The sequence below is a fragment of the Gorilla gorilla genome, chromosome 2 (genome assembly GCF_029281585.2).
Source record: "Gorilla gorilla gorilla isolate KB3781 chromosome 2, NHGRI_mGorGor1-v2.1_pri, whole genome shotgun sequence".
Lineage (NCBI taxonomy): Eukaryota > Metazoa > Chordata > Mammalia > Primates > Hominidae > Gorilla > Gorilla gorilla.
Genome location: NC_086017.1, coordinates 173,829,996 through 173,974,174, shown reverse-complemented (window position 1 = coordinate 173,974,174; position 144,179 = coordinate 173,829,996).

Here is a 144,179-nt window from a genome sequence, read left to right as displayed (position 1 = left end):
TGGGCATTTAGTGCTATAAATTTCCCTCTACACAATGCTTTAAATGTGTCCCAGAGATTCTGGTATGTTGTGTCTTTGTTCTCATTGGTTTCAAAGAACATCTTTATTTCTGCCTTCATTTTGTTATTTATCCAGTAGTCATTCAGGAGCAAGTTGGTCAGTTTCCATGTGGTTGTGTGGTTTTGAATGAGTTTCTTAATCCTGAGTTCTAATTTGATTGCACTGTCGTCTGAGAGATAGTTCATTGTGATATCTGTTCTTTTATATTTGCTGAGGAGTGCTTTACTTCCACTTATGTGGTCAATTTTAGAACAAGTGTGATGTGGTGCTGAGAAGAATGTATATTCTGATGATTTGGGGTGAAGAGTTCTGTAGATGTCTATTAGGTCCATTTGGTGCAGAGCTGATTTCAAGTCCTGGATATCCTTGTTAACCTTCTGTCTTGCTGATCTATCTAATATTGACAGTGGGGTTTTAAGGTCTCCCATTATTATTTGTGGGAGTCTAAGTCTCTTTGTAGGTCTCTAAGGACTTGCTTTATAAATCTGGGTGCTCCTATATTGGGTGCATATATATTTAGGATAGTTAGCTCTTCTTGTTGAATTGATCCCTTTACCATTATGTAATGGCCTTCTTTGTCTCTTTTGATCTTCGTTGGCTTAAAGTCTGTTTTATCAGAGACTAGGATTGCAACCCCTGCTTTTTTTGGCTTCCCATTTGCTTGGTAGATCTTCCTCCATCCCTTTATTTTGAGCCTATGTGTGTCTCTGCATGTGAGACGGGTCTCCTGAATACAGCACACAAATGGGTCTTGAATCTTTATCCAATTTGCCAGTCTATGTCTTTTAATTGAGGAATTTAGCCCATTTACATTTAAGGTTAATATTGTTTTGTGTGAATTTGATCCTGTCATTATGATGTTAGCTGCTTATTTTGCCCAATAATTGATGCAATTTCTTCCTAGCCTCGATGGTCTTTAAAAACAATTTGGCATGTTTTTGCAGTGGCTGGTACCAGTTGTTCCTTTCCACGTTTAGTGCTTCCTTCAGGAGCTCTTGTAAGGCAGGCCTGGTCCTGGTGCTGACAAAATCTCTCAGCATTTGCTTGTCTGTAAAGGATTTTATTTCTCCTTCACTTATGAAGCTTAGTTTGACCGGATATGAAATTCTGAGTTGGAATTCTTTTCTTTAAGAATGTTGAATATAGGCCCCCACTCTCTTCTGGCTTGTAGAGTTTCTGCTGAGACATCTGCTGTTAGTCTGATGGGCTTCCCTTTGTGGGTAACCCGACCTTTTTTGCCTGCCCTTAACAGTTTTTCCTTCATTTCAACCTTGGTGAATCTAACAATTGTGTCTTGAGGTTGCTCTTCTCGAGGAGTATCTTTGTGGTGTTCTCTGTATTTGCTGAATTTGAATATTGGCCTGCCTTGGTAAGTTGGGGAAGTTCTCCTGGATAAAATCCTGAAGAGTGTTTTCCAACTTGGTTCCATTCTCCCCTTGGTTCCATTCTCCCCGTCACTTTCAGGTACACCAATCAAACATAGATTTGGTCTTTTCAAAGAGTCCCATATTTCTTGGAGGCTTTGTTTGTTTCTTTTTACTCTTTTTTCCCTAAACTTGTCTTCTTACTTTATTTCACTAATTTGATCTTGAATCATTGATACCCTTTCTTCCACTTAATCGGCTACTGAAGCTTGTGCATGCGCCATGTAGTTCTCCTGCCATGGTTTTCAGCTCCATGAGGTCATTTAAGGTCTTCTCTACACTGTTTATTCTAGTTAGCCATTTGTCTAACCTTTTTTTCAAGGTTTTTGGCTTCCTTGCAATGGATTAGAACATGCTCCTTTAGCTTGGAGAAGTTTGTTATTACCAGCCTTCTGAAGCCTACTTCTGTCAACTCATCAAAGTCTTTCTCCGTCCAGCTTTCTTCCATTGCTGGTGAGGAGCTGCAATCCTTTGAAGGAGAAGAGTCATTCTGGTTTTTAGAATTTTCAGCTTTTGCGCTCTGGTTTCTCCCCATGTTTGCAGTTTTATCTACCTTTGGTCTTTGATGTTGGTGATCTAGAGATGGGGTTTTGGTGTGGATGTCCATTTTGTTGATGTTGATGCTATTTATCACTGTTTGTTAGTTTTCCTTCTCACAGTCAGGTCCCTCAGCTGCAGGTCTGTTGGAGTTTGCTGGAGATCCACTCCAGACCCTGTTTGCCTGGGTATCACCAGGAGAGGCTGCAGAACAGCAAATATTGCAGAACAGCAAATATTGCTGCCTGATCCTTCCTCTTGAAGCATCATCCCAGAGGGACACCTGCCTGTATGAGGTGTCTGTCTATCCCTACTGGGAGATGTCTCCCAGTTAGGCTACAAGTGGGTCATGACCCACTTGAGGAGGCAGTCTGTCCATTCTCAGAGCTCAATCACCATGTTGGGAGAGCCACTGCTCTCTTCAGAGCTGTCAGACAGGGACGTTTAAGTCTGCAGAAGATTCTGCTGCCTTTTGTTCAGTTATGTCCTGCCCACAGAGGTGGAGTCTATAGAGGCAGTAGGCCTTGCTGAACTGTGGTGGGTTCTGCCCAGTTTGAGCTTCCCAGCTGCTTTGTTTACCTACTCAAGTCTCATGAATTGTGGACACCCCTCCTCCTGCCAGGCTTCAGCCTTGCAGGTCGATCTCAGACTGATGTGCTAGCAGTGAGCAAGGCTCTGTGGTCATGAGACCCACAGAGCCAGGAACTGGAGAGAATCTCTTGGTCTGCCAGTTAATAAGACCATGGGAAAAGTGCAGTATTTGGGTGGCAGTGTCCTGTTTTTGCAGGCACAGTCACTCACAGCTTCCCTTGGCTAGGAAAGGGAAATCCCCCAACCCCTTGTGCTTTCCTGGTGAGGCGACGCCCCACCATGCTTTGGCTCACCCTCTGTGAGCTGTACCCACTGTCCAACCAGTCCCAATGAGATGAACCAGGTATCTCAGCTGGAAATGCCAAAATCACCCGCCTTCTGCATTGATCACGCTGGGAGCTGCAGACCAGAGCTGTTCCTATTTGGCCATCTTGGAACAGACCTCAGTGTTCTCTCTTATTAAAGGAAGTTTAATAAACTTGGTTTTGCTTGAGTAATGGTTGTTTGTGTGGCTTTCTGGGAGTCCAGGTGAGGACCATCTTAGAAGCCACACAGAGATCTGGTCAACACACTTTCCCTGCTACAGCCTAAAATTCCCAGCTTGGTACTGTGCACTCCATTGAAGGCCTTTTTTAATCTTTCACCCAGAGGTCCCCCTGATAGTGACAATAACATAGTATTGTATTGTGTCTGAACTCTAAATACTTTTTGTCAAGCTCCCAAATATCTTCCTAGGAATAAGCAACACTTTTGGGAATCCTTTGATTATCTAATCATATATAAAAACTCTTATCTTAGGAAAAATCAGCCTTATTAGTAACAACACTCCTATCTGTCCTTGCCACATTTTGCTAAGTCACTAAGAGGAAAGCCATAAGGAAGGTGAGTATGAACATAAAACCTTCAAGGCCACATCTCAAGCTGGATGTGAAGACTGATTAATTTTGTTTCAACAAAACATTGCTTTTTACACACAAATGTTCTTTGATTTAACTCTCAAAATCTTATGAGGAATTTCCTTTTTGTTTGTTTGTCCCTGACTGTCTGTTCTGGAAGTAGTCTTTTTTTTTTTTTAATTTAATTTTATTTTATTTTTATTGATCATTCTTGGGTGTTTCTCACAGAGGGGGATTTGGCAGGGTCATAGGACAGTAGTGGAGGGAAGGTCAGCAGACAAACAAGTGAACAAAGGTCTCTGGTTTTCCTAGGCAGAGTGTTTGTGTCCCTGGGTACTTGAGATTAGGGAGTGGTGATCACTCTTAAGGAGCATGCTGCCTTCAAACATCTGTTTAACAAAGCACATCTTGCACCGCCCTTAATCCATTTAACCCTGAGTGGACACAGCACATGTTTCAGAGAGCACAGGGTTGGGGGTAAGGTCATAGATCAACAGGATCCCAAGGCAGAAGAATTTTTCTTAGTACAGAACAAAATGAAAAGTCTCCCATGTCTACTTCTTTCTACACAGACACAGCAACCTTCCGATTTCTCAATCTTTCCCCCACCTTGCCCCCTTTTCTGTTCCACAAAACCGCCATTGTCATCATGGCCCGTTCTCAATGAGCTGTTGGGTACACCTCCCAGACGGGGCAGTGGCCTGGCAGAGGGGCTCCTCACTTCCCAGTGGGGGCAGCCGGGCAGAGGCGCCCCTCACCTCCCGGACGGGGCGGCTGGCCGGGTTGGGGGCTGAGCCCCCCACCTCCCTCCCAGACGGGGCGGCTGGCCGGGCGGGGGGCTGACCCCCCCATCTCCCTCCCGGACGGGGCGGCTGGCTGGACAGAGGGGCTCCTCACTTCCCAGTAGGGGCGGCCGGGCAGAGGCGCCCCTCACCTCCCGGACAGGGCGGCTGGCCGGGCAGGGGGCTGACCCCCCCACCTCCCTCCCAGACGGGGAGGCTGGCTGGGCAGAGCGGCTCCTCACTTCCCAGTAGGGGCGGCCGGGCAGAGGCGCCCCTCACCTCCCGGACAGGGCGGCTGGCCGGGCGGGGGGCTGACCCCCCCACCTCCCTCCCGGATGGGGCGGCTGGCCGGGCAGAGGGGCTCCTCACTTCCCAGTAGGGGTGGCCGGGCAGAGGCGCCCCTCACCTCCCAAAGTAGTCTTTAATATAAAATTTCATCTGTTTGAAATTGAAGGTTTATTAGATCTGCAATGGAAGTGGCCATACATTAGTTTAGGGACCTGAGTCATAAAGTGCACAAGCAACACATCCAAAGGACAATTTGCAGACACGTCTCACAAATCTGCATCATTCTAAATTTAAGTACCGCCTGGTTCAGATTACTGCTTCCTGTGTACAAACTATGACCCTAATTCTTGTGTTCATCTTTCAATATGGCACAATTTCATGGAGGAAAACTGAGAATCGGCATATTTGAGAAACCTTTTGTACGAGCAAATTGCAGTCTGGGTTACAGAGAGAAACCCTGTCTCAAAAAAAAAGGGGAAGATAAAGACAGAATGGGAATGTTCTGACGATGATTTATAAGACTCCGAGTTACATGGAACACTAGAAAGGTTTAGAACAATGTAATACTAAACATCTTTTGAAGGCTTTAGCTAAACTTTTTTTTTGTAAAAACAAATTGTATTCTAATTCAGTTCTGCAATTAAAGAAAGGATGAATCCATTGAAAATGTGAGAACTGATGTTCTTGCCACCACCAAACAACATTCAAGAGTGTACTCTGAAGAAGATGTGATAACAGCTTTCCCTTTGCTTTTTATGACCACCCTTAGAAAGGAATATGTAGATTTAATATGCAAGCCAAAACTGGATTGGTAAATGGACCCATTGCCAAGTCTGCATCTCCTCATTGAACATTTTGAAAGAATGTTCAAAGAAAAACCATCATTAAGCGTCTGAGGTGGGCACGTTTTGATAAACACACCTAGGAGTACCATAAGGAATAAGGTCACTAAAAATTAATTGCACTGTTTGTGTTGGATAAGAAACATGAAGAAAAGTAGACTAAGTTGGTGATTAATACAGCTGCTACAAAATGATATTGATAATCTTATTTCTCATTTGTTTGGGCTGCCACCCAACCCAACACCTAGTATGAGTTCTTCCTATAAATTAGCTCATAAGGAGTCAACTAGGAATGACTTTTTAGATGACAACACCACAACAGACCAGACAAGTATCTAATATATCTTCCAGTTTTGGACAAGATGGAGTAGAAGTATTTCTTCCCGTACCTCCCACTAAGTACAGCAAAACACCCTAAGCATTATATATAAAATAAACAAAAGGAGAGGGTTAAAAGCAGAGAAAAGAAGATTGACTAGGAACCCTGGGACTTATGATATCTAAAGTGGTGAGATGAGTTTTCTGGGTTTTATTTTTGTATACTGTATATCTAAAGCTGATTGCTAAAGGAGCCCCAAAACAAAAGTGTAAAATGATAGTCAACAAAAAGTCACAAGAAAGCCTGTTCCCTCTTGCCAAAGAACCATAAAATTAGCAGCCGAGCCAGACAGAAGACTTCTTTTTTTAAACAATAAATGTCCTACTCCAGCAAAATATGGTTGGAGGAGGGGGAAAACAACATTGTGTATACCATCAGCAAAGACTGAGTGGAGATTTTAGACTTTCACTTTCACCAACAATAATGAGACACCTCCCTTTTCCCCACTAGGGTGATGTCTCTAGAACTTGAAAGCCTAGACATTCACACTACGTAGTACTGATTTATATTTTTCTAGAAAATTGCTCAGTTTATTTGTATTTTGCAGTTTGTTGAATATTTTCCAATATTTTCAATTTGATTTTTAGTATTATTTACTTGTATCTTTTCTGTTTTTCCTCAAGGCATTTGCCAGAAACATTTCTATTAGTAGTCACTTTCTAGAACCAACTGTGATTATTTTGATCTCTATATAAGTTATCAAATTTATTCATATCTTCCATTGTACATACTTTCATAATTTTTAGATTCACATAATTTTACATTTATTGATTTATTGGGTTGAATTAAGTATTAGGAATATATTTAGTGATAACATTAAAAGTCATTATAATACTCATGCATTAAGCTAAATAAGATTTTTTTTCTCGTTCTCAAAGTAACAGGAGGAGGTCAGTCCGGGGCAAGTATGAATCCAGGTACTTTTGTTATATCTTCAATATGCACAAATTCTATTCTCAAAATCACTCCAGGATTCAATATAGCTGCTAACATTTTAGCTATTACATTACAACTGCAGGCAGAAGAAAGAAAGGAAAGAGACAGGAAAAAAAATTGAGAACATTACAGAGGATTTGTACAAAAATGTAAATCTCAGTGGTGATCACTTAGTCATATGTATATGTCTAGCTATGGCCATCAAATAAATATTTTAGAATAGAAAAGATACTATTTATTCTGAAGGCCATATTCCAGATATAAATCAGAAGTAAAATTGCCATGGAAGAAGGGAAGAAAGAGTATTGCATGCCTTTACATCTTACTGCATATCATTTACGTCTTGTTTAAGAAAACCTTGTAAATTGATGTCAGCTATTTTCACTGTTGTCTGTATTTAAAGTATAGTTCTAAATATTTAAACATTTTAAAATATATATTTGATTAATACATTTTGTTTTTCCATTAATCATTAATTTTATAGCATTCACCTCTCAGAAAACATTATTTGTTTAATAATGAATATCTTTCATAAAAATTTATATATTTAAATAAAACAACTGTTATATTTTAGAATTGTTTTGTAATTTATAATTTAAATGTTAAAAATTTAATATTATATTGAATATTAACTAATATTAATAAGATTAAATATTTTTTCAATAATATATTTAGTTTATCAGAAGCCTCTCTCATTTTAGTTTATTAATAAATATAAAATACAAAAACCTAAAGATCACCCTTGAATTTAATAAACAAGAATTTTTGTTTTATTTTCTAATATCATTTGCAATTAATTTTAAAGTAACACTGACTTGTTCATACAACAGCATCATATAGAGAAGAAAATATAAGTCATAAGTTTTTTTGTTTTAGTCAAAATGTGGAAATTAACTTATATCTATTTTGTACTATTTCTGATTATTCTGAAATAATGGTGTGCACCACCATGCCCAGCTAATGTTTGTATTTTTGGTAGAGACAGGGTCACTATGTGGCTCGTCTCTAAATCTTGGGCTCAAGCAAACCACCTGGTTCAGCTTTCCAAAGTGCTGGGATTACAGGTGAGAGCCACCACACTTGGTTGAAAAAAATTTTTTTGAGCCATTAGGAGAATACTATTTTACATAAGTTGAATAGTGAATAGTAACTACTTTTTAAAATTTAAAATATATGCAACAAATATTTACATTTATCTATATTGCCCTTGTTAACAAAAAATTAATTCAATAAAAATTCAATTAATTAAAATCAACTGTTTCTCACTGAATTAAATATAAATTCTATACATCCCATGCATTTCTTAACAATGAGAATACATACTGAGAAATGTCTCAAACAATTTCATCATTGTGCAAACATTGTAGAATGTGTTTACATAAAACTATATTGTGTACTCTACTACATAGCCAGGCTATGATGTTATAGTTTATATCTTCTAGGCTACAAACATGTATAGCATGTTACTGTACTTAATATTGTGGGCAAAACTGTAACACAAATATAGGTATTTGTGTATCTACAGATATCTAAACACAGAAAAGGTAGATTTTAGAAAGTATAATATCGTGAGACCACTGTCATCTGTGCAGATTGACCCAAATGTGTTTATGTGGTGTATGACTGTAATTTATTTTATTTTATTTTTTTGAGACGGAGTTCACTCTTATTGCCCAGGCTGGAGTGCAATGGCACGATCTCGGCTCACTGCAACCTCCGCCTCCCGGGTTCAAGCGCTTCTCCTTCCTCAGCCTCCTGAGTAGCTGGGATTACAGGCATGCGCCACCATGCCCTGCTAATTTTGTATTTTTAGTAGAGACAGGGTTTCTCCATATTGGTCAGGCTAGTCTCAAACTCCCGACCTCAGGTGATCTGCCGCCTCAGCCTCCCAAAGTGCTGGGATTACAGGCGTGAGCCACTGCGCCCGGCCGACTGTAATTTAATTAATTAATGGTTTAATACACTTTTGTTGGGAGACATTTAATACAATTCTCAATTCATATGTGTGAATACATGTGGATTAAGTGTATATTTGTATTATATAAAATTTTGTGTTTATATGAACAAGAAAAAACAAAATCACAATGTCTATTTGGAGGTAGATTTAAACAATAGGTTATTAGAACTAATTTAAATAAAATACTTAAGATTATAGTACTGATCAATTTTTAAATAAATGTAATTATGAAGATACACATAAGTTAGCATGAACCAATGTTCCTGATTTTTGTATGAATGAATGAGATGATTATGTTTACTAAAGATTTTTAATCACAGTGATCAAAGTGTTTGTTTACATATTACTCTATCACTTTTTATATAATTTCTACCATTCTGTAGAAAATTTTGTTGCTCACATGCTGTCTTGCTCTCTTCCTCTCCCTATATATAAAAAAAATACACGTGTGTATGTATATGTAATATATACACACGTTTACATATACGTGTGTATATATTATATATACACGTTTACGTATACGTGTGTATATATTATATATACACGTTTACGTATATGTGTGTATATATTATATACACATGTATATGTATGTGTGTATATATTATATATACACATTTATGTATATGTGTATATATACATGTATCTATCATATATCTATCATATTATAAATATCTATCATAGATCTACAATATTATTACATGTATTAATTATATTTATATGTGTATACACATATGTTTTTATATGTGCATATATGTATAATGTAAATATTATATTATACATGTATATATTATATATTATATGTACATATATTATATTTATGTATATTATGTATGTATTTTATATTATCTATGTATATCTATATATATTATTTATGTACATAGATAATATATATCTATAATTATATATTATATATAATTATATATAATATATATTATATTATACAAGTATATATGCACATATATAAATACATGCATATATATGTATTATGTATTTAAATATATATAAATGAGAGAGGCTTCTGAGAAACCTGAGGAATATATATATGCATATATATAATAGAATATATACATACATATACATATATACACATATATACACATGTATATATATGTACATATAAAACATAATATTCCTATATGTATATATACATAAATGCATTATATATACATATATAAATATCCACATATATAAATTATATATACATCTTTAGTTTCCCAGGAGTCTCACTTATATATATGTAATAAAGATATAAATATATTTTAATATATAATAAACCTATATGGTATATACATATTTATATATGTATTTAAATTTCATATATAAATAATCTTGTGGGAAATGCCTAAGTTCAAGTGTAGTTTAACACTAAAATATGTTTAAAATTACACACATCTTTTAAAATCAAACTGTAACTTGGCATTTTAAATTAATTTTGTAATAATTTTAACTTCAAACATGTAAGACGGACAATTGATTATTCAACTTCAGTAAATAAATTTGTGGTTTGTAGTTGAGTTAAACCCTATGAGTTATACTATATCTGATATAGGTACCTCAATATTAAAATGATTCAGATATTTATTCATGTACATTTAAATATATGTCATGTTTGCACTCAAATCCAGTATTTGTACATAAAATAATTAGTTTTATGATCAAGTATTATTTTTTAAATTAAAATATAAGAATATGTGATTATTTTTAATTTAACACTGTATAAGCTAAGTGCTAATGAAGTTTATCTATTTTCTTTAACTTCAACTTTCATGGGGTTAAACTCTTTAAATAAAATCATAATACCTGTTAATGAAGCAAAGCTAAATGTATTAGAACTAATGTTGTAGGAGAAGAAAATTTTGAGAGTTGTAGCAGTGTCTAAAAAAGGGAAGGTCAGAAACATGATATTTACAGATATTTAAATCGGTAAATTGGATATTTGCATCTTGGTTCAGGTGACTTAAGGTAGATCTTTCCAGATGCAAAACTCATACAGATTGGGACCAACAAAAGTTTATGATATACTAGTTTAGCATTGGTTATGTATAACAAAATATGGGTATTGAAATAAGTCTTGACAAACTATTTTCTCATAAGTGAGCTATTTCATCAGGTGATCAGACTTTGATAAATTTATCTTGTAGGATTTTCCTAAAGCAAATAATGAAGATATTTATTCATACATAATCTTGTCTTTCATGTGTGAAGATTTTCTAGAACAAAAGAAAGCTAGGTTATATTAACCTATGCAGTATGCAGTCTTATTTAAATTATTTTGACTTATCGTAGTTTGTCTCAGTTCTTAAAATATTTAAGAAGTAGTATATTTTGGATAATGCCTCTCAAAGACATACAGCATGTAAAATAATTTAATTATTTGTTCTTTAAAATAACTTTCTATTTTCCCTATTCTTGCAATATAATATTTTCAACATGTAGTTATATTTAACTATAGTCATCCTACTGGGCTATTAAACACTGCAGTTTTATCTTCTATCTAACTCTATTTTTATGCTCATTCACCAGCCTTTTTTCACGCACCCCTCTCCATCATCCTTCCCAGCTTCTGGCAACCATAATTCTGATCTCTGTTTCCATGAAATTCACTTTTTTCGCTCTCACATATGAGTGAGAACTTACAATATTTGTCTTTCTGTATTGTCAGAAAGACTTAAGTAATCTGACTTAAATAAATGACTGAAAATGATGAGATTTTTGTTCTTTTATAGCATAATATCCCATTGTATGTGTGTATATATGATATATACATTGTTATAATGTCATATTATATATTATATGTACATACATACAAATACCATATTTTCTTTATCCATTCATCTGTTGATGAACAGTTAAGTTAAATCTTGGCTATTGTGAATAGTGTTGCAATAAACATGGGAGAGCAGATATGTCTGATATCCTTTCTTTTAAATATACACCCAACAGTGGAATTCCTGGATCATATAGTAGATTTATTTTTGTTTTTTCAAGGAACTTCCATATTGTTCTCTATAATGGCTGCACTAATTTACATGCTGTAGATTACACTAGCATTTTCCTTTCTCCATATCCTCACCAGCATCTGTATTTTTGTCTCTTTGGTAATAGCCATTTTCACTGAGGTGAGGTATCTCATTGTGGTTTTGATTTGCATTTGTCTTATAATTTGTAATATTGAAAATTTTTCATATATCTGTTGGCTATTTGCATGTCTTTGTTTGATAAATGTCTATTTAGATCATTTGACCATTTTTAAATTGGATTATTTATTTGCTATAAAGTTAAGTTTCTTATATATTCTGATTATTAATTCCTTCTCAGAAGGCTAGTTTACAAATATTTTTCTCCCATTTCCTCAGTTTTGTTTTCATACTGTTGTTTATTTCCTTTGTGTTGTAGAAGTTCTTTAGCTTGATGTAATTCTGTTTGTCTATTTCTGCATTTATTGCCTAAGCTTTTCAGGTTACCAAAAAAACGTTTTAATAGTTTGTCTTACACTTAAGTCTTTAAGTACATTTCAATTTAAATTTTGTATATGATGAGAAATAAGGGCCTAGTATTATTCTGCACACAGATATTTAGTTTTCTCAGGGCCATTTATTGAAGAGGCTCTCATTTTCTCAATGAATATTCTTGGCATCTTTGTCAATTGACTGTAAATGTGTGGACTTATGGATTCTGCATTATGTTTCATTAGCATATGTATTTGTTTTTATGCCAGTGTCATTCTGGTTTAGTTACTACAGATTTGTAGTATATTTTGAAGTCAGTTAGTGTAATGCTTAGAGCTTTGGTCTTTTTGCTCAGGATTGCTTTGGATATTTAAGGTGGTTTTTTTTTTTCCATAGAAATTTAAACGTTTTTTCTTTTTATATGAAGAATATAGTTCGTGTTTTGATAGAGATTGCATTGAATCTGTAGGTCACTATGGGTAGTATAGAAAGTTTAATAATATTAATTCTTCCAAACTATGAGTGTAAAACAGTTTTCAAATTTTGCCTTCTTTGCAATTTATTTAATCCGTGTTTTATAGTTGTTATTGCATAAATCTTTCACTTTTTAAATACACATATTCCTAGGTATTTGGTATTTTTTGTAGCTATTGTAGTACAATTGCTTTTTTGATTTCATTTTTAGGTTGTTCACTGTTGGAATAGAAATGGTACTAATTTTTGTATGTTGATTTTGTATCCTCCAACCTTACTGAATTTGTTTATCAGTTCTAATAGGTTTTGGTGACTTTTCATGTTTATCTATAAGATCATGTCATCTGAGAACAAGGATCATTTGACTTCTTCCTTTCCATTTGAATGCAATTTACTTATTTTTCTTGCCTAATTGCCATGGCCACAACTTCTAGTACTACACTCAATAAAAGTGGAAAAAGTGGAAATACTTGTCTTAGTCCAAAGCTTTAGGGAATAGGCTTTCAATTTTTCCTTGTTCAGTATAATATTCACATAGGTTTTTTGTATATGGAGTTTATTGTTCTTAGGTATGGTACTTCTATATCCAGTTTTTTTGAGAGTTTTTTTTTTTACCATGACTGACATTTTATTATGTGAAATGCTTTTTCAGATCTATTGGAATGATCATATGGTTCTGTACTTGATTCTGTTAGTGTGATCTATCATGTTTATTAATTTGTGTATATTAAATCATTCTTACATTCCTGAAATTAATCCCACTTCATCATGTTGAATGATTTCCTTTAATGTTACTTAATTCAGCTTGCTGATGTTTTGTTGAGGATTATTGTGTCTATTTTTAGTCAGGGATATGGCCTGCAATTTTCTTTTTAGTTGTGGCCTCATCTAGATTTGTTACCAGAGTAATGCTGGCTTCAATAAATGACTTTGAAGTAGTTCCTCTTCTTCAATCTTTTGGAATAGATTCAGGAAGATTGGCATTAGTTCTTTAAATGTTTGGTAGAAGTCACTTGTGAAACCATCAGGTTCCAGGCTTTTCTTTGATGAGAAAATTGTTATTACTGCTTCCTGCTAGTTACAGATTATTGGCCTATTCAGGTTTACTATTTCTTCCTGATTCAATCTTGATTCAGATTGTAGGTGTCCAGGAATTTATCCATTCTTCTACATTCTTCAATTTGTTAGTATATAGTTATTTAAAACAGTCTCCGGTGATTTTTTTGTATTTATGTGTTATCTGTGGTAAAATGTCTACTATTTTGTCTCTGATTTTATTTATTTGTGTCTTCTCATTTTCTTATTTAACTTGGTAAAGATTTGTTGGTTATCTTTTCAAAAAACCTACTTTTTGTGTTGTTGATCTTGTGTATGATTTTTTGTCTCAATTTTATTTATTTCTGTCATGATCTTTATTATTTATTTTCCTTGTAGTTTTTTTCTCAACTTTTCTGTTTAGTTCCTTGAAGTATATCATTAAATTGCTTATTTGCAGTCTTTCTTCTTTTTAGATGTAGGAATTTATTGCCACAAACTCTCCTCTTACAACTGATTTTGCTATAATCCTCTAATTTTTTAAATTGTGTTTCCATTTTTGTTGGTCTCAAAAAAATGTTTTTGTTCCCTTTTTAATTACTTCATTGACCCACTCATTATTCAGTGGCACCTTGTTTAATTTCTATGTGTCTTTATAGTTTCCAAAGTTATGTTATTATTAATTTGTTGTTTGATTCTATTGTGGTCAGAAAGGATACTTGGTATAATTTTGGTATTTTCAAATTTGTTAAGTGTAACATAATCTATTTTGGAGAATGTGCTGTTGGGATAAAAAATGTTCATTCTGCAGCTGTAGAATGAAATTAAATGTTCTATAAATATCTATCAGATCCATTTGTTCTAGGATGCTGTTTATCATCTATATTTCTTTGTGTATATATTTTTTTCCAGATGATATGTACACTGATGAATGTGGGGTGTTTAAAGTCCTCTACTATTATTGCATGCAGCCACTCTTTTCAGAACTATTAATACATGCTTTATATATGTGGGTGCACTTCTATCTGGTGCATATATATTTACAATTGTTGTATCCTCTTGTTTAGTTGACCACTTTATATAATTACCTTGTCTTTTTTTTTTTTTTTTTTTTTTTTACTATTCTTGGCTTAAATTCCTTTATTATCTGATATGTAGACAGCTACTCCTGCACATTTTTGGCTTCTGTTAACATGGAATATCTTTTTCCACCTCTTTATTTTCAGTTTGTGCATGTCTTTATAGGTTATGTAAGTTTATTTGTAGATAGCATAGATTTGGGTCTTACCTGTTTATTCACTCAGCCACTCCATATCTTTTAATCATAGAATTTAACCAGTTTGCATTCAAGGTTATGATTGACTAGTATGTGCTTATTACTGCCCATTTGTTACTTTTTTTGTTTGCTTTATAGATCCTTTATTTTTTCTCTCTTATTGTCATCTATTGTGATTAATTTTTACCTAGCATTGTTTTCATTATGTCTTGTGTATTTTCAGTATATGTAATACAGGTTTTTACTTTATGGTTACCATTAGGATTAAAAAATCCTTTAGTTATAGTAAGTTATGTTAAACTCATAACAACTTGATATTTCAAAGAAAAGTATCAAAAAAAAACTCTACACTTTAATACTATTGCACCTCACCATATTGTGATCTTTTGAAATTTCAATTTACATGTTTTTTTTGTTGTTATCAATCTCTTAACCAATTTCTGTAGGGCTTTTTTTTTTTTTTTTTTTTTTTGTTTATTTGTTTTGTTTTGTTTGAGATGGAGTCTTGCTCTGTCGCTCAGGCTGAAGTGCAGGGGCACAATCTCGGCTCAATGAAAGCTCCGCCTCCCAGGTTCACGCCATTCTCCTGCCTCAGTCCCAAGTAGCTGGGACTACAGGTGCCCACCACCACGCCCAGCTAATTTTTTGTATTTTTAGCAGAGACAGAGTTTCACCATGTTAGCCAGGATGGTCTCGATCTCGACCTCAGGATCTGCCCGCCTAGGCCTCCCAAGGTGCTGGGATTACAGGCATGAGCCATCGCGCCCAGCCTTTTTTTTGTTTTTAATAGCTTCTCCTTTAGTCATCATACTTAAGATATAAGTTGTTTATTTTCCAAAATTACACTGTTAGTATATTTTGAATTTGTCTGCTCTCTAGCTTCTATCAGTGAGTTTATTTTTCCATTTTAAACCCTATTTATTCAAATTCACTAGCCGACCATAAATAAAGATTTTTCTGTGAACAAAAATGAAAACAAAACAGCACCCCATTTCGTGAAGCTATCCAATGACAACTTGGATTTGAAACTTAGAGAAAAGAAAACAGGAATAGAAATGCGCTTCATTTTAATGTTTACCTTTGACATGGATGAGGAAACTGGGCAGCAAATCTAGATGAATCTGTGGCTTCCACAAAAGTCTCTCTTTCAACCTCCTCTCCTTTCAGGAGCTGCTATCCTCCCCTCTCAAATGTTACCTTTAAAGAGGAATTGATTAAGTATTGCTTATTTGTTCTGTAATAGGAAGTTCATTTTTTTGAATGAAACCCCTTCCAAGGATTTACATGTTAAGACTTATCTTTACTATTCTCTTATATATATATAGGTATATGTGTGTGTGTGTGTGTGTGTGTGTGCGTGTGTGTGTGTGTGCATGTATATATATATATATATATATATATATATATATATATATATATATATATATAGTGTAAGTTCTGGGTTAAATGTGCAGAACGTGCAATTTTGTTACATAGGTATACACATGCCATGGTGGTTTGCTGCACTCCTCAACCTGTCACCTACATTAGGTATTTTTCCTAATGTTATCCCTTCCCTAGCCGCCAACCCCCAGAGATGCCCTGGTGTGTGATGTTCCCCTCCCAGTGTCCATGTGTTCTCATTGTTCAGCTCCCAATTATGAGTGAGAACATGCAGTATTTGGTTTTCTGATCTTGTGAAAATTTGCTGAGAATGATGGTTTCCAGCTTCATCCATGTCCCTGCAAAGGACATGAACTCATCCTTTTTTATGGCTGCATAGTATTCCATGGTGTATATGTGCCACATTTTCCTAATCCATCAGTGAGTTTTATACCTTCAGATATTTTCTTGCTGCATGTAAGCATTCCTTTATTTTAGATTGAATAACTCCTTTTGGAATGTCTTATAAGACAGATTTGTAAAATATAATTTCTTTCAGCTTTTGTTTGTATGTGAAAGTCTTTTTCTCTGCTTCTTCTTTGAAAGATAGCTTTGCTGGGGATAGTTTTCTTGATTGTTAGTTTTTTCCTTCAGCATTTTGAATATAGCATTCCACTCACTCTTAAACTGCAAGATTTCTGCTGAGAAATCTACTAAAAGCCATTTTCGGGTGCCATTGAATGTGATACTTCCCTTTCTCTTGCTTTTTTGAGTATTCTCTCTTTTACTTTGGTTTTTGCTAGTTTTATTATTATGTGCTTGGGCATATCTTCTTTGGGTTGAATTTCAGTGCTGACCTGTGTGCTTTCTGTACCTATATGCCATTGTGTCCAGATTTTGAATGTTTTTAGTATTGTCCTCTTAAATATGCCATTTATGCCATTTTCTTTTATCTCCTTTGGAAATTCCAATTATATGGAGGTCAGTAGATTTGATGGTGTTCCTTACTTCTGGTAAGTCTTCTTCCCTCTTTTGAATTATTTTTTTCTTTTTGCCACCCTGATTGGCTAATTTCACATGTTCTCTCTTTGAGCTCACCAATTCTTTCCTCTATATGACCAAGTCTATTATTGAAGCTTTCTACTAAGTTTTGCAGTTACTATATACTTGGTTTCTAAGATCTCTACTTGTGTTTAAACAATTCTTAATTTTTTTTGGTGAGATTTCTCATATCGTTTCTGAATTGTTTTCTACATTTCATTTAGTTTTCTATCCACATGTTTTGTGTGATTTTCTCTGATTTTCTTAAACTTCTTTAAGAAGATTATTCTGAATTCTCTATTAGACACTTCATAGATCTTCAGTTCTTCTGGGTCCATTGCTTGAACTTTGTTGGATTCTTTAGTGGACTGAGTTTTCACAATTCTTGCATCTTCATGTTGATGCCTGTACATTTCAAGAGATAACAACTTCTTTCAGGTTTGCAAGTGCGCTTCTGTCATGTTAGACCTTTACTTCTTAATATTGGAACTTAAAAGTTAGGTTTTGTTGCTTCCCATTCTGAGCAGGTTTTATAGCGAGCATTAGAACTGAAGTATGGCATTGGAACTAACTCACTGCCGTATCAATGTTTCCCAGTCTGAGGAAGACTTAAAGTGAACACTAAAGCTTAAATGCTTCCCTGGAACTATATTTCTGCCCTGCCATTATTTCCTAGTCTTAGTAAGACTTAGCAGGCACTGGGTCTTAGTCTTGACCTTTTACTTATTTCCAGGCCAGGCAAAGGCGTCACAGGAGCACCTAGGCTTTATAGGAAATCAGGCTAGAAATTTGAGTCTTCCTTTGGTCGTGCCCTGTGCAGTGCTGTGACACCAACAAGTCTCTTCAACACGGCATTCCCCACTGATCAAAGTGCTGAACAGTTGCCAAGAGCTCTGCACCCCAGTGGTTGTCCCTAATTTATCTCAGATGGTTCCGCCCTCTTGGGGCTCTGACAGTTTTTGTGTGGCTGGGAAAAAGTGTGCTTCCTGTCAAGATTTCCACACTGGTGAGGAGACTGAACATCCACCTCCAATTTTCTTCTCTCACCTTCTGTGAGTGGCATTATGCCAACATAGACGAGGGAGTGGTACAGTCTAAAATCATTATTTATCTTACCGGTTGTAGCTTCTTTTGATTCTGTGGGCCCAGAAAGTTTCTCTGCTTCTTCCTGGAGTTCTGATGTATTCAGGATGGTTTTCCTGCCTTTGAATAGTTTTGACTTGCATTTTTGTCAGGGCAGTATTGCCAGGGGCTTTTCTATTACATCATCTTGCTGATGTCATTTTCACCTTCAAATAAATTTATTTCTCAGCACATGATTTATTACTAAATCTTTAATCGATGTATTAGCCTCACACCATGTTACAGTATTTTGTTTATATTTGACAAGTTCAAATTAGAAAGGCATATTGCAGGTTACACACGCTACAGAATTGATCTTTCTGCTATACATTTTAGGTTTTTCTATAGTATTTCGTTGTTTGTGGTGAATGAACCACCTCACTCATCTTAACTAAAGTATGTTGACAAGATAGCCGCTTCTCAATTCCTTTGCAATTGGTTATTTTAGCGTTTCAACTATAGTACATATCTATGTTTTCACACATTGCTGCCCTAAAATATTTCGGGAATAAAAGTTTTCAGCAACAATATTTTTGAGAAATTATCCTCTAAGATGTTGAAAATCAGCATTTATTGAATAATAATAAGAATATAGCTTTAAAATGCAATAACATTTGCACACAATATAATTATAAGATATATATAACTATATATAATATATATAACATATATAACTATATATATAACAGATATATACATATATATATATATATATATATAACAAAAACAATGCCAGTACTTTCTCCATAATCCAAGTCCAAGTCTTTGGGAAAAATGACCAGCGCCTTTGAAAACCTTTCAGTGGCTATTCATGGTGAATTGATGTGCACTATGGCATTAAATAGACAACTTCTACCAGTAATAACCCAGTTACCACATATTAGAATTACATATTTCCCATAGTACACTTTGCATGATACACTAAATGTTTCACAAACCCTCCTCAAGGGCATTTATATAGGTAGGCCTAATATTTCTATATTTTTCTGATGACAATATTTAGCCTTAGAAAGGTAAGGTTTTTCAAGGCCTTAGTTGCAACTTGTACTTGAAACCATAGTCTTACTATAGGGCCTGTGATTTAAACTACTTTGATCATTGTCTTGCACAACTGTTCCTTGATATATGTGTTACATTTACCTTATATTTATGATTTTTTCTCTATTTTTATATAGGCTGACTATAGATGGAAGTGAAAACAACAGTCATTATTTTAGACATGAAGAACCTGAACAACACAAGTCATTTCATTCTCAACAAGTATCTTTGCAAGCCATAAAATGGATGGCAGTTTTATTAGTTTGAATATAGGTTAGTCTGAATATAGTGGTTTTCAAAGCCACTTTGTAACAAAGTGGCTTAAGAACATAGTGGCTTTGAAAGATGGGAATTATTCCTCTAACATACAATTCCAGGTAGAATTTCATGCAGGGCTGAAATGCTGTATAAAATTAAGAACCTAGATTCTAGGTGAGTTACACCTGGTGGTCTGAAGTGGCCGGTGATCCTGTAATCATATGTGCATTTAGAAAGGGAAAACGAAAAAGTAGAAAGGAATGATTTTTTTTATCATTATCGAATAATGATCACGATCATGAGGGCATGCTCCAGAAATCCTATGCATTTTCTAAACATTACTCTTTTTGCGAGAATATAATCCCCTGGTCACGTACAAGCAAAAGAGGTAATAAATAACCTTTTGTTGAGAAGCCTAGTGCACAGCTAAAAATTCTGTTTTAAAGTAAGAAAATAGTAATTTATAATATCTGACTTGAACATATCTTTTAATGACGGAAAATATGTCTCTTTCAAATCAATATCAAAATGTTGAGAGATGAAATTATTTTTCAAATTCCAACAAACAGGTCACTAGCAAGTAATTACTACAATGTTGTTTTTTTTTTTATGTATTATCAGACTCTACTTTCTTCTATTTTAGAACCCACAATGGGAACAATAGGAGGCATCTGCTAAGTATTATTTCTCTTTCTTCAGTTTGTCTTCTTTTTAAACTTATTTTATAAGGCTCTCACTGAAAATTAAGCAAGTTAAATAATGAGGAAGAGAGAGAAGAATTAATTCATTTGTTTATTCAATAATATTGAGGCTTATTAAATGGCAGACATTTTTCTGGATAGTGGTGAGGCACTAGTTAAGAAACACAAATTTCCTACTCTGACAGAATTTACATTTCATAAATAACCAGAGAGAAAAACAAAAAAAACAAAAAAAAAAAAACAGTAAACCAAGAGAGCTATATATCATGATAGAAAATGAAGCAAGTGCCAAGGGAAAGGTGCTATTTGATAGGGGTTCATTAGGGAAGTCCTACTAATATTGTGATATGTGAGCAGAGACCTAAAGGGAGAATGAAAGTAAGTCAAACAAACATCTGAGGGAACACAATTTCAAGCAGAGGGAATAGAAGGGGTAAAAGACCTGAGGAATAAGTGTATTTGTAATATTTGAGGGTAAGAAAGGAGACAAGATGTGTCACTTATAAACAATTTGAGGGGAAAGGAGGGAGTAGATGAGTTCATAGAAAGAAGAGGGAGGCCGGTCATGGTGGCTCATGCCTGTAATCCCAACTATTTGGGAGGCGGAGGAGGGTGGATCACAAGGTCAGGAGATCAAGACCATCTTGGTCAACATGGTGAAACCCCATCTCTACTAAAATTCAAAAAACTAGCCTGGCTTGGTGGCACTTGCCTGTAGTCCCAGCTACTTGGGAGGCTGAGGCAGGGGAATCTCTTGAACTCGGGAGGCAGAGGTTGCAGTGAGCCATTGTGCCACTGCACTCCAGCCTGGCAACAGAGTGAGACTCCGTCTCAAAAAAAGAAAAAGAAAGAAAACAAAGTAGAAAGAAAAGGGGAAACAGACTATTCAGGGACTCTAGATAATGTGAAGTGTATTAGATTTTATCACGCACGAGAGGGAAAAACACTGAATGGTTTTAACTATGCTCCAGGAGTTTCCTTGTCTTCTCTGAATCCATAGGAAAATGACAGTGTCAGGTGGAAATGCTGACAACCCTGTTGTACAGGGCAACAAGTTATAGATGATGTCACCTATATCAGTGAGGTGTAGGGTCATGTCCTGCTGGTTCATTTTATTTTACAAAGCATTTTTGTGTACTAATACAGGCAGAGGTATTTTAAGAGGCAGAAGAACAAATTAAGCTCCTAATGTATTCAAGAAAGTTTTTTGTTGTTGTTGTTGTACAAAGTAAATGTCCCATTATCAAATATAAGCCTTTCCTTTCTTCCCCAAATTAACCACTATATTGATTTCTATACTACTGATTAGTTTTGCCCCTTTAAAAACCTATATAAGTTAAATCACATATCTACTATTTTATATCTGTTTTTTAACATTATATTTGATATTAATCCAGTGTAAGCATGCATTGCCATTATTTATTTCTCATGATTGCATAGTATTTCATTGTGGAATATATTAAGTATTATTTATTCATTCTACTGTTTTTGTAAGATATTGACTCATGTATATTGATGCTTAAACTTTTTTTTTTTTTTTTTCTTTTTCAGACAGAGTCTTGCTCTGTAGCCCAGCCTGGACAACAGAGTACAGTGGTGTGATCTCAGCTCACTGCAACCTCCACTTCTGGGTTCAAGCAATTCTCATGCCTAAGCCTTCTGAGTAGCCAGGGTTACAGGAATTCACCAACTTGCCCAGTTAATTTTTGTATTTTTAGTGGAGACAGAGTTTCGCCATGTTTTCCAGACAGGCTGGTCTTGAACTCCTGGCCCCAAGTGATCTGCCCGCCTTGGTCTCCCAAAGTGCTGGTATTACAGGCTTGAGCCACCTGATGCTTAAACATTCCTGTACATAGATTTTTACTATTATAAAAGCCAGGCTGATGCTTAAACCTTCTTGTACATAGATTTTTACTATTATAAAAGCCAGGCTGATGCTTAAACCTTCTTGTACATAGATTTCACTATGGTTTCTTATTTGATTTGGCAGCTAAATAGAATAATTCTGGCTTGTATAATCCATATATAAAAGCCTTCAGATTTATTATTGACTTGTACCTTGATTCAGAACTTTGTGACTTTAAAATAAACTGTATGGGCTGGGCGCAGTGGCTCATGCCTGTAATCCCAGCACTTTGGGAGCCTGAGGCAGGTGGATCACAAAGTCAGGAGATCGAGACCATCCTGGCTAACATGGTGAAACCCCGTCTCTACTAAAAATAAAAAAAAATTAGTCGGGCATGGTGGCGGGTAACTGTAGTCTCAGCTACTCAGGAGGCTGAGGCAGGAGAATGGCGTGAACCCGGAAGACGGAACTTGAAGTGAGCCAAGATCACGCCACTGCCCTCCAGCCTGGGTGACAGAGCAAGATTCCTTCTCTAAATAAATAAATAAATAAATAAATAAATAAATAAATAAATAAATAAAATAAACAAACAAACGGTGTGATCTTAATTCTTTGACATTTGTTATTTAATTTTAAACACAATGCATGATCAGTCATAGGAAATGTTATATGTATACTTAAAGAGATTATGTAATTTATAATTTGTCTGTACATGGTCCTATATATGCTATTTAAGTCAATTTATTAATTTTATTCTTCAAATCTCCAACCTTTCTAACTTTTTGTTTGCTTTTTTGGTTTGACACTGTGAAGAAATCTTGATACTGTGTAAAATCTCAAATTAGGAAAATTAATTTGTTTACTTATATATTTATATATTAACCCAATTTTAGATTTTGAAAACTTTACTGCTATGCTATCAAAAGCATACAAATTTAGATTTTTTCTTATTTTATTTCCAGATAATCTTTTTTTAAGTATGAAATGCCTCATTCGACTCCAGTAGTGTTTCTTACTTTAAATTCTAATAGATTTAACATTAATATAGCTACACCAGCTATCACTTTGTTTGAGACTATGCGATACATTCTTCTCATCATTTCACTTTTATTTTGTTGGCTGCTATTAATTTTTTGTGTTGTTTTAGCAAATTTACTATTGTGTGTTTAGGTTTGCTGTTATTTTTTATTTATCCTATAGAGAGTTTCTTCCTAAAAATGTGATTTCATAACCTTTTGATGGTTTTGGAAATTCACAGCCATTTTCTTTCAAAAATTGTTTATCTTAATTTTCTTCTCACTGTGAAAAATCAAAGGGTACAATAACTAAGTGATGTTAACAGATTTGGTTCATAAACCTTCACTGGCTGGATTGGACAGGTAACTAGTTCAAGTGGTTATATCAAGTAAAAATGTGAAAGTTGCAAGCATCATTTAAAATTCTGAGTTGAAACTTCACTTGGATGAAATAAGTTGTGCATCATCTTAATTCTTGTATCAAGCCAGGAGATATAAATGATTGTCTCATATCACTAAGAATTGATCATCTTTTTTAACAATAGAATATTTCCCTAAGTATGAAGCAACTCACAGGGGGAAAAAAAACCTAGAAAAGTCATCTTATACAGAAAATGATATAATTAAGCTCATAGAAAGAGAAATAAAATATAGTTCAACATATTAAGGATCTTATGCAAGAATCTCCAAAGAATTGTGAGGGAAAACCAATTTTTGCTTTCTGAATAAGCAATGTTTCATGGCTCTTGCTATCTGTGTTGTTTCCAATACTGCAATTATACATATGCTCAGCCTGTTTTTATAGGAAGAACAGATAATTGATCTAATGTTATTTATATGACCAGCTAATGTTGGTCTAAAATCTTGACAATTTAAGATTTTTGATCACTCAATAGAAGCTTGTAAATAAACTTTTAAAAAATGAGTGTAATACTTTAAGAATGAATATATATAGATAACTATTTCCATGTAAATAAAGATATATTACTTACAAATAATTATAACTCCTCAATTAATCTTAAATTCTATTGCACTCCCTACCACAAGGGGAATAAAATATAAAATTATCAAGAAACATTTTTTGGTAAAATATTTTTACCAAATAAAATACTACTTTGTGTGATTAGTTGGTTTGGTAAATTTCATATTAACCATTCAGGGTTTAATAATGTTTAGTTTGTGTTTTAACTGGAAACATGAATTATTGAAAACAAGAAGTTTAAAATACCACAGATTAATATCAATGAATTATTTTAATGATTCATGTTAAACTTGAAATCTTCAAATTATGTCAAACAATAGTGTTCCAGAAGATCACAACAATAATTTTTTTATTAAAAAGGCTATTATCATCACAATTACAATAAATAAATCAATTATAAGTACTATTTGTGATGAAAAGCATGAGATGTACTTAGACGTTTATTTTGAAATGAGTTTTATCACTGTAGATTACATTGACTCTAAGTCTTGCTGCTTTCATATGGAAAAGATCAAAATATAAACCTATGGACTGCTGTTTTACAGCAACATTTACATTGCTCAGTTTGTACACTCATATTTAGTAAAAGTATAGTGTAATATTTTGGCAATTAGGCAGATGAGATAAAATGCCTGGAAGAAATATGACTCAGTGAAACCACATCACCTATTGATTAAGAACATAAATAGGAAATTTAAGAATATTTTGGTTGCTTGCTTTTGCTAATAGTAACAGTAAGCTTTATATTTTTATATCTTTATTTTATAAGAACAATACTACTTTAACTTAAAATAGAAAGCAGATGAGCATATAATTTTAAATAGGTCATGAGATTTCAGAGAAATTTCTTTCCAGAGATATCATTGGTTATAGTCTGCCAAACTGTAAAGAAACATACATTTATTCTCAAGTTGTTGTTAGTTTTGAGAGAGAAAGTGTGGTGGGGAGGAGAGAGAGAGAGAGGAGAGAGAGAGACAGACAGAGAGAGCGATATCAAGTGAAAATGAAAGTTATTTTAAAATATAGTATGATTGATATGAAAGTGTACATATTGGCAGTAAGTAGTAAACATACCTATTTCATAGATTTAAAGAAATGGGGAAGAGGTTATGACTGGTGGAGACTTAAATAACTTTATAAAGAAAACAGATTCATAGTTGTTCAAAAGGTCTGTTTCAATGTCATACAAACCATAGCTTGTAGACAAACACACACTCACCAAACTTGTCATGTGCTATTCTGAATGCAGACGTGTCTGCATCCAATTAAAGGACAAGAATTGAGATAGTTATTTTTGTTTACTTTTCAGAAACCCTTAAAGGGAAAATAATAAAATCTACATAATCTGAGTGTATAGAGCTGTGGAAATAACAGAGGGATGGATTAGTCTTTGAGTATATGAATCTATAAATAAAAGTAGAGATACAATATATAACAAATTCCAGGCAAAGTTAAAGCCATAGAGAAGTTAAAGAGAGAGGAATTGTACATGCCATAATTTGGAGGCCACTGAGTAGATCAATAGAATTAAAAGGTCACTTATAATGCTGCAGGAAAATGAAAGAATTCATAAATCACTCTTGTAGCAAGCTGTAAGATTTGAAAGCCAGGAGTACAAACTTTAGCGTAGGCAATCACAATATAACTTGATAATGTAAGGTTTTATGAAGATTTTTCTGGCAAGTGTCCAATACCTCATGGAAACGGAAGGCAATTTCAATATTCTGAAAGAAAGGTAATACGTAAAGAGATAAAGAAACTTACTGGTCATGCAGTAATATTGGATTTTATCCAGAAAGCAATGAAATGTTTAATTGCATTTTAGAACTTGCATTTTGCAGTGTGAATATATTGAGGAAAGACAAGGTTGGAGGCATAGGTATTAACTGGGAAACTGCTGCCTGATTCAGAGGAGAAATAATCATGTTGGAAAGAAGATTATAGACTCAATAAGTATGTCAAAGTTTGACTTCTCAGTATTCAATGAATAATTGAAAATGAGGCTGTCAAATGAGAAGATGGATTAAGAGAATTATAGTTTCTGGCTTGAGAAACTGGAAACAGTGTTGTTCTGAGACATGGCATGAAATTGCCAAGAGATACTTTATCAGAGTGGGGATGATATTGAATAAGTGATGAGTAATAGAGTGATGAATTCAGTTTAGAACAAATTGGTTCTGAGGTATCTGTGACTATCTAGATGGAGGTTAGATTATTATCTAGGATGTGGGCGTTCAGGTCTAAAGTTAAGGAACTATTTAGCGTTTTCAGGTTTAGGGGAGAATTTGAAGACAGGAAGAAGGGAGTAAAATCAGGAAAATACAGTTCCCAAGAAGATAAAGGAAAGAAACCATAAGTTTTAGATCTAGCAATGAAATTTCATATGGACTAGAACAGCCATCATTAATATAAGTATTTTATTATAACGTATTTAAAATGAGTTGATTTTGCTAAATTTTTATTTATTTGATTCTCCATCTATGCTAGAAGTACAAGGAATAAATGTTTTCTTTTATACTAAATCAAATTATTTTATTCAACAAATTAAAAATACTATGCAAAAATTGAAGGATCGATATAAGGAAAGTCTATCTAAAAAGTCACAGCTATCATACTGAGAGGTGACAGCGTGCTGGCAGCCCTCACTCACTCTCTGCGCCTCCTCGGCCTCCACGCCCACTCTGGCCATGCTTGAGGAGCCCTTCAGCCCACCTCTGCAATGTGGGAGCCCCTCTCTGTGCTGGCCAAGGCCAGAGCCAGCTCCCTCTGCTTGCAGGGAGGTGTGGAGGGAGAGGCGCAGGTGGGAATCAGGGCTGCGCACCCAGTGCAAGTTCCGGGTGGGCATGGGCTCGGCGGGCCCCACACTCAGAGCGGCCAGCCAGCGCCACCAGCCCCGGGCAATTAGGGGTTTAGCACCCGGACCAGCAGCTGTGGAGGGTGCACTGGGTCCCCCAGCAGTGCCAGCCTGCCAGTGCTACACTCGAATTGTCACCAGGCCTCAGCTGTCTCCCTGGGGGGCAGGGCTCGGCACCTACAGCCCACCATTCCTGAGCCTCTCCCCTGCCATGAGCTCCTGTGTGGCCCAAGCCTCCCCAAAAAGCACCGCCCCCTGCCCCACGGCACCGGGTTCCATTGACTGCCCAAGGACTTAGGAGTGTGGGCGCATGGCACGGGACTGGCAGGCAGCTCCACCTGCGGCCCCAGTGCAGGATCCACTAGGTGAAGCCAGCTGGGCTCCTGAGTCTAGTGGGGTCTTACAGAACTTTCATGTCTAGCTGGAGGATTGTATATACACCAATCAGCACTCTGTGTCTAGCTCAAGGTTTATAAATGCACCAATCAGCACTCTGTATCTATCTAATCTAGTGGGGACTTGGAGAACCTTTATGTCTAGATAAGGGATTGTAAATACACCAATCAGCACTCTGTGTCTAGCTCAAGGTTTGTAAACACACCAATCAGCACCCTGTGTCTAGCTCAAGGTTTGTAAATGCACCAGTCAGTGCTCGGTGTCTAGCTAATCTAGTGGGGACTTGGAGAACTTTTGTGTCTAGCTCATGGATTGTAATGCACCAATCAGCACCATGTCAAAACGGACCAATCAGCTCTCTGTAAAACAGACCAATCAGCTCTCTGTAAATGGACCAATCAGCAGGATGTGGGTGGGGCCAGATAAGGGAAGAAAAGCAGGCTGCCCAGACAGCAGTGGTAACCCCCTCGGGTCCCCTTCCACACTGTGGAAGGTTTGTTCTTTCGCTGTGCAATAAATCTTGCTGCTGGTCACTCTTTTGGTCTGCACTGCTTTTATAAGCTGTAACACTCACCGTGAAGGTCTACAGCTTCACTCCTGAGGCCAGAGAGACCACGAACCCAGTGGGAGGAATGAACAACTCTGGACAGGAGGAACGAGCAACTCCAGATGCGCCACCTTAAGAGCTGTAACACTCACTGTGAAGATCTGCGGCTTCACTCCTGAAGCCAGCGAGACCACGAACCCACTGGAAGGAAGAAACTCTGAACACATCCGAACATCAGAAGGAACAAACTCCAGACACACCACCTTTAAGAACTGTAACACTCACCGCGAGGGTCTGCGGCTTCATTCTTGGAGTCAGTGAGACCAAGAACCCACCAATTCCAGACACAATATGACTTATTTTGATATATGGATTGTGAAGTTATTTTAAATTGCACATGAGACACACTGGCATTTTCCTTTTAACATTACTGTTAAACACACAATCTCATGTGATCTTAATAAGATTTACATTACGTATGCATTTGTTTGCTGTGTAAACACATTATACCAGAAATCATGTTAAAGAATATATAAAGTTTTTATTACAGATGTATTTGGCTTATTAGAATATATGTCTATATATGTATATCTATATATTTATATGTCTAAAATAAAAGGAAAAGCTAGGGTAAGGACAGAAATTAGTAATAAAATTGAATATATTCATAACAATTATCTTCTTTCTTCCATGGACCACAAATTTGGCTCAAAGTTTGTTAAAAACTTTTGTAAGAAGAAGTTAGTCTACTCATTTACACATTTCACAGTGATCATAAAATTAAATATGTTCTTGGAGGAATAAGAGTGAATCTACTCAGACAATGTTTGCTATAATAAAGTTCTTGATGACATTGTCTTAGAACAGCTGTGATAAGGTTTTGCTTCCTGTACATTTGTCATAGCATTTTCTCCAATATTGACTGATAAGAAATTCACAGAAGCAATTCTGTAGGAGTGGCGGGGTGGTGCAGTAAAACGTAATCCAGGTACTAACTCTCTGTTTCATAGAATCCAGTAGCTGAAGACAGCATACTATGTTCCACATGAAGGACTCCATGTACCGATCTGACAATGAAACAAATGTGTACTCAACCAATCTTTCTGGTGTAATCCTCTGTTGAACACAAAATGTCTGTGCTTATAATCATCCAGGCATTCGGAGAAGATGAATGGCTTTAGCATGTCTTAAACTTCTACACACTGAGATGAATATGCATGCTGTCCATCAGGGAGGAATTCATGCAGTGAGACTTGGAAAGAGAAAGTTAAAGACTGAGGCAAAGGATATTAGCCTGCTTCAAGTTGAAATATTCTTACAAGTCCCTGAATTTCTTCTTATCTGAATCACTTCATACACCTCTTAGAAAAGCACTATCTTCTCTTCTATCAAAGAAAATCACATTGGAGATTACTCCAACAATTTACATATAAGGGCATGGAAAATTATGTCACATATAAACTTAAATTAATATTACTAATTCATCTACTTACAATATGAATATAATAATCTGTGGCTGGCAAATGTAATGCAAACTATGTTATGACACACATTCAAGTATTCTGTGAAGAAACATTTCAAAGGTTAATTGTAACCTCTAATTTTTTTTTTCCTTTTTTAGACTGAGTGTCACTCTGTCACCCAGGCTGGAATGCAGTGGCGCAATGTTGGCTCACTGCAAGCTCTGCCTCCCCAGTTCACGCCATTCTACTGCCTCAGCCTCCCTAATAGGTGGGATTACAGGCGCCCACCACCACGCCCAGCTAATTTTTTGTATTTTTAGTAGAGACGGGGTTTCACTCTGTTAGCCAGGATGGTCTCGATCTCCTGACCTCATGATCTGCCCGCCTCAGCCTCCGAAAGGGCTGGGATTTCAGGCATGAGCCACCACGCCCGGCCTCTAATTTTATCAATACCAAAGAACATCTAGATTGTCTCCTTACATACCTTTTATTTTTAAATTAAAATAAACTTTCACTTCATTGTCCTTTGATTTGCTATCTTGCTAGATACCTTAAACACAAATAAGTCACCTCCGCTTCAAGGAATACATACATACAAATATAATGTTTTAAAAATTGGAAGCCTTATAACTTCTTAATTTCATAAACTTGATTATGTAAAAATCTCAGTTTTTTAATGGCATACTACTACTGCATGATATTTTGGTCAACATAGTTTTGAAGTATAAATGCCAACAAGGTTTAGGCAGATAACCTAAGTTCAGAGAGTTGGGTTCTATGATCAAAAATAAAATAGATACCATCAGCCATCAGTGTCCTACAAAAATCAGAAAGCTAAATTTTGTCATATCTTCAGATTCTCTAAAAGATTATCAGAAAATCAAGATTTTGTATTTGTAAAAGCTTATAATACACTCAACTAATTCTAAACAATGTGTGTGTGTTTAGGCTTACATCTGTAGGCTTGCTATAAATATAGTTTTAGAGAAGAAAGCTAAAATTCTATACAAGTTTTCTTTCAATGTCTAGGGAAATGCAGATTTATTCCATTCATATTCTGAGATCTAAGTATATACAGAATGTTTTATATGTTTTCAAATGTAAATTATTATTGATATAGACTTATGCTTTGAAACAAGCCAGGTTTTAATTTTTACTCATACAATGATATATTGAATAATTGCTATTAAAATTGTAGAAAAATATCAATAATACAATGATGTACCAAAATGATTTAAAAGTTCTATCTCTTCCAATAATATTACATATATTAATTTTTAATAATATTTCATTTTGCAAAATATTGATGTATAAATACATAAATTAAAAAACTGCACATCCTCCAAAGAGCTATCCAAGGCTAATATTTTGGTGAATTCCTTTCTTGTAATTTTATCTGAATACATTTAACCAACTGAAAAATTAGGGTAAAATTGAATTCAGGGTTCTATTACCTGCCTTGCTACTGTTTTAAAACAACCAATTTTCATGCCATTAGTCTTTGAGTATTAATTTTAATGACAATATAATATCACATCATATAATCACACCATAATTTAACAGAACTAATATTGAATATGTGTGATATATTCCATTTTTTACTGTTATGAAAAATACTACAGAAGGCATTCACTGATATTTCTTAGCATCTTTAGAATAATTAGATAGAGAAATCCAAAAAAAATACATGCTACTGTCAGAATGCTTTCCACCATTTCATGAACATTTTCATTTCTGCATAGATCTGACTATCATAATTAATACATAATATTTTGTTGTTACAAAAGGTATTATTTCATTCTTTTTTATGGCTGAGTAGTATTCCATGGCGCGTGTGTATATATGTATATATATCTCACATGCTCTTTATCCACTCCTTAGGTACCCACAGACATACTGAATGGTATAATGAACATTGGGGCTCAGAGGGTGGAGGGTAGGAAAGGGGTGAGGGATGAATATCTACCTGTTGAGCCACAAGGTACACTACTCAGGAGATGGGTATACTAAAATCTCAGATTTCACCACTATACAGTTCATCCATGTAACCAAAGACCACTTGTACTTTTTAAGTATTGAAATAAAAGAATGTTAAAAATAAAAATAAAAAAGTAAAATGAAATTTTGTAAATTTTATGAGTTCTAGTCATAGGAAATCTCTATTCTTGATTGTTTCCTAGTGCATTTTCCTAGAGCATATTTTGCTGTGTGCTGTCTATCTGTATTTTTCCCTAACAATTATCTTTTCATACACTTATTTAGTATTTTAATGAAAAACAGTGATTAGTTACATATTTTCAACAACTCATGTATTAAGGATAATAACCCTTTTTCTACCATGCTTGCAATTCTTTTTCTGTTTCTATTTTTTAATATTGCTTTTTAATTAAAAGTACAGGAGGCTATAAATGTCTAATATTTACATATCTATGTCATTTACCAAATAGGGTGATATTAACAACAAGAAAAAGCTAACAAAAGTGGATTTGTATATGCTTTGGATGCATAATCATCTTTCTGTGGATTTACTCTCACTTTACAAAATGTTCCATTTTCTGTTTTAATCTGAAAACAAATAGCCTTTAAATTCTTCTCTCTAGAGAAAGTAGATGAAATCCTTGGCTTAATAAAAATGCAGCAAACTAAGACAAATTTAAGCAGAATAACAAGAATTAGAGTTTGACTTTGGAAATGGGGAGAAATTGCCAAACAGAGATATAATATAAAGATAACTTTAAAGTAATATCTGCCTCAATTGCTCTAAATATGATTGAATGTATGCTGTTATATTCTGAAAAACTTTGTATCAGAAATATATCTTGATTCTAGTTCTAATTGATTCAAAATTATATTAGATCATAATAAAAATAGCTTCATACCTTCATCCGTGCTTTAGAAAGAAGAATTTAAAATAATCTTTACTTTGAAGTAGAAGAGGAGGGAAAGATTTTAACACTGGAAACCACTTTTAACTGGTCCCAGACACATGAGCATACAAATGTGTTTATGAAAGCATGCAATTATGTGGCAGGTCTGTCCTGCCACATAGAAATGCAGTTGGATGCTTTGGAAGTTAGGAGAAAAAAAAAAAACTATTTGATGCAGTGTAATGTTAAGTACGGCCATAGCATAAACCAGAGCTTTTTAATAGATGCTTCCTGCATATTTTATTCAAATGTGTTTCACAACATTTTAAATAAAAGAATGTATCATTGAAATAAATTTTATTGAATAATCCCTGTTATATCCTCATTATATATTATGAAATACAACTTAAATTTAAATCACTTTATGCAGCTTAACCCTTGTCTCTTATGGATTACATTATTGATAATAAATAAGAGAGTTAGCTAAGTAAATAATTAAGATGGTGTATCCCATTGGGCTGTGGGACTCTTTGGAAGGAAAGGATTAGGTGATGAGTAATTACCATTCTATTTCCATTTGTATAACAAAATCAAATTATTGTCTAAATAAGTAATCCACAGTGCTTTTGTATCAATCTGGCAATGATGTTTCCTTCTATTATTCCGACAGCCAAAAACACTTGATAAATATTAGCACTTTGTAAATTATATTAGTTTTAATTAACTCAGTAGATCTCATTTAAAACATCAGATGTATTAACAAACAATAATAAATACTGAGCCAAGTTAAGAACTTTCTATGTCTTATATATCTAGCCGTAGAATGTTAGTGAAGAAATTATCAAGAATGAATCACTGACAAAGAGAATAAAGAGATAAATTATTAACAAATGATTGCCAGGAAAAGATGCTATGAAAGATTGTCAATGATTAATACCAATATAATTATAACTAACTTTTCAATGGGGTAATTTAATTTAACATTGAGTTATAGAGAGATGATAGAGTAAAGTTTGGATAAATTGAAATCAATTATCTAAGAAAATTAAAAATAAAAAGTTAGAAAAGTTTTCCATTCTGGAAATATTCCTAGAACCATAACATTCAAGTTTGCTTGGAAAGAAATAAACATTTAGCAGTGGAATTGGTCATAATTGGTTAGAGTTAAAATTAGAGAAACGTGTTTTAGGGCAGAAAGAGAACATCACATGGCACCTGACACATATTTGGAGTTTAACAAATGATAAATAAAATGTAAGACTGAATATAGATGGGGAAATGCCCGTCAAAACTCCATCTGCTTTTGAAAGGTGTTTATTGAATGTCAGATTTAAAATAGCTACTCAAATATAAGATATTTTAATCAATTAATTGACATCTAATTTGGTGTTTGTATCTTGCTAAGTACAAATTAACCACCTGTATATACTCCTGAAGGTTAATACATTCATATAAACGCAGTCATAATTTTAGTATTTATGAAGTTCCAAGTTAATTAAATGGCATAAAGACTGATTCATTGCATACATGTAAATGGGGCTTTCAGTGTATTTTTTTTACTCTTTTTACTTCCTCATTATGAAAAAAATGTCAATTTCTTCCAGGGATTTCTGCATGGTAAATATCTAATACAATCACATTTAATGCTAAAATAATAAAATTGAAATTAGAAGTTGACTTATATCAGGTGGAAGAATCAAAAATTGGAACGGAAAAATTCTCACTTAAATAATGAGAAATTAAAATAAAATTTGAAGTCTGGCACAATGGCTCACATCTGTAATCCCAGCACTGGGGCCAGGGTGGGCACATCACTTAAGGTCAGTAGTTGAGACCAGCCTGGCCTAACATGGTGAAACCTCGTCTCTACTAAAAACACCAAAAAAAAAAAAAAAAAAAAAATCAGCTGGCCTCGGTGGCGCGCACTTATAACCCCAGCTACTTGAGAGGCTGAGGTGTGAGAATTGCTTGAATCTGGGAGACGGAGGTTGCAGTGGGCTGAGATTGTGCCACTGCACTCCAGCCTCTAAGTCAGCAAAACTCTGTCTCAAAAAATAAAGAAAGAAAATAAAATAAAGTAAATAAAAATTTAAATTTTTAAATTATTATTGACAGAAACTTATGCTTTGTAACAAGACAGGTTTTAATGTTTACTCATACAATGATATATTGAATAATTGCTATTAAAATTGTAGAAAAATATCAATAGTACAATGATGTACCAAAATGATTTAAAAGTTCTATCTCTTCCAATATTACATATATTAATTTTAAATAATATTATTTCATTTTGCAAAATACTGACATATAAATACATAAATTGAAAAATTGTACATCCTCCAAAGAGCTATCCAGGGTTAATATTTTGTGCTGCGCTTCCCTTAAAACTCACATTGAAGGACAAAGAGTATAAATTTGCATAAATATATAGTTTAGGTATTTATTTGTGACTTTCAAGTATCTTATTATAAGTAGTTTAGAATTACCATAAGTCATATAATATTGGCATAAGTCATCGTTTTATATAAAAATATTATTAAATCTATGAAGTGACACAGGAGCAAATATAAATGACCTGAATACTAGTAAAAATGAGATATGGAATAAACAAAAGGTCAGAGGAAGATGAACATTTATTGAATGTTTATTGTTAATATATTAAAGAAAGTGTGTTTTTTTCACATTGCTTAATACAACAAACTCCGTGGCATGAGTTCACCTATATAACAAACCTGCACATGTACCCAGAACCTAAAATAAAAGTTAAGATAAATAAATAAATATATATATTAAGTTCTTTGAAATATTCTAACAGATATTTTTATCATCACTTTTTTCATAAATAAACAGGTGTTTGTTTAATTAAAGGAATGAATTCATGATTCTCTCTTTTACAGATGAGGAAACTGAAAATCAGAATTATTTATTTACACATTTTCCAAGATTATTCAGCCAGAGGATGACAAGAAAGTGTTCAATCATAATTCTAAAACATACTTTTGCTATCATATAGTACCAAATTTTAGTACAGTAGAAGTAAATTATCTCTTTACCATTATTCATCTTAGTTTGGAAAGAGATCTCAACTTCAACACTGACAATGACAAAGACAAAACCCATAAGAAAGTCAGAGAGGACCTAGCTTGCCTGATAACTAAGTAACCAAAGTTAACACTGAATGTAGGTTCTCCAAATGGAGTAAGCAGCTCTGTACTCTTGTTCAAGTAAACATGAATAAACTGAGTTACCTGAACACCACTAGCCCATGATCTATTTTTTGTCCCTGTGCTTTACTTGTACAAGACTTTTTGAACTTAAATAGAGGATCAAACTAACTTTTTCTGACTTGAAACATTATGTTTAACCTATCTTTAAGGCTGAAATATGAATATTGATTTTCCAATACTTTTCCTGACTTTCAGAGACTATACGTGACTTATCATATTCACCAACAAAATTAAAACCGACCAGTCAGCTTACTTACCACTGGGAGTTCTGAGATGTCAGTCTTTCATAAAAATTTCCACAGGAGAGAGAAGGTGGAACAAGATGGCAGAATAGAAGGCTCCACTGATTGTCCCTCATGTCCTGCAAAAACACCAATTTGACATCTATCTTCACAGAAGAAACACCTTCATAAGAACCAATAAATAAGTTGAGTACTCATAGTAGCTGGACTTAACTTCATATCGCTGAAAGAGGCACTTAAGAAATAGAAAAAAAAATCTTGAATCACTGAGGTTACCCTCCCCATTGCCCCTGAAGGTGTGGTGCTGAGATCATCTCTGGGCACTGGGGGAGAGAGAGGACAGACATTTTGAGGGCTTGAATTCAATGTTGTCCTGTTAGAGCAGAGAGAAAAAACAGACCAAACTTACCAGCCTTAGCCAGAGAGGAATTGAACAGCATTTCTGGATCTACCCTGGGCCATTAGAGTGCTTATTATCCTGAAGGATGAGTCCTGGGAATAACAGCACTCACCACAAGCTGACCAAAGAGCGCTTGGGCCTTATGTGAACATCAGTAGTACTTTTACAGTACTCCCCATGGGTCCATGACAGTGGTAGACATAGGAAGAGACTCTCCTGCCTGAGGAAAGGGAAGGGAAGAGTGTGAAAGACTTTGTCTTGTGGTTTTGGTGCCAGCTTAGCCATAGTAGAATAGAGCACCAGATAGGTTTCTAATATTTCTAACTCTATGCCGTGGTTCCAGACAGCATCTCTGGACCTGTCTGGGGCCCAGGGGAACTCATCATCCTAGAGGTAAATAAAGAAAACTGTGTGGCATCACCAGCTGCTGACTGAAGAGCCACAGGGTCTTAAGCAAGTGTAGGCAGTAGCCAGGTAGCGGTTACAATGGGCCTTGGGCAAAACCCAGTGCAATGCTGGCTTCAGGTTTGACCCAGCACAGTCCCAGTGGTATTGGCCACAGGGATGCTTGTATCACATATCTCCCAACTCCAGGCAGCCCAGCACAGAGGGATAGACTCCATTTTTTTTTTTTGAGAGAAAATAACTAAGGGAAGAGAACACATAACTCTTTCTGGTAATACCAAGAATTCTTCTGGATCTCATCCATGAACAACAAGGTACTACCTCTATGAGTCTTGCAACTACAGCATTTCTGGTTTGGGGGTAACCACTAATGCAAATATGACTACAGTGACCAAAAATTTAGATCACAACACCCAAGTCCTTTCAAATATCTGGAAAGCATTCCCAAGAAGAGCAGGAACAAACAAGCCCATTCTACAAAGACTACAATAACTAATTCTTCAATGCCCATACACAGATGAACATCCACAAACATCAAAACGATTCAGAAAACATTACCTCACCAAATAAACTGAATAATCCACGAAGGGCCAATCTCAGAGAAAAAGATATGTGACTTTTCAACACAGAACCCAAAATAGCTGTTTTGAGGAACCTCAACAAAACTCAAGATCACACAAAGAAAGGACTCAGAATTCTATCCGATTAATTAAACAAAGAAATTGAAATAATTCAAATGAGTCAGGCAGAAATTCTGGAGTTCCAAATGGAACCGACATACTGAAGAATGCATCAGAATTTCTTAATAGCAGAATTAATTCAGAACAAAGAACCAGTGAGCTTGAAGACAGGCTATTTGGAAATACACAATCAGAGGAGTCTAAAGAAACCAGAATAAAACAAAAATAAAGCATCTATACATGATCTAGAAAATACTGTCCAAAAGACAAACCTAAGAGTGATTAGATACAAAGGTGAGGTAGAGGGAGAGATAAGGGTACAATGTTTATTCAAAGGAATAATAATAGATCTTTCCAAACCTAAATAAACATTTCAATATTCAAGTAAAAGAAGGTTATGGAACACCAGGCAGATCTAACAGAAATACTACTTTACGGTATTTAATAATCAAACTCTCAAAAGACGAAGATGAAATAAAGATTCTAAAAGCAGCAAAATAAAAAATATACATGCATTAAACTCCAGTATACCGGGCGGCCAACTTTTCAGTGGAATCCTTACAGGCCTGGCAAGGTTGAAATGACATATTTAAAGTGCTGAAGGAAAAACCTTTTACACCAGAATAGTATAGTCAGTGAAAACATCCTTCAAACATGAAGAAAAAATAAACACTTTTCCAGATAAAAGTTGAGGGATTTCATTAATACCAGAACTGTCCTACAAAGAATGTTAAAGACAATTCTTCAATCTGAGAAAACAGGATATTAATGAGCAATAAGAAATCATCCGAAGGTACAAAACTCACTGGTAATATCAGCTACACAGAAAAACAGAGAATATAATAACACTTTAATTGTGGTGTGTAAACTACTCATCTGATATGTTGCATTGATTGATTTGCATAGGTTGAAACATCCTTGCCACCCCCAAATAAATCCCACTTGGTCATGATAATAACATTTTTTTAACTTTCTTTTCTTTTTATTTAAAACAAAACAAACAAAAACAAATGGGATATATGTGAAGAATGTGCTAGTTTGTTACATAGGTATACTTGTGCCACTTGTGCCATGGTGGTTTCCTGTACCTATTGACCCATCCTCTAAATTCCCTCCCCTCATCCCCCAACAGGCCTTGGTGTGTGTTGTTCTCCCCACTGCGTCCATGTGTTCTCAATGTTTAACTCCCACTTATGAGTGACAACATGCAATGTATGGTTTTCTGTTCCTGTGTTAGTTTTCTGAGGATGATGGCTTCCAGCTTCATCCATGTCCCTGCAAAGGACATGATCTCATTCCTTTTTATGCCTGCATAGTATTCCATGGTATATATGTACCACATTTTCTTTACCCAGTCTATCACTGATGGGCATTTGGGTTGGTTCCATGTCTTTGCTATTGTGAATAGTGCTGCAATACACATATGTGTGTGTGTGTCTTTATAACAGAATGATTTATATTCCTTTGGGTATATACCCAGTAATGAGATTGCTTGGTCAAATGGTATTTCTGGTTCTAGATCCTTGAGGAATCACCAAAATGTTTTCCACAATGGTTGAACTAATTTACATTTCCACCAACAGTAAAAAAGCGTTCCTATTTCCCCACAGCCTTCCCAGCATCGTTTCCTGACTTTAATAATCACCATTCTGACTGGCATGAAATGGTATCTCATGGTGGTTTTGATTTGCATTTCTCTGATGATCAGCGATGTTGATCTTTTTTTTCATATGTTTGTTGGCCATGTAAATGTCTTCTTTTGAGAAGCATCTGTTCATATCCTTTGCCCACTTTTTGATGGGGATGTTAGTTCTTTTTATTATAAATATGTAAAGTTCCTTGTAGATTCTGGATATTAGACCTTTGTCAGATGGATAGATTGCAAAAATTTTCTCCCATTCTGTAGGTTGCCTGATGACTCTGATGATAGTTTCTTTTGCTGTGCAGAAGCTCTTTTGTTTAATTTGATCCCATTTGTCAATTTTGGCTTTTGTTTCAATTGCTTTTGGCGTTTCTGTCATGAAGTCTTTGCCCATGCCTATGTCCTGAATGGTATTGCCTAGGTTTTATTCTAGGGGGTTTATGGCTTTGGGTTTTACATTTAAGTGTTTAATTCATCTTGAGTTAATGTTTTAATAAGGTGTGAGGAAGGAGTCCAGTTTTAGTTTTCCGCATATGGCTAACCAGATTTCCCAGCACCATTTGCTGAATAGGAGATCCTTTCCCCATTGGTTATTTGTTTGTCAGGTTTGTTGAAGATCAGATGGTTGTAGATGTGTAGTTTTATGTGAAGATCAGATGGTTGTAGATGTGTAGATGTGAGGTCTCTTTTCTGTTCTGTTGGTCTATATGTTGGTTTTGGTACTAGTACCACGCTGTTTTGGTCACTGTAGCCTTGTAGTATAGCAATACGTATTCTGCAGTTTTTGGATGAAACATTCGTTACTTGGTCATGATGAATAACCTTTTAAACTTACTGTTGAATTCAGTTTGTGAGTATTTTGGTGAGGATTTTGGGTCAACATTCATCAGGGTTATGGGCCTATAGTTTTCCTTTTTTAGTGTGTCTTTGTCTGGTTTTGGCATCTGGGTAATATTGGATGAAGCCATCAAGTCCTGGGATTAATTGTATTTTATTTTTTTCTACAGCTTTGATCTCTTTACTTATTATTTCTCAGTTTGGGTTTTGGATTTCTTCATGTTTCAATCTTAGTAGGTTGTATGTATCTAGGAATTTATCCATTCTATCTGGGCTTTAGAATTTTTTGGCATGAAATTCCTCATAGTATCTTCTAATGGTCTGTGGAATTTCTACAATATTAGTTGCAATGTCACCTTTTTTTCCCTCTGATTGTATTTATTTGGATCTTCTCTGTATTTTCTTAGTTTGGCTGAAGGTTTGTCAGTTTTGTTTATCTTTTCAAAACACTTTATTTTGTGGATGTTTTGTTCAATTTTCTTTGTTTCAATTTCATTTATTTCTACTGTGATCTTTATTTTTTCCATTTTCCTAATAATTTTGGGTTTGATTCACTCTTGCTTTTCTAGTTCTTTAAGATACATACTTATGTTGTTTATTTAAAGTTCTTCTGTTTTTTTTGATGTAGGTATGTAGGTGCTTGTAACTCTAAACTTCCCTCTCGGAACTGCTTTCACTGTATTCTAATAGGTATTTCCATTATCACATTTTGCAAGACATTTTATAATTTACTTTTTAATTTCTTCCTTGATCACTGATTATTAAGAAGCATATTAATTTCCATGCTTTTATCTAGTTTCCAAAATTATTATCAATTTATTTCATTATAGTAAAAATATTTGATATTTGATATTATTTCAATTTTTTAAAAATGTTTTAAGACTGATTTTGTGGCCTAATACATGGTTTATCCTTGAGAATTATCAATGTACTGAGGAGAGAAATGTATATTCTGCAGCTTTTGGATGAAACATTCTGTACATATCTATTAGCTTGTGTAGTGCAGATTAAGTCACATGTTTCTTTATTGATTTTCTCTTTGGATAATTTGTTTAATACTGAAAGTGGGATGTTGAAGTCTGCAGCTGTCATTGTACTGTGGTATATCTCTCTCTTTAACAATATTTGCTTTATATAGTTGGGTTCTTCATTTTTGGGTACATATATAATTATAATTGTTATATCATCTTGGTGAATTGACCTCTGTATCATTGAATAAGATATTATTTGTCTTTTTATATAGCTTTTGTCATGAAATCCATTTTGTCTGGTATAAGTATAGGTACTTCTACTTGTTTTTGATTTCCATTTTCATGAAAAGATCTTTTTTCATCCCTTTGTTTTCAGTCTATGTATGTGTTTATGATGAAATGTGTTTCTTTTAGATAATAGAACATTGAGCTTGGTTTCTCTTTTTATCAATTATACAAATATGTGTTGTATATTTTTGATATTTGGTTTCCATGAGGCTTGGAAATAATATAACCTGTTATCGTAAACTGATGACAACTTAACACAGATTACATAATCAAACAAACAAGCAAAGAGAAAACTCATAAAAACTCTAACTTTATTCTTCTGCATTTTAACTTTTTGTTGTTTCTATTTATATCTTATACTGCCTATGTCTCAAGCATTTGTTGTAGTTAGTATTTTTGATCAGCTCATCTTTCATTCTTTCTACTCTAGATATGAAAAAATTTACACACCACAGTTACACTGTTGTAATACTCTGTGTTTTTCTGTGTACTTACTATTACCAGTGACTTTTTTACCTTCAGGTGATTACTTACTACTCATTAATATCATTTTCTTTCAGATTGAATAACTCCCTTTAGCATCCCCTGTAGGACAACTCTGGTGTTAATGAAATCCCTCAGCTTTTGTTTGTCTGGGAACTTCTTTATTTTTCCTTCATATTAGAAGAACATTTTTACTGGATATACTATTTTGGATAGAAGTTTATTTTCTTCAGCATTTTAAATATGTCATGTCACTATCTCCTGGCCTTTAAGATTTTCACTGAGAAGGCTGCTGTCAGATATATTGGAGATCATTTTTATTTTATTTGTTTACTTTATATAGCTGCTTTATGATTGATCTTTTAGAGTATGATTATTAAATGCCTTGAGGCAACTTTATTTGGGTTAAATCTGCTAGGTGTTTTATAATATTCTTGTTTATTAATATTTATATCTTTTTCTAGGTTTGGAAAGGTCTCTGTTATTATCCCTTTGAATAAACTTTATACCTCAACATCTCCTTTTACTTCCCCCTTAAGTCCAATAACCTTTAGGTTTGCACTGTAGAGAATTTTCTAGGTCTCATAGGCATGCTTCATTCTTTTTCATCTTTCTTTGTCTCATCTGACTGGATTTTCAAATAGCCTGTCTTCAAGCTCACTAATTTTTTCTTCTTTTTGATCATTTCTACTATTATGAGAATACTGGGGTATTCTTCAGTATATCTGTTACATTTTGAACTCCAGAATTTCTACTTGATTTTTTAAAATTATTTCAATCTCTTTGTTAAATTTATCTATTAGGATTCTGAATTTATTCTGGGTGTTCTCCTGAATTGTATTGAGCTCCCTCAAAAGAGCAATTTTGAGTTCTGTCTGAAACGTCACACATCTCTGTTTCTCCAGGATAGGTCCTTGGTGGCTTTCTTAGTTCATTTGATGAGATCACGGTTTCCTGGATGGTCTTTATGCATGTGGATTTTCATTGTGGTGTCTGGGCATTAAAGGGTTAGATGTTTATTGTAGTCTTTACAGTATCAGTTTGTTTGTACCTGTCCTTCTTGGAAAGGCTTTCCAGGTATTCAAAGGAGCTTGAGTGTTTTGTTCTAAGCCTTTGGTCACTGCAATTATGAAGGTTTTAGAGGGCATTCCTAGCCCAGTGACACTGTGGCTATTGCAAAGTTACAAAGATACTGTCTTGTTCTTCCTGGGTAAGACCTGGGAGAATTCTGTGGATTATCAGGCATTGGCTCTTGTTCTTTTTCCATACTTCCCCCCAAATAAACAGAGTATCTCCCTCTGAGCTGAGCTGCTTGCATCACCACTGTGGCTACCACCACGTAAATTGTACTGGGTTAGATGTGAATCCAGCACAGCACTGAGTCCACTCAAGGCCTGCAATGACCACTGTCTGGTCCCTCCCTATGTTCACTCAAGGCCCAAATGCTCTACAATCAGCAGATCACAAATCCAGACAGGATTATGTCCTTCCCTTTAGGAGAATGAGTTCCCCCTGGTCCTGGGAAGGTCTGTTCTTTCCTTTCTTCCCTCTCCTTTTCTTAAGTGGAGTAGTCTCTCCCAGAGGCCACCACCACCCCATGCCCATGGCAAGTACTGCCCTGCTATTACCAATGATCACTTAATGGCCAAGCCTCTTTGATCAGTTTGTGGTGAATGCTGCCACTTCTGGTTCTCTCCCTTCAGGGAAGTAGACTCCTGCTGGCCCAGGGTACATTCAGAAGTGCTATCCAGGAACCAAGGCCTGGAATTGGGGACCCTGGGATCCCACTTTGTGCTCTGTCTCTCTGTATCTGAGCCGTTATCTAAGCTGCGAGACCAAGTCCCTTTACTCTCTTTTCCTCAAGCGGAATGGGTCTCTTTTCATAGCCACCATAGCTGGGAATGTGCTGCATAACACTTGAGGTCAGTGCAGCTCTTAGTCTCACCCAAGGTTGGTGGCAAGTATTTTCTGACTACCACTGTTGATTATTCAGGGCCCAAGGGTCCTTTAGTCAGCAGGTGATGAATTCTGTGAGAACTAAGTCCTTGCCTTCATTGCAACAGGTTTCCTTCAGGCCAGCATGTATTTAGAAGTGTCATCTGGAAGCTAGGGCCTGGGATGGGGGCCTCGAGACTCTAACTGGTACCCTATTCTTCTTTAGCTGAGTTGGTGTTCCAGTTGCGACACAGAAACCTCTTTACTCGCCTTCCTCCTTTCCTCAAGCAGAAGGAAAGAATCTCTCCTGGAGCTGAGAGCTTGGCTGCTTTGGGATGGGTTATGTATAATGAAACCACTCCCTTGGAGACCCCCTCTAGTATCTCACTAGGTTGTGTTCACCCCAAGTCCACAGGCTCTGAGACTAGCTCAGCACAAGACTTGCAGTTTTTGTGCCCTAAACTGCCTTTCAAGTTCATTTAGGACCCCAAAGCACTTTAACCTGTAGTGGGGGACCTTGTAGAAACTCAGGTTCTGACTGCTGGAATGGACAAATTGGTTCTGAATAAGCGTGGTCTAAAAGCTCCCTTCGTAGGTACCAGCTGAGTTCTGCCCGTTTTTGCTTTCCACTATGATAGGGCAGCACTGAGTTTCAACGCAAAGCTTGAGAATCAGTGTTTTTCTTCCCCCAAGGGCACAGATTCTCTCTTTACAACACTCAGCCGCTGCCAGGGATTGAGGAAAGGGTCATGTAGGCAATTCAACAGTCTTTTCTACCCTCCTCAGTGCTTCCTTCCTAAAAATGATGTTAAAACCAGATACTCTAATTGCTCACCTGATTTGGGATTCTAATGAAGATGCTCTTTTGTGTGAATAGTTGTTTAGTTTGGCATTCCTGTGGAGGAGGATGATATGGTTTGGCTGTGTCCCCTCAAATCTCATCTTGAATTGTAGTTTCCATAATCCCCACATGTCATGGGAGGAAACCAGTGGGAAGTAATTAGATCATGGGGGTGGTTTCCCTCATGCTGATCTCGTGATAGTGAGTGAGTTCTCATGAGATCTGATGGTTTTATAAAGGGCTTTTCCCCTTGTACACGTTCTTCTCCCTGCCACCAAGTATAGAAGGACATGTTTGATTTCCCTTCTGCCATGATTGTAAGTTTCCTGAAGCCTCCCCAGCCATGCTGACCTATCAGTCAATTAAACCTCTTTCCTTTACAAATTACCCAGTCTGAGTGTGTCTTCACAGCAGCATGAAAACAGACTAATACAGAGGGAAATGCTGAAAGACTTCTAATTGTCCAACTTGCTCCCCCAAGAGACTCAATATATATATATTAATTTTAATGTAGCCAAATGTATTAATCTTTCTTTTGTGGTTTTTAGTTACCATCATAGTTTATTAAATAGTATATCAGTTTTCTTCACCAACTGACGATTTTCAAATATTTCAGTCTATTGAGCATTGAAATAGGTTTAAAATTTCTTCATCATCTCAAAGCAAACCTAATAAGCACTAAAATATAAATGTTAATCTCCAGAATTAAACAGAACGTATTATTGTGTTTTATATGTTTTAAATAAACTATCAAAGAATTGGCATCTTGTTTGTACAAAAATATAACCAATTTACACCATAATTAAGAAAACAGTGTTCATATTGATTTGTAATGTTTAGTGTCTTGATATTTTAGTCCATTTTAAAAATGAATATTTTATTGTACTAAGAAATATGGAATAAGTTTATGACCATGAAATAATAAGATGATTTAAGCATACCATATATAAAATATATTGAAAGCAATAGTTTGCAAGCCACAAATCAAAATAACATAATATTGTCCTTATTCTTGCTTGAAGGGCTTATATGTATCTTTTTTAATATTTTTATATTGCCATATCATAATTCTTAATATATACTTCTACATATTAAAGTAAATATTTTTGTTTATATAATGAATATCAGAATCCTGATAGGTATAAAGCTATGTTAATATAGGGAACCTAACCTGTGAAACTTTAAGCATCATGTGATAATTTCCAGCAATAGAGAAAAAACAAAAAAAGAAGAAATTATACAAAGTTATTTCCATTTATTTTAAATAATCATTTGATCTTCTCTCAATCACCTACTCACCTCCAGCATAGGCCATGTTTAATAATTATTTGTTAATTAAATTAAAGTGATTCATATAAGTAACATTAAAATGGAAATAATATGATACTAATATAATAAATTTACTCTAAGCAACAAAACTATGCTTAAACAGTAATTATGTGGAATCAGTGGTGTTATTGCATCACTTTGAGTGATCACCTTAAAAATGTTCTCCTTTTTGATGTCCTGATTTAAAGAGCTCCCACATTGTGGCCTCTCTAAAATCCCTCTACTCACACAAACAGAAAAACTATGACATTCTGTACACTTTTTTTTAAGCCTCGGTTCACTCACTGTTAGAAGTTATAGTGTCGATACATGATCTAGTCGTTGCATTTATTCTCATTATTCCATTGTCCACTGATTCTATTATTACTCTCTTTTACTGAAGACCTCACTTTCCATTTCTTTGATTAGGGCTTCCATCTATGTATTCCACATAATAGTACTTACTATTTTTTATGTGCTAAGTACTAGCTCATTTTCTTGGGATCAAAAACGTAAAGATAAGACTTTAAGTTTTAGCTCTGTAAAATAAACAGCTTAGAAGTCATCACTCCCATTGAAACAATATGATAACAAACACCCAGATCAATGTCTGGAGAGATGGGTTACAACAGGGAAACGCAACCAACCTGGAGCAGAAGCTGCTAGAGACATACACCGGTAAAAACACTTTTTTTTTTTTTTTTTTGAGACACAGTCTGGCTCTGTTGCCCAGGCTGGAGTACAGTGGTGCGATCTTGGCTCACTGCAACTCCGCCTCCTGAGTTCAAGTGATTCTCCTGCCGCAGCCTCCTGAGTAGCTGGGATCACAGGCAATCGCCACCATGCCAAGCTAATTTTTTTTTTTTTTGTATTTTTAGTACAGACAGGGTTCCCCCATGTTGGTCAGGCTGGTCTTGAACTCCTGACCTCAAGTGATTCACTCTCATCGGCCCCCCAAAGAGCTGACATTACAGGCATCAGCCACCACGCCAGGCCATACACTAGTGGAAAGACTTCAATGGTAATTTTGATGAATTGCTGGAAGGCATGTCTAAACTATCTTGGGAGTCATAAACTCTTGAGGGCATGCGGTCTTGTGGCTGGGGTGATTCTTACACTTTTGTCGGTTTAAGATTCCAAAATCTACCAAGTTTTTATATTGAAGAGTTAAGAAAATGCACCTCTTGTCTTTGACAAGGGAAAAAGTAACCATCGTGAAATGGTTACTAGTGCATACTTAATAAAAGTCCTACTTTACAACAAAAAAGACTTTAATAGCCTTATTCCACATAGGCAGGGGCTCAGTTACCAAACACAAATACTCACTGGCCTTCCAATCTCATATATATGGCAGAGAGAAAAAAGAATTAGAAGCATCTGTGAAAATGTCAGCCAAGGGTCATAGGCCCACTAAAAAGACTGAGAGTTAACTAAAAAATTATAGAACAATTCCCCCCACCCAACTCTTTACCACCACATTAGCAGGGCTATAGTATGATAACAGAATTATGGAGAACAAAAATGCCAGGAACAGGCTGTATTTAGAAAGAAGTTCTTACAAAAACACAAAGACAGAAAGGGAGGTCAAAATAAGGACAATAGAGGAATTTGAAGGCCCCTGAAACCTACAGCTACAGCAAACAACTAAAGTAGCCCAAATCCTTGCCAGATTAACATAAACTTCACACAAAAGGTCCATTTGCTCCAGTTTCTATTATCTGATATATCATACCTGGTTTTCAACAAAATAATTACAACTCATAATAAAAAGTAGAAAAAAAAACTGAAGATACAGCACAAACATCAGGACCAGACTCAAATATGGTATAAATTTTGGAATCATCAGATGGGAAATTTTAAATAACCATGATGTTGAAGACTGTACTGGAAAAAGTAGACAACTTGAAAGAACAGATGTGTAATGAAGACAGAGAGAAATTCTAAGAAAAATCAAAATAACAAAAATATCAAAAACACTTTAAAAGAAATGAAGAATGTTTCTTACTGGCTCATCAGTAAACTGAACACAGCTGAGGAAAAAAAAATCAGTGCACATGAAGATGTATCAACAGAAACTTCCCCAAACTTCCCCAAACTTAAATGCAAAGTGAAAAAAGAATAAAAGAAAAAGAAATAAACAAAGAGAATCTAAAGACTGTGGGACAAATAGAAAAGATGTAAATGTGTAATAAGAATAACAGTAGAATAAAAAGAATGGAGCAGATAAATATTTAAAGTAATAATGACACGTTATTTTCCAAAATTAATGACAGACACCCAACTATAGATCCACAAAGCTCAGTTAAACACCAAGAAGCATAAATACTAAAAACCTACAACTAGGCATACATATTCAAATTGCAGAAAATCAAAGAAAAAGAAAAATCTTGAAAGAAAGTAGAAAAACAAAAATACCGTATTTATAAAGAAGCAAGAAGAATTAAATTATATTTATCTTCAGAGACCATGCATGCAAGAAAGTTTAGAAACCATGCATGCAAGTGAAATTTTAAAGGGTTGTAGGAAAAACAAAACCTAGAATTCTGTATCTCGTGAAATCTTTTAAAAGTGAAGGACAACTACTTTCTCAGTCAAAAACTAAGGAAATTCAACATTAGCAGATTTAACCTACAAAAAATGTTAAAGTTCTTCAGGAATGAGGAAATGACATAGGTCAGAATATCAGACTTGCATTGAACAATAACAAAATAAAGCAAATGAAAAGCAACAGCTGAAATTAAAATAAAATATTGGTATTTTTATTATTAACTAATCTAGTACATAGCTATTCAGATCAATAATAATAACAATGAAGTATTAGACTGTAGCATATGAGAGTAGATGAAGGAACAACACAACTTTATAAGGGAAGGGAAGGAAGAATAATGAATACTCAGTTATAATGTACCTGCACTGTCTATGAAGTGGTATCGTTCTATTTGAAAGTTGGCTTACTCTAGTGCATCCACTTAAAAAATTAAAAATAAAGAACTATAACTGATTTTCTAATAGAGGAGAAAATATAATATCATGTAAAGTATTCAATTAATAACAAATGAGGCCAAAAAATATGGAAAGAAAAAAGAACAAGTGCAAGGAAGAGAAAACAGTTACAAACATGGTAGACATTAATCCAAATCTATCAAAAATTACTTTAAATGTGTATTCTCTAAATACAACAACTAAAAGAGATTGACAAAGCAAAGAAACAAGGACAATTAAGATGAAACAAGGACTTTACAAACAATAGAAGGACTTTACAAACAATACAATTCAGCAATCTCACTTATATGTAATTGCAGAACTGATTTGACAACCAAAAAATTATTGTCTTTGGAGGCTGCTATTTCCAGCTATCTTCTATGATATTTGAGATGCTACAAGCTTCTAGACTTCTATCTTCTATAAATCCAGAAAATTATAACAATATAGCATTGTTGATGAGGGCATTGAGACCCCATCATCAAAGTTTTCTTCTAGATCTGCATGTAGCAATTTAAATAGCCTCAAGTTTATTAAGATTAGTAGTATAAGAAAATAAAAACTATGTAAGTAGCAAAAATTAAGGCTGTGTTTATCCCAGCTGTTAAGAGATACCTTGTCATACATTTTTACTACACGCACATTCTACTTTTGCTCCCAATAGAAGACAAGACTTTAATGGAGATATTAAGTAGCTGAGGTAATAACTATATAAAATATTTTTATTTTTAAAAAGATTAAAACTATATTCCATTACACAAAAAATTCTAACCTAAAAATACTAAATTGAGATATGACCCTAATTATAGAGTTTTCTTACTGCCCTTGTTAATATTACATTATGTAAGTACTGATGGGCATAACTCAAACTTATGATGTAAAAATGAAGTAGTCTTATTGATCATGATAATTATTAATAAAGGCAGTGTGATTTATAAGAATTTAATAAGATATGTTTAGCCCAAGTTTATATCTTCTAGTCTCTTGAGATATTTGATATAAAAATGTTTTAAGTTTCTATGAGTGTTATTTGAAGTTTTTATGTTATAGTCAATGGCATCTTCAATTTTGTTAATACACTGGTAAGGATGCCATCTAAGATGTTGCAACATTGCCACGCCAAAATTATACACTTCCATAGTTATCATAGTGCACTGAATAAACATTGTGTGTTTTTGTGTATAGAAAAAAAGCAGAAAATTATTATAAAAATAGGCGTTTAAGTTTTGAGTATAAAAATTAGGTAAAAACCAAAAAGTGAAAACTTTTGAAAGCAAATTATGGTTTAAAGGCTGTAATAGAAGATATGAAAATCAAGAATACACACAGAACAACACATGTCAGGTCATCACATACACTTGAAAGCAGGTTACTTCTCTTTTTTTACTTTGAATCATCTGTTCTTTACTTTTCCTTTCCAAAAGAATTCCATTCTGAACTAATATGATATTTTCAATAAATAGGAAGCTGTATGGTAAAAAAAGAAAAGAAAAGAAAGAAAGGAAGAAAGAAGAGAAAAAAACAGGCGTTTTAGAGAAAAAAGTTAACTCCTAATATTTTTGGTCAATTAATTTAATTCATCCACCAATTCATTTCTTTACTAATGATTTATCTCATTATTTAACAAAAAAAGCATATTTGAAACATTACTGTGTAACTGGGCCCTACACACAAATAGAATAAAACATAATTTTGTCCTTGTGCTTAGAGACTAAGAGTCACTGTATAACTTGTTTCTTATTTGAAAATAACAGAAACTGATTCTAATTAACTTAGCAGCAATGAATTTCATTTGAAACATATTCTATAGTTCAAATAACAGTTTGAGAAATGTGCAGAAACAAAAGATGTCCAGATAGGCTGATCTGCAAACAAATCTAAACAAGAGTCAAGTTGGGATGCCATTATCATTGCTGCTGATGACTGAGCTTCACCTCCAATGGCATGACCTCCACTGGACCTTGACGCTGCCACCGCTATTGCTGGTCCTGCTGGCACAGCTTCTGCTGAGCCCTGGATGTTTCTCACAGTGAAATGAGCATTAACGAGTTCCCAATTCTTTTCATCAGTCTTTCCAAATTGAATTTGGTGAGATTGGATAGTGAATGACTCTACATTCTCTTTTACCCCACATCGAATCTTCAGGAAATCTTCTTGCCTTTCATTTCAGAATATATGCAGAATTTTGCTACATTTCACTGTCTCCATTGTACTCCCAGATTGATATACCATAATCTCCAGCATGGATTAGAATAGGCCTCCTAAACTGATCTCCCTGTGTTTACACTTAATGCACTGCTCTCTACCCTCAATGGCACATCAAGAGTGATAATTTGAAATAAGTAAAATCATGTCACTCTTCTGCTCAAAACTCTCCAATATCTTGCTATTTCACTCAGAAGACAACCAAAATCCTTGGCAAAGCTCAATGAATTGGTTGATACTAGACCCTAAGTAATCTGGCCTCCTGTTAATTCCACTGTCCTCCAATTCTACTGGCCCCTTTGCTGTGTCTGAATAAAGGCAGATATATTCCCACTTTACAGGTTTCTCCCTTGCTGTTCCCTCTGCCAAAGGGCTCTTTCTCAATATCCACATGGTGAACCTGTTATTCCTCAACTCTGTACTGACTACCCCATTTCAAAATACAATCCCTTTTTTTCCCTCTCATTTTCAATCCACTAACTCTCTGTATTTTATTCCATGGAACAAATCAACAAACCATTTATCATTTTATCTATATTTATCTATTGTTATTTGCCTCCTCTCCTTCCCATAAAGAAAACCTACACCAAGATAGAGATTTTCGTCTATCCCATCATGTTTGTCTGTGTGTGTGTTTTTGTCTATCTCATCAATTATGTCTGTGTGTGTGTGTGTGTGTGTGTGTGTGTGTGTGTGTGATAAAATAGCGTATGTCACAGCATTGGTGCAAAAGAAATATATATTTTTTAAACAGAAAGCTTGATTACTTTGTGGAAAAGAGCAGAGAGACACACAAAAACAAGAAGCAGAGAAGACATTTGAGAGCTAATAAGGCATTCCAAATAAGGGATGATGATGGTTAAAACTTTAGTAGAGGGGTAGGATGTAGTCAGATTTACAGTATATAGTATATTTTAAAAGGCAACTCAATAGCACTAGATTATGATTTGCTTTTGGAGTTTAGGAAAACAAAGGGATAAAGGATAGTACATAACTTTCTTGGCAAGAGCTTGAACATTCTGTTTTGAAATTTAAATTTGCGGCTGGGAACGGTGGCTCACGCCTGTAATCCCAGCACTTTGGGAGGCTGAAGCTGGCGGATCAAGAGGTCAGGAGATTGAGACCATCCTGGCAACACGGTGAAACCCTGTCTCCACTAAAAATTCAAAAAATTAGCCAGGTGTGGTGGTGGGTGCCTGTAGTCCCAGCTACTTGGGAGGCTGAGGCAGGAGAATGGCTTGAACTTGGGAGGTGGAGCTTGCAGTGAGCTGAGATTGTGCCACTGCACTCCAGTCTGGGCGACAGAGTGAGACTCCGTCTCAAAAAAAAAGAAATTTAAATTTGCAATGCTGTTACACATTAAAATCACCATATTAAGTGTGTGCAGTAAATTCTCACTTAACATTATCACAGAGTCTTTCAAACTTCTACTTTAAGTGGAATGACATACAGCAGGTCCTTTAATAATGTCATTTTGATTAATGTCCTTTTGTTACATAAGAAAAAAAAAACTGGCTTTTTTATACATTGTTTCACTTAAAGTCCAAGTTGGCAAATACAGGCTTAGACCTGAGCAGATACCTAAGTTGAAATGTATGAATAGATATCTTATACTTTCATTACGATTGATTTACTATTTTTAATAAAATCTGTGCTTTGATTGAAAACTGCAGCTGTGTGGGACATTACTCACATTAAGTTTCTTGAAAGAAAATGAAAAAAATAAGCTGGCTTAAAGATAGCATTATGCAATATACTAGCATCATATGTAAATACACTTGTTGATGAGTTAGATACAGTGGGTTGTGAAGAAGAGTGAAGGAAAAATACTCTAATGAGCTTACTTCAAGCAGTTGTCTTAATGTCGAGTAGCCATGATTTGAGAAACGGCCTGAAGTAAGAATATGTATCTATAATTATTAGCAACTAACGATTGTGCTGCATGGTTAAAGACTTGGAATCAGAAAAATGTAGGACAGTGTGTGTATGATGGATTCTCAGAATGTGCTTGGAGCATGAAAGCACCTGTCTCTCACAGATTTCCCAATCCTGTGGTTTTTGGACTAAAAACCAAGAAGATGAAGTTACCCTCAGGTAAGAAAGGAAGAGATGCCCACTAGGACAGGAAAAAGCAGAGATGACTTTCCCGTGGGACTACAGCACATGCATTCTCTGCAAGTCTTCCTGCTTGCCAACGGCTCCCAGATTCCCTTCCTGACAGCCCTACAGGAGCATGTTCACAACGCAGACTCTACTGCTCAGCCTGGGTCCCTCACTCCACCTGGTTATATTCCTGGCAGGCTGGGAGCACTTCAGATCCTTCAGTCCACCCTGAACCCAACTCCAGGTGTTTGGAGGATACAGCACAAGTCCATCTTAGTGCCCCAGGGTGGCAGCAAGTAGCTCAGGAGTGCTGAGCTGAGATCTGTGGCTAGTACTCAAGTGGCAGAGAAGCCCAAACTCTCAGGGCACTTAGAGGTCAGATGTGTGACCCTGTGGTCTTGAGCAAGATGGGAGATAATTCCTTCCACAGGTCCAGCCTAGAAACGGTGTGGCATGTCTCTGTGATGTGGCCTTTTCCCAGGGAGCCCCGCAGCCTAGAACACCTAACAAAAGAAACATGGGCCCGATGCCAGTGATTAGAGATAGGCCAGCAGCAGACCTACTGAAGGAGTCACCTCCTTCCCTTTGCACTGCAGAGCATGGCTGCAAACAGGAGGAAATACGTAGGAGCCACACAACTGAGTAAGAACCTATTTACCACCCATTACTTTTAAGTGGCAGCTACTGGATGGCAGCCCAAACTTCAACATCAAAAATATTTAGCGAGTACACGCCCCTGTGAAACCAAGGGCATGAATTCAGCCACAAAGAAAGACTGTGTATAGCATCTTGGCCCTCCGAAAACATCCAAAAATGAAACGAACTATCTATAACTTAACTTTTACCATAGATTAAGGAACACTAACACCTACAGATGAGAATAAGTCAGTGAAATAACTCTGACAATTTTAAAAGATGGAGCATCCCTTTACCTCCAAATGAGTCCTCTAGCCCCCCAGCAATGATTAGTCTGAAATGACAGACTTAGAATCCAGAATCTTGATGCAAGGAAGCTCATTGAGATTCAGGAGAAAGTTGAAACTAATTCAAGGAATCCAGTAAAATGACCCAGTAGCTGAAAGAAGGACCAATCATTTTAAGAAAGAACTAAACAAATTCTAGAGCTGAAAAAATTACTACATGAATTTCATAATACAATACAAGCCCCACAATACAATCTATGTTTACAACAGAATACACCAAGCTGAGGAAAGGATCTCAGAGCCTGAACACCAGTTCTTTCAACTAACTTGTCAGAAAAAAAATAAAGAAAAGAGAATTTTTAAAAATGAACAATACCTCCAAGAAATATGAGGCTATGTAAAGATACCAGATCTGAGACTCATGGGCATTCCTGAGAGAGAAGGAGAGAGAATAAGCTACTTGGAAAATATATTTCAGGATACAGTCGGTGAACAATTCCCTAATCTCACTACAGAGGTTGATGGGCAAATTCACGAAATACAGAGAACCCTGGCTAGATACTACACAAAATTATGATCCCCTAGGCACATGATCATCAGATTCACCAAGGTCAACACAAAAGAAAAAATCGTAAAAGCAGCTAGAGAGAAGGGTCAAGTCAGATGCAAAGGAAACCTCATTAGACTAGCAGCAGACCTCTAAGAAGCGATCGGAGCCTTATGTTCAGCATGTTTAAAGAAAAGAAATTCCAGCTGAGAATTTACCATCCTGACAAACTAAGCTTCATAAGTGAAGGAGAAATAAAATCCTTCTTAAGCAAACACTTAAGAAGTTCACTTCAAGGAGACCAGTCTTGCAAGAGGTACTTAAGGGAGTACTAAATATGAAGTCAAAAGAATGACACCTGTTACCACAAAAACATACTTAAACACATAGCCCACAAGTATTATAAAGCAACTACATAATCAAGTCTACGTAACAACCAGCTAACAATATGATGACAGGATCCAAATATCACATATCAATACTAACCCTGAATGTAAATGGGCTAAATGCCCACACTTAAAATACATAGAGTGTCAAGCTGAATAAAAAGACAAGACCTAACCATCTGCTATCTACACGAGATCCATCTCACAAATAACAACACCCACAGGCTCAAAGTAAAGGGTTGAGAGAGGTCTATCATGCAAACAAAAAATATAAAGGAAATAGAATTTCTTTTCTTACATCAGATAAAACAGACTTTAAAATGATAAAAATAAGAAGGACAAAGAACGGAATTATATAATGATAAAGAATATAATAGAACAAGAAGACTTAATGATTCTAAATACGTATGTACCTCATATTGCGGCACCGAGATTCACAAAACAAATTCTTCTTAACCTGTGAAAACACTTAGGCAACCACACAATAATAGTTGGAGACTTCTACACCCCATTGAAAGCATTAGACAGATTATCAAGCCAGAAAACTGTCAAAGAAACTGTGTAATTAAACTCAACACTTGAACAATTAGACCTAGTAGATATCTACAAAACACTGTATTCCACAACTACAGAGTATGGATGCATCTTATTGGCACATTGAATGTAATCTAAGATTTACCACATGCTTGGTCATAAAGCAAGTATCAATAAATTTGAAACATTGAAATCATACCAACCATACTCTTGAACCACAATGAAATAAAAATAGGAATCAATATCAAGAAGATCTCTCAAAACTGCATAAATACATGAAAATTAAACAACTTGCTCTGAATAACTCCTGGATAAAGATAGAAATTAAGTCTGAAATCAAAAAATTGTTTGAAATTAATGAAAATAGGGACACAACTCACCAAAATTCTAGGAATGCAGCTAAAGCAGTGTTAAGGGAAAGTTTATAGCACTAAAATGTCTTTATCTATAAGTTAGAAAGATCTTAAATTAACAATCTAACTTTTCACCTAAAGTAATTAGGGAAAACGAATAAACCAACGTTATAACTAGCAGAGGAAAAGAACCAAAATTTAAAAAGAGCTGAATAAAATTGAAATGCAAAAATCTATACAAAGGATCAATTAAACCAAGAGATGGTTGTTCAAAAAATAAACAAGATTGATATTCTGCTAGCAAGGTTAACAACAAAAAGAGTAAACCCAGATAAGTATAATTAGAAATGACAAAGATGAGGGCTTGGTGCGGTGGCTCACTCCTGTAATACTAGCACTTTGGGAGGCTGAGACGGGTGGATTATCTGAGCTCAGGAGTTCGTGACCAGCCTAGGCAACACAGTCAAACCCCATCTCTACTAAAATACAAAAAATTAGCCAGGTGTGGTGGTGTGTGCCTGTAGTCTCAGCTACTCAGGAGGCTGAGGCAGGAGAACGGCGAGAACCCGGGAAGCAGAGCTTGCAGTGAGCCAAGATTGCGCCACTGCACTCCAGCCTGGGCGACAGAGCAAGACTCCGTCTCAAAAAATTAAATAAATAAATAAATAAATAAGACAAAGATGACACCTTATAACTGATCCCATATAAATACACAAAAATCCTCACAGAAGGCTATGAACAACTTTATATACACTAATTAGAAAATCTAGAGGAAATGGACCAGGTGTGATTGCTCATGCCTCTTATCCCAACACTTTGGGAGGCTGAGGCAAGCAAATCAACTGAGCTCAGCAGTTCAAGACCAGTCTGGGAAAAATGGCAAAACCCTGTCTCTACGAAAAGTGCAAAACTTGGCTGGATGCAGTGGCTTGTGCCTGTAGCCCCAGCTACTCAGGAGGCTTAGGCAGGAGAACTGCTTGAGACCAGGCGGGGAGGTTTCAGTGGGCCAAAATCACGCCATTGCACTGCAGCCTGGGTGACAGAGTGAGAGACTTTGTCAAAAGAAGGGAAGGGAAGGGAAGGGAATAGAGAAAATGGATAAATTCCTGGAAACATGCAATCTCCATGATTGAATCATGAAGACATTGAAACCCCAAATAGACCAATACCAGGCTTTGAAATTGAATCAGTAATAACAAAACCCATCAAACAAACAAACAAAAATCCTTGAACCAGATGGATTCCCAGCCAAATTCTACAAGACATACAAAGAAGAACTGGAATGAATCCTACTGAAACTGTTCTTAAAAAACTGTTGAAGAGAGCCTCCTCCTTAACTCATTCTACAAATCCAACATCATCCTGATACTAAAATCTAGCAGAGACAGACATACACACATGCACACATACACACAAACTTCAGGCTAATATTCCTCATGAACATAAATGTAAAAGTCCCCAACAAAATACTATCAAACCAAATCCAGCAGCACATCAAAAAGTTAATACATCACGATCAAGTAGCCTTTACTCCCTGGATGCAAGGCTGGTTCAACATATGAAAATCAATAAATGTGATTCATTAGATAAAATTAAAGCAGAAACCATATGATTATCTCAATAGACAAAGAAAAGGCTTTTGATTAAATTCAACACCCCTTCATGATAAATACCATCAACAGACTGTCAAAGGATTGCATCTCAAATTAATAAGAGCTGTCTATGACAAACCCACAGCCAACATCGTACTAAACAGGCAAAAACCGGGACCATTCCCCTTGAGAACTGGAACAACACAAGGATGCCCACTCTCACCACTCCTATTCAACATAATACCAGGAATCCCAGCCAGATAAATCAGGCAAGATAAAGAAATAAAATACATCTAAATAGGAAAAGAACACAAACTATCCCTCTTCACTGGCAATATAATTATATACCTAGAAAACCCTAAAGACTCTGCCAAAAGGCTCCTAGAATTGACAAATGACTTCAGTAAAGTTTTAGGAAACAAAATCAATATATAAAATCAGTAGCATCTCTATATACCAATAACATCTACGATGAGTCAAATCAAGACCATAATCTCATGTACAACAGTCACAAAGAAAATTAAATATTAATACTTAGGAATACAGTTAACCAAGGGGGCCAAAGGTCTCTACAAAAAGAACTACGAAAAAACTGTTGAAAAAAATCAGATATGACACAAACAAATGGAAAAACATTTCATGTTTGTGGACAGGAAAAATCAATATCATTGAAATGGCCATACTATCCAAAGAAATTTGCAGATTCAATGTTATTCCTATCAAACTACCAATGTCATTTTTCACAAAATTAGGAAAAACACTCTTCCAAAATTCATATGGAACCAAAAAAGAGCCTGAAATAACCAAAGCAATCCTAAGTAAAAAGAACAAAACTGCAGGTATTACACTACCTGCCTTCAAACTACAATATAGGGCTACAGTAACCAAATCAGCATGGTACTGGTGTAAAAACAGAAACATAGACCAGTGGAACAGAATAGAGAACCCAGAAATAAACCTGCACACCTACAACAATCTGATCTTTGACAAAATCAATAAAAACAAGCAATGGGGAAAGAACTCTTAATTTAATAAATGGTGCTAGGATAAGTGGATAGCCATAGGCAGAAAAATGAAACAGGATTTCATTTTATTTTTATTTATTTTATTTTTTTTGAGAAGGAGTCCCTCTCGGTCGCCTAGCAAGCTGGAGTGCAGTGCTGCGATTTCGGCTCACTGCGACCTCCTTCCACCTCCCGGGTTCAAGCAATTTTCCTGCCTCAGCTGCCCTAGTAGCTGGGATGACAGGCACACGCCACCATGCCCACCTAATTTTTGTATTTTTAGTAGATACGGGGTTTCACCATGTTGGCCAGTATTGTCTCAAACTCCTGACCTCAAGTGATCCACCCACCTCAGTCTCCCAAAGTGCTGGGATTTCAGGCATGAACCACCGTGGCCGGTCTGAAATTGGACTCTTACCTTTCACCATATAAAAAATAACTCAAGATGGATTAAAGATAAAAGGGTGGGACATAATTAAACTAAAGAACTTCTGCACAGCCAAAGAAGCTATCAACCTACAGAATGGGAGAAAATATTGGCAAACTCTGCATCTGGCAAATGTCTAAAATCCAGAATCTATAAATAATTTAAACAAATAAATAAGCAAAAGTAAAATAACCCCATTCAGAAATGAGCAAAGGACGTGAACAGATACTTCCCAAAAGAAGACATGTAAGTGGCCAACAAACATAAAAAAAATCACTCAGTATTATTAATCATCAGAGAAATACAAATCAAAACCACGATGATATACCGTCACACATCAGTGAGACAGCTATTGTTAAAAAGTCAAAAAAATAACGATGTTGGCGAGGCTGTGGAGAAAAGAGAATGGTTATACACTGTTGGTGGGAATGTAAATTATTTCAGACACTTTGGAAAGCAGTTTGGAGACTTCTCAAAGAACTTAAAACAGAGCTACCATTATTCCCAGGAATCCCATTACTAGGAATATACCCAAAGAAAAATAGATCCTTCTACCAAAAAGACACATGCACTCATATGTTCATTGCTGTGCTATTCACAATAGCAAACATGTGGAATCAAACTAGGTTCCCAACAATGGTGGATTGAATAAAGAAAATGTGATGTATATATAACACAGAATGCTACGCAACCATAAAAAAAAAAAAAAAAAATGAAATCATGTCCCTTGCCACAACATGGATGTAGCTGGAGGCCATAATCATAAGCATATTAACGCAAGAACGGAAAACCATATACCACATGATCTCACTTATAAGTGGGAGCTAAGCATTGAGCACACACGGACATAAACATGGGAATGATAGACATTGTGGACTAATAGAGGGGAGGGGAAGAAAGGGAGTGGGGTGTGGGTGGAAGAACTACCTATTGGGAACTGTGCTTACTACCTGGGTGATAGGATCTGCATGCCAAACATCAGCATCATGCAATAGACGTGTGTAAGAAACCTGCACATGTACCCCCTGCATCTAAAATAAAAGTTGAAAAAAAAAGAAAAACAAAAACAGAAAGAAAGAAGAGTGAGTGAAACAGATTTTAGTGGACAATGGTGGGGGTCTAGAAATCAATTTTGAACATGTGAAGTCTAAATGATCTAGTGAATGTCCAAGTAGAGATGTTGACTAGTTTGGGAGAGAGACATGGAGAGTCTGCCACTGGAAAAAGGTGATTTTCATATCTACAAGATTAAATGGGGTTACCAATTTTGTGACTACGACTAAGAAAAGACCAAGAACTGTCTTCTGAACATTTTATTAATGGAGATTTCGTAAAGACTACTGCAAAGCCAGCTTTTCAGAGGCACTTTCCTAAGTATTCTATCAGAGATGAACTGCCCAGATCAAAACCTAATGTTTATTAGTTTTCTATAATACTTACTAATATCTATAATTACTAATTACTAATTTATTTACTTTTCTAATTGTCCTGTATCAAACAAAAGTTTAGTTTTATGAGAGAATGCTCTTTGTCTTGTCACAATCATCGTGTATCAAGAATCAAAAGATAAATAAATAATTGCAATTCCATGCACAAACACAAACTGTACTCAAGAATCAAAAAATTAGAAAATATTACTTAAGAATTTAATGAATATACTGTTTATAGTTATAACACACATATTTACAAAACAAACCCTCTAAAATGTATGTAAGAATTTTATTAAAATTTATTAAAAAGGAAGTTTCAATATTCAAAATATTTTAGTAATTTCCAAATAAATCTACACATCCATTAAATTCCCAAGAAAATTTCCAACAGATTTTTTTGTTGTTGTTTATGAAATACGATGACCTCATTCTACAATGCACTTAGTAAGGTATCTGCAGACACCCCTGAAAAAGAGCATATTATGGGGTTTTGCCTTACTAGGTATCAAAATATATTTTTAAAAATATCAATACCATACAGTAAAATAATATAGTATAATCAGATATATTACTGCTACAAAACAGAGAGCCAAGTCCTAAATCCACTCACTTACGGAACTTGATTAATGACAGGGCACACATTGCACAATGATGTGGAAAGATGACTATTTGATAAATTAGACTAGAAGAAAAAGTTATACATATGGAATAAAGATAAATTGTATTTCTACAGTGTAATCTGTGCAAAAATTAATTCCAAGTATATAAAATAATCAAATTTGAATACACAATTTTAATATTTTAAATGAATGCAATTTTACCATCTCAGAGGAAGAAAGATATCTCAATAAGATGCAAAATATATAAACCATATATGATAAGGTAGAAAACCTAGACCATATTATAATTAGTAATCCTAGACCATATTATAGTTAGGAATTTCTTTTTATTTTGTGTGCATGTGTATATATACATAAGTCACCAAGATGTTCTTCAGTCAGTGAATGGATAAATAAACTGTGGTACATCTAAACAATGGAATATTATTCATCTCTAAAAGAGATGAGTCATCAACTCATGAAAAAAACATGGAGGGAACTAAAGTGTATATTATTAAGTAAAAGAAAGCAACAGGAAAAGCCTACATACTATAGAATTCCAACTATATGACGTTACATAAAAAGGCAAAACTTTGGAGACAATAGAGATTGGAGGTTGCTAGATGTTAGGGGAAAGAAAGGATCAATAGGTGAAGCACATAGCATTTTTTAGGGCAGTAAAACTATTGCGCATGATACTGAAATGCTAGATACATGTCATTATACATTTGTCTTAACTCATAGAATGTACAACAGTTAGAGTGGACTCTTGAGTAAACAATGCTGTTTGCATGATAATGATGTGCTAATGCAGGTCTATTGATCGTAACAAATGTACCATTCTGGTATGAGATGTTGATAGTGGGGTGGCTGTGGAAGGTTAGGGATAACAAGTATAAAGGAATTCTGTACTTTCCGCTTAATTTTGCCGTGAATCTAAGCTGCTCTAAAAATAAAGTCTATTTAAATATCTAAATTAGAGAAAATAGCAAAAATATAACTGAAGTTAATTAATATCTAGCACATAAAATGAATTTCTAAATGTAAAATTAAAAAGACATACAACCCAATCAAAAACTTAGGACATTTAAAAAATTCAAGAGAGAAAATATAAGTTGATTTTAAAATATGGTGTATCCACAAATGAAAATGTGAATCAAAACTGTATTTTCTCAAATGACTTGACAAGTTATTCAGACACAGTGTTAATAATAATCACAATTAATTGGAAAATATGTGGAGTAATAGGACCTAGTTTATACTTCTGGTGATATTCTAAAATGGTGTAGTTGCTTGACCTAAAAATGTGACAATGTCTAAAGTGTTACCAACAGCCTGTGATTAAAATTCCTTAAAATGCCTAGACGTTTTGCTCTTCCTAGTCAGTTACCTTGAAGAATGTCCTTCAGTATCATTGAGAAAAGCCTAGGCGGAAGAACTTAAGTCTATAGTTCAGAAATTATAGGAAAGTCTTACAGTTATCTGTTGTTGTTGTTGTTGTTTGGTTTTTTGTTTTTTTTTTTACAGGGTCTTGCTCTGTCACCTGCATTGGAGTGCAGTGGCTTGATCTAAGCTCACTGCAACCTCAACCTCCTGGGCTCAGGCAATCCTCCTATGTCAGCCTCCCAAGTAGCTGAGACTACAGGCGTGCACCAACACGCCCAGCTAGATTTTGCATTTTTTGTAGAGAGGAAGTTATACTATGTTGCTCAGTCTGTTCTTAAATTCTTGGGCCCAAGCAATCTACTCTGTCTGGACTTCAAAAATGCTGGGACTACAGTTGTGAGCCACTGTGTCTATCCCATTTAATCATTTTATTCAATGATTTCTCTCTGAATTCACAGATTTGATGGGAACTGAGTTAGGTGGTATGACTCAAAATTTGTTTATATGTACATATATATATTTTTTTTTCTCTGTTGCACACACTGAAATAATTTTTAATTAAAATAAAGATGACCTTTTGGAAGGCTGCCTGCTATTTTACTCCTTAGGGTCAAGAAAAATTCGACCCTACAAAGATCCTTAAGGCAAACCATTTTGATGACTTTACCAGCTCTTCAGTCTGTTGTGGCAACATTGTCTACTTTGCATCTGGAATTACTGTGCCAGTATTTCATCTCCGCCTTCCTGGGGCCCTCTCATTCTCTTGAATGCAGTTGAGTTGAATCCATTTTACCAATAGAACCTGTATCAGTATCTATGATCTATAGAGAATTACCACCACAAAGCATTTTTCAAAGGTGATGACATCCTCGACTGTCCCCAAAGCATATCCTGGCCCTTGGTGTAGAGTGTCCTCTGGGCTGTCACAGGAGATTTAGGTAGTGGGTGGGCCATGTTAAATTCACTCTAGCATTTTTTTCTCTGTCAAAATTGTTTGGATTTATTTCTCAACTTACTGTCTTGGAATTGATAGCATTTTCATTTAATTTGCCATGGGATATCAGTGCAATCTCACCGATAATGTGAACCCCCACAGCTGTTTATGCTACTACAGTGAATCCAGAAACTCCAAAAGATAGACCTGTAGTGATTAAGTCAGCTAAATCTGTCATTGCATTCTCAATATCCTCCCTTTTTATAGCCTCCAGATGTTCATTAATATGAATTACTAATGTAAGTTCCTAATATAAAGTGCTGCAGGTCTTTTTGTATCATCACTCTTTTCAAAGTTGTCTTTAATTGAAAATCCTCAGAGAATTTTAGGCTGTTACCTAATTCAATGTTTTACAATCTTCGTTAAATTTCAGAATCAGCTAGGGAGATTTAAAGATTTCTGATGTTCAGGCTATTCTCTAAACTAATTAAATAATTATCTCTGGAGTGAGGCCCTGGCATTAGTAACTTTTAAAGCTTCCAATCCGCAGACAAGCTTGAGAAATGCTTTTTAGACTAATGATAGTGATAAACGGAGAGTGTGGTAGGCTAAATGGTGGTCCCCAAAATACATATCCAGTGCTAATCTCCAGAATATGTGACTATCACCTTATACGGTAAAAAGAATGAATATTGCCTTACATGGCAAAAGATCTGGTGAAGAATCTTGACAGAAAGAGCTTTCCCTGGGTTATTTGGGTGGCTCCTAACTAAATGTAATCACATGTATCCTTATAGAGGAGAGGTGGAGGAAGTTTAGAGACAAAGAGAGGATAGAGAAGAGAAGCCATGTGTAGATGGAGACAGAGATTAAGGCGATGTGGCTAAAACCCAAGGAATGCCAAGGATTGCTAGTAGACATCAAGCATGGCAAAGGTGCTAAAAGTACACATTCAACTATGCAACAATGGATGCTTTGTGACACAGAAAATAATCTTCAGCAATTTCAGAAGCTCAATTAGAGAGTTTGCATATCACTGTTGCTGCAATTAGTAAGAAACACTCTTGAATTAGCTTCTTGCTAAATGAAGGGCACAAATAAATCTCTCCGGGTATCAGAGTTTATGAAGCTTTAGCACTTCGTGTATTATAAAGTAATTTAATTTAAATGACAGATCATGAAATGATGCTCAGCATAGGTATCTAACTTGCTCAATGTAATGGAAATGTCAGTGGCTCAAATAATATTCGAGCCAGATCACTTAGCTACTTGATTTGTTCTCTGATCCACAAGGTTGCTCTGTAGCAATGGGAACTCTGAGGTTTCAATGTACGAGATATGGTGAGCCAAGGCCACCTTCCTGGACATGCAACCTGTGCAGTTGCAGAGCTCCACTCTTAGAAGAGCCCTATGATTGGTTTAAAGTTCTGTTTGGTTTAATGCATCTGAAATTCTTAATTTTTGAAAAGAGGTCTTCACAGTTTCATTTTGCAATGGAACACGCAAATTATATAGCCAATCTTACTCTTAGCCTTCAGAGTTCTTCTAAGTAGTTTAATTATATTCTCAAGTGTTTTTCACTTACTAACATGCTTGTATGTGTGTGGCATATAGAAATAACTAAAAATCTATTTATCAAAGATTCTAAAATGCATACTTTAATATCACTTTATAACATCACTAATTTCTGGATGCACCTCCAAAAACATGACATCTTACACTGTGAGGTAGAGATCCTGATTTAGTTGCTATTGCCTATACTTGGGCAAATATAATCATTGTCTTTTATATTGTTATCATTAAAATGATTTACCTACACTGTTGAAACAACATGTGTTGTATTTAATTGCCACTCAAAATGTCTTCGAAAAGATTAGGTTGAGCTTTTTAAAGCTCAATGAATTATCACCAGATAGCCTGTTATAAAGCAAACCTTAGTTTATTCACCATCACTTCAGTAATGGAATACACCACCTTGACAAGGTCTTTGAACTGTCACAGAAGGGGAGTCAGAAGTGGGATTATTTAGGGTTCTGAGTAGTTTGAGCTCAAGTAGTTTAAGATGGGTCCTTTATGGCAAGAAACTGATGGGATGGGAATTTGGCAAAGTTTGTAAGCCTTTTTTCATTCACACGTGTCTCAAGAACTTTCCCAAGGCAAGGTACAAAGTCACCTACGAATTTACTGTCTCATCTTTCCTGAAACAAACAAGAAAATCTTCAGACACATGTTGTCTCAATTTGCTTTTCATCAATATGTTTGTAAAAATAAAGTTCACCACTTGCATAGAAAATGTATATTTTATTCTAATGGGGATATTACTACAGTTCCATAATCCATTACATAGCAAAATCCGGGTGACTTATGCTCCGATACTTGCTACTTATGTATTGGGATAATCTGGGATAGGCAGAACATATAGAATCTTAGCGTTCCACCCCTCCACTCCCAATCCTACCTAATATATAATAATCTGCATTTTATCTAGATCCTTATGAGTTATATGTACATTATGGGAAGCACTGCTTTAAGGTACTACAGAAATAAAACATCCTACAAATAAAAGTTGTGTTAACTTTGTCACTAAATTGGATGTAACAGAGTACCTGTTCAGGCATCAGATAATACAAATGGAGGCAGGAGAATTTGCCACATCCTTTAGAAGAGAGGAAGTAATGTTAATGAATCAAGAACTTGGTGTGATAGGTTAATGTGACAGGTAGGACTATGGTTAAATTGTTGACTATCAGTTTCTCAGAAAATTTGAAAATTTGAACAGAACTGCTTAACTTCCATGAAATTCAAATTAGCAAATGGATAAGAGTTTAATCAATCTGGAAGAACTAGCAATAAAACTTCTGTGTCAGAAGCTTTGACAAACATCCCAGAAGTTATAATGTTAAAACTTTTAAGGAAAAAAAAAATGTTGCAGCATAATCAAGAGTCTCGGGGGTACAAGGGAAAACCAATATATCGTGGACTCCAAGTTGAAAGGTGATCTGAAAATTCAGGTATTAAGTTTAAAGACATTTACTCATGCCTCAACTAATTTACTCTTTACAGTTTCTGTTATGAAATATAAGAGTGATAAATATAAGATTTTGTCTAAATAAATCTAGGGCTCTTTGATAAATAAAAAATAATAATTTATATCAAAGCCTTGTATCACAGTTTAATTTGCAGTTTTAATGTTTTCACAGTGGTATAGAAAGTAATAGTGTATTATTTTAATATCTCCCAGTGTTTCAATTTGATAAAATAAAGAAGTAATTCAGCAAATCATAGCATCAAACTTTTGTTTTTCTTACTCTGAAACTACAAGAGGAAAGATATTATTTAGCAAGGTCACAGATAGTTCCTGAGTTGGGAAATAATAAACACATTTTAATATGTTTTTTTTTTTCCTCTAAGTTTTTTTTGTGTCATTGATGGTAGCCAATTCACCTTGTAGTTTATTGAATTTCTCCTGTCCTTTTTGCCATTTAGGGAGTAGCCAACTAAAATGCCAAAAGTTTCAATGAGCGCCTCACTCTAGGAGATTCTATACATCAAATTAATTAACTATTTCACTACTGCATACCTTGGACTGGCAGAATATAAAAAATAAAACTAAATATATACTACATTCAGCCTGAATTAAGCAAAATTCCCAGCCCCAAATTACCACTACTTTCTGAGGATCTCTTTCCAGAAGTCTGTACTCTGTTGCCTTTGTTTGTATCAGTGAGTGATTTTGGTTGAATACATGAGAAATCTGGTAAAGTTAACTATGCAGAAGATAAACATATTAGAAATATATTGCCTAGATAGCATGATGCTTCTGTGCACTGTTGTTTCCTGAATTCGAAGTCCCAGATGGTTTATCAAATTTGCAAATATTGGTTCAAATATCTACACTCTGCATGCCGGTTATCAAAGGTACAAGGAAATCTAGCATCTGAACCATTTGGGTTTGGTAGTAGAACACAGACCACTGCTTTCCACTGAGAACTATACACTGGTAGAGTCTCAAATATAGGAAGGTGTATCTGATGCCAATCTAGAGGGAAGATTAATTGTGTCTGAAAGTTTACATAAGGATTTTCTCAAGCATGTGAAAGGGATATGGCAGAGAATAGAGACTATTTCAGATGGTAGAAATGAAGCACCAGATCCAGCACAGGTCGGAACTGAAGTTTGTACTTCTAGTTTAAGATGGCAACTCTGGAACTTTATATTCCCTCCTACCCAAATCTCAGAAAAAAGACAAAAAAATGAGGAGAAAAAGTGATAAATGCAGAATTCCGTTGAGAGTAGAAACATTAGAAACAGTACAAGACCATTTTTTTTTCCCAAAAGGCAGAAATCCCACTGATGGTTCAATGAAAGTGGAGTAAATGTCACAGAGTTGTGTTCAGTATGGAAAACAAGAATGGATTGTGTGAGAGAAATTCAGGAGGTTAAACAAAGGACTGGATAGTGAATAGCAGAGCTAGATCTTTCATTCTTTCTACATTTTCAGGAAAATAAAACCCCGGCAGCACCAGCCTCTGTGTCTAGAATAAAACAATAAAAGAAGTGATTTGTCTGGGAAGTGATAGGCCTTGTATTGTGATATTGGGTCGTCAGGGAGAAGTCACATTTATTGTGGCATTTAATGATCAGCCTACTTCCAATTCTGTGAGTTTGAAAATAAAATCAACCTATTCCGTTAGTCACATTCTTTAAACAGTATTTTCATTCAACTCTTCCACTCAAGGAAATAGTCTCCTAAGGAAACAGAACTTTATTACTGGTGAAAACCTTTGCTCTCTATCTATATTAATAAATGTTTATTCATAAATACAAAGCATTACCAAAGAGAATTTGAGATCCATTGGTGCAAAAGAAAAAAGAAAGATCCATGGGGGAGAAAAATGTTTGAATATTTGAATATTTTATACCTATATTCTTTAATGCCATAGTGAAAATATGTGTATGAATATAAAATGTGTATTGATTAGGACTTCTTTGTTACTAAAGAACAGGGTGGCACTGCCTCTCCACTTTCTATGGGTCTTGAAAATGTAAGGCCTTTTCATTTTACAACAAGAGGTACTGAGGAGTTTGATTCTTAAACTATAAACACATACTTCCAAAATTAATTTGTAAGGCCCTCGGGAGAGGTATTGGAAGCAGTCACAAGGTATGCCCTCTTGTTTCTCAAGGGAATGAGAGAAATTTTAATTTTTATCTCTTTAACTTTTTTTGTAAAAAGTGTATAAAATTCTGTCCAGAGTCTGTAATTACTCTTGTGCTACCTTACATGCATGAATTCAGTTAATACCTGATTATAAAATGGTTCTTTCTTCTATGCTGCTAGAGAGAGGATTTTTGTTGGTGGAATAATTTATGTTTCTCATCAATATATATATGGAATTGACTCTAGCGATATAGATTTCTGTTTCTGGAAGCAACACCTCTACTTCTAATGCATCTTTAATAATTTTGCACTTACATTGAATATGCAAATATGTAGCAATGCACTAATATTTAAAAATGTTAGAGTTTAAGGTCATATTTAGGGACATTGGGTGAGATATTTGGGGCAGACATAATTTCTCTAAAGCTCCTCAAATCATGCTTGTACCTGAAAGAATGCTTTAAATCAAGCTTGTCCAACCCACGGGCCACATGCAGCCCAGGGAGGCTTCTTGATATTTAATCATAATCTGTGTTTATAAAATATGTGATTGTACCACCAAATTTTATTTTTAATCTTATACCCAGAACATACGGTTCCACTGCAATTATTACATAGAGGCCACTATTACTGTAATTCTGTTTTTTTGTGAATAGATAGGGAAAGCTTAATATGTGTATCATAGTAATGTAAATTTTATTGGGATTTCTTCCTCAAGAAATAACCATACTATTTTTTTTCTGTTGAGTGTATGTGCGAGTTGGATTGTCCTGCACTTTCCTCACTATGAATGTCTCCCCTGACTCGATACATTATTGTATAAAATTTCATGCCTGTGCATCAGGCATTTTGTAAGTCCCTAGAGAGTGGTGCTGGCTGAGGTGCTTTAGGTACTAAACAAACAAAATAACAAACAATATGTATACCAAATAGGTGTTAATTCCTGTGAGAATTAATTTTTACCCCATCCAAGATGGAAAAACTTAATAGAATCTATTTACCACCAAATGGATTATTTGCCTTCCAGTGGAAAATTACCATAATAGTGCTCAAAATTTGTCTCTTTTGATGACATATTGAATATTCTGAGAAGGCAGAAACTAGGTTATATAAGTCCATGCTGTTGGGCTTATGTGTGGTCACCATGGTTGTTATTCTGTTTCTATGATTGTCATGCCAAGTCCAGAGGAGCCAAGGAGAAAGGCTATTATTTAAGGTCAGCTGGCTGAGTAATTTGTCTACTTGGTTGTTTGGTGCCTCTCTTCTGTGGTGAGTATGCTCTGGTTGCCATTAATATCTGACAGAAAAATTTTCATTCTTGTTGCTCATTTGCATATGTCCATCCACTTGCCTCTTCTCTATACCTCATTTTATCTAATATTTCAGTTCTTTAACTTCCGGGACATTCACAACAGCTCGTAATTACATATATATTCTCAGTTTTGGCCACATCTGATTTATGTAAAGTAGATGAACAGTTGTATCCCTAGAAACTCTGTCCATTAGGAAGATTTTTTTTTCTCACTCACTGTCATTCAAAGCCACCACTGAGTGTGGCTGTAATGTAGACTCCATTTATTTTTGGTTTGCATTTATATACTGAGCCAATGTATTCATAAACCAAGCTTGGATTTTTTCTATTTCTTTCATACATCCAAAAGTACAAGGTGAGAGAGAAATGCAAATGTGGTAGATGACATGGGAATCTAGGCTGTACGTTCATGCCATTTATTTATGCCTTCTAGTCCTTCTCAGGCTGGATCCTTAATGTGCCATTTCTGTACTGCAATGAACTGCTACTGGATCTGCTTAATTTGAAGACTTCATTAATCTGCTAAAACCCAGATCAAAATGGACATATATGTAATAGATTAAGGTTATTCAGAGATTTTATCCTATTCATCAACTTGGCAACCAGAAGTTAAAGTAGGAACACCTCTTGAGAAGAACCTATCGCTTGTAGGGAGGAGGCCTCCGGAGTGCTAGTTCATGATAGGAAAGGGTGAGCCCCCTCTAAGGACTCAGGGTTCAGAGTTAAATTGTCAGAGGAATTCACGGAAATGCTCCCAATCTGTCTTAGTTTTTTCAGGCAGCTCTAACAAAATAAAATAAACTAGATGGCTTACAAATAACAGCAACTTAGTTCTCATAGTGTTAGAACTGGTAAAGTCCAAAATCAAGGCACCGGCATGTTTAGTGCCTGGTGAGGACTCCTTTCTTAATAGATCGTGCTTTATTGCTGCATCCTCACATGATGAGAGGACAAACACGTTTCCTGGAGCCTCTTTTTTCAACAGCATTAATTCCATTATGAAGAATTCACCCCCATGATCTAATCACCTTCCAAAGGCCCTACCTCCTAATACCATCACCTTGTGTATGAGGATTTTAACATATTAAATTTGAGGAGACACAAACTTTCAGACCATAGTGCGTCCTAAGCTTCAGTAACTCATATTTTGTCAATTAGGGCTGTGCACATAGCATAACATGCCTGCCTAGATAGAGCATTCTAAAGCTTTTTACCTCAATGACCTAAGAGTAATATTGTGAGTCTGCTCCTCAGAGTCTTAATATTACTGTTAAGGTCACTGAGCTACAAAAGGTCCTACCTCACACTGCAAGAGACAAAAAAAAGGCCCCTTTGAAATCTGCAGTGGAGGTTTTCTGGCTTGCACCTTCAGCCACACCCAGTTTGTTATCATCTCTCTGTAGGACATCAGTGTACCAGACCCAGATAATTCCATCATGCTTATATGTATTGTTCTTTCTGAACTTTTCAAAGACTTCATTTATCAAATTGTACAAGTCATCCTTCCCCCTTTATACCTCTACCATCCTTTGCCGTTGCTTCCCAGGATGCTCACGGCCTCATCCTCAATGGGAGATCTCACAACTAGGAGGCTAGTAGCCACCCTCCTTGTGAGAATTTGTCTCTTGAGAGGAGATAAAGCAGTTTAGCTCCATGACTGCCACAGTTATAAATTACATATAACGTGCTTTCTATAACATGATTACCATACTTCTACTCTCCATGTCCAAGAGTTCAATTGTTTTCATTTTTAGATCCCACAAATAAGTAAGAACATGTGATGTTTGTCTTTCTGTTCCTGGATTATTTCACTTAACATAATGATCTCCAGCTCCATCCATGTTGTTGCAAATGCAAATGGATCTCGTTCTCTTTTATGGCTAAATAGTACTCCATTGTGTATATGTGCCACATTTTCTTTATCAAATTATCTGTTGATGGTCACTTAGGCTGCCCCCAAATCTTAGCCACTGTAAACAGTGCATAAAAAACAGGAGTGCAGATATCTCTGATATGCTGATTTACTTTCTTTGAGGTATATACCCAGTAGTGGGATTTCTGGGTCATATGGTAGCTCAATTTTTAGTTCTTTGAGGAACCTCCAAAGTGTATTCCATAGCGGTTGTACTATTTTACATTCTCATCAACAGTGTACAAAGCTTCCCATTTCTCCACATCCTCACCAGCAATTTTTTATTGCCTATCATTTGGATATAAGCCATTTTAACTGGGTGAAATATATTTACTATGTACGTATATAATTTTTTGAAATATTTTTAAATTAAATATATATATGATAAAATCCTGTGAAAATATGTTATTTGGCATTTATCAATTTTTTGTTAAGAACAGCTATGTAAAAAATGAATGATGCACAATCTCTACTCTCAAATAACTGAGACTTATGATAAAATTTGTGTTATGTACAAGTAGTTTCACTAAGTATATTATTTATGACAAAGTCCACAGGAAAAAAGAAAACCCTATATTAGAAAATATCAGTGAAGTCGGAAGTAAGATTCACTTGAGAACTGGAAGGTGGCAGCATAGAGGTACTATTTAAGTTTGAAATTTAATTGACAGTAAATTTGGGGAAATAAATTATTCCATAGATAAGAAAAAAATAGAAAATCATAAGCATAGATGGGGAAAGTGCAGAGTGTTTTCAGGGAAAGAGATTAAGTGTTTTAGTTGAGTTGAAGTATACACAGTACAAAAGGGAGTCCTGAATATGTTGAGATTGTGGTCAATTATTGAGAGCCTTAAAGACCAATCTTGGGAAAGCCCCAAGCAGGTGTAACTATGGAGCTAAATTTTTGGCTCAGGTAGAATCACTTTCACAGCTGCCCAAAGTATTTATGTAAATTTCTTGGGTTTTGTTTTATTCTTCTTGGTGATGTTTCTTTATTTATTTTTAACTTTTATTTTAAGTTCAGGGGTACAAATAAGATTCGTTACATAGGTAAACTTGTGTCATGGGGGTTTGTTGTACAGACTTTTCATCACCCAGGCATTTTTAAGAGTTGCCAAACCTTCATTACCATGGAATCCTTGAAGAAAATAAGGTTATTTGTATATTTTTGAAGCATTTGCTAAAATTTCCTAAAGGGAATAATAACACAAACTAACAAAAAACTTTTGTACATTCCCACAGAGAACAATATCCTCTAGATAAACTTACTCCTTCTACAAATGGAGTCAAAGTAGATATCACAATTGACTCCTAGTTACTTACGTCAGGATGGCACCGATGATGCCTTAAATAAATGCAGGGGAATTGAAAAGGAAAAACAAAGGTAAATTTCAGACATGAAAGTATAAGTGCCAAGCATTTGCATCCAATGTTATATGCAAAGTGAAAGAGTACAGTTAAAGGAAATTGGTTACAAAAATAGAGGTAACAAATTAATAATATAATGTCACAAATGTAAATCTGCACTAAAGTCTATGGATGTGAATTTGTTTAGTTTTACATATTCTGTGAAATAAAAATGTGCAATATTTATTGTATTACTAAATTATTATTTATTATGTGGAATATGTTTTCTTGCTTAGTCTTTTTTAGCAAAGATTAATGGAAAATATATTCTAAAAATACAATTGGTCTCCACCTTGAAATGGTTTGACTTATGATTTTTCAATATTACCATGCTGCAAAAACAATACACATTCAGTATAAGCCATACTTTGAATCATTAATTTTGATTTTTCTTGGGCTTGCAATAGGTGGTATGATTCTCTCTTGCCTTGCTGGTTAGCAGCAGTGAGCCACAGCTCCTAGTCAGCCATGTGATCACAAGAGTGAGCAACCAATTCTCTAGAGAATAGTATACCCCCAGATGGTTTTGCCCTACTGTAGACTAATGTAAGTATTCTGAGAACATTTAAGGTAGGCTAGGCTAAGCTAGGATTTTTGGTATGTTAGGTGTGTTAAATGCATTTTCTACTTAAGACATTTTCAACTAATGGTGATTTTATCAGGACATAACCTCATCATAGGTGAAGAAGCATCTAAACACATATACGAATACACAAAGTAAGAGTTCATAAGTATAATATATAACCTAATAAGTCTCAATTTATTTTCAAGAATAATATCAGTTTATTAGAATCCTTTAGCTAACAAAAAGTGTATTTCCTTCTATTGAACTTGATGCTGAGAATCATAATTTGTTGAGATTAATTAGTCAATGTCTTATATTTAAATTCTTGTCTTACAATGTTAAAGAAATTTTATTATTATATTGAGATAATTTTTAAAGATACACCCCTACATAAGGACATGCATACCTGCACACTCACTTACTTTTGCTCAAATTGGAGCTAATCAATTACTGAACATTTTTGAAGGCAAAAATGAGTTATGATGTTTAAACATTGCAACTAGTTTCAGAAACAATAAACAATTGCCTTAAAATATTGATACAAAAGCAAATCATGTAGATGACTGAAATTTCTTTGAATGCAAAATATTAGTAGGCTCCAGAAAGAATAAATTTTGACTCTTACCTGAAAGAAAATGGGTCATACAAAGACGAATATAGAAGCTTTTTATCTGTATTTATTACCTAAGTGTAAGAATCTTTGTCTTGGGTTCAACTTAGTTAGCTATCTGAATGTTAAGGTTTTCATTCTTAATTAGAAATTTTATTTTGTTTATTATGTTATTCAAATACACCTGCTGACTTGGTTCATTTCAGAATCATAATTATTTGCAATTATTAGAAAGAAAGAGTGATTAAACTTTTCACTCATATAAGAAAAGATGGTACAAAAGGCTATTATATGAAAAGCATAAATCTTTATAAACAATCTGGGCACTTTTAAATATGTTGATAAAGATAAGATAGAAGCAGAGGTAACGAATACTGCAAAATATTTTGTCATATTTGTCTTCCTTATCTTCTCCACTCTTTTCTTCTTCCTAAAAGATATTTTAAATGTTAAAAGAAAAACACTTCTGGAAACATTAATTTTTTAATATATTATTCCAGATGTTCATTAATGTTAAACAGAAATATAGTGCAGAGTTTGATGATTTTCAGCAATAAAACCAACCAGAAAAAGGGACAAAAAATAATCCGACACTGTACAAGCTGGTATTGTCCCCATTTGCTAATGAAAATTAATAGACAGGATTTAAGTACTCTGTCTTTGCTAATGATGTTCAGTCCTTCCCCACATGGCTTCCTCTCCTGCCTTGGACACATTTAGTCAAGGTTTGCAGTTGTTGTTTTTCTTTATTTTGCTTCTTTTTAAATGTTATACTGTACCACCATTTATTGCACTAAGGAAGCAGCAGGTAATAAATCCTCTGGGTTTCTTTGGTTTGTGTCTGGCTTCATGAAATACCTCACTGTGAATGACAGCGACTGCAGCTGATATCCTATTCATTCCATCACATAGACTATAGTTTAGAAACACACTGAGCAGTGCAATGAAATGAAACATTTGTCCATTTATAGCCACCAGTATCATGTTTAGATCCATTGATCATCTCTTCAGTGACAACAAATCAATAGGAATACACATCAAAGAAGCCAAGTAGATAGTCTTGATTAAGAAACAAACATTTGGTACCCAGAATGGTACCAAGGATACCAGGACAAAAACCACTGTGCAGAAAATCATCAAAATATCTTAGCAGAACACCTAGGTTATTTCCTCTAAAAATCCATTACTATTCACACCAGATAAACAAACTCAGCATGCAAATGGTGAAACCTATGTCTTAGCACTATACATATAAAACCTAGAAAATAAAATGAAAAGTTTGTTCAAAAAGAGCATTGAAATGCAAGCTAAAGCACGTCTATGGAATTAACAGCTGTATCAAACCGAAGTTAAGGAAAGTATTTGGTTGCCACTATAAATGCCATGATTACGAGAATGCTGTATGGTTGTCTTGTTGAACAATGCCAACTAAGTGAAACTGATAAGCAGTGAAAATCAAACTGCCCCATTAGACAATTGGCCTATTTTAATATCAGAGCTGTGTGTTACAAAGGAAGCAAAATATCCAAATACTTAAAAGTCTCTCTAGATAAAGGTTTCTCGACCTTAGTTCTATTGACTATTTAGGTCAGATAATTCTGATGTGACAACCAAAAAAAAATATTTTCAGACATTTCCAAGTGTATGATGGGGGATCAAAACTACCCTAATTGAGACCACTGATCTAGATGAATAGTTTCAAAAAAATCTTTAATAGGAAAGTGTGTGTGTGTGTGTGTACGTGTGTGTGCGCATGCAGATCTGCCTAAAATCTATTTGATATAATAAGGGCATAAAACAATCGTTGGTATACAGACTAACAGTATAACAAGATTCCTTGGTAATTCATCAATTAATTTTGCTTGAATGATCTTGCCTGGCTTATCCTCTCTGTTATAAAATACTATACCAAATCTGTAGTTTAACACATTTTTTAAAGAGTAAATGGAATCAACTTTTATAGTAATATGTATATATTAATGATGTCAATTATTTTCATGTTCATATTTTTACATATAATAAACTAAAACTTCAACATGCATAAATTACTGGGACAGCTTCTGTATTTTTTGAGTCTTTTTATGTAACTTTTTCAAAAACAAAATACAGGTTTTTTATTCTGATGTGGAAATATTAACATGGACTACATCAACAAAACCTCTCTACGGTATTGTGGCAAGTTGCTCTTCCTGAAATCAGAATTAATGGACTTACCAGAATAATTCATCAATTCAAGAATAATGCATTGAATGCCAATTATGTCCCAGGTATTGTTATGGGTACTGGGAATATTTTGGTGAATAAGACAGGAAGAAAATAACTTTTAAATTATAGTGGAACTTATATTTTTATGAAAGGGCAGATGAAGAGACAGAAAATAATATAAATGAATAAATGTATTTTAAATATGTTTAACTACATAGTTACATAATTTATGAAGGAAATATAAACTGATAGAGGGAGGGTATGAGTGGTACTACATTAGCTGGAATGCTCACAAGAGCCTTTCAAGAGGGGTGAACATGTGAACTGAGAGAAAAATAATGGAAATTAGGCAGAACTATGGAGAAAAAAGTATTTCAGCCAGACTAGCAGTAAGAGCAGTCCCTGAAGTTCAAAGGATATGGTACATTATAGTGATAAAAAGCCCAATAGTCTGACCAAAGATGAAAAAGAGAAAGTGGTAAAAGATAGATTTTCTTATAATTTCTTCAAAACAATTATTATCATAATTAGCTTAGATATCTCATTTAAAATGCTGTCATACTTTAAATTTATTTGGCATATTCTTTTAGACGCACAGATACACATTTAAATCTTTGCTGTGTTTAAATTTCAGAGACAGATTTCACCATATCATGTTATATCTTTCTGAACATATTTATTTCAAGTATGAGCATACCTTATTTTATTGCAAATCACTATTTCAATTCAAAAATCTTGTTTTTTTTATTAATTGAATGTTTGTGGCAACCCCGCATCAAGAAAGTCTTTCAGCACCATTTTTCCAACAGCATGTGCTCATTTCATGCCTGTGTCACATTTTGGTAATTCTGGTAATTTTTCAATTTTTTAATTATTATTATATTGTTTATGATGATCTGCAATCAGTGATCTTTGATGTTGCTACTGTAATTGTTTGGGGGTACCACAAACTGCACCCATATAAGGCAATGAAATTTAATCAATAAAAGCTGTGTGTGTTGACTGCTCTACTAACCAGCCATTCTCTGTCTCCCTCCCTTTCTTCAGGCCTTCCTATTCCCTGAAACACTACTATGTTGAAATTAGGCCAATTAATAATCCCACAATGGCCTCTACGTATTCAAATGAAATAATGACATATCTTTCACTTTAGATCAAAAGGAAGAAGTGATTAAGCTTAGTTAGGAAGACATGCCAAAAGCCACGATAACCTGAAAGTTAAGCCTCTTACACAAAAGAGTTACCCAAACTGCGAAAGCAAAGGGAAAGTACTTAAAGTAAATTAAAAGCTGTACTCCAGCAAACACACAAATAAGAAAGCGAAATAGCCTTATTGCTAATGTGGAGAAATTGTTAGTGGTCTGGACAGAAGATTCAAAGCAGTCACAACATTCCTTTAAGCCAGAGCCTAATCCAGAGCAAAGCACCAACTTTCTTCAATTCTATTAAGGCTGAGAGAGGTGAGGAAACCGCAAAAGAAAAGTTTGAAGCTAACAGAGATTGGTTCATGAGGTCAAAGGAAAGAAGCCATCTCCATAGCATAAAAATACGAAGTAAAACATCAAGTGCTGATATAGAAGTTGCAGCTCCAAACGACCTAAGATAATTGACGAAGACTACACTAAACCACAAATTTTCAGTGTAGATGAAGTAGTTTCTGTTGGAAGAAGATGCCATCTAGGACTTTCATAGGTAGAAAGAAGTGAATGCCTGGCTTCAAGGCTACAAAGAACAGGCTGACTGTCTTAATAAGGGGTAATGCAGCTGATGACTTCAAATTGAAACCGATGCTCATTTATCATGCTGAAATGCTAGGGCCCTTAAGAATTATGCTAAATCTACTCTGACTGTGTTCTGTGAATGAAACAACAAAGCCTGGATAACAGCACATCTGGTTATAGCATGGTTTACTGAATATTTCAAGCCCACTGTTGGGACCTACTGCTCAGAGGAAAATATTCCAAAATATTACTGTCCATTGATAATGTACCTAATCACTCCAGAGCGCTAGTAAAGATGTACAAGGAAATCAATGTTTTCATGCCTTCTAACACAACATCTTATTCGTAGCCCATGGACTAAGTCATGAATGACTTTTAAGGGTTCAAGTCTTTAGTGGAGGAGGTCACTGCAGATGTGGTGGAATGATCAAGAGAACCAGAATTAGAAGTGAAGCTTGAAGATGTGACTGAATTGCTGCAATCTTATGATCAAACTTGAATGGATGAAGAGTCGCTTCTTATGAATGAGCAAAGCGGTGTCCTAAGATGGAATCTACTCTTTGTAAAGATGTGAGCATTATTAAAGTGACAATAAAGGATTTAGAATATTACCTAAATTTAGTTGATAAAGTAGCTTCAGGGTCAGAGAGGAGTGACTCCAATTTTGAGGGAAATTCTACTGTGGGTAAAATGCACAAATAGCATTACATGCTACCAAAGAGAAATCTTTTGTGAAAGGAAAAGTCAATCAATGCAGCAAACTTTACTGCTGCCTTATCTTAAAAAGTTGCCACAGCCACCCCCACTTTCAGCAACCACTACCCTGATCAGTCAACAGCTATCAACATTGAAACAAAACCTTTCATCAGCAAAATGATTACAACTCACTGGCAGCTCAGACTATTTTTTTAATATTTTAAATAATAAAGTATTCTTAATTAAGGTATCTAAATTGTTTTTAGACATAATGCTATTGCACACTTAATAGTTTTGTTCACTCAAACAAAAACAAAGTGCTCACTCAGTAGGCTTTTGCTTTACCATCCTACTAATCTGATATCTCCATATTCCTTCTGAATTTAAACTTTTTCTCTTTTCACTTCCTTCTTAAAATGGATCATACCCAATCTTGGTTACCATCACTTAGATTGAATTTTAACAACTGTTCTCACCTGCTTGTTATGCCAATCAGTAGTTGTCCAATTTGGAATGCACCAAATTATTACCCCATTAAACTCTTACGTTTGAGGTTTATAAATTTTCATTTTCCCATAATTTATCATTAAGGAAATAGTGCAGGATTTTTAAAGTGATAGAAAGTTGCTTAAATCTATATATAGATTATGTGGATTGTTTGAGTCCTTTACCATCCCTTGTAATATACTACTTATTTATATATAAATATTTACTGAGTGCCAGAGACTGTTCTAAGTTCTTGAGATAAAAATCTGTAAATAAGGCAGAATAAAATGGCCTTGCCTTCATGGCCGTTACAATCTCAAAAAATTAGTCAGACTAAAAACTATAAACATCATGAACAGGTAAATTATATGCTAGTTTAAAATGTGATAAACATGACAAAAAAATAAAATAATCCAGCTTAAGTTTTTTCGTGTATATATGTGTGGTGTTCGTTACAATGACTAAAAGAGTAATCAGGCTATGCATATGGATGGTAATAATATTTGAGCCAAGACTTCAAAAAATATAACTTGTTTGTTTAATTTATATTGAAGTAGCCAGATCACTGACCAGTGCAATTATAATTCAGTATATTCAGCCAGTAGAAAAAAATGTTTCTGGAAGGCAGACATAAACAAGAGAATTTGCAGTAATTTTGAATGCAACTTACAAACTTGGTTTTTGCAATAGTCACTTCCTCTTCCTGCTAAAAAATTATAGCTTTTGTTTCCTTTATCTTAGACTGTGTCTCTTGATAAGAAAATATAAGAAAATTAAATTTCATGGATCTCATTTTTAGAGAATTAGCACTTTGTGCTAAAATAACTTGCAATAATCTCCCTAGTTCTTTCAATGAAATAGAACCAAAGGCTCAAGTCAATTGAGCAGACAGAAGTGAGTTCCATAAGTTAAATTTTACAGAAATGAATCAAACATAATTATGTTTTATATTTATGAGTGTGTATAAATACATAGATATGTATAGTTCTATTAGATTGTTTGCTATATTTTAGTATCAGGTTATGTCAACCATTAATTCAAACTGATTGAAAAAGATTATTTATCATCTAACTCAGTAGAAAATGTAGAACTTAACGATATTTTTAGTAATATATTTTCATATAGTATGTGATTTTTTAAATTAGAAATTCTAATTCAAACATTAAATTGTAAGAACAGCCTTTGTGTTTCATATTAATAATTAAGATATTTTGACTTCATCATTAGTGAATAAGGCAATTTTACACTGACACTGTATGTTTGAGAGGTGGAATGAAATATGAATATTTTATTAATATAAAAAACAACAGATTAATTCATCACGTATTTTGTGAGTTGTTTTGCCGCGTAACTTCTTTTATTTGTTTATATTATACATAATTTTTATTATTCTATAAATTATATTTTAAATTTTTATGACTAGAGTTACTTCCTTAAGCATAATGCCTTATTCATTAATATTTAAAGCAATTTTGTTTGCCAATTTCAAGAGATCATGGGATAAATTCTGTAGCATTAATTTACATTTGCTTCCTGATTTAAAGCAGTCACTACCAAATGCATCAGTATTTTCAGAATTAACAATTCACAAGAATAGGAAATATTACAATTTATTTTAATCATATTATTTTAGTCAAAATATTTGTAGCTAAAAATATACTAATATTTGGAAGTGAAAATTTAAAAGAATGTTTTAATCTGGTAAATAGAAGTATATATAAGAAAATACTTATACTATAATATATTGTTTAGAACATTCCAAAAATGTATGTTATGGTCTGTTTTTGGCTTGTTGACAAATACTGACTTACTAACATCCTAATAAAATAAGTTGAGCTATCTCAGTGGTGTTTACCTTTTAATGAGTGATAATTTTTGTCATTCTATTTCTAGTTATCCTTGACTATACATTCTTCATTTCACTGTGCAATGAATGAAATGCCAATGTCCATGAAAAGAAGTGTCATTGCTAAAACAGGTATATAAAGTTTGGGAGTCTGGGAATTACACATCTTAAATGAACATTATGATGTGTAGAAATAAGGCAAATAAAATTTGTGGGGAAAAAAAAGAAAAAAATTTGACTTTGCTGGGCGTGGTGGCTCACACCTGTAATCTCAGCACTTTGGGGGAGGCCAAGGCAGGTGTATCACCTGAGGTCTCCAGTTTGAGACCAGCCTGACCAACATGGTGAAGCCTCATCTCTATTAAAAATACAAAAATTAGCCAGGTGTGGCGGCATGCACCTGTAATCCCAGCTACTCAGGAGGCTGAGGCAGGAGAATCACTTGAACTCGGGAAACAGAGGTTGCAGTGAGCCAAAATCACGCCATTACACTTCAGCCTGGGCAACAGAGTGAAGCTCCGTCTCAAAAAAAAAAAAAAAAAAAAAATTGACCTAAGAGATTTGTTAGATTTAATGCAATTCTAATAAATATACCAAAGTTCTTTTTTAAATGGGGCTACTTAAGTTGATACTAAACTTACATGGAGAAATAAGCATGCAAGAATAGCTATGCATGTCCTTAAAGGGAAAATATATAAGGAAGGCAATAGCCTTACCACATACTACAATAACTATGAAAACTCTATAATTAAAATAATGTGGCATTGACCCATGAAAACAATGGAGAATCCTAAAATAGGCTGATTATGGAGAATCCAAAAGTAGACTGATATCCAAAAATAGAGAAAGATGTATTATATGATAAAAGTAGTACATAATAACTATTTAGAAATGTATTATATTTATATGAAATAAAATATAATTGAGTAAATTTAATTAAATTAATTAAATATAATATGCAAGATATTGTCTTTGGAAAAAAACTTAAGAATATATAGTTTTAAGATGCCTGGATGGCCATTTGGAAAAATTAGCTAAATGCCTTTCATTTTCACTTGCTTTCTGTACTTCCTATTTCAAATTAATACATTGATTGCCTTTGTTTTTTCCTTTTGTTTCAAAATTTGCCTTAAGTTTTGCTTTAGCTGTCTTCCATTAGCTAATATGGATAGTATTCAACTTCACCTTTTTTCCCACATGCAATTTATTATTTTACATTAAAACCTTTTATTCCGTTTTAAAATTTATTTCACTGACTGATCTATATAAGAAATGGTTACTCCTTATATACCATTAAAAATCAGTGAATAATATTCAAACAGAAATTAACAACACATATTTCACTAGTGCTCGACATTGAACATTCTATATAGAAATATTTTGTAGTTATGTGAAAATAACATATTTTGTATACTGTAATTGAAATTATGTGCTATCAATTTTGTTGCTGTAGCACAATTTAAATGTTGAAAGGCTGTTTCAAATAGACTCTAAAAAATACATTTATTTATTTATTTATTTATTTATTTATTTAAGACATGGTCTCAGTCTGTTGCCCAGGCTGCAGTGCAGTGGCGTGATCTTGGCTCACTGAAACCTCTGCCTCATGGGTTCAAGTGTTTCTCATCCCTCAGCCTACCAAGTATCTGGAACTACAGGCGCGTGCCACCATGCCCTGTAGTCATGTGTCAAATTGGTAATACCACGTGTCAAATTGGTAATACCTTTTACCCCTGTCTTTCTCTGCTAAGGGGTATTTCTCACTTCCCTCTGCCTATATATACGTTATACTGAGAAAAATGTTAATGTCTATGCATTGAGTTTGAAATATGACTTAACTTGTCATTAGTTCCAATTAGTTCACATCAGACTTATTTATGCTTCTACATTATTCTTCAAATTTTGGATACAGAGAACTTAACAACGATGCCATACCACTGCTACAATAAATAGCATTTTAGAATAAAAGAGAGATATAAATAATTCCAATATTAAGATAACCTTATGTTATTCCTTTCTGAAATGCTAACACTGCACTCTATTTTCATTCATTTTAGAAGATTGAGTTGGGAAATAAAAGAAGAAGATTTACACTATATGTAGAAATGTTGTTGAAAATTTCACTGAAAGCCATCATTAACATATAAGGATATGTTTTTGTTGAAGACACCAAGTTGAAGCAGTTTGCCTTTTTCTGCTAATTTTAATTACTGTCTTTGTGAATTCCTTTATAACTGCTAAATTTTCAAGAAATTATGTATTCTGAGATGGCATTCATCAGGTAGTCATTCATTTGGTGAAGTTAAAACTAATTGGCGATACTTTTCAAGAGCAGCTTGTTAAAAAAATTTCTTTAGATAGATGTGTTAACAGTGGGAACAAAAGCCTCAAACTGTCCAGCAACCAGATGGTTCAATATAAATAAAATAAACTGCATGTTTGCCAAGTTGCATACATTGTCTTGCCATGTGAAGGAAAAAAAAAACAGTTAAAAATGTTTTTTAAGAATCTAGTGCTTAAAGATGAATTCTGAGCATAATTTTCAACAAGTTACATAGCTATGGACACTTTTGATGATAAAACAATTATATATGAATATTTCACCATTAGAATTATGTGAAATCACATAGATACAAGAAATTTCTGAAAGATTATAAACAATAACTTCACATACAATTAGTACTCAATGCTAGATTTATAGTTCAACCAGATACCACACTCCTAACTTACAAAAGGAAGCCATTCATTCCTGAATTAACTAAGGTCATTGATAAATACACTGTACTATTCTTCTCAGGTAAAAAGTAGTGTTAGGTCTATTATTCACAGAGCAGAGCTAGGTGCCATGGAGAAAAATTAGCCCTCATATGTGCTCCTTGTCTCACTTGTCCCTGAGATGCCTAGCGTGAGCTCAATTTTTGATGAAAAGTCAATCCTCTAAAAATCAATAATAAAATTAACCAAAAGCAAACAAACAAAATTTTTTACATGCAAATGAAGAAAAGCACTGCTAGGCAATCCTTCAGTGGTGGTCCCTAAAAGTGTGGTGGTCCCTGCTTCAAAAGCATTAGATTATATGGGAGTTGGTGAAAAATGCATATTATTGGGTCTGACCCAAATCTACAGAATTATAATCTCTGAGAGTGAGCCCAGAAATATGTGTTTTAACAAGCTTTGCGTGACTGAGATACATGCTAACATTTGAGAACCATTACTACAGAACATAATGAAAATTAAAAGAAATTTAAAAATTTTCTAGAACGTAATGAGAAGGACACTACATAGGCAAACCTATGGAATAGTGAAATCTGTACTCAGGAAAATGTATAGACTTAAAATGTGTTTATATAAGGCTCATAATTGAAATTTTAAAGGGATAATTTATATTTTAAGTCTTTAAGGAAATAAAAGCTCATATAAAAATAAGTGACTCAATATTTTTAGGAATCTAGCATGTTGATATGAAAAATATCACAATACACACACACACAGGTGTGCATACACATATGTATCTTTCACATTTAAATTGGAAATAAAATAAACTTGAGAGTGGTTTAATGTATAAACAAATGTTAAAAATGCCATTTACTAAAATCACGTTTACACAGACACAAAATAAATAAGTTTATATAATTCAGTTATAAATGAAATAGTTATTTTTTGTACCTTTTCTTCCTAATTTAACATAGCATCAAAATATAACTCCTAATTCTAGGTTTTCTGAGAACTAGACACTTAATGATTTATCTCTGAGAATAACCTTGGCATTTAAGAGTATGAATAATCCATGAAAATGACTGAAATGGTAATGCTATTAAATTTAACAGCAAAGGGAATGTGATAGTACAAAGCTATGAAGTACAATGCTTTCAATTGTAATAGGATTTATATATTAAAAGATCAAAGAAGGTTATCTTGAGGGTCTCGATTTTTACCTATTGCCAAATAATTTACAAAATGGTTGGCATAAAAATAGTTTATGTTCCTATATATTATTTTAGTATTATTTCTAATAAATTTTAATTGTATAGTTTGGAAATAGTTTTACCAAGGATTGCTTTTGGTACAAATTTGGTTTTAAATTCATAAGGCAAATAAATGAGCTGAATACATCATTATTTAGCATATAATTAAACCTATGGTATTAATCCAATAATTTAAAAACTTCTCAGTCAAAATATTCAATGGAAATAAAACGGAAAGTGTGTTAATAGACCAGGTGTTGTTAAAATTTTCAGTAAACAAATTTTGACTTGTATTTAGCAATGTCACCCTCCAGTATTACAGTGAGTGGGCTCAAGTAATAATTGTAATCTATTCTGCATGAAGTTCTTATGCTGCCATTTTTAGGTGTAAAATTTTACAATTTTCATCATTTATTCAAGTTCTCCACCTCAGGCTCCTGGTAGTCATCTGGATCATCAGAATCCTGTTTTTCCCTAATAACTCCATGTTTCTGTTACCAAAATTTTGTTGATTTTACATTCTTAACATTTTTCCAAACTATTTTCTTCCTTTCATATGTACTGATAATACTAGAATTAGGTGAGGAGTCATAGATCCTTACCTCTACTATTAAAATAGGCAAAATTTTTCTTTCAAGTCTCTATTCTAGCTTTTTTCAATTTTTCCTTTACATGTCCTGTAGGGAGAATAATTTAAAGCAAAACATTTTACATATTCAGATGGTCTTCCGTTGCATTGACCATGGTATGCAAAACTACTCTAGTTCAATTTTTCTAAAACATAATTATGCACAGGAATCATTTGGTGAATTTGCTACATTAATCTCAGTTACTAGATTCCAGGGATTAACTCCAAAAGAGTCTGATTCAGAGGGGTTTTTATTGGGACAGAAACCTACATTTTGCTTAGCACCCCACCTGGTGACCTGGCCACATTCTCCCTAGCCCTTCCCACATTCAAAGATATTTTCATCTTAATAGCTCAAAGCTAGTATGGTTTGGCTGTGCCCCTACCCAAGTCTCATCTTGAATTGTAGTTCCCATAGTACCCACATGTCGTGGGAGGGACCTTGTGGGAGGTGATTAGATTATGTGGGCAGTTCCCCCATGCTGCTCTCATAATATTTAGTAAGTTCTCACAAGATCTGATTATTTTATAAGGCGCTTCTCCCTCATTCACTCTGCACTTCTTCCTGCTGCTGCCTTCTGAAGAAGGTGCATTGTTCATCCTTTGTCTTCTACTATGATTGTAAGTTCCCTAAGACCTCCCCAGCCATGTGGATCTGTGAGTCAAAAAAACCTCTTTCCTTTATAAATTACCCAGTCTCGGGTATTTCCTTATAGCAATGTGAGAATGAACTAATACAGTAAGTTGGTACTGCAGACAGTGAGGTGCTGTTGTAAAGATACCCTAAAATGTGGAAGCAACTTTGGAACAGTGTAACAGGCAGATGCTGGAGCAATTTGGAGGGCTCATGAGAAGACAAGGAAATGTGGGAACGTTTGGAAATTCATAGAGACTTGGAGGGCTCAGAAGAAAGGAAGATGTGGGAAAGTTTGGAACTTCCTAGAGACTTAATTGAATAACTTTGACCAAAATGTTGATAGTGATATGGACAATGAAGTCCAGGCTGAAGTGGTCTCAGATGCAGATGAGAAACTTGCTGGGAACTGGAGTAAAGGTCACTTGCTATGCAAGGAGACTGGAAGCATTTTACCCTGCCATTGAGATCTGTGGCACTTTGAATTTGAGAGATATGATTCAGGGCATCTGGCAGAAGAAATTTCTAAATGGTGAAGCATTCAAGAGGAGGCAGAGCATAAAAGTTTGGAAAATTTGCAGCCCAACAATATGATATAAAAGAAAACCCCATTTTCTGGGGAGAAATTCAAGCCTGCTGGAGGAATTTGCATAAGTAACAAGGATCCAAATGGTAATCACCAAGACAATGGGGAAAATGTTTACAGGGCATGTCAGAGACCTTCTTGGTAGCCCCTCCCATCACAGGCCTGGAGGCCTAGGAGAAAAAAATGATTTTGTGTCCTGGGCCCAGGTCCCCCTACTCTATGCAGCCTCAGGACATGGTGCCCTGTGTTCCACCTATTTCAACTGCAGCTGTGACTAAAAGGTCTCCCAGATTTTAGCAAGCATCAGAGTCTCCTGTTGAGCTAGTGTTAAAATATATTTCTGGTTCTCATCCTCAGGGTTTTGAGTCAGTAGTTTGAATGTGAGGCCTGAGAATTTGCATTTATAAGAAGTTCCCAGATGATTCTGATGCTGCTGGTGCAGGGGCCACATTTTGAAAATCACTGTTAAGAATTTTGAGCCAGGTAATTATAAAAGCAATTTATAGTTTAAAAGTGTCTAAGGTTTTATTAGAAAGTAATTAAGCTAAGGCCTTAGGGAAGAAAGGACAATTTCAGGTTTAAAAAAAAAAATAGATTTCCTGAAATCTTCAAGTAGCAGGAAATTGATTTCTTTTTTTAAAACTAAAAGTGGCTGGTGAGGCCATAGCTTGAATAATGCAAAATAAGGTGGTAAGAGAAGGCCTCAGATGAGACAGATCAGAGTAGGACAAGCTCCTCCTTCAGGGTCTTGTAGGCCATGTTAATTAAATTATCATTCCAAAAATATACAATTTCATTGGATGGCAATAAAAGAGGACATAACATGATCAAAATTATTTTAAGTTTTGAGGGGAAAAATGAGCCCTCTCATTATAGTTATAGGAGAATAGCAAACTAAAGAATAAAATATAGAAATGGGAAATAAGTCAATATCTGACAGTTACAGTGATCCCAGCTTCATGTGTACCTGTACAAGAATATCAATAACATTAACTTACATTTTTCACAGTCCATTGAATTTTGCAAAGTATTTTTACACACACATTTTATTGACTTTATAATTATCACTTGAAGTAGACAAGAATTAATAACTCTGATGAGACTATAAAGAGAGTTTTTGTTGAAATGAACTGAATTCTTGACACTTCATCAGCTAGATTTAGAAGTCATCTGGAGATAACCTGAGGCTTAAAGACAAAGTGAGTTAAGCCTTATCAGATGATTGGGAATACAAAGTAGCCCACAGGAAGAGAGAAGCATCTAAGAACAGAAACTGCAAATCATTGGTAATTCCCAAAAAAGCATTGATATGCAAATCACATGTCATATAAACTGGTTTCTACATTTTATAATCTGTAAATCTACATTTTATAATCTATAAAACTAAAACCCTGTACTCCTTAAACAATAACTACCCATTCCTCTTCCCCCCATCCCCTGGCAACCAACAATTCTACACTGCCTCTATTATTCTGAGTACCTCACATACATGGAATCATATAGTTTTTGTCCTTTTGTGACTGGTTTATATCATTTTGCAGAATGTCTTCAAGGTTCATACATCTTGTAGCATGTGTCAGATTAAAAAGTCAGACAAAGATGGATCCAGGAGTAAAATAAGAGTAAGAAAATAAAGATGCCTACAACTACGATTAGTCCAAAGCAAGTAAATCCAATAAAAACCTCCTGACACAAATGTATCCTGCTTTGCTCTTCTCCATTACTTTGTGCTCATAGTAGTCCATCTGTACCTAGCATATGCCCAGTTCTAACAATAAGGCATAACTTAAAATACCAACTTCAATATACATATATTCAAGTGTATTTGTCACAGTGTCATAATATTCTCTAAGAGAAAAAATAATAATAAAGCTCTTTTTAATAAAGTGCATAAAATAGGCTTAAAGAACCAGAGATATATACTGAGTTGATTGAAATAGTATCTGTTTGCATATATTTTGGAATCTACCCATCATCATCTATTGAGTACATAGTTTCTCAATGACCTGAGAAGAAATCTGGGAAGATGAAAAACAAATAAAATATTTACTTACATACAAAATATTAGATTGTTTTCAATTTTTTTCTATTTTTTATTGTGTTAAAATACAATTAACATAAAATGTACATAACCATTGTTAAGTGTGCAATCTTAACCATTGTTAAGTGTACAATTCAATGTTATCAAGGCCATATAAATTGCTGTGCAACCATTAATACTATGTTTCCCCAGAACTCTTTCACCTTGTAAAACTAAAAGTCTGTAATCATTAAATGATAACTACCCATTTCTCTTTCCCACATCCCCTGGCGACGAACCATTCCACACTGTCTCTGTTATTCTGAGTATCTCATATACATGGCATCATATAGTTTTCATGCTTTTGTGACTGGCTTACTTCACTTTGCAGAATGTCTTCAAGGTTCATACATGTTGTAGCATATGTCAGAGTTTCCTTCATTTTTAAGACTGCTTAGCATTCCAGTATACACACACACACACACACAAACACACACACAACATATATTTAGAGCATTCATTCCAGTATACACACTTGGTTGACTTCCATGTTGTAGCATTGTGAATAATGCTGCTATGACCACGGAAGTGTAAATAGCTTTTAGAGACTCTGCTTTTAGTTCTTTGGAGTATTTATTATGAATAATTGCTGAATTAGATGGCAGTTTCATATTTTTTATTTTTTTGAGGAGCTGCCATACTGTTTTCTACAGTGGTTATACCATTTTACATTCCCACCAACAGTGCACAATAATTCTAATTTCTCTATTTCCTTACGAACACTTACTTCTGGTTTTGTTTTTGATAGTAGCCATTTTCATAGTTGTGAGATGGAATTTCACTGTAGTTTTGGTTTGCATTCCTCAAATTATTAGTGTTGTTGCTCATATACTTACTGGCCATTTATATATCTTCTTTGAAGAAATGGCTTTACAAATCCTTCTTCCAATTGTTAACTAAGTTGTTTGGGACAATTTATTGTTAAGTTTTATATATATTCTGGTCATTAATCCCTTTTTAGATATATGATTTACAAGTATATTCTGTGGTGCCAATTTCTGTGGGGTGTCTTTTTAAAACTCTGTCATTAGTGGCTTTCTATGAACAACTTTTTAAAAATTTCATGTAGTCCCAATTTGTCTATTTTTTTCTTTTGTTGCTAGTGCCTTTGGAATCATGGTCAAAATATCACTGACAAATACAGTGTTTTGAAGCTTTCACCTGTGTTTTCTTCTACAACTTTTACAGCTTTGATTCTTACATTTATGTTATGGATCCACTTTGAGTTCATTTCTGTTTGCAATGTTAGGTAATGGTCCAATTTTATTCTTTTATATGTGGATATCCAGTTTTCCTAGCACCATTAGTTGAAAAGACTGTTTTTCTCAATTTAATAATCTTTGCACCCTTGTTTAAAATCATTTGACCACATATGTAAATGTTTGCTTCTGGAATCTCTAGGCTTTTCCATTGCTCTATATTTCTGTCTTTATGCCAATACTACACTGTTTCGATTACTGTAACTTTAGAGTAAGTTTTAAAATCAGAAGTGTGAGTCCTCCAGGTTTTTTTTTCTTTTCAAGATTCTTTTGAAAATTAGGTATTCTATAATATAGTATGTACATTTTAGGATTGTTTTTTCTATTTCTACAAAAAAAAATTGGGATTTTAGTAGGAATTACATTGAATCTGTAGATCACTGGGTCGTTGGGGCACCTTAACAATATTAAATCTTCCAATCCAGAAACACAGGATTTCTTTCCATTTATTTATGTTTTCTTTATTTTTTTCCAATGTGTTTTGTAGTTTCCATTGTGCAACACTTTCATCTTCTTGGTTACATTAATTCTTAAGTATCTTATTCTTTCTTCTGCTATAGTAAAGGAAATTGCTTGTTAAATTTCCTTTTCGGAATGCCCATTATTAGAATATAGAAATGAAACTAATTTGTTGTTGCTGTTGTTGTTGTTTACTTAGTATCCTGCTACTCTGCAGAATTTGTTTATTAGTTCTAAGATTTTGTGTGTATGGGGGGTGGATTTTCTAAATATAATATTATCTATGAATATAGATAATTATTCTTTCCTTGTTCCTGATCATAGAGGAAAAGATTTCACTCTTTCACCATTGAGTATGATATTTGCTGTGGCTTTTTTATATGTGGGTTTTATTATGCAGAGGCTGTCTCCTTATATTCCTAGTGGGTTCAGTGTTTTTATCATGAAAGGGTGGCAAATCAATTGAAGGTTTTATGTATTCCTTCTATTAATGTGGTGTATTGCAATGATCAATTTTTATAAGTTGAACCATCCCTGTATTACAGGAATACATTTTAGTTGGCCATGGTGTATAATTCTAGTTGGCTAGTATTTTGTTGAGGATTTTTGTGTGGATGTCTATAAGATATTGGTCTCTAGTTTTCTTCTAATGTACCTTCTTTATCCAGCTTTGGGATCAAGGTACTGATGACTTCATAGAATGAGTTAGGGAGTGTTACCTCCTCTTCAAATTTTTGGAAAAGTATGAGAAAGATTGGTGTTAGTTCTTGTTTAAATATTTGAATTCATCAGCAAAGCCATCAGATCCAGGGCTTTTGTTTGTCAGGAGATTTTGGATTACCGATTCATTCTTCTTGAATTGAAAGTCTGTTCTGACTTTCTATCTCTATGTAATTTAGTCTTGGTAGATTTTGTATTTCTAGAAATGTTTTAATTTTATCTAGATAACTCAACATATTAGTGTCTAATAACTCACAGTACAATACAATAGCTTACAGTCATGTGGTGAGATCATATACAAAAACTCTGATCTAAGAGCTCAGCGGCTTCGTTCCTGTGCCAACCAACACAACAACAATTGCTAGCTAAGTTAGTGGGCCACCCTTTAGAACTGTACCCTCACAGGAAAGCAAAAGGAAAAATCACCCAGTTGAGCTCAGTCAATACACTGAACCATGAGAAATGATATTTTTTGTTTTAAGGCACTAAATTTGGGGCACTTTCCAGGCAGAAATAAATAAATGGAACAATAGTAAACACCCAGCTTTGCAATTTACAAGACTTTCATTAAATGGTTTAATAAAATAGACTCAGAAGGCCTCTGAAACTTTCTGTGGGCTTTGGAATGCTGAGTGGTTTCATTATTAGATATCTTACAGTCAAAGTTTTCTAAAACAGCCTAACTGTTTTGAGTTTTGAGCAAAAATGTTTGGGTCCTCCTGACCTTCACATATTGTCCTTCTAGTGATTGGGAATTCTGATGGCTGAGAAGCAGTAGCTTGCTTGTTTACAATGCCATAAGGCAATTTTGAAGGCCTTAAACATATGAAATATCATTAGAAAATATTTACTCAGTTCAATGTTGTTAACAGTAGAACATCATCTCATTAAATATAACATATATACTGCCACTGTCACCCCCGCAATTACATGAAGTTTAAAAAAAAGGCTTCAAAAGCTTTTTATTTTGGTTTCACTGCATTGTAACATTAAATTTAATCTTCTGTTTAAATTATTAGGTTCAAAAATTGCTTGACTATTGTTCATAATAGGTGCTGTATTAAAAAACAGTGTCTCATCTACAGACTTCTAAAAGTTCAGAGATCACATCTTGAATATAATAAACACCTCCTTCATTAAATGTATTCCACGAAGATATCTTATTTCAGTCATGAGAGATAATAGTCACTAATTACACCAATTAATTTGTCATAGTGATAAGTTACTTCAAAGTAACAGTGGGAATTTCCATTCTTTCCCTTTTAAAATAGCTAAAAATTATTAATAACTTATAAGCCTCTTAATTGAATGTCTTGTATTTTGGCAAACTTAAGGTAGTCATCTGAAAGTTAGCTAGCTGTCTTATTTTTAAAAAAATAGGGTTTTAGTTTCCCTTTTAATTGTACACTTCAGATACCAGGAGAATAATAAACAATACAAACAAGGCAGTGAATACTGTCTGATTATTATAAGCTACTGGAGAAATACAGTTATGTATTATAAGACACAAGAGACAAGTAAAGTTTTCAAAATCCAAGAGGGGTGATTATACCATAATAAATATTCTAAAATGAAATCATTTTAGAGGAAGAAGATAGATGTTATTCCTTTCTGAAAAGCCAATAAAACGTTATTCTTTTGGCTTAGTGTCCCATTATTTGTTATAACCATCTGGAATTTGAACACACTTCATATTCTACAATTTTCAGAGGAACAATTATTTGATACTATTTGTACCCCTGAGGTGTTTTAATGCTTAGTAACATCTGACAAGAATTTCAATAAGCTATTGAAATTAACCTGCTCATGGCAGCTAATCATATTTTATTTGTCATTTGCAAAGAGTTATTATAAGTAACAGAATGAAGACAGATTGAATCTTAGAAACTTATGTTTAAAATGTTTAGAATGTATAATGAAAATGTAAAAATACTGTCACAACTATGTTTAACATGAGTTTATTTATACATTGTAACAAACTATGTAAATACATGAGTATTTACATACTCCTGTATGTAAAGTTTGATAGAGTGTTAACTTTGAGTACTTTCTGCCTTTACAAATTGTGCACAAAAAGACAAAAAGAAATAGCATTTAGATTATTGAACCTTTAAAATCTCAAATTCTCTCCAATTATAAATAGAGAAGTTGCCATAAAATTTTAAAATGGATTTTAAATGCTTTATTGAGATGTTTAAAATTGAAAAAGTTATTTTAATATAATAGCACCTCTTTTTTTTGCAAATTATATTTTAGCACAGAAAGAACAAACTGGAGGTTTTACATTAGTGTTATAGAAAACTGTATTTTTCTGTCCTATGTAGATGGAATTGACAAGAACAAAAGTAATGGAAGGAATCACACAAAATGTTATTTTAGTCATTTAGTAATAGTACTAATAACCTGGGCCAAAGCACTGTATGTGGGATTATGAGACTGACAGAATTTGATAGCTGTTTAGGATACAGAATTGGACTGTTAGGACATAATATTAACAGTATTAATAGGAGGGATTGTTTAAATACTTTGTGAGCTAATCAGAAAAAAAATACTTTAAAAATAATAATTGTGGTTATTTTCCAAATACTATAAATATTCATCAGACTGCACTTAGCAGAAAAAAAATAAAAAGAGCAATGGTAAATTGAAAAATTAAAAATAAGTAAATAGAAGGAGTGTCCCCCAAAGATCCAAGATTCAAGGATGATCCCACTGTACGTGTCATGCACATTTATGTTTGCACTGGGACTGTATTCTTAGAGCTTCCAACTACTATTGCTACTAAAGTGAATGTTGCTTCTGAGTCAAATTTTTAATCATCTCAAGCACTGTATTATGCTCCTGTTTTCCTGAGTTTCAGCAAATTTGATAGCTTCTGATAAGTATTCCTGTTTTCTCTTACTTAGTTCTCTTTCTTTCCTGTTAACAATTAGTTAGACTAAGTCAAATTTTCCCCTTTTTTCTTTTGGCATTGTTAATTCTTTTACTAAAACCGTCTAATGAGATAATAATTTCACCTACAATTTATGGACAGACCATTATTTGTTATTCTATTTTTGTATGCTTTAGGTGAAAGACTGGAAGTTGATATTACTTTTCATGAAGAAATAAAATGTTCTGAGTTAGAGATATACATTTCCAACAGTAAAACCAGCCTTGTTTTAAGAGTTAAAATTCATGTAAGAATGAAAAAGAAAAAGCAGTCCTGCAGTTCAGTCGTTTGGGAAGAACAGATTGAGATAAAGCCAGCTGCAACTTTACCAGAAAAGATCGTTTCTTTCAATGTCATTCAGTGGCCATAAAATGCCATGACCATCCTCTCTGAGTAGCACTGCGTTTTCATCAGTGGTGACCCAGATGTCTCTTAACAACACCCTATATTTATTTAATCTCCACTTCTAATCTGCCTCAGAAACAACAACCCATGTACAATTTATCTCCACTTTTCTTATATCCAGGTCAAAATTCTTCAGCAGGAATCTGAACCTTATGAAAGACACTTATCTCTTACCACTTTCCACAGTTCCTCTTGTGAGCTCTACTGCTACCTTGAGCCAATGTATCTCATATTGGCTTTACACCTAACATATATGTGTGTTCCTGTAATCACTGCATTTGAAATGCATGTACATTGCAATTGCTGATAGATATCTTCACTATTTGGGATTGAATTATATAGTAATCAATTTTCTCAAAGATTAAAAAGTATGTAATTGTCAGTTTTATGCTTATGTAGATATGAAACTTTTGATTGATTTTTTAGGCATTTCTAGAAATTGAAACAAAAACAAAACTTAGGAAATTATGGATTCAGTATTTAAAATAAATGTAAATATAAATTTATATTTAATTGTTTCAATGAGAAAGGCAAACATTTAAATTTTTTAAAAATTGGAAAAACTTCCCTCTTTCTTTTGAATATTGCATTGTCTTATAGTTCTTACAGTCAAAAGAGTCCAATGGTGTTCTATCCAAGTTGACTCAAGCTGTAACCCAAGGTAAAGATGTCCTGCATTTGGGAAAGCAACAGTTTGCACAGACTCAATGTCATTAGCTCAGCTCAGAAACCTACAGTCGCTCTTCAGGGAATGAAAAAGGATGATCTTTCCCTCTATTATTTGTTCATCTTGTGATGTTCCATGCCAAAACTGACAACACAAACCTCCTAGGTTCACTCATTTTGCCACCACACTGATATGCAGCTGCCACCATCATATCTGGAATAAAACAATTATCATATGACCATATTTCTATTGCCAATCACATTATTGATATCTAGTACAAAGTTCCTCTGAATTACGCATAAAATATTAGCACATAAAACAAAAAATGTTTAAATAATTTTGGTATAGCTCAATATATTACAGTATATACACATGCATATTCAAAACTCTACATAACTGAGTTTAAAAAGCAGTAAAAAATAAACAGAATATTATGTTTAAATAAAAGCAATGCTAACACTCAATCAAAACTATTGCCAAAACTTTGTGGGAGGCAAGTTGAGAGTTATGTTAAGTTTAACATTACATGATAACTGTTAGAAATGCACTAATAAATATTCACTTAAAAAGATAGAATAGGATGGCCACATAAAATACTAGGGATATCCAGTTCAATTTGAATTTCAGATCATTTTTAGCATAAATATATCTTAAATATTCTTATTGTGTGTCTAAAATTCAGTTGAACTAGGCATGTTATATTTTTATTTGATAGATCTGGCAACATCAAAATAGACATGAAAATTAAAAGAAATAAAGGACAAAGGGATTATAAAGTGAACATCAAAATAATCTAGAAATTAGAAAAATTATATAACATAATTAAATCTATAAGTAATTAAAATAACATAAAACCTTCAAAACTCATAATTTGTTTTAAGAAAGACAAATATAAAATTGTATAAGGGAGCAGAAATAACTCAAAGGGAAGTAACAAAAGAAAAAATTATTTGAAATAACCCAATAAATGGTTTAATTTAGCTTTGGTGAAGTCAATATGAAGGCTATATTGACATGTAGATACATAGTTAATGACGGACACTGCAGCCTGGGTGACAAATTGAAACTCCATCTCAAAAACAAAAAAAGACAGAAAAAGACAGAAAAAAACAATGTTATATTAATAAGAGATAGAAAATATTACAAAATACTATTTTAAAAATTTTAATTATGCCAGTAAGTATAAATTTAAATATAAACAAAATGAAATGCTATGAATAATAATCCATCCTCTCTTAAGTTACCAACTAGTTTCATAACTAATCAATGCCCTTAATTTCACTGCAAAATGTATAGAAAACCAACTCATTCTAAATGATCTACAATAGTAAGCTATATTCCACTTTGCCAAGGGTCATATGAGTTTGAATTTGAAATGCAAAAATGTTACTGTAAAAGTAATGCTTTTATGACACATTAATATTTTAGAAGACTCAACAAACTTGGTAGCTTAAAAAGAATACTTTCATGGGGTAAAAAAATCATACAAAATCTAGTCTGCCCTCAGATTTCTTTACTATGGCTTTTAAGTTCATACTCTTTAAGAACCCAAAACATGAACTCTTATACAATTGTAAAACAAAGAAAATTATTGAGGTGAGTCTTAATCAATTTAGAGGTTTATTTGGCCAAGGCTGAGGACGCGCCTGGGAAAAAGGAACACAAAAACACAGGAACATCTGTAATCCGTGCATTTTCCAAAGAGGGTTTGAGGACTTCAATATTTAATGGGGAAAGAGCAGGCAGTAGAGGAAAGAGAAAAGAAAAACAAGGGGGAGGGTAGATAAAAGAAACAAGCAGGTACATTCTTTTGAGACTTTGATCCACTTTCATTGAATCCACATTCTATGGAATAGTCAGTAACACATTTATCTCCTCTCATCTCTTGCTTAGTTTGTCAGCATTTCTACATAAGATAAAGTAAGCATAGAGTAGAGAAAGCAGTCAAATATTCATTCATTCATTAGTTGAGCAGAAGGATGAGTTCTGGTCCTATCTTTACCTCCTACCTGTGAAGATAAACTGTTAATTTACATTGTCAGAATGAAATTCAATAGAACTCTGTTTTAGGATAAAGACCTTGGGGCCCACAAGGTATTTCCTTGTGAGTAAGTTATGAGGGAGTCCCCATAGAGAGGTATGTGGCCTTTTATCTTTGTAGCTATCTATTTAGGGAAAAAAAATAATGTGAGGCAGTTTTGTGTAATTTGGTTCCCAAACTTAACTTTTCCCCTTGGCATAGCAAGTTTGGAGTCCCAAGATTTTGATTTTACTTTCACATTTCCTCAATGTTCTTAAAAATCTTTTAGAGAAAACATTGTAGAGGAAAATGAATCTCTGGTTATGGGTTTTGATCTTATTCAATATCACTAGGATGGTTTATTCCTAGTTGTTCAGGTCCCACATTGCTAGGAAGTCTCATCACAGGAGATGTCCCATGGAGAGGAAAAAACAAAAACAGATGAAGGAAAGAAAAAGAAAAGGAAACAAACAAAAAGACTGAGGCCAGATTTTTAGCAACAAAGGAAAAGCAATCCTGGAAACTGGTTCACGCCACGCTACCACCTCCTCAATCAGAGCAATCCTTTGGGCCAACATTATGCTAACCTATTCTGGTGTATGCTGACTTTATTACAAACATGGATGGTAACAATATTGTAAGCAAATTATTATTTCTCTTATAAACAATACATTTTGTCATAAATTCCCAGGATCCAAAGCAACCAGTCATCCGGTGGATTAGTGAGATTTGGGGATCTGACAGATTGGTTATTTGAGTTTTCATATCGATTCATCTGGGATATTATTTGATTATATTACGTTATATTATTTGATTCATGTTATATTATTTGATTCATTTGGGATATAAACACAATACTTAGTTTTTTGATGGTGCAGTTCCTCCCTTGGGCTGCAGCAAGTATGTCTATGGCCATATAATTTTGCAGCACAGCTTTCCTCATAAGTGATACCTCATTGTTCAGCAAAGAGATACTTATGTGGCAATCATTCAGGGCCTTTGAGGTATGATTTGTTAAGGCCTCTATTGCCATATGACATTCACCATACTTATCTGTGGTATGAAGATAGAAGCTAAGTGGTCATACTATTGGAATACAAAAAGTTTCCAGTGAGATTGTAAATGCAAAGGGTTTGCATGTTGGCAGAGTTGAAATTACTCATCTTTGTTCCCAAGCATAACCTAGGTAACATCATCCTAACCATCCTGGGGAATCCACAGCCATAAGTGAGTGCTAAGAGCCAATATGTCCCATTTGCAGTTAGCCAATAAATACATAGTTGCTTTACCATAGTGGTGACATGCCAGTCAGTGTTTGTAATATAATAATGTGGTCACAAAGTTCTCTAGGTAGCCATTTTATATCTGTTGTACTGCCTGGTCATTGGTCCTTGGTATGGTTTCTCTGTTCCCAGCATAAAGGAGAATTTTGACTGAGTTGGCCAAATGAAGGAGTGAGCCACATAAAACCAACCCAAATTGGATTTATCATGTTTTGAAAATAGGCAGTTACCAGGAATGTGGTTATTGCTTCTTCCTTTAGTTAAGAGGACACTAAGGTGAGGGCTAGTGAGCCGGTCCTTTCCACTGAAAAGCTTTTTCCATGTCCCTTGCTCTTTAGGGTGTTATTAGTGTGCTGAGTATACGTATTGTCTTTTGTTACGGCGGCACTAAGAATGCTAAGCTTTTTTTTTATGAAATAAGTTGTTGGTATTCTGTTCTGTTCTGACCTTGGAAGAGAAATACCCACCATGGCAGGCCAGAGCCACTGAAAAGAGGCATGAGTTTGCATATCCAGAGGCATTATTTTTATTTTTATTATTTTTATTTTTGTAATCTCTCTGCATAATCCTGAGCTCATTGTAAAAACAGTTTTGTTTCATGGGCAACAGTGGGCGGCAGTGGTAAGAAGGCATAGGGACAAACAATAAATAGCAGTGAGATTGTGAAATTCATTTTAACTACTAAAAAAGACATTAAAACAGACCTGACATGTGTCCTGTCCTGCTTCAGATAGTAGCAATCGCCTGTATCCCCAGGAAAATCATTACGATGGCTATAATACAATAAACACAAGTGTTCATTTGTATACAGGCCTGGTCCAGGGTCTTGAGTTAAAGCAGTCCACAACAGATGTAGTCTGCTTCTAGTTCTAGGTCAAAGGCCATAGTTGTTTAGTGAACTGAAGGTGAAGATCCTCAGTAGAAGTTACAGTTCACTTGGAAGCTTGTGACTTTTTAAGAGGAGAGATATGGATTCATGAGTCTATGCCATTAATTTTGCCACACATGAATTAGTCAATAGTACCTCATATGAGGCCTTCCACCAGGGCTGGAGAAAGTCTTTTATTAAAGGTCTTTTCCAACACAAAAAATCTCCAGGCTATATATTATGACCAGAAACTGTGTCTTTAGGGAGCATACTGTGAATAGAATCTGTTACCAAAACATAGCTTTTTGAAAGATGATGAATAAGTCCTTTACAATATTGCGGTGGATCTCTCTTGAGAAAGGTTGGTTCCATAATTTCAGTTCCCATGCACATGGGCCTTCCTGTTATAATTTTATAAAGGGGTAGTTGATGTTTTCCAAAAGGTGTGAATATGACTGTAAGTAGCATGAGGGAGGTTCTTTGGGCCGGGGGCAGTGAAAAGCCTCTACAAACTTAGCCAATTGTGTTTTAATTATTCTATTGGTCCATTCCACCAATCTTGAGGACTAGGAGTGATAGGCACAATGGAAAAGTTGAAATATGTGCCAAATATTACAAATATTTTGAATGAGCTAGGCAGTAAAATGAATTACCCTATCACTGAGAAGTTCAGAGGGAACTAACTCCCCAGAGTGGAGTAATTATTTTCTAATAGGATTTTTTTCCAACTGCCATCGCTGTTGCTTGGTTGCAGAGAAAAACCTTAATCCAATGGGAAAACATGCAGATTATCAATAAAACACACTTGTAAACTTGAGATGAAGGCAGCTGGATTAAACTGAGCTTCCATACCTCAAAAGGTCCAGCTGGAAGGGGGAAATGACCTTGGGCTCCATGGAGGGGCTTCCTTGGGTGATATTTGGGACAAATAACATATCAGGAGTAAACTTTCAGTGCCACTGTGATGGACTGCATCCAATAACATTGTCTATATCAGGATCTTATTTTATCTGAATTCCAGTGAGTCAGATTGTGAATATATCCCATAAGAAGCATCTTTCATCCCATTGGAAAAATGGATTTGTTATCGGTCCACACCATATTTCAGTTTCACGAGAAAAGTATTCTCCTTTTTGTTTCCAAGTAGATTTTTCTTTTGTTGGGGCCATGCTCTTGGTTTCATTTAATATGTTTTCAAGTGTTTGGGGTTTTACGGATACTCCCCAGATTGGGGCTATTGTCTTGAATGCTGCTGCTCTTTTGGTTATATCATCATTAAATTGATTACCCCAAATTTCAGTTGTGTACAATTTAAAGTGGCCTGGGACTTTTATAATCACCAAAAGTTTTGATTTTAGAATGGCTTCTAACAGCTCTGATACTTGTTGTTCATTGTTTATGGGTTTCCATGAGGAGATTTAAATTATCTCCTCTTCCATAGCATCAAAGTTATGGGCAACGATGAATGCATAGTAGCTATCAGTGTATATATCTTCACAGTCTTGTTTTTTGCCAATTGACAAGCTCAGGTCAGGGCAATCAATCTGTCCACTTGAGCTGGTGTAGCTTGGGAAAGAGGACCAGCTTCAATTTCCTCTAATAAGGAAACCGCATCATATCTCACTCTAAAATGTCTATCCTCCTCTATCAAATAAGATCCAGTTGTATACCAACCATATCCCCTGGAGGTCTACCCTGGGGGTCAGAAGTTTGTCAGTCATCAGAATACAGTCACGAAGGGTTTCACCAGAAGGGTGAAGAGAGTGGCTGGGTTCGATTATTACAGCGAGAAGTGTTATTATTTGGAGATGATACAAGTAAAACTGAACATAAACTGTTAATTTAAATTGTCAGGCTGAAATTTAACAGAACTCTTTTTTAGATTAAACATCTTGGGCCCACAAAAAAATTTCCTCATCAGCAAATTATGAGGGAGGCCTCATGGGGAGTTATGTGGCCTTCTGTCTTTATAGTTATCTATTTAGGAAAAAACGGGAAGCACTTTCACATGACTCACTTCCCAAGCTTGAATTTTCCCTTTGGCACAGGGAGTTTAGAGTTCTGAGATTTTTATTTTCCTCTCATAGATGCATTTTAGGGATGAGTTTAATAAGAAAACCTGCAAGAAACCACTAACTGGTGGATCTATACTCATAATAAGATAACCAATAAAATACATCTCCAGACTACATAGGAGGTGATGGCTTTGCTCCACCATGAAAGATGACAGTATTCATCTTTGTGTGGTGGGTTTTGAAGTAAGTTTAATGGATTTATTTTTTATATTTTATATGTTTTTAATATTTTAAACAATAAGCATGGGTTAATTTTCTGTTTCTACAACATGCAGAGATCTGAAGGTTTATTACCCCAAGCTGTATATGCTCAAAGTTTAATAACAGTAATAACAGAGTGACAGATTTTCTAGGAACTAAAGTTTACAAAATATAGGGACTCTTCAAGGAAAAGAATAAAAATTAGAAATTAAAGTGACTATTTCCATAAGTTAAAAAAATCAAACACATCACGAATTTTTAAAAGCTGCTAAATGTCACACATATATCCAAAATTAAAATACAAATTACAATACATGTTTACTTCCCTGTTCCAGGTGCATATTCTTTGCCTCTTTAATGATGAAATTTTCTAAAGGAAAATAATGTAGTCTTTCTTTTAACATTGCTGACTGTAATCTTTCCTAATTTAGAATGTTGAGTTTCTTTTATCCTCACAGCTCTTTAGTGTGAAGAAAATTTGGGGGATTATTATCAAAGTTGAGGGAAATTCTACCAATTTTCAGATATGCTGTCAAACCTCAGGGCATTTCAAGTTTTCTTGTGCAACCTTGCATTTATATACTCCCATATTTCTATTACCAGGTACTGTAGGCCACTTTCATATATCTGGCTGTGCTCTTAAGTGTCATGGTACCTGATGAGTCATCAAAGCACTTGTTAAGCATGTTGCTGAAAGTCATTTCTCCTCTGGGATGACTGGTAGTAATTAATTGAAGTAGGAGAGAATTCTGAGATAAATTCTGAGAGTCTAGGTTACTGGTGTATACACCCTGTATAATCCTTTCCCCATATAATCCATATAACATATGGACAGAAGTGTGAATATGATAGATATTACTCCCATGATTAGTTTTCATTACATTAAAAAGATGAGGGATTCTATAATGTAATAAAGTTCTAAATCAGTGAACTTTGAGTTGATCAAAAGGTGACCATCTTGGTTTGGCCTGACATAATCAGGTAAACTCTAAAAGGGACTAAGCTCTTTCTGAAGGAAGAGATTCAGAGCATGAGGATGTGAGAAGGCCTACAAAAGAAGCCAACTGGCAAGGAACTTTGAGTGCCCCTAGAAACTGAGAGTGATCCATCACTGACAAGCAAAAACAGAATGGAGGTCTCAGTCCTACAAATGCAAGGAATTGCATTTTGCCTCCCTATAATGCCCATAATCTTGAAAGAGGATCTTTCAGAAAGAAACAGAAAGAAATGCTGCTCAGCCAACACGCTGACTTTAGCTTTGTGTGAAATACAATCATAGAACACAGGTCAACAGTGCACAACTTTCAACTCACATCAATGTTTAGATTAAAAAATAAATCAATATTGTCTTAAATCACTAAGTCTGTAGTAATTTGTAATATAGTGATAGAAACTTAATATAATAACTATACAGAGAAGTTCTATAAAGCCCATAAATGTATCCCCCAACTCCAAACTAAACATATTTTAAGTTAATATTTCCTTGGCTTGATCTCAAAAATGTCCACTGCTATGCCAGTCTACCTGACTGTCCACTGCCACGCCAGTGTACCTGACGCAAGAAAAGGAGTGATGGAGAGAAAATGCCAATGGAAAGAGATAGAAGTCTCTGGAGTTAAAACATGAGCTTCTCATGTGCCAAGCACTGAGATTAATATTTTGCCTGTATTATCTAATTTAATAGTTAAAACAAATCTAGGAATAAATAATAAGAATCTGAAGGTAAGTTATTTTACTACAGATTTAGTGATCCTAACTGCTACACCATACCTAATCACAATGAGGTCAATTTCTCTACCTCACTGACATACCAGAAATGTCTAGAAAACAAGCATATCATTCAGCATCAAAAAATTTGCACGAACATGTTTTAGGCTGACCTTAAGACTGAGCTTCATTATTTAAGATTAGATTCTATGTGCTTTGAAGACTTAAAGTGAAATAAATAAAATGCTCAATCAAAAGCATTTATTGGCCCCATGCTAGAACAAGACCTAAGACCAATGATGAAAGAGAGATTCCTAAAACTGATTTCCTATTCTAGAAGAAAAGTTCCATAATTCCATCCAGTGAATTGTGGACATTATGAGGATTCAGCTTTGGAAAAGTAGGTTCAAGCAGTGTTGAAATATAGGTTTCCAGCTAAAGAGTAGTAGAAGCACTGGGTCAACATTTTTTTCCATATATTAGACCATGGAATCTTCTTTATTAAGACTATTTTCAAAAATGCCCTGAGGCTATAATTTGTATTGCAAGCAAAATCTGCATAAAAATATTAATTTTGTCATGCTATAGGATATTGTCTGAGCTTAAATTTGATTTTCTCAGAAACCTCAGAACTTGTATTGAGAGTAAGTTCAGAAAATTAACTTTAGAATAAAAGAAAGGTATAACCCCCTTTTTCCTGTCAAGTAGATTAATGTTACATTTATATCATTTCATTTTTCATGCTGAGAACTGGGATTACACTTCCCAAAAGATAGCTCTCTATGCATCTTTTGTAATTCAGAACAAATTAAGATTTTGAAAAAAAGTCAAAGGTATTGAAGCCATTGTTTTCTTTTCAGAAAATGAAACTAGATAGGACAGGAAAAAATGGGAGTTCACAGAAATAATATTTATATGTATAAAGTTCTTAAGTAAGAAAAATCCAAATGCGATATAATTCTCAGGAGTTTTAAGCATGAAATATAATCTTTAGGCTGACTAGAATTGCAAAAGTTTAAAACAAAAACAATTATATAATACGAATAAGAGTGACAGAATCTCTTTGTTATTGAAAGTTATGTAATTTAAAAATTAAAAAGAAATCTATATGATTTTGAATTCATTCATTAAAGACAAAATCATGAGAATAACACAATTTGTAATAGACAAAAGTTTCATAGTCTCCTAATTTCATTGCAAAATTGATGAATTGTCTTTTGGATAATTATTTATACTAGTTGGCTATGCTAGTTACCTTATTGTAATAAAATATGTAATTGATAATTTAACACAAATTTACAGTCAATATTCATTTTTGTCTTGATTTTTAAAATAAATATATATATTTTGCTTAAATTTCCTATGCTCAGTATTGATTGATCACATGAAAGATTTCAAAATACTAGCCCTACCTTCCCTCATTGCATAATTATGAGAACTCATTAATGATTGCATTTTATAAAGCAAGCATATACTCTTTAGTTTGCCACAGTCCCTCACCCTTCCACTAGTGGATATGTACTTAATCACCTTAATCATCTGAATTTCTATTCTTGTCTGGCATACATGCAAACATTATCTTAACGCATCAATAATTTGGGGTTTATCATAAATACATATCCATGCTGCAATTTAGATGTCTTCAATTTATAACAATATAAATGTGTATAAGAAATGCAGACTCTTCATATAAAACAAAGAATACTTTTAACTCATTTATTAGAAAATTATTTTGTATACCTTTTAGAAGCTTACAACTATGTTAATTGAACATCATGCAACTCACTAAGCATTTCTTAATTTCTATTGGTACAAAATCTCGTTCTTAGTTTTTTGGTATAGCTCCTGATCAGCAGTACCAGAGATTTTTATATATGATTATGAAAAAAAGCAGAATTTGAAAAAATATATAAAATATAATTATCAAGTAGTGGCATACTTAAAAGTTATAACATTTCCGTAGAAAATAGTATAAGACTTTGTTTAAAAAGTGACACAATCTTTGTCTTGAAACTATAGCAGCAAGAGGCAGAGAAATCCTAGACAGACAAGGGTGGGTATCCAGTGAACCCTGACCTTCAAGTCGAAGACAATTTGAAGCCAAGCTACAAGTGCCAGATGAATCCATGGACCAGATTGAATCTCTCTTCCTGTTTGGTGCAATTTCCTTTCATTGATCCCTACCCTTCACCTATTTTACATATACCTACCCTTCCCTAATTGGTTTTTTACATGATTGTGCCCCTCTTTGAGTGGTGGCTTTGTTTTAGCCTTTTTTGCATACTCACAAACAAATCAGCATGCCCTCTTCATTCTGATCTCATAAAAGCCCCAGACCCAGCCACATGGAGAAAGACCACCAGACTCTGGGTGAGAGACCACCTTCACATCCCCTCTCTGCTGAGAGCTATTTCATCACTCAATAAAATTCTTCTCCACCCTCCTCACCCTCCAAATATCAGTGTATCCTCATTCTTCTTGGACACAGGACAAGAACTCAGTACCCATCAAATGTGGATACAAAAAAGGCTGTAATACTGTAGCCCTCTGCCCTCCACCTGTGGAGGGAAGCTGCCCCATGTGAAGGGAAGCAGCGCTGGGGCCGAGCCAGCCCTAGAGCCACAGGGTGGTGCGGGGAAAAGGCTGACAGAGCTGTTGACACGCCACCATTGTCGGGCTGTAGGCAGAGAGACTATAAGAGCTAATTAGGATGCTGCAAAACCCCCTCTAGGGCTTGAGGGTCATGGGCAACCCTGCCTGAGTGCTACCATGTTCCCCAGATCTGGATGCCAGATTCTACCATGGGAGGTGCTTGTGACATGCCTGGTCTAGCCACAAGCCTCACACAGAGCCTGCTCCTGTGACACCTCTTTGAACAGCCAGCTGGACCCCTCACTTGCTCACTAACACACCATCTCCTGCCAGGGGCTGAAGGCACTGCCTCAGCAGCCACAGGATCCTTGCCAGAGTGAAAGCCAGGTGCAGTCCCATGAGACAAGTAGACAAGGCATCTCCTGCAGTGAACCTGGGCTTGAGCAAGGCCTGGGCAGGGGCATCACCAGCTGAAAGTCTCTGGCTGGCAAAGTGACCGAGAGACATTGTGTCAGAAAGATAAGATGGATTTTACTACTGGAGATACGAATAGGTAAGACAAAGGATCACTCTGAGCAAAGGAAAAGAATGCATGTAATTTCTAAATACTTTCAAGAATGGTGAATACAGAAGCTCCTCAAGTTATGATAGGGTTAAGTCCTAATAACTTGTTACAAGTTCAAATATTTTAATAAAAATGTATTTTGCACACCTAACCTACAGAACATCATAGTTTAGCCTAACCTATCTTAAGCATGTTCAGAACACTTACTTTAGAGTATAGTTGGGCAAAATCATCTTAACAGAAAGCTTATTTTATTATAAAGTGTTGAATATCTCATGTAATCTACTGAATACTGTACTGGAGTATAATTTATACTCAAAGCATATTGCTTCACACTATTGTAAATTTAAAAAAACACAAGTCAAAGCATTATAAATTGAGGACTGACTGTATTTGAGTTTGCTATCTTTAAGTAAAATAATAATATGTATCAGAAGACCAAAAAAGTAGATTGAGTCATAACTCAGAGAACATGGCACTTAATTTTTATGTTGTATAAATCAGAATAGGTTCAATTATGTTTCAGTAACTCAAATAAAAAATATGTTTGTTTTGTTTGTTTGTTGTCTTTATGCACAAGTCCCAAATTATTATAGTCTTTGTTTCATGTTCTAGTAATTCTGGCAAGTATCATGTCACTCAGGAAAGAGGAAGGACATAGTGAGTGACACACTGATTCTTAAAAGATTCCATCTGGAAGTATTACAGACTATTTCCATTTGTAATTTATTAACCAAATAGGTCATAAGATCATGCCTAACTGTTGAGAGATAATTCTCCCGGATTATCTCACATTTCTGCATAATAAAAAAAAAGGCATTTATAGCTAAGTTAAGGATGTTAGCACAACAATATATTAAAGGGTAGTAAACTTTAGAGATGTCTTTCTCTTTGAAGCTATTCCAGGGTAGTAAAGATAAAGATATTTTCTTTTTATTTCTGGAGAAGATTAGCTTACCTTTCAGTGTAAAGATAAGGTCTCTCTCTCTCTCTCCCAGTGGTAAAGATGGGCATATTATCAATAACCCTATACAAGATCAGAATCTCCTAAACTAAAAGAGTTTCTCTTGTACAGTCCAATGCACGTGCAAATACAATCTAGCCCTCACCATATTATATTGTATGAATTGGGGCTTAGGAACAGAGACTATGATACTATTCTAGCTTCTGCAGCTTTTTCCATTAGGAACAAACTGTTTTTGTCTCTGACCCAGAGGCCTCAGATTTTCTGTTAGCATATAGATATAAAACTCCGCAGGCAGGCTAACTTGTTATCTTGCAAATAGAGTAAAATCTCAGAACCAACAGTTTCCACCTTTTTATCTTTTTAAATAAATTGAGATAGGATCTCACCATATTCCCCAGAGTGGTCTCAAACTCCTGGGCTCAGGCAATCCTCCCATAGTGTTGGGATTACAGGCGTGAGTTTCCACACCCAGCCTAAACCTTCAGTTTCTGAACTAACACCAACTTGAAAGAGTCAGTGAAGTACAATTTTAACAGGTACCTAGAAAGAAGAGATCTGGGAATAGCAGCAAACCACTGAGATGACTCTAACACATGGTAAATAAACTAGGGATGATTTCTTCGATCTATTGGTTTCTCACTATTTCAAAGGAGGCATCTTGTTCATAGCAACCCTGTTCTTATATTTAATAGTCTGCTTAGACCCAGATACGAAAGGACCTTAAAAGTTCTGAGTCCTATCCCTTAATGAATCCTATATATCATAAATACAAAAATTCAAGTCTTTAAAGAAAATCTGGAGAGTTCTGTCATTATGATGTAGTGCTCAGCATTACCACTACACAAACTAATAAACATAACAACTGTTCTTGGACTAAAAACATTCAAGTCCCAAGATAACACTTGTCTACATCTCTTTTCCTTGAAACCAATGTTATTATATCTGAATGCTATGAATATGTCTGGGATCTGCTGCTATGAATGTTAGAAATAAACACTGCTTTAGGGTATGGGAAGGATTTGTAGCAAAAGGGCCTATGTAAATGTGGTAGGCATTTGCCATGACAGACTCATGACGAAAGATATTTTGTAGGTGTAATTACAAAATCCTGGACATGGGGAAATTATGCTGGATGACCTAGGTGTGCCCACACTAATCACATGAGTCTCTGAAAGCAGAGCCCTTTACCAGATGGGATCAAAGAGAAAGATATCTGTGGTGAAAGGGTTAGAGAAATTAAACAATGTGGCTTTCTGAGATGGAGGAAGGACACAATGAACCACCAATAGTCCTGGAAAAGAGTAAAGGCAAGGAAGTGGATTCTCCACCAATACCTCTTGAAAGAAACAAAGCCCTGTTCAATCTGTGTTGGATTTCTGACCTACAGAACTGTGTAGGTCAGATAATAAATTTGCTTTGAAGCCTTTAAGTTTGTAGCAATTATTAGAGCAACAATAGAAAACCAAAGCAGTAAGAGAAAAGGCAGATGAATTAATTCGTCACATCTTACCTCTAGAATAGCATGGATGCAACTGATTCTTATATAACAGAGTGTCACTTCTTATTTGTGCTGAACGCCCATTTTGTTGTTTCTCTTCCAGTTTCAATTTCTGGTTTAGTAGCATATGAAACAACTGTGTCAGAGGGGTTTGAACCAGAGCAACTCCATCTTGAATAGGGGATGGGTAAAATAAGACTGAGACCTACTGGACTGCATTTCCAGATGGTTAAGACATTCTAATTCACAGGATGAGACAGGAATTTGGCACAAAATACAGGCCATAAGGACCTTGCTAATAAAACAAGTTGAAGTATAGAAGCCAGCTAAAAACCACCAAAATCAAGATGGGGATGAAAGTGCCCTCTGGTTGTCCTTACTGCTACATTCCCATCAGCATTATAACAGTTTACAAATGCCATGACAACATCACGAGGTTACCCTATATGGTAACTACATGGTGGATGAATAATCCACCCCTCGTTTCACACATAATCAAGAAATAACCTTAAAAATCGGCAACCAGCAGTCCTTGGAGCTGCTCTGCCTACGTGATAGCCATTCTTTTATTTCTTCACTTTCTTAATAAATTTGCTTTCGCTTTCCTCTGTGGGCCCACCCAAATTATTTATTGCATGAGATCCTAGAACCCTCTCTTCGGGTCTGGATCAGGACCGCTTTTTAGTAACAATTGTACATCAAAGCTAAATAATATTTTGTGGTGGTAAAACGTTAGAGTAACTTCAAATGTTTTGAATAGACCTAAGTGTGACATTCATATGTGTGATACCAATATTTTGCATAGGATGCTAGATATATTTGAACACCAAAACTGTGAATATATTTTTAATATCTAATACAATTTGATTGCAGTAAAATAAATGATTTCATATTTATTCAAAATATAATTAGAATTTTTATATTTATCAATTATGATTTATATTTTTCACTTTAGTGCAGAAAATCTGCTCATTAAGAGGCTCCAAAGAATGCACAAAACTAAATTCAGAATTTGGTAATTTGCTAAATTTTAATTGTATAAAAGCAGCTTTACATGTGTTTTCATTTTTTTCTTTATGAAATCGTAGCTGTCAAGTAGGATGATAGAATCTGTTATATTTAATAGCTTATTAGGTTAATTTATATCTTTGATATGTACACATATGGTAAATGCCCATCCTTTTGTATCTCTGTTCAATCCTTGCAGATATTAAAGGGATGCCTATGTTAACTGTTGCTAAATTTGTAAGTAGTTACCATGAACCACACATGCCATGCCTGACCTTGTTAACAACTGCTTTTATTACTCTCACTTTAGAGTTTGTATTAATTTTTAATGTTGGAACTTCGTCTCTCAAGATGATTTGCAATTTAAAATAAGTTCAACAAGAAAGCTAGAGGCATCAAATTATCAGACTTTAAAATACATTACAGGGCTACAATAACCAAAACATAGTGGTACTGATAAAAAAAAAAATACACACATATATTAGTGTAACATAATAGAGAACCCAGAAATAATGCCGCACACCTACAACCATCTGATCTTTGACAACGTCAACAAAAACAAGCAATGGGAAAAGGACTCTAGATTCAATAAATGGTGCTGTAATAAGAGGCTAGTAATATGCTAAAGACTAAAATTGGATCCCTTTCTTATACCATATGCAAAAATTAACTGAAAATGGATCAAAGATTCAAATGTAAAACCTAAAACTATAAAAATTCTAAAAGATAACATAGGAAATACCATTCTGGACATAGGACCTAGCAAAGATTTCATGACAAAGATGCCAAAAGCAATTCCAGCAAAAACAAAAATTGACGAATAGGATATAATTAAACTAAAGAGGTTCTGCACAGCAAAAGACTACAGAATGGGAGAAAATATTTGCAAACTATGCACCCAATAGAGGTTTAATATGCAAAATCCATAAGGAACTTAAGCAAATTTACAAGTAAAAAACAAACAACTTAATTAAAAAGTAGGCAAAGGACATGAACAGACACTTCTCAAAAAAAGAGATACTTGCAGCCCACAAGCATATGAAAATATGCTCAACATCACTAATCATTAGAGAAATGCAAACCAAAACAACACTGAGATAATATCTCATACCAGTCAGAATGACTATTACTAAAGAGTCAAAAAATAACAGATGCTACAAGGTAGAAGAGAAAAGGGAACACTTATACACTGTTGGCGGGAATGTAATTTAGATCAGCCATGTGGAAAGCAGTTTGGCAGTTTCTCAAAGACATTAAAACAGAATTATCATTTGACCTAGCAATCCCATTGGGTATATACCTAAAGGAATATAAATCATTCTACCATAAAGACACATGCATGTGTGTGTTCACCACAGCACTGTTCACAATAGCAAAGCCATAGAATCTACGTAGATGCCCATCAGTGGTAGACTGGATAAAGAAAACGTGGTATATATGCACCACGAATACTATGCAGCCATATAAAGAATGAGATTATGTTCTCTGCAGGAACATGAATGGAGCTGGAAGACGTTATCCTAAGGTAACTATCACAGAAACAGAAAACCAAATACCACATGTTCTTATTTATAAGTGCAAGCTAAACATTGAGTACATAGGGACACAAAGAAGGGAAAAACAGTCACCGGGACCTATTTGAGGGTGGAGGGTAGGAGGAGGGTGAAGATCAAAAAAACTATTGGGTTCTGTGCTTATTTCCTAGGAGTCAAAATAATCTGTACACAAAATCCTTGCAATACACAATCCACCTATATAATAAACCCGCACATTTACCCTTGAACTTAACATAAAAATTACAAAAAATAAAATAAAACAAAATGTATTAGCTTTTGAACAAAAGTTAATTGTTTATATTAGAGGTATAGAAACAAATTAATTCAGAAAGAATTATAGTCATGAGTAGCTTAATGATGGGTATCCAGTCTGATAAATGAATGTGTCATTTCATCATTGTGCATATATCATAGAGTGCATTTACACAAACTTTACTCCATACCTAGGTTATATGGTTTAATCTATTGTTCTTTGGCTACAGACTTGTACAGCATGCTGCTCTCCTAAATACTGTGGTCAATTGTGGCACAATAGTAAGCATTTGTGTAGGTAAACATAGAAAAGTTATAGTAAAAATATGGTATTAAAGATTAAAAATGGTATACCTGTATAAGGCATTTATCAGAATGGAGCTTGCAGAACTGGAAGTTTCCCTGAGTTGAGACAATGAGTGAGTGGTGACTGAATGTGAAGGACTACTACATTACTGTACAGTGTTGTAAACTTTATGAACACTGTACAATTAGGCTAGACCAAATATATAAAGAGCATTTTTCTTTCTTCCATAATAACATTTTCTTAATGACACTTTTTTGCTTTCGAAACTTTTTATTTTTTTAAACTTTTTTTTTTTTTTTTTTTTTTTGAGGTGGAGTCTCACTCTGTCACCCAGGCTGGAATGCAATGGTGAGCTCTTGGCTCACTGCAACTTCCGCCTCCCAGGTTCAAGTGATTCTCCTGCCTCAGCTTCCCGAGTATCTGGGATTACAGGCACCCACCACTATGACCAGCTAATTTTTGTATTTTTAACGGAGATGGGGTTTCGCCATTTTGTGCAGGTTGGTTTGGAACTCCTGACATCAGGTGATCCGCCCACCTAGGCCTCCCAAAGCACTGGGATTACAGGCTTGTAATAACACTTAGTTTAAAAATAAGCATATTGTACAGCTGTATATAAAAATTTCTTTGTAAGCTTTTGTCTTTCGTTTAAAAAATGTATTTATTCATTTATTTTACTTTCTAATTTTTTTTGGTTACAAACTAAGACACACACTTATGCTCAGGACTACAAAGGATTGGGATCATCAGTATCATTGTCTTTCGTCTCCACATTTTGTCCCACTGGGAGTTCTGCAGGGGCAATAACATGCATGGAGCTATCATCGCCTATTATAACAGTATCTACTTCTAGAATACCTCCTGAAGTACCACCACAAAGATGTGAATAATATGTTGCAAAATCATATTAGAACTGGGCGATAGAAATTTTTCAATACCATTGTAATCTTATGGGACTACTATCACATATGCATGTTGACCAAAATGTCATTATGGAGTGGATAACTGTAAATATGTGTGAAGCAAAGATTTGTTATTGAAGATATGACCACTATTGTTTTCAAAACAACTAAGTATTTTATGAGACCTAAGAAATAAAAATTTCCACAGATAGATAAATATGTGATTTAGTTTGTTACTGCAATACATCTGACTCAGAATGTAAAATAAGTAAATAAAATATATTAAGAAAATTATTTATTTACATATGCAAAAGTTTTATAAGTAAAACAAATCTGTATTTACATAAATTTAACATCTTTCAATAAGTATGAAATAATACTTCGGCATGATGCAAAAGTATTGGGTAATTTAAATTGTACTATTTATTTTTGTTGTTATTCCTTAGAGGTTTATTAAATAACAAAACCTCAAAATCAGTGGCATGCTAGATTAGGTGAAGTATGATAAATCATAACTAAAGATAGTTATTTTAGGAATGTAAGGATGCTTTAGTGTAGAAAATTAATGCAATGCACCATTTTAATCAGTTGAAGAAGAAAGCTCTGAAGAGCATATAAATAAATATAGAAAAGGCATGGCAAATTTTATCTTTTTTTTTTTTTTTTTTTTTTTTTTTTTTTGAGACGGAGTCTGGGTCTGTCGCCCAGGCTGGAGTGCAGTGGCGAGATCTCGGCTCACTGCAAGCTCCGCCCCCTCGGGTTCAAGCCATTCTCCTGCCTCAGCCTCCCTAGTAGCTGGGACAACAGGTGCCCGCCACCACGCCTGGCTAATCTTTTGTATTTTTAGTAGAGATGGGGTTTCACTGTGTTAGCCAGGATGGTCTCGATCTCCTGACCTCGTGATCCGCCCACCTCGGCCTCCCAAAGTGCTGGGATTATAGGCGTCAGGCACCACGCCCGGCCATCACTCTTTAATTATACACACTTAGCAAAATGTGCACATACACAAAGCTTCATAATCTTATATGAAACATCTTCTAAAATCATGGGAAACTATTATAATAATTGGAAGCTTTCTAGAATTCATTCATTATGTCAGAGAAAAGATCAGAAGCTCCGCTAGCGCTATTATTTTTCAACATTGGTAGCAGATTCAGAGTTCGTGACCATCTTTGATCTGCAACAAACTACAAGAACCACCTCAAACTAGAAGTAGTTAAATAAATTAACGTGATACGATAATATTTATCTACCATTTTATTGGACAGAGTTTTAACTCTAAATATAGCAAGTGTTAGTGAAGAGGAAGAAGAAAAAAAATCTTATACACTATTGAGTGAGTGAACACAGGTACAACCTTTTCAAGAGCAGTATCTATAATATCTAGTAAAGGTGAAAATGTTCAAACCCCACGGCTTAGTATTTCCTCTTCTATGTGCACAACCTTGAGAAACTCACAAATGTGCTTCAATAAATTTGCACAAGAAGTTCATAACATCATGTTTTGTTCATAGTAGCAAAAATATGAAAACTGCTCAATTGATTTCCTCCCAGCAAAGCAAAATTGGAAAGGAAAGAGGAAATGGGGCCTCATTTGTATGTTTTATATTTAATTTTTGGTTTTGTTTCTTAAAGATCTAAAACAAATAAGGCATAATGTTAAGATTTACTGAAGTGTGGCCAATTTTTAAATGTTTGTGTCCATGATATTATTGTCTCATTTTCAATGAATAAAAGTTATTTCAAAAATTCAATAAAGAGCGCCTAGAATAAATTTTAAGTTATACAGGGTTTTATGATTTAGAGCTATTGTAAGAGAGAAAAAACATTCACATGTATTAATAGTGTTTAAAATAATTTTTATTTGAGAAATTTTGTTTATAAAACATTTAATTTGGACTTTAATTAAAACCTTCATCATAGATTAGACAAGATAGAAAAAATAAACCTTAATTTTATGTTTGATTTGTCTGTAACTATTATATAAATATATTTTTACACACTAATATACTTATACAAACTGAAATAGCTATGTTTCAGCTTATCATTATGAAATTTCGTAAAATATTTACATGAAATTAATTTATATTGTGAATTTACTATAGTCTATGATTTTGTAATTTAAAGTGGTATGATCATAAATGATGTAAAGATTGTTTAAATATTTGTAGTTATAACACTTAAACGGGTGTTAGTATATTATTTTGCAGATATAAATTCAGTATTATTTTAAAATCTGTTATTTAGTTTTTAAGTAAAAGATCTTTTCTTTGTTATCTTTATGTCATTGATTTTCAATGCCTTCATCTGGTGTATAGAACAAGTAGTCTGGATGTCCCTATGCCTTAGTGTTTTGTGCAGATTTTCTCTTTGGATTAATAGGTTAAAATTTGACAAAACATCTCATATGTGCTTTAGGAAGCATACGTTATTTCAGGTTGTGAAATCATTTTTTATACATGTATATTATGGCAGTCATAAATGATTTCTTTAAATGTATGCTTTATTAAATTTTCATGTTTGAGCTGTCATTTACTGAGAGAATTGTTTTAAACTCATGATAGTAGACTTATTAATTCCTTCTTATAGTTCTGCTAATATTTGTGTTTTATATTTGAAGTTACTTTATGAGGGAAATATATTTTGAATTGTTATGTCATCATGGCTAATAAAAATTCTATCATTATGTAGTCAGTTTTTTTCTTATAATGATTTCCCTTGAAGTATTTTTGTCTGACACCAACATTTTGTTAACAGTTGATATTTGGTTAAAAATTCCACAACTTTTCCACCATTTGACTTCAAATATTTGCTATGTTTTTATGTTTTATGTTTGTATCTTGCAAACAGCATATAGTTGACAATTTTTAATTATTATCTGGAGAGTTTAGACATATATATTTACTGATTATATTTAGATTAATTTTTATTATGTTATTTGTGCTCTTTTCCCTCTTTTTCTCTTATTGTTTTTAGTCAATTTCTGAATTGAATTTTGATTCCACATTACCTTCACTGTTTGGAAAATTATACACTGCTTTTCTGTTTTTCCCCTTGCTATGTTATAAATTTAAATACACATATTTAGGATAATGAATCTAAAGTTGATCCACCCCCTAAAATATAGTAAATGGTAAATAAATTGCTATTATGTCTGGCATCTCACTTCTCAACTAACTCAATAAACCCTTCTGGTTTATTATTTTAATTTTGTTTTAAATTTACTAAGTGTGATTTATCTTCTAAATTTTATTTTGATTTGATTTTTCAGAGACTAAGTGTCATTCTGTTGCCTAGACTGGAGTGCAGTGGCACAATAACAGCTCATTGCAACCTCAAACTACTGGGCTCAAGTGATCCTCCTGTCACAGCTTCCTGAGTAGCTGGGACTATGATCCCCACCATCTTGCCTGGCTAATTCTTTTTTAGGGTTCTCACTGTGTTTTCTAGGCTGGTCTTGAATTGCTGAGCTCAAGAGATCCTTCCACATCGGCCTCCCAAAGTGCAGGGATTATAGGCGTGAGCCACTGTACCTGACCACCAACTATGATTTATTACTACTGTTCTGTAAATGTCAGGCTCATCTATCTTTTCTCATGTTTACCATTTTATTTTGCATGCCATTTCTTCCTGCAAGTCAATCCTTCTTTTGTAGGTCATTTACCATCTTCCTGAAATACATCTTGCAAAAGTAATTTTATCAAGTGTCTCCTGATAGTATTCTCAATGATGTATCCTTAGTTTTTGACTGAAACATTCTATTGAAAAAAAAAATAGTTTTATGGGATTTAGATTTCTGGAGTATAATATTTTAAGCATTTTAAATAAATAATTTCATTATCTTCAGCTTCCGTTCTGTCAAAATAAGAATTATCAAATTGCCATTCTTTTCTTTCTGCAAATTTAGAATTCTTATTTTTTTTTTCTTTGGAGTTCTAAAATTTCAATAAATCCACAACATAGATTTTTAGTATTTATTTTCCTCAAGATTCACAGTGATTTCCAAACACAAAACTGCCATATTGTCATTCATCAATTGGGAACATTTTTTAAATGTGATCTCTTCAAATATTCTACTTCTTATCTCCTTATTTTCATTCCTTCTGGTAATTTCTTTAGGGTTAGGGTTATGATAGACATTTTCCCCCTTTTTCATTCTTCATAACCTTTAACTACCATGTTATAAGTTCTGCTTCTTTATTTTACTCTGCTGCATTCATATAATAATCTAAATCTTAATTCTTATTCAATAATTTGATATTTGTCTGGGTCTAGTCTTCTGTTTAAATAATTTAGTTGTCACATTGAATAATATTTTCTTTTCTAGAAATTAAATTTGTTTTTTATACAGATCTATCTGGTCACTTTCTATTGATAAATTTTTCTTTATCCTATTTTCAATATCTTTTTTATTTTTTAATGTAAATATATTCATTACATTATGTTAAAATATATGATCTTGAAATTTGGAAATAAGAAACTTGAAACATTTCCATTCAACTAAATATACTATGTATCTGATAAATCCAATAACTGCTCCTAATTTTGAAGACTATAACTTAAGGCTCTTTGCCTTCTTCTGTGTTTTGATTTTTTTTCTCCTTTTTAAAAAATTTTAAATTTATAAAAATTATTTTATTTTATTTTATGTTTTCTGAGGTGGAGTCTTGCTTTTTTGCCCAGGCTGGTCTTGAATGCCTGGCCTCAAGTGACCCTCCCACCTTGGTCTCCCAGAGTGCTGGGATTACAGGTGTGAGCCACCACAGCAGGACTTTTTCTCCTTTTTTGTGAATGTATCCTTTGAATATTTTCTGTGGGCATACTTGAAGCCTGATTTGTGATTGTGTATTTTAACAGAGAATTTAATTTTGCTTCTACCAAAAAGGTATGGCTCTACAAATTCAGAATTATTTTCAACTTTACTATAAACCTGAGCTTTTTTTTTTTTTTAAATAAAAAATATATCTTAGGGAGCTGGGCCCAGTGGCTCATGCCTGTAATCCCAGCACTTTGAGAGGCTGAGGCAGGTGGATTGCTTGAGCTCAGGAGTTGGGCAACATAGTGAAAACCCATCTCTACAAGAAATCAAAATTTAGCTGGATGTGGTGGCCTTACCCTATAGTCCTAGCTACTTGGGGGGTTAAGGCAGAAGGATCACTTGAACCTGGAAGGACGAGGCTGCAGTGAGCTGAGATCACGCCACTGCACTTCACCTGAGTGTCAAAGTGAGATCCTGTCTCAAAAAATAAATAAATAAATATATATATATATTTGCATCTTAGGATAGTTTTAGATTCACAGAAAATGTTATAAATATAGAAAAGATAGGTCCTATATGCCGTGCCCAGTATCTCCATTTATTAAAATCTTACATTATTATGGTGCATTTGTAACAACTAAGAAACCAACGTTGGTATATTAATCTCCAAACTTTATTCACATTTCACTAGCTTCATCACCACTGTTCATTTTTTGTTCAGGATCCTGTTCTAAACGCCATGCTACATTTAACCATCATGCCTCCTCCGTCTCCTCTGCTCTGTGACAGTTTTTCAGGCTTTCCTTGCTTTTCATGATCTTGGCAGTTTTCTTTAAGAGTATTGGTCAGGCATTTTGTAGAATATTCATCAATTTGGGTTTGTTTGATGATTTTCTCATGGTTACACTGAGCTAATAGGTTTTAGCGAAAGTGACCAAACACCCTTCTCACATTTTGTCATAGGCTCTGATATATGTTGTCTTTGATATGTCCTATCAGGTGCTTTGATTTTAAATTACTTCACAAGCAGTGTCAATTTAAGCCTCAAATCTATGTAATTTTAGGTGATTGTCATTATGAATTCTTACGTGAGCTTTCATTTTTATTTTTTTGTCTCTATTTCAGGTGTAAAGGTAGACAAAAATGTAAATCCAAGCTAGAATCTATCTATTTTCATAACTTAAATAAAAATGGAGGAAAATTTATTTAAACAATGTTTCTTTGAAAACTTTGAAATTAACATTAGATTTTAGTATATAAATTTTATGTTGAAAGTTTTCAGATGTACTGTTAACTGTCCAGTGGGTTTCTCTTGTCACTCCCTATACAGAGCCAATCTATCAAGACTGGGGAATTGCAATAGAGAAAGAGTAATTTACACAGAGCCAGCTGTGTGGGAGACTGGGAATTTTGTTATTACCCAAATCAATCTCCCCAAGCATTTAGGGATCAGAGTTTTTAAGGATAATTTGGTGGATAGGGGGCCAGTAAATTGGGACTTCTGATTGGTTGGGTTGGAGATGAAATCACAGGAAGTTGCAGCCATCCTCTTGAGGGCCACAAGACCAAATGAGCCAATTCATCAATCCAGGTGGTATCAGCTGATCCATTGAGTGCAAGGTCTGAAAAATATCTCAAACACTGATCTTAGGTTTTACAATAGTAATGTTATCCCCAAAAGCAATTTGGGGAGGTACAGAGTCTTGCAACCTCCAGCTCCATTACCCCTAAACCATAATTTCTAATCTTGTGGATAATTTGTTAGTCCTGCAAAGGCAGTCTAGTCCCCAGGAAGGAGGTTTACTTTGGGAAAGGGCCATTGTCGTCTTTAGTTCAAAGCTAAAACATAAACCAAGTTCCTCCTAGAGTTAGTTTGGCCTACACCCAGGAAAGAACAAGGACAGTTTGGAGATTAGAAACAAGATGGAGTCAGTTAAGTCAGCTGTCTTTCACTGTAATAATTGTCTCAGTTATAATGTTTGCAAAGATGGGTTCAATACTCAGTATAGTTTTCTTAATCATTATATTTGACTTTGTGTTGGTCTGTTTTGTTTCTCACTAGTTATGTGAGCAAAAGTTAAGGCTTACCTGTAAGCTGGAGTCTTCTCACCTGGCCACGATCATGGTGAGAATAAAGTGTAATAACATATTTTTTAGCACAGTGCTGACATACTATAAGTGCGCAATATATGCTTCCAATTATTATTATTAGCAATATTATTATCATTAAGGGTAGCAAAGTTCAAACTGATGAAGAAAACATAATAGCTTTGTACTGGAACCAAGGATTAAAATAATCAATTTAATTGTCTATTGTGATATTTAGGATATATACCATTGTTTAAAACCAATATATTCTATGCAGGATAAATACTTAGGATCAAATTAGACAGCAATCTATCTAAAAAACATTTAATTTCTCTTTGTTTAATGTTTCTGAATAATTTCTTGCTAAGGCAGCTTCTAAATTTGTCTTTATACAAATGTGTTGTTAGTGTAACATAATTAAACTTTTGTCAAATGGTAAAAATAATTGATCAGGAAGATGAAAAAACATACAGCTATGGCCACAATTTAGTCTGGCACTACACATTTTAAAAATGCACCCATGTAATCATTGCTGTATTTCCAAATATTTTTAACTTGTTATTATGCATATGTTAGAGATGCAAAAATATTTTCTAGGTGTGATTAATGACCTATGACTATTCCTGAGGTCTTTCTTTTTCCATTTATAGCTTCTATACCAGCAAAAAGTGAGGAATGAAAAATAACCTCATTATCTTTATGCAACTGCAATCACTGGGTTTTCCTACGGCCTTTTCCATCAAGTTTTCATCAAATATCTATTTCTCCTTGCTGAATATCTATAGGTATTTCATGAAAAACTAGATGTTTTAGGTTCATTCTTACACTCATAGACTTTATAAAAAAATTTTTTCAAGAAGTACCATCATTGTATAAAGAAATTAGATTACTAACATCAAATTGAAAATAAATGTTACAATAAAACACCAAACAGTTGAACTAATCATTTGCCAGTATAAGATAAAGCTCAATATAGTTATTCAAAAAATATAATGAAGCATGGTTTATTATGTATTTTGGTTCTAGTTATTAATGTTGTAATAAAAATTAAAAATAGAGCTAAATATAAGATCACTTGGTTTGATTATTACATATCAATATGCTGGGAATTAAACTTCTAGTAGCGTGATTATATTCAAAGTGGAAGCTACCTTTCATCCTTACCTTGTTTTCTTAGTATTTACTGTGTTCCACTTCCAAAATCATAATCTAAAAATAGTCTTAGAAATAAGAACAGTTTAACTGAATGATCTTTATAGTAAATAACTTTTTATCCCCTATTTTGAGGAGAGCCATAAGCATTAACTTAGAAGTTTCAGTATGAATTATTATTATTATTTGAGAAGGAGTCTCACTCTGTCATCCAGGCTGGAGTGCAATGGCACAATCTCTGCTCACTACAACCTCTGCCTCCCAGGTTCAAGTGATTCTCCTGCCTCAGCCTCCCAAGTAGCTGGGATTACAGACTCCTGCCACCATGCCTGGCTAATTTTCATATTTTAGTAGAGATGGTTTCGCCATGTTGGCCAGGCTGGTCTCAAAATCCTGACCTCAGGTGATGCACCTGCCTAGGCCTCCCAAAGTGCTGGGATTACTAGCGTGACAGTATGAATTCTTAAAAACAGCTTCACTTAGTCTGACTCTTTATATTTTATATATTTAATGTTATAACCAAGTCAAATACTAGGATACATAAGGGGTTATCCCTGATTAAATAAAAGGTATTCATGCTTACAATTATTTCTAGTAACAAAGAAAATGTTTAAAAATTGGTTAACATATAATATTTTCTATCTACATACAAACTTAAAATGATCAAGAGGAAGTTTGGGGGGTTGAGAAAGCATCCAAATAGAAAGAATTAAATTCCTATGGCTTTCTTTGAGCACTCTTTCCTTGCCACATAAACTCGCATGCACTTCCTTTGATTTGGTGGCCATGATTTATCCAAGAGAAAATCATTGGTGTATCTGTTTCTTGAAGCTAAGCATTATCTGTTTTATCTCATAGAAAGTGACCTCAATATAAAATATCTGACCTAAGCAAAGGGGATTTACATCTCCTTTCCTTTGATCATACCTAAAAGAATAAGTATAGTTAACCAAAGTTTGAACAGCCCTGTGGCTATTGATGATTCCATAGTGGCCACACATTTCCATTTTAAAGAGATCAAGAGTCAACACCAGAACTGTCCTACAAGAAATGTTAAAGACAGTTCTTCATTCTGAAAGAAAAGGACTTCAATGAGTAATAAGAAATTATATGAAGGTAAAAACTTCACTGGTAACAGTAACTACACTGATGAATATAGAATATTATAACACTGTAATTGTGATGTGTAAATTACTTATATCTTGAGTGGGAAGACTAAAAGGCAAACCTATCAAAAAAATAACTACAACAACTTTTTAAGACATAGATGGTGTAATAATATATGAATAGAAACAACAAAAAGTCAAAAAATAGGAAGGCGATGTTAAAGTTTAGAGTTTTTATTAGTTTTCTTTTTTCTTGTTAGTTAATTTGTATAATCAGAGTTAAGTTGTATGTTTAAAATAACAAGTTTTGTCATTTGCAAGCCTCAGGCTAACCTCAAATCATAAAACCTACGATAGATAGACACACACACACACACACACACACACACACACACACAATGAAGCAAGAAATTAAAACATACCACCAGAGAAAATCACTTTCACAGAAAGGAAGATAGGGAACAAGGAAGAAACACAAGACCACAAAACAACCAGAAAACAAATAACAACATGGTAGAAGTTAAGTTCTTACTTATCAATAATACATTGAATGTAAACGAACTAAATTATGCAATCAAAGGACACAGAGTGGCTGAATGGATAAAGAAAATAAGACCCAACAATCTGTTGCCTACAAATGCATGTGAACTATAAAGACACAAATAAACTGAAAAAAAGGATGGAAAAAGTATCTCACACAAATGGAAAGTAAAAAAGTTATGGGAGTAGATATACTTATGTAAGCAAAAGTAGATTTCAAGAAAAAATTATAAAAAGAGACAAAAAAGGTCATTGTCATGGTAAAAAAAATCAGTTCAGCAAGAGAATATAACAAGTGTAAAGATATATGTACCCCACACTGAAGTACCCAGATACATAAAACAAATATTACTGAAACAAAAGAGAACACGGTACAATAATACCTGGAGACTTCAACACCCCACTTTCAGCATTGGACAGATTATCCAGAAATAAAATCACCAAAGTGACAAAGATCTAATCTGCACTATAGATCAAATGGACCTAATAGATATCTACAAAACATTTCATCCAACAGCAGAATACACATTCTTTTCTTCAACACATGGATCATTATCAAGAATAGACCATATGTTAGTCCACAAAACAAGTCTTAAAAAATTAAAAGTCTATCAAATATTTTCTCTGACCACAACAGAATGAAACTAGAAATGAATAACAAAAATTTGGGAATATACAAACACATAAAAATTAAACAATATGCTATTGAATGACCAGTGAGTCAAGTAAAAAATTTAAAAGAAAATGAAATAATTTCTTAAAACAAGTTAAAATGAAAACATAACATACCAAAACCTATTGGATACAGCAAAAGCAGTACTCAGGGGAAAGTTAATAGCTACAAGTGCCTACATTAAAAAAGCAGAAAAACTTGAAACAAACAATTTAATAATTCATCTTATAGAACTGGAAAAGCAAAAGAAAATCAAACCCAAAATTAGTAGAATAAAATAAATGATAAAGTCATAGCAGAAATAAATAAAGTTGAAATGAAGAAAACAATACAAAATATTTTTGTAACTAAAAGTTGCTTTTTTTGCAAAGTAAGTAAAATTGACAAATTTTTAGCCAGAATATGAAAAAGGAGAGATTTAAATGAAATCAGAGATGAAAAAGGATACATGAAAACTAATATCTTAGAAATTCGAAGGATCATTAGAAACTACTCTGAGCAACTATATGCCAATAACTTAGGAAACCTAGAAGGAATGGAAAAATTTCTATTCACATACAAGCTACCAAGACTAAACCATGAAGAAATCCAAAACCTGAATAGACCAATAGCAAGTAACAAAATAAAAGCCACAATAAAGTCTCCCAGCAAAGAAAAGTCCTGGAACTGATGGCTTCATTGCTGAATTCTACCAAACATTTAAAGAAGTAATAGCAATCCTACTTAAACTATTCCAGAAAATAGAGGAGGAGGGAATACTTTCAAACAAATTATATGAGCACAGAATTAACCTGAAACAAAACCAAAGACACCTCAAAAAAAAAACAAAACTACAGGCCAATATCCCTGATGAACACTGATGCAAAAATACTCAACGGAATACTAGCAAACTGAATTTAATTAACACATTATAAAGATTACTCCTCATGACCAAGTCAGATTCATCCCAGAAATGCAAGGATGGTTCATGTATGCAAATCAATGAATGTGATATATCATATCAACAGAATAAAGGGGAAAACTATGGCCATTTCAATTGACGCTGAAAAAATCACTTTGTAAAATTCAGTGTTTCTTCACGATTTAAGAAAAAAAACTCAAAAAACTGGCTATACAAGGAACATATCTTAATGTATTAAAAGTCATGTATGAGAGACCCACAGTTATTATCACACCAAATGGAGAAAAACTGAAAGTCTTCTCTCTTAGCTATGGAACAAGAGAAGAGTGCCTCTTTTTACCACTGTTATTCCAAATAGTACTCAAAGTCCTAGCTAGAGCAATCAGAGAAGAGAAAGAAATGAAACACATCCAAATTAGAAAGGAAGAAGTCAAATTATCCTTTTTTTCAGAAAACATAATTTTATGTTTAGATAAACCTAAAGATACTGAAGCACTACTAGAACTGAAAAACTCATGCAGTAAAGTTTCAGAATACACAATTGGCATGCAAAAATAAATAGCATTTCTATATGCTAACAGCAAATAATCTGAAAAAGAAATAAAAAATGTAATCCCAGGCTGAGTGCAGTGGCTCATGCTGTAATCCCAGCAGTTTGGGAGGCGAAGGTTGGTGGATCACTTCAGGCCAGGAGTTTGAGACCAGCTTGGGTAAGATAGTGAGGCCTTTTTCTACAAAAAATTTTAAAAATTTTCCAGGTGTGGTGGCACATGCCTGTGGTCCTAGCTACTTTGGAGACTGAGGTAGGAGGATTACTAGAGCCCAGGATATTGAGGGTTCAGTGAGCCATGACTGCACCACTGCACCCAAGCCTCAGCAACAGTGTGAGACCCCGTATCAAAAAAAAAAAAAAGTAATCCTATTTACAATAGGTACAAATAAAGCAAAATACCTAGAAATAAATTTAACCAAATAAGTGAAAGACCTCTGTAAAGGAAACTGTAAAACATCGATGTAAGAAATTGAAAAGGACACATAAAAAATGGAAATATATTTTATGTTTATGGATTAGAAGAACTTATATTGTAAAAATGTCCATACTATCCAAAGCAATTTATAGATTCAATGCATTCCTTATTAAAGTGTCAATGACATTCTTCACAGATATAGGAAAAAATAATCCTAAAATTTATATAGAACCACAAAAAACCCAGAACATCCACAGCTATCCTGAGCAAAAAGAAGAAAAGTGAAACAATGACATTACCTGACTTCAAATTATACTACGGAAACAAAATTATACTATAGAAAGAAAAAAAAACAGCCTGTTACTGGGATAAAGGCAGACACATAGACCAATGGAACAGAATAGAGAACACAGAAACAAATCTGTACATCTATAATAGACTCATTTTGACAAAGGTGCCCAGAGCATACATTGGATAAAGGAGAGTCTCTCCAATAAATGGTGCTTGGAATATAGTTCAGAAGAAAGTAGACCCCTATCTTTCACCATACACAAAAACTAACTCAAAATGGATTAAACACTTAAATCTAAGGCCTCAAACTATGAAATCACTAAGAAAACATTGGGAAAACTCCGTAAGATATTGGTCTGGGCAAAGATTTCATGAGTAATACTCAAATATCACAGGCAACCAAAGTAAAATGGACAAACGAGATCATATAAAATTAAAAAGCTTTTGCACAGCAAATGAAACAATCAACAATGAAGAGACAACCTGCAAAAGTAGAGAAAATATTTGCAAAGTATCTATTGCATGAGGATTAATAACTGACATGATTTGGCTGTGTCCCCAACCAAATCTCATCTTGAATTCCCATGTGTTTTTGGAGGGACCTGGTGGGAGGTAATTGAATCACGGGGGCAGGATTTTCCCATGCTGTTCTTGTGTTAGTAAGACTCCCGAGATCTGATGGTTATTATAAGGGGGAGTTTTCCTGCACAAGCTCTCTCTTTGCCTGCTGCCATCCATGCAAGATGTGACTTGCTCCTCCTTGCTTTCACCATGATTGTGAGGCTTTCTGAGCCACATGGAACTCTAAGTGGAATTAAACCTCTTTCTTTTCTAAATTGCCGAGTCTTGCATATGTCTTTATAAGCAGTGTGAAAACAGACTAATATTATAACCAGTATATGTAAGGAGCACAAACAACTCAGCAGGAAAAAAATCTGATAATTCAATTAAAAATGGCCAAAAATCTGAATAGACACTTATCCAAAAAAACCCCCAAAAATGGCAAACAGGTATATGAAAAGTTGCTCAACATCACTGATTACCAAAGAAATGTAAATCAAAACTACAGTGAGATAACATCTCACTCCAGTAAAAATGGCTTTTATCCAAAAGTAATGAATGCTGTATGTATGAAGGCAGTAATGAATGCTGGTGAGGATGAAGAGAAAAGAGAATGCTAGTACACTGTTGAGGGCAATATAAATTAGTGCAACAACAATGGAGAATGGTTTGGAGGTTCCTCAAAAAACTAAAAATTGAACTACCATATGACCCAGAAATTCCAGTACTGGGTATATACCCAAAAGAAAGAAAATCAGTGTCTTGAAGAAATATTTGTTCTCCCCTGTTTATTGCAGTGCTATTCACAGTAGCTAAGATTTGGAATCAACCTAAGTGTCTGTCAACAGATGAATGGATAAAGAAAATGTGGTACATATACACAATGGAGCACTATGTATCCATAAAAAGAAATGAGAATCTGTCACTTGCAAGAACGTGAATGAAAGTGGAGGTCATTATTTTAAGTGAAAAAAGCCAGGCACTGAAAAAGAAACCTCACATATTCTCACTTATTTTGGGGAACTGAAAATCAAAACAATTGAACTCATGGAGGTAGGGAGTAGAAAAGCAATTCTACTTTCCAGAGGCTGGGAAAAGTAGTGGGGGCATTGAGAAATGGGAATGGTTAATGTATACAAAAACTAGTCAGATAGAATGAATAAAATCTAGTATTTGATAGCACAACAGGATGAATACAGTCAGAAATCATTTATTGTAAATTTTTGAATAATTCAGGGAGTGGAATTGTAATGTTCATAACACAAATAAATGATGAATGCTTGAGGTGATGGAAACACCATTTACACTGATGTGATTATTATACATTGTATGCCCATTGTATTTCATGTACCCCATAAATATATTTACCTACTATGAACTTGTAAAAATTAAAAATTATAAATAGAAAAATGCAGTTCCCAAATGGCTAAGAAAGAAAAGAAAAAAAGAAAGAATGAAAATAGGAGAGATTTCAAGGAAAAACGAGAGAAAAATTTTGAAAGAGTTCATGAAAAATCCTGATTCTAAGCCATAGCTGCCTCTCATGTGTAATCAGAAAACAGCTCAATACAATGAGCTGTATGCTTTTAGACTCTGAGTTTAGATATTTTTTAATGTTGGGATTGTGTCGATTTAAAGAAGAAATAAGTTATTTGTCTTTCTAAGGATTTCTTTCTAAATAGCAATAGAATCAAACAGGTGGAGATAGAGTTAGCATTCCTTAGAGAGAAAGGGCCTGGAATTTTTCAATATAATATTCTCAATATAAAAATAATATTATAATCAGATACCAAAAATGGAGTTATGGAAAAGCCCATGCTGAATGGCATGTGTGTGTGTGTGTAACCCACTTTATTTTTAAAAAGTTAAATGAAACCATCCCAAGCAATTTAATCTGGTATTTCCCATCCTTATATTTGTATAAGTAAAATTTCTTATATGACATTTTCTTTTGAAAAGTTGGTGATCCTCAACATCTGAATCTGTGAACACATTTTGAGTGATAAACTCAGAATAGGACTTGTAAGTCAGGACTGATTTTTAGCTATTATAGAAAGAGTGTTTCTTATTTTCTATTAAAGGTACTGGCAGGTTTATGCTTGAAAGTGATGACAACATCGCCTTTAGAAGTGGCTACGTACATTTATGAAACATAAATTTATGTGATGTCATTGACTGGAGTCCATAATTAATTCTTTATAACATTAAAATGGGTTTAGTCACGAAGCAGTGGTAAAAAGCCTTTTGGTAAATTCCTCATGTTTGACTCAAATAGCTATCTCTCTTTGTTGTTTAAATTAGATCATTTACACATATATTGTGCATTTAATAAATGTCAAAAAAGGGAAGGAAATTATTACATTAAATCTAAAAATGTCCTCCAAGCTGTTGTGATTACTCAGATGAAACAGCTCTAAAATATAACACTTTACTTAAAAGTAGTTAATTTTATTTATAAAATTTTAATCTCCAACATACAGGTATAAAATGATGGATCAAGAGCTAGATATGGTTAATTGACACTGCCTTTTACTTTACTCACACTGTAGAGTATTTAAAAACAAAATGGACTTAGCTACTTTCATAAAAACCTGGCTCTTCTATATAAAGATGTAGTCTTATAGCTTGCCTTGACACTTCATAAAACTTGGCCCTGTCAGCACACTTACACTTTTCCCAGAGCCTAGTATCTCTTGTGCTTTTGGATAAGAAACCAAGAGGCCAGGTTGGTACATTCCCCATTAGTCCCTGTTGTCATGGCAGCACTTAGGTCAAGTTGCAGGGGCTGTCCACAACAGCCTTCCACTTATATGTCTCCCATAGCAGAGGTAAGAGAAAAGCAAATTACCACTTCTATTCTTACCTGTTTCAGAAGTGGGAAGAGTAAAAATTGACCCAGAGGGCTACATGTTTCAAGAAAAGATAAGGAGTGCTTTTTCCCCCTGTAAGTGAAGACTGTTTTTCAACCTGTCATATTTCAAGCATTCCTATTACCTGCCTACCCACTCTGGACATTTGACTCCGCAAATTCTGCTTTAAGCGGTAACTCATGGTAACAGTGAGAAGTGCACCACAAATATTCTCGAAAGTTCGTTATTATATATCTTGCTTTCATGGGAAGCAGAAGTGATAAAAGATTTTATTAGGGGAGATAGGCGCACTTCTTCCTACTGTTCAGTGCATGCTATTTTTATTTTTTTTCACAAAATTGAATAAAAGCCCCCTGGCATGTGAATCCTATAAAGTAGGATATCTGATTAAAAAAAATAAAAATTCTTCAAACTATTCAAAATTGTTATTTAAAGACAATTTTTGCTCAGTTTCCGTTGTGAATCTGATAATGCATTAAACTGTTTACTATTAGTGATTAATAATAGATTACTGCCTATGGATTTCCAGGCTGCTTTAACAAGATCTGTCACTTTCCCCATGACCCTCTCCTATCACTCACAATGACAGCCTCAGTAACGATGAAGTATATGAAGAATAAAAAATACTTCAATAAGATAATATTTAAATGCTGACTACAACATAATCCTATAAACATTTATAGAAATTTGAAAGGAGAACACGTGTAAATACATCATTATGAGATGAATATCAGAGTATTTATGCTGTGGTTTCGTGCATATCACAGAATCTTTTGCATTATTGTGGTCTTGCAAATATTCCAGAGCCAGAAAAATGATGCTCTGCATCATGTTCAGAGTCCTGGAAATATCTATCACTCTGCTAATTTAATTAAATGCCATTTGGTTTTAATAATCTGCAAACCCAGTTAATATGTGAACATAGGCCTTGCTGGGATACTTGACAAAATTATTTTCCTAAAACTGTAAATCTGAGAAAGAGAATCTCAACCATGGTAATATCACAAAATCAGAGACATCTGCTAAAGTTGAACTACCTTTCATTTCTTCATTTGTTCATTTAACAAACATTTGTTTGCTAAATGTTCTGCCAGGCATTCTCCTAGGCACCAAATTATAGGGGCAAGTAAAGAGAGCCTAAATGCCTTCAGTTAGTGGCTTATGCCTTATAGTGGTAGAAGACATGAGGAACACAATCTGAACAATTAATCAACAGGAAAAACAAAAGCTAGTTCAAGGGTATTCCAACTTCGGTGCACACCTACAGAGATTTAAAATTTACCAAAATCTACATCCCACCCCCAGATAATCCAGAGTGAGATCTGGATGTCTGAAATTTAAAAGCCCTGTATGACTCAAATATGCAGGGAAGACCAAGAACCACTTGCCTGGAGAAGTGCATTAACTAGAAAATTAAAATTAGGCCAGGTGCTATGGCTTACACCTGTAATCCCACCACTTTGGGAGGCCGAGGCAGGCAGATCACCTGAGATGTCAGGAGTTCGAGACCAACATGACAAACATAGAGAAACACCATCTCTACTAAAAATACAAAAATTAGCTGGTCGTGGTGGCGGGCTTCTGTAATCCCACCTACTTGGGAGGTTTAGGCAGGAGAATCACTTGAACCTGGGAAGTGGAGGTTGCAGTGATCCCAGATTGCGCCACTTCACTCCAGCCTGGGTGACAGACTCAGAAAAAAGGAAGAGAAGAGAAGAGAAGAGAAGGAAAGGAAGAAAGAGAGAAAGAAAGAAAATTAAAATTAGAATGACTAGATGAAGTAGTTAGAGTGGAATGCATTTAAACTGGCAGTTTAATGACAAAGGGCGGTTATGTAAAGACAAAGGTAAAGAATTCGCCAGGCAGAGGAATCCAGGCAGAGGAAATAGGTTCCAAGGCAAGGATGAGGTCAGGGTCTTTGAGGAATGAAAGGAAGTCGAGTATACCTAGAGTAAAAAAAATGATGAGATCCAAGAAATAGAAAGGGGTGTGTAATGCTCTTAAGCCAGGGATGTGATGAATTTTTGAATTTATAGGAAGCCTTTGCAAGTTTCTACATTAAGTGATATTAATCTGATTTATTGTAGTTTAAACACTAATTTAATTTTATGATGCATTATAAGGATACTTCATGTTAAGTTTTTTTCTAATCAAAAATCACAGCTCTATCTTTGATTTACAGTTCATTTGAAGTAAGGGTCATTTTATTAAACACGATTAAAAAAACAATAACTTGAAAAAAGCTTGCTAGAGAGAAAAGAGAACCTCTGCTTTCGCATAATATTCATCATAACTAACACATGCATATTTTATCAGAATATCAGAAGATATTTCAGTTTCTGCATTTCTAAAATAAATTGACTGGTCCAAGCATCACCTTAAGATATGTTGAAGGTTTCCCAGAATTGAAGGTGTCTAAAGTTTATTAGAGCAGGGATACAATTGGATAGAAATGCAAAGAATGTCTAGAGGAATAGTGAAGAGCCTAAAGATGGCTTGCAAGAGATTAAAGAAGTTTCTGAAGATCTTTAAACTAAAATTAAGAATTTAAAATATTCACATGTCAAAGACAAACATATGAGCTACAATTGGTTAAGGGAAGAGATTGGAAATAAGTAGTAGAAATTTAGTGTGGGCTGAATAAGGTAAAAGAGGAGATTAAAATGCTGTAGATAGATTGAAAAAACCTTGAGTGACCTATATATTGAGATGATATCTTTAGCTCTTGTTATGATATCTGTATCAATTCAGATACTTTACGTATCTACTATCTTGTATTAAAATTTGTAGATTATTTGATTCATTTTACTTCTTGTTATTGTTCCTAGTATTTTTAAAGTGTGTACGTGCGAGTGCATCTGTGTGTATGTGTGTGTGTGTGTGTGTGTGTGTGTGTGTGTCTCAAACTCCAATGTCCAACTCAACTCACGTGGACATCTTAATCTTATTGTGGGACAAAAACCACACTTTCCTCTAGATTATATCTAGGATAGAAGGTTGATTTTATAAAAGATGTGACATAATAAATTATGTTTCTGCCCTTTTTATTTCTCTTTCTTCTCATTGAACGTTGAGCTCCAAAAGAGCAAAATGAGTATTATTTTAAAATTATTGTCAGCAGAAGGAGAGCAGTATGGTATATAAACATTCACAGTAATGATTGTATAGCAATGATTCATATTTCAAGATTTTGGCCAGAGTTCTGCCATTTATGAGCTATGTGACCACCAACTAGCTAATTAATTAATCTATCTGTACATATTCCAGATTAATAGCAAGCAGTAGAATTAAAGCTATAAAACACATTCTATCATGTACTTTCAATAATTTCACAGCAATTTTCACCAGGATGATGGCTTATAATTTTTTGTGAAACTATTTTACTTAGGAAATTTCAGCACAAATTCAACAGAGAACCAAATGTACTAAGGATGCAACTTAAATTCTAAAATATACAGTTAAGGACGGGCACGATGGCTCATGCCTGTAATCCCAGCATTTTGGGAGTCTGAAGTAGGCAGATTGCTTGAGCCCGGGAGTTTGAGACAGGCCTGGCCAACATGGTGAAACCCCTGTCTCTATAAATTTAAAATAAATAAATACACACATACATGAATAATAATAAATACATTTAAAATATGATACTATGCCATTTTTATTACAATTCACTAAATCTCAGTAACAGATAACTTCAATAAGAAAACATTAACTAGCACATGTAAAACTAGTTATTTAAGATTTTGGTAAACTGAGATTAGACAAAGGCTTCACAATTACATTTACAACAGCCATTTGCTAAAAGGAATAGTGTATTAAAATAAGTGGACATGATAATCAGCCAACTAGCTGTGGCTACCACAATATAGTTAAAATTATTTTGCAGAATTATTTATTATGTGTCTGGGGTGATAGAGATAATTTTTTATCATTGGTGGATTTTCTTTACTCTGTTCTTTATTAGGAAAAGTGCTTAATTACAAATGAATGACACATTTGTGAAGTTAGAGCTTTGTACTTTTCCTCCAAAGTCTTTATTTTAAAAATAATTGTATATTAATTAAATGAGTAAATACAAAGTGACTATAAACACTATCTGGACTGGTGTTAGCTTGCAGGTGGGGCTAAAGGAAATAAATGTAAACATAATCCTAATCCTCACTTAGCATCAGTGACTTATTGCTTTCTATGCCTCATAATAATTTCTGCTGAAAAACCTCAGAGGTTTTGTTAACATACCACAGGGTCAGAGTTTTACATTTTAAGTAGAATCTCCTTTAGCTTTGTTCCTAGGATTTGATTTCTCCCATGCCTAGCTCTCAACATCTCTGTGAGGGCATCTCTGAACTGTGTTCTTTTTCTGTGTGGTGCTTTAATTGATCCATTCCTGATCATATAGTTGGTAAATGCAGGGCTAGAATTTTATCCTAAGTCTACTGACACTGAATCTGTAACTACTTCAATGCAACAAATAACTTGCATTTACTTTTATATTATTTAAAATAATAAATTGATTTAATTACCCACTTTAAGAAATAGAATCATTCAAATAAGAACTGGAATTAACTAACAGCACCATTTACCATAAATATTGGTGAACACTGGTTTCTTTGCCAATTGAGTGTCTCTCTCTCTCAATTGCACTGAGTTTTAAAACTTGAGAATCCAGTTTTTGAAGACCTTACATGGTAACAACTTTGGAAAGGGGCATTTGGTGCAAATGTGCACTTGAGGCAAAGTAGAACAATCTTGTTCTCATTTAAAATTTATGTTTTATACTCATAGGTAAGGTTAGGTTTAAGCTCGAAATCTAGTACTATTTAAAAACTACATTGCAAGTTACAGGTTGTTTCAGAGCTACTTTTTTTTAATTAAAGCCAATGGATAATTTATTTAATGTATCAAATATACAAAAATTATTTAACAATCACAATGTGATAATGACTTTTCCCTCTGGGAACAGATATGGGAATATGCAGCCCATTACAAATCCTTAAAGTTTCTATCCTCTCAGCAGGATGACATTTTGCAAAATTTATAAATATGCAAAGCCTTTCCAAATATTTGTCATTGGTTAATAAATTATGCTGGTTAATATCATATCTAATAAAATATTTATTTCAAACATCAGGAGGCATGGTTTCAGCTAAGACTTTGGTTAAAATTCTATGGGTCAGTAGCTTGATATATATTCTCTTTCATCAAAAAGAATAACGAATTGAGTCACAAACAGTAGGATACAGGTTGAAAACCTGCAGTGAAAGTATCTTAATTTGTCCAGCTGTCATGCTATTAACCTAATTACCATACAATTTAAAGTTAATAATACAAAGAAGCTTAAATGAGATCAGACTAAAATGTGGGCAATTATACCAAGAACTTTAATAGAAGATACATTGAGTTTTATCAATTAATTTCAATTCCATTTTACTTGCTCTGAAACTCCCAAATTGAAATAGATTGAATCTCAAATTAAAGAGAATAGAATTTCTGATAGAGTCCACAATAAGACCACAATATAATTCATCCCTTTCCTTATTGCCACAGTATAGTTCTGTTGAGGAGAAATTCCTAGCACAGTTTGATTTGCAGATCATGAAGTAATACAGTGATATATAACAGAGAAGTGATTAAGATTTATTCTCTGAACAACAAAGTTTTAGGCCCTTATTTACACATCAGCAGAATACCTGGCTTTACTTGCTATAAATTTTACTTTAATGAAAATCTTTGCTTGATTTCATAGAAGTACTATACTTGCCACTTAAGGGTATGTATGACCTTCCCAGTATTTTAAGTATGAGAATAACTCTGTAAGAAGTAGAATTGGAGAATGTGGACATAACCCAACAATGATAGTGTGGGTTCAATTCCATTTTTAAAAAAATTTAGGCTGTTTCCATATTATTACCAAAATAGAAAAATGTTTAGACGTCTTAAGAATCACACACACAAAAAATGCATGCTGAAATTTCTTTAAGTGAAATAATTTGAATAAATTTAACAATCTGAAAAAAATGCATATAACTAATTGAGATCTAGACAGGGAATTAAAAAGCTTTTGGGATAGTGTCTTGAAAAGAAGTGGAGTTTACATGACTCTCCTCTGACATCATTAGTTTCACGACACATTTTGAGTTAGTAATTTAACACAGACAGAATTTATTTTCAAGTCATTATCACAGTAATGTACTACTGGCAAGGAGATCCATAAGACATTCAGAAAACTGAATAAGCTACCAGTGTAGGTGACTCATAAAAATAAACCTAATATAAGAAACAGGATGTCAACAAATAAAGTATATTTTAAAAACAAAGTATTATATGCTATTTTATAATTCAGTTTTCTTGCAATAATGAGTTTTTTAACATTTGAAATTTATCAGTCAGCAATTATAAATATAACAAGTCTTATTTGTTTAATGAATTTATAAAATATAAAGGCTTTTCTCTGAATTATAAAAAAAGGCTTTTTATGGCAATTCTATTAGTTTTCTACTGCCATGTAACAAATCACTGCACATTTAGATGGTTAAAAACCACATAAATGTATTATCTCAGTAGGTCAAAAGTCAACCTTTGGTCTCAGCAGGTGAAATCAGGTGTCAGCAGGCTGCGTTCTCATCTGGAGCTTGGGTCTCTCTTCCAAGCTCATTCAGGTTGTTGACAGATTTCAGTTCCTCTCAGGACTAAAGTTCCCATTTTCCTGCTGAATTTGGGTCAGGTGTGGCTCTCATTTCCGAGAAGCCACCCTCAGGTCGTAGCCCTCTTAAAACAGGACATTTTATTTCAATGTCAGCAGAAGAATCTTTCTTATACTTTAAATCCCTTGCTTCAGAAGGCTCAGTTCCTTGTAAGGGTTTACCTAAGTAGGTCAACAGCACCAAGGAAGATTTCTCTTTTGAACTCAGTGCTAATGAATATGGGACCTTAACCATATCCATGAATCCTTTCACTTTAGTCGTGTAATATAACTTAACCACGAGAGAGAAATCCACGAGAGAGAATTCCTTTCCTCCTCACACAAAAAGTAGACTAACATACATATGTGGACATTAGAAAGGGAGAATCAAGCTTGAGAGCCAGCTTAACATTCTGACCACCACAGGTATTTATAATAATTTTATTGTAAAGTTTAGCAAATTCATAAAACATCATAGCTTAAAGTGTCTTCAATCATTCATTCTGTTGGTTTAAAAAATATATGCTTTTTTCAACTGAAAATAATACTTTATCTTTCTTGTATATCAGGTTTTACCGTAAGATTTCCTTTTCAGAAAAGTATTTTAAAATTATTGATTTTGTCAGTCTCTAAGGATGCAGAGATGGGAGGTTACAAAGTTGTCCAGAATAGAAAAGAAAGAAATAATGAAAAACAAAAAAATTAAAATTTAATTAAATGAAAAACAAAAAAAACAAAAACAATGTTGTCCAGAATGACTATATTGAATAATGACAGAACTAGGATGGTCCCCATATCTCTGACACCCACCAGTGTTCTTAGTTCTTCTAAAACATATCACAGATTATTTTAACTGATATATGCATAATAAGGATTGGAAAATCATAGCTACCAGATTTACAAACCAGAAGCATTAAACGAACATTTATTTTAGAGTAGTTTAAATACATTTTCTAATTTGAATTCCTGCTCTGTCACTTAATCTTGTGAACTTTGGCAAATTCCCGAACCACTCATTGCTTCAGTATTTCTATACTACTAAAAGAAAAAAAAAAAAAAGTGGAAAGCAATAATATTTAACTCTTGAAGAATTGAAACGACTGAAGGAAAGATATATATGTAAAGCATTTAGATTTGTCACCCACTTAAAATTTGCATTTTTATTGTTGTTATCCTTATTGTAATTATTAGTTTTTTATAGTTACCCATTTCCCATCATACTTGAAATCTTTCTAGGTTCATAAGAGGAATGGGTTAAAGCTTAGTTTTAGAAGTTGAAATAAAAACACAAAGTATATATCACTAGGATATAAACCTATAAGAAATGGATTTTTTGTTTAGTTCGCTGCTGTTTTCTGTCTATAAAATGGTGCCTACTATATTTTGGAATGAATACATGATAAAAAGTGAAGTTATACAAATAAAAGTTTACTTGACTTTATCATAAAGAGCTACCTAAAAAATATTTAAACTTACAGATTTGATAAAACAGGGAATCAATTTCCATAAATAAATATAAACATAACTGTATATTTTCAAGCTAAACTGTTGGCATCAACTGAAATCTAATATCAGTTTCTCCCTTCTTTTCTTTTCCTCCAATGATAATACAATCCTACTGCCATTTATTAGGAATTTAAATACTATATTCACTTCTATTGCTTTTTTTCCTAAGACTACATATGAAATATTAATTGAGATGAAATTTATAAATGATTAAACAAGTATAACTATTTTTAATACTTTCTTAGGTATCAGCAATTCAATCCCAATAGTATACTGTACTTTCCATCTAGATATCCTAAGGAAATGTCAGTTTTCAAATTTGTCATATTTTTTCAAAAATGCTATATCTCTTGCTGTGTGTCTTAATGCTGTTAATAATATAGATGCTGATATCCCTCTAGGAGCTGGTGTCTGTCATTTTTCTTCACTGCTATATATCTAGCAGTTAACAAGGTAACTTCCAAATATCACTACTCAATAAATATTTGCCAAGTGAGTGAAAGCTATCATCATCCTAGTCAATCAAGGTGGCATTCCTCTGACATTTGTATCCAATCCTTTCAACTTATTCTAGTTTCTTCACCCATTAAGCTATTCCATGACCCCAACACTTTTTTCTCTACCTATCACCACTCACCTGTCTTTACTGATTTTCTTTTCCATAAAATATTTCATCTAGAACAGAGGTCAAAATTTGAAGGTTGGAACACATTTTTTAAAAAGCACAATTGTCCTTCTTTTATATACCGGATTCATTTTACTTAGGAGCTCCCATTATCAATGACAATAGATGATGAACAGGAGGAAGGGCCTATAAACTTGCCAATTAGAGGACTCTAATTACACAGGGTCAAAGACACTTTTTAGGATGGTTTTATAGGCTCTTATACCTCCTGTCATGACTTAAAGCTCCAGGGATTGGGGGTGATCTTTTCTCTCCTCCCATCTGTGAATGGTGGGTCACTGGGAAAACAAATCCATGTTAGTGTCAGGAGAAGCTTTGGAAATAACTATCGTCCAGTGTGTCACTGCTGGCCCCTGTGTCAGTGTTGCCTGTTACACTCACCATTCGAATTAGTCTCTACTGACGGGGTGATTCTTACCTGCCTTACGGAATGATGCTTTCATCTGTGGGTGAGCAATTGGAGTTTCCATTGCCTCGGTTTCTAGGGCTGCCCTCTCCGTAGTGTCTTTGCTAAAGTGATCCTCCCACCTCAGCCAGCAGAGTAGCTAAGACTGCAGATGTGCACCACCAAGCCTGGCTTTTTTTTTTTTGGTTTTTTTTTTAATTTTTGTAGAGACATCCTTATGTTGCCCAGGCTGGTCTCAAATTCCTAGGCTCCAGCGATCCTACCACCTTGGCCTCCTGAAGTACTGGGAGTACAGTTGTGAGCCACTGTCCCTGCTTTCAGTGGACTCTTCACGTCAGACATCTTCAGTCTGTGCAGCAGTCCAGACCAGAAACCTGGCATACGCTGTTTACACACAAGGGCTCCAAAGTCCCTTACTACTTTCTAGGACCCAGGCTGTATTGTGTTATTTTCTCTAAGTATGTCTGAAATGTTCATTTAGTATATCCCTCAAATGTGGCTATTCTCAGGCTCTCTGATGATCTTGAAATTACCATGATTAATAAAAATCTGCTCTGAAAAATGTGTCCTGTTTCCACACTCTGTGAGACCCAGCCCTTGAATATGTTATCAGGTACCTCTAAAACCTATAACTGCCCCCACCCAAGCTTGCCAGCCTGGCCACACACGAGAGGTTTTGGAGGCTCCTCACATTCATTGGTATGTTCTCTGCCATAAATGCTTAATTATTTTACACATACAGAGTTTTTTTTTTTTTTTTGCCTCCCCCTCATTAGCATTGGCTCAAGCTTCAAGTACCATACAATGCTAAATAGAAGTGCTGAAAATAAACCACCATATTTTATTTCTGATTTCAAGGGAAATTTTTAATCATTCAATAGGCCACTTGCTTTAACTTTTTAATAGGTAACTTTGTCACATTAAGTTCCTTTCTGTTCCTACGTTGCATGATTTATTAAGTCACGAACAGATACTAAATTTGATTGCATACATTTTCTGTGTCTATTAATATAGTCATTTTTATTTGTACCTTTTTTTGTGTATGTGGCTAATTTCATTAATAGATTTTCAAACAATTTAGTCAACTTGCATTTCTGGGATAAACCAAAATTTTCATGTCACATTATAATTTTTGTATGTTGCTAGATGAATTTGCTGATATTTGCTATATGATTTTTATATTTATGTTCACAGGTTATACTGTCATCTTATTTTATTTTCTTGTAATTTCTCTCCTGGATTTTGGTATCAAGTTTATGATGATGTTATTAAACTAATTTGAAAATATTTTCTTATTTTGTATTTCCAGGTAAGTTTGTCTATGATGGGTGATATTATTCTCTTAATTTTGATAGGATATCCTTGTAAAACTCTCTGAGCTCACAGTTTTTGTGAGAGATTTTTTAGTTAGAAATTCAAAATTTTTAATATGTGTATAATTTGGTATGACTTCTGTTTCTTCTTGTGTCATGTTTGTAACTTGTATTTTGTTCAGAAATTTGATAAAGCAATTTGATGTTCAATTTTATTATTATATAGTTGTTAATAATATCAACTCCTTTATTCAATGATTGTAAGATAAGCAAAACTGTGACCTTCTAAATTCCTGATTATTTTTATTTTTACCATTTTTCTTTTTTCTTAGTCTTAGAAATATATTGAAATTATTAGTCTCTTAAAATAACTAACTTTTAAATTGTTGATTATTTCTAGCATATGTTTGTTTTCAATTTCATTAATTTCTACATGTTTATTTGTCTTATATCTCTCCTAATATCTTTGATTTTATGTGGCTTTTTGGTCCTAGTTTCTTGATCTAATGATTAATTAGTTAATTAATTGTAAAGCTCTATTATTTCTCTCAAGAGTTCTCTCAGTTACTGAGAGAGATATATTAATACTCACGCAATGATTATAACTTTTTCTAGTTTTGTTTATATTCTTTTTTTTTAAACTTTTATATTTTTAAGAAATACTATTTCATGTATACATTTCAAACTTTTCTTTCCTTTAGTTTGTAAATTTTGTCATAAAAATTTTAAAATCCAGTCTGATAATCTGTTCTTTTTAAAAATTGGACAGTTTCATCCATTTACTTTTACATTTAGTGTATTTTTTAGGAGTTTAGATGTAATACTACTATTATTCTACATTGTGGTACTATTGTTGACAATTTTACTTTTATGTATCTTTATTATACACAATCATAAATGTTATTACTCAATAATTTTTTAAATTTTTCCAAAAAATATATCATCTACAGTGATCTTTTTTGCCTAATAAAGCTCTAGCCTTCCATTTGGTGCTCCTTTTTCTACCCCAAGAACCTATTTTTGTATTTCTTCCATATGGTTCTTCTAAAACAACACTGGTGGTCCTGGGCTCCCATGCACCTCTGGGAGCTCTGGCACCTCACCATAGGGATCACCTGGATCTCATGAAATGATCACAACAGGGGTATACGATTAAGATGGTGAATAGGAGGAAGGACTAGCTTGCAGTTCCCACTTGACAGACAGAGCAGCATGTGGAGACTCACTTCATGAACTTTTGCTTCAAGAACTACCACTGGAACATACCAGGAAAGCTAAGAGAATCCATAGACCCTTTGAAGGAACTGGGTGGCTGCTGCAGACTCAAGACACAAAAAACTGTGAGTCTGCTTGCTTCCTCAATGGGAGGCTGGTGGTCTGGGGAAAGTTCTCAGCCCTGGTCACTGGCTCCCTGGAAATAGACTCAGTTCCGTTGGTGGGGGCAGGGTGGGAGTGAGACCGGCCTTTAGGACCACAGGCTGAGTGGAAGCTGGGTGAGGCCTGTGACTGCTGGCTTTCCCCTACTTCCCTGGCAACCTGTATAACTCAGCAGAGGCAGTCGTAGTCCCCCTGGAAACATAACTCCATTGGTCTGAGAACCACACCCCAATCCCCCACAGCAGCTACAGCAAGCCCCACCCAAGGAGAGTCTGAGCTCAGCCTATCCCTGACCCCACTTGATGGTCTTTCTCTACCTGCCCTGGTTGCTGAAGACCAAGGACATAATCTCTTGAGAGCTCTATGGCCTTGCCTACTGCCTGAGAAACCTGAATATTTAAACAGGCGAGTTTGCTTCCTCCCTATACAAAAACAGCTGATGTGCTTTTGAAAGGGCCACCTTCAGGCTGGAGGCCAAAAAGAAACCACAAAACCAGTGCATTAACCAAAAATACAACCAAGGACCCTCAAAAAGTTCATTCCCCTGCTACCTCCATTGGAGCAGGTGCTGGTATCTGTTATGTGTGTGCCTAATTGAAGAGAGTACCCAATCAGGCTAAGTGTGAGCAACATGGCTATTTATTCACTCAGGTGCAAGCAGGCTGAGTCTGAAAAGAGAGTCAGGGAAGGGTGGTGGGAGTGGAACTGGTTTTATAGGTTTGGGGTAGGTAGTGGAAAGTTACAGTTAGGGGCAGATTTTTCAGGCAGGGGAAGAATGTCACAAGGTGCATAGTCACAAGGTGGGGGGAGGTCACAAGGCACGATATCACAAGGTCGACTGATTCCACAATGGTGGAATGTTGCAAGGTCTGTTATCAGTTAAGGCAGGAACTAGCTGTTTCTTCATCGTTAGTGGTTCTCCTGTTGCTCCAGGCTTTGTGACTCCAGGAGGCCTGTACGTGTGGGTCACGGGTCACAATGGCTCATTCATGGTGTAGCCCTTTCAGAGGACCTTACAGTATCCATTGCTGAAAACCCTGAAGAAGGATCACATCACAGGACTCTTTGCAGACCAGTACCAGCCCAGAGACTGGTAGGTCTTCTAGGTGGCTAGACCAAGAAGAGCAAAAACAATCACTGCAGTTGGGCTCTCAGGAAGCCCTATCCCTAGGGGAAGGGGGAGAACACCAAATCAAGGGAGCACCCTGTGGGACAAAAGAATCTGAACAGCAGCCCTTGAGTTCCATATCTTCCCTCAGACATAATCTACCTAAATGAGAAGAACCAGAAAACAATTCTAGTAATATGACAAAACGAGGCTCTTTAACAGCCCCAGAAGATCAAACCAGCTCACCAGCAATTGACCCAAACCAAGATGAAATCTCTGAATTGCCAGAAAAATAAGTCAGAAGGTTAATTATTAAGCTAATCAAGGAGACACCAGAGAAAGGTGAAGTCCAACAGCAATCCCATTACTAGGTATCTACCCAGAGGAAAAGAGGTAATTATACAGAAAAGATACTTGCACACACATGTTTATAGCAGCACAGTTTGCAATTGCAATTATATGAAACCACCTCAAATGCCCATCAATCAACAAGTAAATAAAGAAAATGTAATATACACACACGCACACACACACACACACACACATATCATGGAATACAACTCAACCATAAAAAGGAATAAAATAATGGCATTTGTGGCAATCAGGATGGAATTTGAGACTATTATTCTAAGAGAAGTAACTCAGGAATGGAAATCTAAACATTGTGTATTCTCATTCATAAATGGGAGCTAAGCTATGAGGCCACAAAGGCATATACAATGGACTTTGGGGACTCGGGGAAGGGTGGGAGGGGGGTGAGGAATAAAAGGCTATTCATCGTGTACAGCATATGCTTCTTGGGTGATGGATGCACCAAAATCTCAGAAATAACCATAAAGAACTTATTCATGTAACCAAATATGACCTGTTCCTCAAAAACCTATTGAAATAAAAAATTTTAAAAAAGAACACTGATAAGTTTTTCTTTACCATAGTCCATGTGAAAATATTTATATTTCACTTTTCTTCTTAAAGCACATTTATGTTTTTCTCTTACTCATTTCATAGTTTGAGGTTTGCAGATTTTTTTTTTAATTTTTCAGTCCCCTGAAGGAATCAAGATATTATCTTCTGGTTGGACTAATTTCTGCTACAAAGCCAGTTGTCAGGCTGGCTGTTAGGCTTTCGAAGGTAATCTGATTTTTGTTTGTTTGTTTATGATATCTTTGAAGATTTTCTTTTTACCTTTGGTTTTCAAAAGTTTTGTTGGTTTTTGAACATACATTTCTTTTTACACATCTTAGTTGATATTTGTTGAGTGGCCAACAAACATATGAAAAAAAGCTCATCATCACTGATCATTAGAGAAATGCAAATCAAAACCACAATGAGATACCATCTCATGCCAGTCAGAATGGCCATTATTAAAAAGTCAAGAAACAATAGATGCTGGCGAAGCTGTGGAGAAACAGAAATGCTTTTACACTGTTCGTGGGAGAATCCTTCTTCAATTTACTTCTTTGGTCAGTTTGTGAGACTTTCTAGCCATTACCTCTTTAATTATGACCTCTGCCCATTTTCTGTCATTATTCGCTTTCTCTGAATTGAATTAAATGTATTTTAGATTTTCTCAGTGTATTTTCTATATTTCTTACCTGTCTTCTCTATTTTTCAGTTTTCTCTGTACTTCTTTCTGTCCATTTTTTTCTAAACTACTTTATGTTCACTAATTTCTTTCAGCATGTCACATCTGTTACTAAATGTCATTAATGGGTGAGGTGTATGTAAGATTTACATACGGTAGAATACACAAGTTTATAGTGTATGGATTGATTGAATTTATCAAAATTATATACCCTTACAGTGAAAATCCACAATGTAAGACATTGTCCAGCACACCAGAAAGTTTTCACCTATTTCCTTTCAGTCAATGTCCTCTCTCATGGTCATTCAATATTTTGATTTCTGTCTTCCTACACTAGTTTTGCTTATTTTGAATGTTATATAAAATGAATCACACAGTAAATGTCATCCTTTTGTGTCATCCTTCTTTTGCTCAATATACTTTTGTGATTCATCCTTGCTGTCGCATCATTAGTTTATTCTTTTTATTGCA